Here is a 144179-nt window from a genome sequence, read left to right as displayed (position 1 = left end):
ACTCAGAATGGTTGCCTTACTTCGAAATCTAATAGTTTATTAAGGTTTTCGTCACTAAAATGCCCAAAGACGCCGATTTTGACTAGAATTTGAAAAATATTGACATGAATATATAACTGTTTGTATCAAAAAATGATAGTTTAAACTGATATTTGCAGTTTTGATGCGGTTTTAGGTACGATATGAGTCGAAGAAGCCGATTTTGACTGGAATCTGTTTAAAATGACAAAGAACAACCTATTATCAATTCAAGGAACTGAATTTTTAAGTAGTTATCTGCAGTTTTAATGTAGATTTCAGTTCGCTAAGTTATGAAAATGCATGTTTTGGCTATAATCTTCCGTAAATCAAGGGCGAAAACCAATTATTTGTCCCAAAAGAAGGTGTTTTAAGTATATATCTGCATTTCTAAGGTAGATTTGGGTACAATAAGAGGCCAAAAAGCAGATTCTGACTAGGATTTTATCGAAATCGGCAACTATTTGACTCAGAAAGTTTGCCTTACGTCGAAATCTAATAGTTTATTAAGGTTTTCGTTACTAAAATGCCCAAAAAAGCCGATTTTGACTAGAATTTGAAAGATATTGATATGAATATATAACTGTTTGTATCAAAAAATGATAGTTTAAACTGATATTTGCAGTTTTGATGCGGTTTTAGATACGATGTGAATCGAAGAAGCCGATTTTGACTGGAATCTGTTTAAAATGACAAAGAAAAACCTATTATCAATTCAAGGAAGTGAATTTTTAAGTAGTTATCTGCAGTTTTAATGTAGATTTCAGTTCGCTAAGTTATGAAAAGGCATGTTTTGGCTATAATCTTCCGTAAATCAAGGGCGAAAACCAATTATTTGCCCAAAAGAAGGTGTTTTAAGTATATATCTGCATTTCTAAGGTAGATTTGGGTACAATAAGAGGCGAAAAAGCAGATTCTGACTAAGATTTTATCGAAATCGGCAACTATTTGACTCAGAAAGGTTGCCTTACGTCGAAATCTAATAGTTTATTAAGGTTTTCGTTACTAAAATGCCCAAAGACGCCGATTTTGACTAGCATTTGAAAGATATTGACATGAATATATAACTGTTTGTATCAAAAAATGATAGTTTAAACTGATATTTGCAGTTTTGAAGCGGTTTTAGGTACGATATGAGTCGAAGAAGCCGATTTTGACTGGAATCTGTTTAAAATGACAAAGAAAAACCTATTATCAATTCAAGGAAGTGAATTTTTAAGTAGTTATCTGCAGTTTTAATGTAGATTTCAGTTCGCAAAGTTATGAAAATGCATGTTTTGGCTATAATCTTCCGTAAATCAAGGGCGAAAACCAATTATTTGTCCCAAAAGAAGGTGTTTTAAGTATATATCTGCATTTCTAAGGTAGATTTGGGTACAATAAGAGGCAAAAAAGCAGATTCTGACTAAGATTTTATCGAAATCGGCAACTATTCGACTCAGAAAGGTTGCCTTACGTCGAAATCTAATAGTTTATTAAGGTTTTCGTTACTAAAATGCCCAAAGACGCCGATTTTGACTAGAATTTGAAAGATATTGACATGAATATATAACTGTTTGTATCAAAAAATGATCGTTAAAACTGATATTTGCAGTTTTGATGCGGTTTTAGATACGATATGAATCGAAGAAGCCGATTTTGACTGGAATCTGTTTAAAATGACAAAGAAAAACCTATTATCAATTTAAGGAAGTGAATTTTTAAGTAGTTATCTGCAGTTTTAATGTAGATTTCAGTTCGCTAAGTTATGAAAATGCATATTTTGGCTATAATCTTCCGTAAATCAAGGGCGAGAACCAATTATTTGTCCCAAAAGAAGGTGTTTTAAGTATATATCTGCATTTCTAAGGTAGATTTGGGTACAACAAGAGGCGAAAAAGCAGATTCTGACTAAGATTTTATCGAAATCGGCAACTATTTGACTCAGAATGGTTGCCTTACGTCGAAATCTAATAGTTTATTAAGGTTTTCGTTACTAAAATGCCCAAAGACGCCGATTTTGACTAGAATTTGAAAGATATTGACATGAATATATAACTGTTTGTATCAAAAAATGATAGTTTAAACTGATATTTGCAGTTTTGATGCGGTTTTAGGTACGATATGAGTCGAAGAAGCCGATTTTGACTGGAATCTGCTTAAAATGACAAAGAACAACCAATTATCAATTCAAGGAAGTGAATTTTTAAGTAGTTATCTGCAGTTTTAATGTAGATTTCAGTTCATTAAGTTATGAAAATGCATGTTTTGGCTATAATCTTCCGTAAATCGAGGGCGAAAACCAATTATTTGTCCCAAAAGAAGGTGTTTTAAGTATATATCTGCATTTCTAAGGTAGATTTGGGTACAATAAGAGGCGAAAAAGCAGATTCTGACTAGGATTTTATCGAAATCGGCAACTATTTGACTCAGAAAGGTTGCCTTACGTCGAAATCTAATAGTTTATTAAGATTTTCGTTACTAAAATGCCCAAAGACGCCGATTTTGACTAGAATTTGAAAGATATTGACATGAATATATAACTGTTTGTATCAAAAAATGATAGTTTAAACTGATATTTGCAGTTTTGATGCGGTTTTAGGTACGATATGAGTCGAAGAAGCCGATTTTGACTGGAATCTGCTTAAAATGACAAAGAACAACCAATTATCAATTCAAGGAAGTGAATTTTTAAGTAGTTATCTGCAGTTTTAATGTAGATTTCAGTTCGCTAAGTTATGAAAATGCATGTTTTGGCTATAATCTTCCGTAAATCAAGGGCGAAAACCAATTATTTGTCCCAAAAGAAGGTGTTTTAAGTATATATCTGCATTTCTAAGGAAGATTTGGGACAATAAGAGGCGAAAAAGCAGATTCTGACTAAGATTTTATCGAAATCGGCAACTATTTGACTCACAAAGGTTGCCTTACGTCGAAATCTAATAGTTTATTAAGGTTTTCGTTACTAAAATGCCCAAAGACGCCGATTTTGACTAGAATTTGAAAGATATTGACATGAATATATAACTGTTTGTATCAAAAAATGATAGTTTAAACTGATATTTGCAGTTTTGATGCGGTTTTAGGTACGATATGAGTCGAAGAAGCCGATTTTGACTGGAATCTGTTTTAAATGACAAAGAAAAACCTATTATCAATTCAAGGAAGTGAATTTTTAAGTAGTTATCTGCAGTTTTAATGTAGATTTCAGTTCGCTAAGTTATGAAAATGCATGTTTTGGCTATAATCTTCCGTAAATCAAGGGCGAAAACCAATTATTTGTCCCAAAATAAGGTGTTTTAAGTATATATCTACATTTATAAGTTAGATTTGGGTACAATAAGAGGCGAAAAAGCAGATTCTGACTAAGATTTTATCGAAATCGGCAACTATTTGACTCAGAATGGTTGCCTTACTTCGAAATCTAATAGTTTATTAAGGTTTTCGTCACTAAAATGCCCAAAGACGCCGATTTTGACTAGAATTTGAAAAATATTGACATGAATATATAACTGTTTGTATCAAAAAATGATAGTTTAAACTGATATTTGCAGTTTTGATGCGGTTTTAGGTACGATATGAGTCGAAGAAGCCGATTTTGACTGGAATCTGTTTAAAATGACAAAGAACAACCCATTATTAATTCACGGAAGTGAATTTTTAAGTAGTTATCTGCAGTTTTAATGTAGATTTCAGTTCGCTAAGTTATGAAAATGCATGTTTTGGCTATAATCTTCCGTAAATCAAGGGCGAAAACCAATTATTTGTCCCAAAAGAAGGTGTTTTAAGTATATATCTGCATTTCTAAGGTAGATTTGGGTACAATAAGAGGCGAAAAAGCAGATTCTGACTAGGATTTTATCGAAATCGGCAACTATTTGACTCAGAAAGTTTGCCTTACGTCGAAATCTAATAGTTTATTAAGGTTTTCGTTACTAAAATGCCCAAAAAAGCCGATTTTGACTAGAATTTGAAAGATATTGACATGAATATATAACTGTTTGTATCAAAAAATGATAGTTTAAACTGATATTTGCAGTTTTGATGCGGTTTTAGGTACGATATGAGTCGAAGAAGCCGATTTTGACTGGAATCTGTTTAAAATGACAAAGAACAACCTATTATCAATTCAAGGAAGTGAATTTTTAAGTAGTTATCTGCAGTTTTAATGTAGATTTCAGTTCGCTAAGTTATGAAAATGCATGTTTTGGCTATAATCTTCCGTAAATCAAGGGCGAAAACCAATTATTTGTCCCAAAATAAGGTGTTTTAAGTATATATCTACATTTATAAGTTAGATTTGGGTACAATAAGAGGCGAAAAAGCAGATTCTGACTAAGATTTTATCGAAATCGGCAACTATTTGACTCAGAATGGTTGCCTTACTTCGAAATCTAATAGTTTATTAAGGTTTTCGTCACTAAAATGCCCAAAGACGCCGATTTTGACTAGAATTTGAAAAATATTGACATGAATATATAACTGTTTGTATCAAAAAATGATAGTTTAAACTGATATTTGCAGTTTTGATGCGGTTTTAGGTACGATATGAGTCGAAGAAGCCGATTTTGACTGGAATCTGTTTAAAATGACAAAGAACAACCTATTATCAATTCAAGGAACTGAATTTTTAAGTAGTTATCTGCAGTTTTAATGTAGATTTCAGTTCGCTAAGTTATGAAAATGCATGTTTTGGCTATAATCTTCCGTAAATCAAGGGCGAAAACCAATTATTTGTCCCAAAAGAAGGTGTTTTAAGTATATATCTGCATTTCTAAGGTAGATTTGGGTACAATAAGAGGCGAAAAAGCAGATTCTGACTAGGATTTTATCGAAATCGGCAACTATTTGACTCAGAAAGTTTGCCTTACGTCGAAATCTAATAGTTTATTAAGGTTTTCGTTACTAAAATGCCCAAAAAAGCCGATTTTGACTAGAATTTGAAAGATATTGATATGAATATATAACTGTTTGTATCAAAAAATGATAGTTTAAACTGATATTTGCAGTTTTGATGCGGTTTTAGACACGATGTGAATCGAAGAAGCCGATTTTGACTGGAATCTGTTTAAAATGACAAAGAAAAACCTATTATCAATTCAAGGAAGTGAATTTTTAAGTAGTTATCTGCAGTTTTAATGTAGATTTCAGTTCGCTAAGTTATGAAAAGGCATGTTTTGGCTATAATCTTCCGTAAATCAAGGGCGAAAACCAATTATTTGCCCAAAAGAAGGTGTTTTAAGTATATATCTGCATTTCTAAGGTAGATTTGGGAACAATAAGAGGCGAAAAAGCAGATTCTGACTAAGATTTTATCGAAATCGGCAACTATTTGACTCAGAAAGGTTGCCTTACGTCGAAATCTAATAGTTTATTAAGGTTTTCGTTACTAAAATGCCCAAAGACGCCGATTTTGACTAGCATTTGAAAGATATTGACATGAATATATAACTGTTTGTATCAAAAAATGATAGTTTAAACTGATATTTGCAGTTTTGAAGCGGTTTTAGGTACGATATGAGTCGAAGAAGCCGATTTTGACTGGAATCTGTTTAAAATGACAAAGAAAAACCTATTATCAATTCAAGGAAGTGAATTTTTAAGTAGTTATCTGCAGTTTTAATGTAGATTTCAGTTCGCAAAGTTATGAAAATGCATGTTTTGGCTATAATCTTCCGTAAATCAAGGGCGAAAACCAATTATTTGTCCCAAAAGAAGGTGTTTTAAGTATATATCTACATTTCTAAGGTAGATTTGGGTACAATAAGAGGCGAAAAAGCAGATTCTGACTAAGATTTTATCGAAATCGGCAACTATTTGACTCAGAATGGTTGCCTTACTTCGAAATCTAATAGTTTATTAAGGTTTTCGTTACTAAAATGCCCAAAGACGCCGATTTTGACTAGAATTTGAAAAATATTGACATGAATATATAACTGTTTGTATCAAAAAATGATAGTTTAAACTGATATTTGCAGTTTTGATGCGGTTTTAGGTACGATATGAGTCGAAGAAGCCGATTTTGACTGGAATCTGTTTAAAATGACAAAGAACAACCTATTATCAATTCAAGGAACTGAATTTTTAAGTAGTTATCTGCAGTTTTAATGTAGATTTCAGTTCGCTAAGTTATGAAAATGCATGTTTTGGCTATAATCTTCCGTAAATCAAGGGCGAAAACCAATTATTTGTCCCAAAAGAAGGTGTTTTAAGTATATATCTGCATTTCTAAGGTAGATTTGGGTACAATAAGAGGCCAAAAAGCAGATTCTGGCTAAGATTTTATCGAAATCGGCAACTATTTGACTCAGAATGGTTGCCTTACGTCGAAATCTAATAGTTTATTAAGGTTTTCGTTACTAAAATGCCCAAAGACGCCGATTTTGACTAGAATTTGAAAGATATTAACATGAATATATAACTGTTTGTATCAAAAAATGATAGTTTAAACTGATATTTGCAGTTTTGATGCGGTTTTAGGTACGATAGGAGTCGAAGAAGCCGATTTTGACTGGAATCTGTTTAAAATGACAAAGAAAAACCTATTATCAATTCAAGGAAGTGAATTTTTAAGTAGTTATCTGCAGTTTTAATGTAGATTTCAGTTCGCTAAGTTATGAAAATGCATGTTTTGGCTATAATCTTCCGTAAATCAAGGGCGAAAACCAATTATTTGTCCCAAAAGAAGGTGTTTTAAGTATATATCTGCATTTCTAAGGTAGATTTGGGTACAATAAGAGGCGAAAAAGCAGATTCTGACTAAGATTTTATCGAAATCGGCAACTATTTGACTCAGAAAGGTTGCCTTACGTCGAAATCTAATAGTTTATTAAGGTTTTCGTTACTAAAATGCCCAAAGACGCCGATTTTGACTAGAACTTGAAAGATATTGACATGAATATATAACTGTTTGTATCAAAAAATGATAGTTTAAACTGATATTTGCAGTTTTGATGCGGTTTTAGGTACGATATGAGTCGAAGAAGCCGATTTTGACTGGAATCTGTTTAAAATGACAAAGAAAAACCTATTATCAATTCAAGGAAGTGAATTTTTAAGTAGTTATCTGCAGTTTTAATGTAGATTTCAGTTCGCTAAGTTATGAAAATGCATGTTTTGGCTATAATCTTCCGTAAATCAAGGGCGAAAACCAATTATTTGTATCAAAAGAAGATGTTTTAAGTATATATCTACATTTCTAAGGTAGATTTGGGTACAATAAGAGGCGAAAAAGCAGATTCTGACTAAGATTTTATCGAAATCGGCAACTATTTGACTCAGAATGGTTGCCTTACTTCGAAATCTAATAGTTTATTAAGGTTTTCGTTACTAAAATGCCCAAAGACGCCGATTTTGACTAGAATTTGAAAAATATTGACATGAATATATAACTGTTTGTATCAAAAAATGATAGTTTAAACTGATATTTGCAGTTTTGATGCGGTTTTAGGTACGATATGAGTCGAAGAAGCCGATTTTGACTGGAATCTGTTTAAAATGACAAAGAACAACCTATTATCAATTCAAGGAAGTGAATTTTTAAGTAGTTATCTGCAGTTTTAATGTAGATTTCAGTTCGCTAAGTTATGAAAATGCATGTTTTGGCTATAATCTTCCGTAAATCAAGTCCGAAAACCAATTATTTGTCCCAAAAGAAGGTGTTTTAAGTATATATCTGCATTTCTAAGGTAGATTTGGGTACAATAAGAGGCGAAAAAGCAGATTCTGACTAGGATTTTATCGAAATCGGCAACTATTTGACTCAGAAAGTTTGCCTTACGTCGAAATCTAATAGTTTATTAAGGTTTTCGTTACTAAAATGCCCAAAAAAGCCGATTTTGACTAGAATTTGAAAGATATTGACATGAATATATAACTGTTTGTATCAAAAAATGATAGTTTAAACTGATATTTGCAGTTTTGATGCGGTTTTAGATACGATATGAATCGAAGAAGCCGATTTTGACTGGAATCTGTTTAAAATGACAAAGAAAAACCTATTATCAATTCAAGGAAGTGAATTTTTAAGTAGTTATCTGCAGTTTTAATGTAGATTTCAGTTCGCTAAGTTATGAAAATGCATGTTTTGGCTATAATCTTCCGTAAATCAAGGGCGAAAACCAATTATTTGTCCCAAAAGAAGGTGTTCTAAGTATATATCTGCATTTCTAAGGTAGATTTGGGTACAATAAGAGGCGAAAAAGCAGATTCTGGCTAAGATTTTATCGAAATCGGCAACTATTTGACTCAGAATGGTTGCCTTACGTCGAAATCTAATAGTTTATTAAGGTTTTCGTTACTAAAATGCCCAAAGACGCCGATTTTGACTAGAATTTGAAAGATATTAACATGAATATATAACTGTTTGTATCAAAAAATGATAGTTTAAACTGATATTTGCAGTTTTGATGCGGTTTTAGGTACGATATGAGTCGAAGAAGCCGATTTTGACTGGAATCTGTTTAAAATGACAAAGAAAAACCTATTATCAATTCAAGGAAGTGAATTTTTAAGTAGTTATCTGCAGTTTTAATGTAGATTTCAGTTCGCTAAGTTATGAAAATGCATGTTTTGGCTATAATCTTCCGTAAATCAAGGGCGAAAACCAATTATTTGTCCCAAAAGAAGGTGTTTTAAGTATATATCTGCATTTCTAAGGTAGATTTGGGTACAATAAGAGGCGAAAAAGCAGATTCCGACTAAGATTTTATCGAAATCGGCAACTATTTGACTCAGAAAGGTTATCTTACGTCGAAATCTAATAGTTTATTAAGGTTTTCGTTACTAAAATGCCCAAAGTCGCCGATTTTGACTAGAATTTGAAAGATATTGACATGAATATATAACTGTTTGTATCAAAAAATGATAGTTTAAACTGATATTTGCAGTTTTGATGCGGTTTTAGGTACGATATGAGTCGAAGAAGCCGATTTTGACTGGAATCTGTTTAAAATGACAAAGAAAAACCTATTATCAATTCAAGGAAGTGAATTTTTAAGTAGTTATCTGCAGTTTTAATGTAGATTTTAGTTCGCTAAGTTATGAAAATGCATGTTTTGGCTATAATCTTCCGTAAATCAAGGGCGAAAACCAATTATTTGTCCCAAAAGAAGGTGTTTTAAGTATATATCTGCATTTCTAAGGTAGATTTGGGTACAATAAGAGGCAAAAAAGCAGATTCTGACTAAGATTTTATCGAAATCGGCAACTATTTGACTCAGAAAGGTTGCCTTACGTCGAAATCTAATAGTTTATTAAGGTTTTCGTTACTAAAATGCCCAAAGACGCCGATTTTGACTAGAATTTGAAAGATATTGACATGAATATATAACTGTTTGTATCAAAAAATGATCGTTAAAACTGATATTTGCAGTTTTGATGCGGTTTTAGATACGATATGAATCGAAGAAGCCGATTTTGACTGGAATCTGTTTAAAATGACAAAGAAAAACCTATTATCAATTTAAGGAAGTGAATTTTTAAGTAGTTATCTGCAGTTTTAATGTAGATTTCAGTTCGCTAAGTTATGAAAATGCATATTTTGGCTATAATCTTCCGTAAATCAAGGGCGAAAACCAATTATTTGTCCCAAAAGAAGGTGTTCTAAGTATATATCTGCATTTCTAAGGTAGATTTGGGTACAATAAGAGGCGAAAAAGCAGATTCTGACTAAGATTTTATAGAAATCGGCAACTATTTGACTCATAATGGTTGCCTTACGTCGAAATCTAATAGTTTATTAAGGTTTTCGTTACTAAAATGCCCAAAGAAGCCGATTTTGACTAGAATTTGAAAAATATTGACATGAATATATAACTGTTTGTATCAAAAAATGATAGTTTAAACTGATATTTGCAGTTTTGATGCGGTTTTAGGTACGATATGAGTCGAAGAAGCCGATTTTGACTGGAATCTGTTTAAAATGACAAAGAACAACCTATTATCAATTCAAGGAAGTGAATTTTTAAGTAGTTATCTGCAGTTTTAATGTAGATTTCAGTTCGCTAAGTTATGAAAATGCATGTTTTGGCTATAATCTTCCGTAAATCAAGTCCGAAAACCAATTATTTGTCCCAAAAGAAGGTGTTTTAAGTATATATCTGCATTTCTAAGGTAGATTTGGGTACAATAAGAGGCGAAAAAGCAGATTCTGACTAGGATTTTATCGAAATCGGCAACTATTTGACTCAGAAAGTTTGCCTTACGTCGAAATCTAATAGTTTATTAAGGTTTTCGTTACTAAAATGCCCAAAAAAGCCGATTTTGACTAGAATTTGAAAGATATTGACATGAATATATAACTGTTTGTATCAAAAAATGATAGTTTAAACTGATATTTGCAGTTTTGATGCGGTTTTAGATACGATATGAATCGAAGAAGCCGATTTTGACTGGAATCTGTTTAAAATGACAAAGAAAAACCTATTATCAATTCAAGGAAGTGAATTTTTAAGTAGTTATCTGCAGTTTTAATGTAGATTTCAGTTCGCTAAGTTATGAAAATGCATGTTTTGGCTATAATCTTCCGTAAATCAAGGGCGAAAACCAATTATTTGTCCCAAAAGAAGGTGTTCTAAGTATATATCTGCATTTCTAAGGTAGATTTGGGTACAATAAGAGGCGAAAAAGCAGATTCTGGCTAAGATTTTATCGAAATCGGCAACTATTTGACTCAGAATGGTTGCCTTACGTCGAAATCTAATAGTTTATTAAGGTTTTCGTTACTAAAATGCCCAAAGACGCCGATTTTGACTAGAATTTGAAAGATATTAACATGAATATATAACTGTTTGTATCAAAAAATGATAGTTTAAACTGATATTTGCAGTTTTGATGCGGTTTTAGGTACGATATGAGTCGAAGAAGCCGATTTTGACTGGAATCTGTTTAAAATGACAAAGAAAAACCTATTATCAATTCAAGGAAGTGAATTTTTAAGTAGTTATCTGCAGTTTTAATGTAGATTTCAGTTCGCTAAGTTATGAAAATGCATGTTTTGGCTATAATCTTCCGTAAATCAAGGGCGAAAACCAATTATTTGTCCCAAAAGAAGGTGTTTTAAGTATATATCTGCATTTCTAAGGTAGATTTGGGTACAATAAGAGGCGAAAAAGCAGATTCCGACTAAGATTTTATCGAAATCGGCAACTATTTGACTCAGAAAGGTTATCTTACGTCGAAATCTGATAGTTTATTAAGGTTTTCGTTACTAAAATGCCCAAAGACGCCGATTTTGACTAGAATTTGAAAGATATTGACATGAATATATAACTGTTTGTATCAAAAAATGATAGTTTAAACTGATATTTGCAGTTTTGATGCGGTTTTAGGTACGATATGAGTCGAAGAAGCCGATTTTGACTGGAATCTGTTTAAAATGACAAAGAAAAACCTATTATCAATTCAAGGAAGTGAATTTTTAAGTAGTTATCTGCAGTTTTAATGTAGATTTTAGTTCGCTAAGTTATGAAAATGCATGTTTTGGCTATAATCTTCCGTAAATCAAGGGCGAAAACCAATTATTTGTCCCAAAAGAAGGTGTTTTAAGTATATATCTGCATTTCTAAGGTAGATTTGGGTACAATAAGAGGCAAAAAAGCAGATTCTGACTAAGATTTTATCGAAATCGGCAACTATTTGACTCAGAAAGGTTGCCTTACGTCGAAATCTAATAGTTTATTAAGGTTTTCGTTACTAAAATGCCCAAAGACGCCGATTTTGACTAGAATTTGAAAGATATTGACATGAATATATAACTGTTTGTATCAAAAAATGATCGTTAAAACTGATATTTGCAGTTTTGATGCGGTTTTAGATACGATATGAATCGAAGAAGCCGATTTTGACTGGAATCTGTTTAAAATGACAAAGAAAAACCTATTATCAATTTAAGGAAGTGAATTTTTAAGTAGTTATCTGCAGTTTTAATGTAGATTTCAGTTCGCTAAGTTATGAAAATGCATATTTTGGCTATAATCTTCCGTAAATCAAGGGCGAAAACCAATTATTTGTCCCAAAAGAAGGTGTTCTAAGTATATATCTGCATTTCTAAGGTAGATTTGGGTACAATAAGAGGCGAAAAAGCAGATTCTGACTAAGATTTTATAGAAATCGGCAACTATTTGACTCATAATGGTTGCCTTACGTCGAAATCTAATAGTTTATTAAGGTTTTCGTTACTAAAATGCCCAAAGAAGCCGATTTTGACTAGAATTTGAAAAATATTGACATGAATATATAACTGTTTGTATCAAAAAATGATAGTTTAAACTGATATTTGCAGTTTTGATGCGGTTTTAGGTACGATATGAGTCGAAGAAGCCGATTTTGACTGGAATCTGTTTAAAATGACAAAGAACAACCTATTATCAATTCAAGGAAGTGAATTTTTAAGTAGTTATCTGCAGTTTTAATGTAGATTTCAGTTCGCTAAGTTATGAAAATGCATGTTTTGGCTATAATCTTCCGTAAATCAAGAGCGAAAACCAATTATTTGTCCCAAAAGAAGGTGTTTTAAGTATATATCTGCATTTCTAAGGTAGATTTGGGTACAATAAGAGGCGAAAAAGCAGATTCTGACTAGGATTTTATCGAAATCGGCTACTATTTGACTCAGAAAGTTTGCCTTACGTCGAAATCTAATAGTTTCTTAAGGTTTTCGTTACTAAAATGCCCAAAAAAGCCGATTTTGACTAGAATTTGAAAGATATTGACATGAATATATAACTGTTTGTATCAAAAAATGATAGTTTAAACTGATATTTGCCGTTTTGATGCGGTTTTAGATACGATATGAATCGAAGAAGCCGATTTTGACTGGAATCTGTTTAAAATGACAAAGAAAAACCTATTATCAATTCAAGGAAGTGAATTTTTAAGTAGTTATCTGCAGTTTTAATGTAGATTTCAGTTCGCTAAGTTATGAAAATGCATGTTTTGGCTATAATCTTCCGTAAATCAAGGGCGAAAAGCAATTATTTGTCCCAAAAGAAGGTGTTCAAAGTATATATCTGCATTTCTAAGGTAGATTTGGGTACAATAAGTGGCGAAAAAGCAGATTCTGGCTAAGATTTTATCGAAATCGGCAACTATTTGACTCAGAATGGTTGCCTTACGTCGAAATCTAATAGTTTATTAAGGTTTTCGTTACTAAAATGCCCAAAGACGACGATTTTGACTAGAATTTGAAAGATATTAACATGAATATATAACTGTTTGTATCAAAAAATGATAGTTTAAACTGATATTTGCAGTTTTGATGCGGTTTTAGGTACGATATGAGTCGAAGAAGCCGATTTTGAATGGAATCTGTTTAAAATGACAAAGAAAAACCAATTATCAATTCAATTGGCTATAATCTTCCGTAAATCAAGGGCGAAAACCAATTATTTGTCCCAAAATAAGGTGTTTTAAGTATATATCTACATTTATAAGTTAGATTTGGGTACAATAAGAGGCGAAAAAGCAGATTCTGACTAAGATTTTATCGAAATCGGCAACTATTTGACTCAGAATGGTTGCCTTACTTCGAAATCTAATAGTTTATTAAGGTTTTCGTCACTAAAATGCCCAAAGACGCCGATTTTGACTAGAATTTGAAAAATATTGACATGAATATATAACTGTTTGTATCAAAAAATGATAGTTTAAACTGATATTTGCAGTTTTGATGCGGTTTTAGGTACGATATGAGTCGAAGAAGCCGATTTTGACTGGAATCTGTTTAAAATGACAATTCACGGAAGTGAATTTTTAAGTAGTTATCTGCAGTTTTAATGTAGATTTCAGTTCGCTAAGTTATGAAAATGCATGTTTTGGCTATAATCTTCCGTAAATCAAGGGCGAAAACCAATTATTTGTCCCAAAAGAAGGTGTTTTAAGTATATATCTGCATTTCTAAGGTAGATTTGGGACAATAAGAGGCGAAAAAGCAGATTCTGACTAAGATTTTATCGAAATCGGCAACTATTTGACTCAGAAAGGTTGCCTTACGTCGAAATCTAATAGTTTATTAAGGTTTTCGTTACTAAAATGCCCAAAGACGCCGATTTTGACTAGAATTTGAAAGATATTGACATGAATATATAACTGTTTGTATCAAAAAATGATAGTTTAAACTGATATTTGCAGTTTTGATGCGGTTTTAGGTACGATATGAGTCGAAGAAGCCGATTTTGACTGGAATCTGTTTAAAATGACAAAGAAAAACCTATTATCAATTCAAGGAAGTGAATTTTTAAGTAGTTATCTGCAGTTTTAATGTAGATTTCAGTTCGCTAAGTTATGAAAATGCATGTTTTGGCTATAATCTTCCGTAAATCAAGGGCGAAAACCAATTATTTGTCCCAAAATAAGGTGTTTTAAGTATATATCTACATTTCTAAGGTAGATTTGGGTACAATAAGAGGCGAAAAAGCAGATTCTGACTAAGATTTTATCGAAATCGGCAACTATTTGACTCAGAATGGTTGCCTTACTTCGAAATCTAATAGTTTATTAAGGTTTTCGTCACTAAAATGCCCAAAGACGCCGATTTTGACTAGAATTTGAAAAATATTGAAATGAATATATAACTGTTTGTATCAAAAAATGATAGTTTAAACTGATATTTGCAGTTTTGATGCGGTTTTAGGTACGATATGAGTCGAAGAAGCCGATTTTGACTGGAATCTGTTTAAAATGACAAAGAACAACCTATTATCAATTCAAGGAAGTGAATTTTTAAGTAGTTATCTGCAGTTTTAATGTAGATTTCAGTTCGCTAAGTTATGAAAATGCATGTTTTGGCTATAATCTTCCGTAAATCAAGGGCGAAAACCAATTATTTGTCCCAAAAGAAGGTGTTTTAAGTATATATCTGCATTTCTAAGGTAGATTTGGGTACAATAAGAGGCGAAAAAGCAGATTCTGACTAGGATTTTATCGAAATCGGCAACTATTTGACTCAGAAAGTTTGCCTTACGTCGAAATCTAATAGTTTATTAAGGTTTTCGTTACTAAAATTCCCAAAAAAGCCGATTTTGACTAGAATTTGAAAGATATTGACATGAATATATAACTGTTTGTATCAAAAAATGATAGTTTAAACTGATATTTGCAGTTTTGATGCGGTTTTAGATACGATATGAATCGAAGAAGCCGATTTTGACTGGAATCTGTTTAAAATGACAAAGAAAAACCTATTATCAATTCAAGGAAGTGAATTTTTAAGTAGTTATCTGCAGTTTTAATGTAGATTTCAGTTCGCTAAGTTATGAAAATTCATGTTTTGGCTATAATCTTCCGTAAATCAAGGGCGAAAACCCATTATTTGCCCAAAAGAAGGTGTTTTAAGTATATATCTGCATTTGTAAGGTAGATTTGGGTACAATAAGAGGCGAAAAAGCAGATTCTGACTAAGATTTTATCGAAATCGGCAACTATTTGACTCAGAAAGGTTGCCTTACGTCGAAATCTAATAGTTTATTAAGGTTTTCGTTACTAAAATGCCCAAAGACGCCGATTTTGACTAGCATTTGAAAGATATTGACATGAATATATAACTGTTTGTATCAAAAAATGATAGTTTAAACTGATATTTGCAGTTTTGATGCGGTTTTAGGTACGATATGAGTCGAAGAAGCCGATTTTGACTGGAATCTGTTCAAAATGACAAAGAAAAACCTATTATCAATTCAAGGAAGTGAATTTTTAAGTAGTTATCTGCAGTTTTAATATAGATTTCAGTACGCAAAGTTATGAAAATGCATGTTTTGGCTATAATCTTCCGTAAATCAAGGGCGAAAACCAATTATTTGTCCCAAAAGAAGGTGTTTTAAGTATATATCTGCCTTTCTAAGGTAGATTTGGGTACAATAAGAGGCGAAAAAGCAGATTCTGACTAAGATTTTATCGAAATCGGCAACTATTTGACTCAGAAAGGTTGCCATACGTCGAAATCTAATAGTTTATTAAGGTTTTCGTTACTAAAATGCCCAAAGACGCCGATTTTGACTAGCATTTGAAAGATATTGACATGAATATATAACTGTTTGTATCAAAAAATGATAGTTTAAACTGATATTTGCAGTTTTGATGCGGTTTTAGGAACGATATGAATCGAAGAAGCCGATTTTGACTGGAATCTGTTTAAAATGACAAAGAAAAACCTATTATCAATTCAAGGAAGTGAATTTTTAAGTAGTTATCTGCAGTTTTAATGTAGATTTCAGTTCGCTAAGTTATGAAAATGCTTGTTTTGGCTATAATCTTCCGTAAATCAAGGGCGAAAACCAATTATTTGTGACAAAATAAGGTGTTTTAAGTATATATCTACATTTCTAAGGTAGATTTGGGTACAATAAGATGCGAAAAAGCAGATTCTGACTAAGATTTTATCGAAATCGGCAACTATTTGACTCAGAATGGTTGCCTTACTTCGAAATCTAATAGTTTATTAAGGTTTTCGTCACTAAAATGCCCAAAGACGCCGATTTTGACTAGAATTTGAAAAATATTGACATGAATATATAACTGTTTGTATCAAAAAATGCATGTTTTGGCTATAATCTTCCGTAAATCAAGGGCGAAAACCAATTATTTGTCCCAAAAGAAGGTGTTTTAAGTATATATCTGCATTTCTAAGGTAGATTTGGGTACAATAAGAGGCGAAAAAGCAGATTCTGACTAAGATTTTATCGAAATCGGCAACTATTTGACTCAGAAAGGTTGCCTTACGTCGAAATCTAATAGTTTATTAAGGTTTTCGTTACTAAAATGCCCAAAGACGCCGATTTTGACTAGAATTTGAAAGATATTGACATGAATATATAACTGTTTGTATCAAAAAATGATCGTTAAAACTGATATTTGCAGTTTTGATGCGGTTTTAGATACGATATGAATCGAAGAAGCCGATTTTGACTGGAATCTGTTTAAAATGACAAAGAAAAACCTATTATCAATTTAAGGAAGTGAATTTTTAAGTAGTTATCTGCAGTTTTAATGTAGATTTCAGTTCGCTAAGTTATGAAAATGCATATTTTGGCTATAATCTTCCGTAAATCAAGGGCGAAAACCAATTATTTGTCCCCAAAGAAGGTGTTCTAAGTATATATCTGCATTTCTAAGGTAGATTTGGGTACAATAAGAGGCGAAAAAGCAGATTCTGACTAAGATTTTATAGAAATCGGCAACTATTTGACTCATAATGGTTGCCTTACGTCGAAATCTAATAGTTTATTAAGGTTTTCGTTACTAAAATGCCCAAAGAAGCCGATTTTGACTAGAATTTGAAAAATATTGACATGAATATATAACTGTTTGTATCAAAAAATGATAGTTTAAACTGATATTTGCAGTTTTGATGCGGTTTTAGGTACGATATGAGTCGAAGAAGCCGATTTTGACTGGAATCTGTTTAAAATGACAAAGAACAACCTATTATCAATTCAAGGAAGTGAATTTTTAAGTAGTTATCTGCAGTTTTAATGTAGATTTCAGTTCGCTAAGTTATGAAAATGCATGTTTTGGCTATAATCTTCCGTAAATCAAGGGCGAAAACCAATTATTTGTCCCAAAAGAAGGTGTTTTAAGTATATATCTGCATTTCTAAGGTAGATTTGGGTACAATAAGAGGCGAAAAAGCAGATTCTGACTAGGATTTTATCGAAATCGGCAACTATTTGACTCAGAAAGTTTGCCTTACGTCGAAATCTAATAGTTTATTAAGGTTTTCGTTACTAAAATGCCCAAAAAAGCAGATTTTGACTAGAATTTGAAAGATATTGACATGAATATATAACTGTTTGTATCAAAAAATGATAGTTTAAACTGATATTTGCAGTTTTGATGCGGTTTTAGATACGATATGAATCGAAGAAGCCGATTTTGACTGGAATCTGTTTTAAATGACAAAGAAAAACCTATTATCAATTCAAGGAAGTGAATTTTTAAGTAGTTATCTGCAGTTTTAATGTAGATTTCAGTTAGCTAAGTTATGAAAATGCATGTTTTGGCTATAATCTTCCGTAAATCAAGGGCGAAAACCAATTATTTGTCCAAAAAGAAGATGTTTTAAGTATATATCTACATTTCTAAGGTAGATTTGGGTACAATAAGAGGCGAAAAAGCAGATTCTGACTAAGATTTTATCGAAATCGGCAACTATTTGACTCAGAATGGTTGCCTTACTTCGAAATCTAATAGTTTATTAAGGTTTTCGTTACTAAAATGCCCAAAGACGCCGATTTTGACTAGAATTTGAAAAATATTGACATGAATATATAACTGTTTGTATCAAAAAATGATAGTTTAAACTGATATTTGCAGTTTTGATGCGGTTTTAGGTACGATATGAGTCGAAGAAGCCGATTATGACTGGAATCTGTTTAAAATGACAAAGAACAACCTATTATCAATTCAAGGAAGTGAATTTTTAAGTAGTTATCTGCAGTTTTAATGTAGATTTCAGTTCGCTAAGTTATGAAAATGCATGTTTTGGCTATAATCTTCCGTAAATCAAGGGCGAAAACCAATTATTTGTCCCAAAAGAAGGTGTTTTAAGTATATATCTGCATTTCTAAGGTAGATTTGGGTACAATAAGAGGCGAAAAAGCAGATTCTGACTAGGATTTTATCGAAATCGGCAACTATTTGACTCAGAAAGTTTGCCTTACGTCGAAATCTAATAGTTTCTTAAGGTTTTCGTTACTAAAATGCCCAAAAAAGCCGATTTTGACTAGAATTTGAAAGATATTGACATGAATATATAACTGTTTGTATCAAAAAATGATAGTTTAAACTGATATTTGCCGTTTTGATGCGGTTTTAGATACGATATGAATCGAAGAAGCCGATTTTGACTGGAATCTGTTTAAAATGACAAAGAAAAACCTATTATCAATTCAAGGAAGTGAATTTTTTAGTAGTTATCTGCAGTTTTAATGTAGATTTCAGTTCGCTAAGTTATGAAAATGCATGTTTTGGCTATAATCTTCCGTAAATCAAGGGCGAAAAGCAATTATTTGTCCCAAAAGAAGGTGTTCAAAGTATATATCTGCATTTCTAAGGTAGATTTGGGTACAATAAGTGGCGAAAAAGCAGATTCTGGCTAAGATTTTATCGAAATCGGTAACTATTTGACTCAGAATGGTTGCCTTACGTCGAAATCTAATAGTTTATTAAGGTTTTCGTTACTAAAATGCCCAAAGACGACGATTTTGACTAGAATTTGAAAGATATTAACATGAATATATAACTGTTTGTATCAAAAAATGATAGTTTAAACTGATATTTGCAGTTTTGATGCGGTTTTAGGTACGATATGAGTCGAAGAAGCCGATTTTGAATGGAATCTGTTTAAAATGACAAAGAAAAACCAATTATCAATTCAAGGAAGTGAATTTTTAAGTAGTTATCTGCAGTTTTAATGTAGATTTCAGTTCGCTAAGTTATGAAAATGCATGTTTTGGCTATAATCTTCCGTAAATCAAGGGCGAAAACCAATTATTTGTCCCAAAAGAAGGTGTTTTAAGTATATATCTGCATTTCTAAGGTAGATTTGGGTACAATAAGAGGCGAAAATGCAGATTCTGACTAAGATTTTATCGAAATCGGCAACTATTTGACTCAGAAAGGTTGCCTTACGTCGAAATCTAATAGTTTATTAAGGTTTTCGTTACTAAAATGCCCAAAGACGCCGATTTTGACTAGAATTTGAAAGATATTGACATGAATATATAACTGTTTGTATCAAAAAATGATAGTTTAAACTGATATTTGCAGTTTTGATGCGGTTTTAGGTACGATATGAGTCGAAGAAGCCGATTTTGACTGGAATCTGCTTAAAATGACAAAGAACAACCCATTATCAATTCAAGGAAGTGAATTTTTAAGTAGTTATCTGCAGTTTTAATGTAGATTTCAGTTCATTAAGTTATGAAAATGCATGTTTTGGCTATAATCTTAAGTAAATCAAGGGCGAAAACCAATTATTTGTCCCAAAATAAGGTGTTTTAAGTATATATCTACATTTCTAAGGTAGATTTGGGTACAATAAGAGGCGAAAAAGCAGATTCTGGCTAAGATTTTATCGAAATCGGCAACTATTTGACTCAGAATGGTTGCCTTACGTCGAAATCTAATAGTTTATTAAGGTTTTCGTTACTAAAATGCCCAAAGATGCCGATTTTGACTAGAATTTGAAAGATATTAACATTGTTTGTATCAAAAAATGATAGTTTAAACTGATATTTGCAGTTTTGATGCGGTTTTAGGTACGATATGAGTCGAAGAAGCCGATTTTGACTGGAATCTGTTTAAAATGACAAAGAAAAACCTATTATCAATTCAAGGAAGTGAATTTTTAAGTAGTTATCTGCAGTTTTAATGTAGATTTCAGTTCGCTAAGTTATGAAAATGCATTTATTTGTCTCAAAAGAAGGTGTTTTAAGTATATATCTGCATTTCTAAGGTAGAATTGGGTACAATAAGAGGCGAAAAAGCAGATTCTGACTAAGATTTTATCGAAATCGGCAACTATTTGACTCAGAAAGGTTGCCTTACGTCGAAATCTAATAGTTTATTAAGGTTTTCGTTACTAAAATGCCCAAAGACGCCGATTTTGACTAGAATTTGAAAGATATTGACATGAATATATAACTGTTTGTATCAAAAAATGATAGTTTAAACTGATATTTGCAGTTTTGATGCGGTTTTAGGTACGATATGAGTCGAAGAAGCCGATTTTGACTGGAATCTGTTTAAAATGACAAAGAAAAACCTATTATCAATTCAAGGAAGTGAATTTTTAAGTAGTTATCTGCAGTTTTAATGTAGATTTCAGTTCGCTAAGTTATGAAAATGCATGTTTTGGCTATAATCTTCCGTAAATCAAGGGCGAAAACCAATTATTTGTCCCAAAAGAAGGTGTTTTAAGTATATATCTGCATTTCTAAGGTAGATTTGGGACAATAAGAGGCGAAAAAGCAGATTCTGACTAAGATTTTATCGAAATCGGCAACTATTTGACTCAGAAAGGTTGCCTTACGTCGAAATCTAATAGTTTATTAAGGTTTTCGTTACTAAAATGCCCAAAGACGCCGATTTTGACTAGAATTTGAAAGATATTGACATGAATATATAACTGTTTGTATCAAAAAATGATAGTTTAAACTGATATTTGCAGTTTTGATGCGGTTTTAGGTACGATATGAGTCGAAGAAGCCGATTTTGACTGGAATCTGTTTAAAATGACAAAGAAAAACCTATTATCAATTCAAGGAAGTGAATTTTTAAGTAGTTATCTGCAGTTTTAATGTAGATTTCAGTTCGCTAAGTTATGAAAATGCATGTTTTGGCTATAATCTTCCGTAAATCAAGGGCGAAAACCAATTATTTGTCCCAAAATAAGGTGTTTTAAGTATATATCTACATTTCTAAGGTAGATTTGGGTACAATAAGAGGCGAAAAAGCAGATTCTGACTAAGATTTTATCGAAATCGGCAACTATTTGACTCAGAATGGTTGCCTTACTTCGAAATCTAATAGTTTATTAAGGTTTTCGTCACTAAAATGCCCAAAGACGCCGATTTTGACTAGAATTTGAAAAATATTGAAATGAATATATAACTGTTTGTATCAAAAAATGATAGTTTAAACTGATATTTGCAGTTTTGATGCGGTTTTAGGTACGATATGAGTCGAAGAAGCCGATTTTGACTGGAATCTGTTTAAAATGACAAAGAACAACCTATTATCAATTCAAGGAAGTGAATTTTTAAGTAGTTATCTGCAGTTTTAATGTAGATTTCAGTTCGCTAAGTTATGAAAATGCATGTTTTGGCTATAATCTTCCGTAAATCAAGGGCGAAAACCAATTATTTGTCCCAAAAGAAGGTGTTTTAAGTATATATCTGCATTTCTAAGGTAGATTTGGGTACAATAAGAGGCGAAAAAGCAGATTCTGACTAGGATTTTATCGAAATCGGCAACTATTTGACTCAGAAAGTTTGCCTTACGTCGAAATCTAATAGTTTATTAAGGTTTTCGTTACTAAAATGCCCAAAAAAGCCGATTTTGACTAGAATTTGAAAGATATTGATATGAATATATAACTGTTTGTATCAAAAAATGATAGTTTAAACTGATATTTGCAGTTTTGATGCGGTTTTAGATACGATATGAATCGAAGAAGCCGATTTTGACTGGAATCTGTTTAAAATGACAAAGAAAAACCTATTATCAATTCAAGGAAGTGAATTTTTAAGTAGTTATCTGCAGTTTTAATGTAGATTTCAGTTCGCTAAGTTATGAAAATTCATGTTTTGGCTATAATCTTCCGTAAATCAAGGGCGAAAACCCATTATTTGCCCAAAAGAAGGTGTTTTAAGTATATATCTGCATTTCTAAGGTAGATTTGGGTACAATAAGAGGCGAAAAAGCAGATTCTGACTAAGATTTTATCGAAATCGGCAACTATTTGACTCAGAAAGGTTGCCTTACGTCGAAATCTAATAGTTTATTAAGGTTTTCGTTACTAAAATGCCCAAAGACGCCGATTTTGACTAGCATTTGAAAGATATTGACATGAATATATAACTGTTTGTATCAAAAAATGATAGTTTAAACTGATATTTGCAGTTTTGATGCGGTTTTAGGTACGATATGAGTCGAAGAAGCCGATTTTGTCTGGAATCTGTTCAAAATGACAAAGAAAAACCTATTATCAATTCAAGGAAGTGAATTTTTAAGTAGTTATCTGCAGTTTTAATATAGATTTCAGTACGCAAAGTTATGAAAATGCATGTTTTGGCTATAATCTTCCGTAAATCAAGGGCGAAAACCAATTATTTGTCCCAAAAGAAGGTGTTTTAAGTATATATCTGCCTTTCTAAGGTAGATTTGGGTACAATAAGAGGCGAAAAAGCAGATTCTGACTAAGATTTTATCGAAATCGGCAACTATTTGACTCAGAAAGGTTGCCATACGTCGAAATCTAATAGTTTATTAAGGTTTTCGTTACTAAAATGCCCAAAGACGCCGATTTTGACTAGCATTTGAAAGATATTGACATGAATATATAACTGTTTGTATCAAAAAATGATAGTTTAAACTGATATTTGCAGTTTTGATGCGGTTTTAGGTACGATATGAATCGAAGAAGCCGATTTTGACTGGAATCTGTTTAAAATGACAAAGAAAAACCTATTATCAATTCAAGGAAGTGAATTTTTAAGTAGTTATCTGCAGTTTTAATGTAGATTTCAGTTCGCTAAGTTATGAAAATTCATGTTTTGGCTATAATCTTCCGTAAATCAAGGGCGAAAACCCATTATTTGCCCAAAAGAAGGTGTTTTAAGTATATATCTGCATTTCTAAGGTAGATTTGGGTACAATAAGAGGCGAAAAAGCAGATTCTGACTAAGATTTTATCGAAATCGGCAACTATTTGACTCAGAAAGGTTGCCTTACGTCGAAATCTAATAGTTTATTAAGGTTTTCGTTACTAAAATGCCCAAAGACGCCGATTTTGACTAGAATTTGAAAGATATTGACATGAATATATAACTGTTTGTATCAAAAAATGATCGTTAAAACTGATATTTGCAGTTTTGATGCGGTTTTAGATACGATATGAATCGAAGAAGCCGATTTTGACTGGAATCTGTTTAAAATGACAAAGAAAAACCTATTATCAATTTAAGGAAGTGAATTTTTAAGTAGTTATCTGCAGTTTTAATGTAGATTTCAGTTCGCTAAGTTATGAAAATGCATATTTTGGCTATAATCTTCCGTAAATCAAGGGCGAAAACCAATTATTTGTCCCAAAAGAAGGTGTTCTAAGTATATATCTGCATTTCTAAGGTAGATTTGGGTACAATAAGAGGCGAAAAAGCAGATTCTGACTAAGATTTTATAGAAATCGGCAACTATTTGACTCATAATGGTTGCCTTACGTCGAAATCTAATAGTTTATTAAGGTTTTCGTTACTAAAATGCCCAAAGAAGCCGATTTTGACTAGAATTTGAAAAATATTGACATGAATATATAACTGTTTGTATCAAAAAATGATAGTTTAAACTGATATTTGCAGTTTTGATGCGGTTTTAGGTACGATATGAGTCGAAGAAGCCGATTTTGACTGGAATCTGTTTAAAATGACAAAGAACAACCTATTATCAATTCAAGGAAGTGAATTTTTAAGTAGTTATCTGCAGTTTTAATGTAGATTTCAGTTCGCTAAGTTATGAAAATGCATGTTTTGGCTATAATCTTCCGTAAATCAAGGGCGAAAACCAATTATTTGTCCCAAAAGAAGGTGTTTTAAGTATATATCTGCATTTCTAAGGTAGATTTGGGTACAATAAGAGGCGAAAAAGCAGATTCTGACTAGGATTTTATCGAAATCGGCAACTATTTGACTCAGAAAGTTTGCCTTACGTCGAAATCTAATAGTTTATTAAGGTTTTCGTTACTAAAATGCCCAAAAAAGCAGATTTTGACTAGAATTTGAAAGATATTGACATGAATATATAACTGTTTGTATCAAAAAATGATAGTTTAAACTGATATTTGCAGTTTTGATGCGGTTTTAGATACGATATGAATCGAAGAAGCCGATTTTGACTGGAATCTGTTTTAAATGACAAAGAAAAACCTATTATCAATTCAAGGAAGTGAATTTTTAAGTAGTTATCTGCAGTTTTAATGTAGATTTCAGTTAGCTAAGTTATGAAAATGCATGTTTTGGCTATAATCTTCCGTAAATCAAGGGCGAAAACCAATTATTTGTCCAAAAAGAAGATGTTTTAAGTATATATCTACATTTCTAAGGTAGATTTGGGTACAATAAGAGGCGAAAAAGCAGATTCTGACTAAGATTTTATCGAAATCGGCAACTATTTGACTCAGAATGGTTGCCTTACTTCGAAATCTAATAGTTTATTAAGGTTTTCGTTACTAAAATGCCCAAAGACGCCGATTTTGACTAGAATTTGAAAAATATTGACATGAATATATAACTGTTTGTATCAAAAAATGATAGTTTAAACTGATATTTGCAGTTTTGATGCGGTTTTAGGTACGATATGAGTCGAAGAAGCCGATTATGACTGGAATCTGTTTAAAATGACAAAGAACAACCTATTATCAATTCAAGGAAGTGAATTTTTAAGTAGTTATCTGCAGTTTTAATGTAGATTTCAGTTCGCTAAGTTATGAAAATGCATGTTTTGGCTATAATCTTCCGTAAATCAAGGGCGAAAACCAATTATTTGTCCCAAAAGAAGGTGTTTTAAGTATATATCTGCATTTCTAAGGTAGATTTGGGTACAATAAGAGGCGAAAAAGCAGATTCTGACTAGGATTTTATCGAAATCGGCAACTATTTGACTCAGAAAGTTTGCCTTACGTCGAAATCTAATAGTTTCTTAAGGTTTTCGTTACTAAAATGCCCAAAAAAGCCGATTTTGACTAGAATTTGAAAGATATTGACATGAATATATAACTGTTTGTATCAAAAAATGATAGTTTAAACTGATATTTGCCGTTTTGATGCGGTTTTAGATACGATATGAATCGAAGAAGCCGATTTTGACTGGAATCTGTTTAAAATGACAAAGAAAAACCTATTATCAATTCAAGGAAGTGAATTTTTTAGTAGTTATCTGCAGTTTTAATGTAGATTTCAGTTCGCTAAGTTATGAAAATGCATGTTTTGGCTATAATCTTCCGTAAATCAAGGGCGAAAAGCAATTATTTGTCCCAAAAGAAGGTGTTCAAAGTATATATCTGCATTTCTAAGGTAGATTTGGGTACAATAAGTGGCGAAAAAGCAGATTCTGGCTAAGATTTTATCGAAATCGGTAACTATTTGACTCAGAATGGTTGCCTTACGTCGAAATCTAATAGTTTATTAAGGTTTTCGTTACTAAAATGCCCAAAGACGACGATTTTGACTAGAATTTGAAAGATATTAACATGAATATATAACTGTTTGTATCATAAAATGATAGTTTAAACTGATATTTGCAGTTTTGATGCGGTTTTAGGTACGATATGAGTCGAAGAAGCCGATTTTGAATGGAATCTGTTTAAAATGACAAAGAAAAACCAATTATCAATTCAAGGAAGTGAATTTTTAAGTAGTTATCTGCAGTTTTAATGTAGATTTCAGTTCGCTAAGTTATGAAAATGCATGTTTTGGCTATAATCTTCCGTAAATCAAGGGCGAAAACCAATTATTTGTCCCAAAAGAAGGTGTTTTAAGTATATATCTGCATTTCTAAGGTAGATTTGGGTACAATAAGAGGCGAAAATGCAGATTCTGACTAAGATTTTATCGAAATCGGCAACTATTTGACTCAGAAAGGTTGCCTTACGTCGAAATCTAATAGTTTATTAAGGTTTTCGTTACTAAAATGCCCAAAGACGCCGATTTTGACTAGAATTTGAAAGATATTGACATGAATATATAACTGTTTGTATCAAAAAATGATAGTTTAAACTGATATTTGCAGTTTTGATGCGGTTTTAGGTACGATATGAGTCGAAGAAGCCGATTTTGACTGGAATCTGCTTAAAATGACAAAGAACAACCCATTATCAATTCAAGGAAGTGAATTTTTAAGTAGTTATCTGCAGTTTTAATGTAGATTTCAGTTCATTAAGTTATGAAAATGCATGTTTTGGCTATAATCTTAAGTAAATCAAGGGCGAAAACCAATTATTTGTCCCAAAATAAGGTGTTTTAAGTATATATCTACATTTCTAAGGTAGATTTGGGTACAATAAGAGGCGAAAAAGCAGATTCTGGCTAAGATTTTATCGAAATCGGCAACTATTTGACTCAGAATGGTTGCCTTACGTCGAAATCTAATAGTTTATTAAGGTTTTCGTTACTAAAATGCCCAAAGATGCCGATTTTGACTAGAATTTGAAAGATATTAACATTGTTTGTATCAAAAAATGATAGTTTAAACTGATATTTGCAGTTTTGATGCGGTTTTAGGTACGATATGAGTCGAAGAAGCCGATTTTGACTGGAATCTGTTTAAAATGACAAAGAAAAACCTATTATCAATTCAAGGAAGTGAATTTTTAAGTAGTTATCTGCAGTTTTAATGTAGATTTCAGTTCGCTAAGTTATGAAAATGCATTTATTTGTCTCAAAAGAAGGTGTTTTAAGTATATATCTGCATTTCTAAGGTAGAATTGGGTACAATAAGAGGCGAAAAAGCAGATTCTGACTAAGATTTTATCGAAATCGGCAACTATTTGACTCAGAAAGGTTGCCTTACGTCGAAATCTAATAGTTTATTAAGGTTTTCGTTACTAAAATGCCCAAAGACGCCGATTTTGACTAGAATTTGAAAGATATTGACATGAATATATAACTGTTTGTATCAAAAAATGATAGTTTAAACTGATATTTGCAGTTTTGATGCGGTTTTAGGTACGATATGAGTCGAAGAAGCCGATTTTGACTGGAATCTGTTTAAAATGACAAAGAAAAACCTATTATCAATTCAAGGAAGTGAATTTTTAAGTAGTTATCTGCAGTTTTAATGTAGATTTCAGTTCGCTAAGTTATGAAAATGCATGTTTTGGCTATAATCTTCCGTAAATCAAGGGCGAAAACCAATTATTTGTCCCAAAAGAAGGTGTTTTAAGTATATATCTGCATTTCTAAGGTAGATTTGGGACAATAAGAGGCGAAAAAGCAGATTCTGACTAAGATTTTATCGAAATCGGCAACTATTTGACTCAGAAAGGTTGCCTTACGTCGAAATCTAATAGTTTATTAAGGTTTTCGTTACTAAAATGCCCAAAGACGCCGATTTTGACTAGAATTTGAAAGATATTGACATGAATATATAACTGTTTGTATCAAAAAATGATAGTTTAAAGTGATATTTGCAGTTTTGATGCGGTTTTAGGTACGATATGAGTCGAAGAAGCCGATTTTGACTGGAATCTGTTTAAAATGACAAAGAAAAACCTATTATCAATTCAAGGAAGTGAATTTTTAAGTAGTTATCTGCAGTTTTAATGTAGATTTCAGTTCGCTAAGTTATGAAAATGCATGTTTTGGCTATAATCTTCCGTAAATCAAGGGCGAAAACCAATTATTTGTCCCAAAATAAGGTGTTTTAAGTATATATCTACATTTCTAAGGTAGATTTGGGTACAATAAGAGGCGAAAAAGCAGATTCTGACTAAGATTTTATCGAAATCGGCAACTATTTGACTCAGAATGGTTGCCTTACTTCGAAATCTAATAGTTTATTAAGGTTTTCGTCACTAAAATGCCCAAAGACGCCGATTTTGACTAGAATTTGAAAAATATTGAAATGAATATATAACTGTTTGTATCAAAAAATGATAGTTTAAACTGATATTTGCAGTTTTGATGCGGTTTTAGGTACGATATGAGTCGAAGAAGCCGATTTTGACTGGAATCTGTTTAAAATGACAAAGAACAACCTATTATCAATTCAAGGAAGTGAATTTTTAAGTAGTTATCTGCAGTTTTAATGTAGATTTCAGTTCGCTAAGTTATGAAAATGCATGTTTTGGCTATAATCTTCCGTAAATCAAGGGCGAAAACCAATTATTTGTCCCAAAAGAAGGTGTTTTAAGTATATATCTGCATTTCCAAGGTAGATTTGGGTACAATAAGAGGCGAAAAAGCAGATTCTGACTAGGATTTTATCGAAATCGGCAACTATTTGACTCAGAAAGTTTGCCTTACGTCGAAATCTAATAGTTTATTAAGGTTTTCGTTACTAAAATGCCCAAAAAAGCCGATTTTGACTAGAATTTGAAAGATATTGATATGAATATATAACTGTTTGTATCAAAAAATGATAGTTTAAACTGATATTTGCAGTTTTGATGCGGTTTTAGATACGATATGAATCGAAGAAGCCGATTTTGACTGGAATCTGTTTAAAATGACAAAGAAAAACCTATTATCAATTCAAGGAAGTGAATTTTTAAGTAGTTATCTGCAGTTTTAATGTAGATTTCAGTTCGCTAAGTTATGAAAATTCATGTTTTGGCTATAATCTTCCGTAAATCAAGGGCGAAAACCCATTATTTGCCCAAAAGAAGGTGTTTTAAGTATATATCTGCATTTCTAAGGTAGATTTGGGTACAATAAGAGGCGAAAAAGCAGATTCTGACTAAGATTTTATCGAAATCGGCAACTATTTGACTCAGAAAGGTTGCCTTACGTCGAAATCTAATAGTTTATTAAGGTTTTCGTTACTAAAATGCCCAAAGACGCCGATTTTGACTAGCATTTGAAAGATATTGACATGAATATATAACTGTTTGTATCAAAAAATGATAGTTTAAACTGATATTTGCAGTTTTGATGCGGTTTTAGGTACGATATGAGTCGAAGAAGCCGATTTTGTCTGGAATCTGTTCAAAATGACAAAGAAAAACCTATTATCAATTCAAGGAAGTGAATTTTTAAGTAGTTATCTGCAGTTTTAATATAGATTTCAGTACGCAAAGTTATGAAAATGCATGTTTTGGCTATAATCTTCCGTAAATCAAGGGCGAAAACCAATTATTTGTCCCAAAAGAAGGTGTTTTAAGTATATATCTGCCTTTCTAAGGTAGATTTGGGTACAATAAGAGGCGAAAAAGCAGATTCTGACTAAGATTTTATCGAAATCGGCAACTATTTGACTCAGAAAGGTTGCCATACGTCGAAATCTAATAGTTTATTAAGGTTTTCGTTACTAAAATGCCCAAAGACGCCGATTTTGACTAGCATTTGAAAGATATTGACATGAATATATAACTGTTTGTATCAAAAAATGATAGTTTAAACTGATATTTGCAGTTTTGATGCGGTTTTAGGTACGATATGAGACGAAGAAGCCGATTTTGACTGGAATCTGTTTAAAATGACAAAGAAAAACCTATTATCAATTCAAGGAAGTGAATTTTTAAGTAGTTATCTGCAGTTTTAATGTAGATTTCAGTTCGCTAAGTTATGAAAATGCTTGTTTTGGCTATAATCTTCCGTAAATCAAGGGCGAAAACCAATTATTTGTGACAAAATAAGGTGTTTTAAGTATATATCTACATTTCTAAGGTAGATTTGGGTACAATAAGAGGCGAAAAAGCAGATTCTGACTAAGATTTTATCGAAATCGGCAACTATTTGACTCAGAATGGTTGCCTTACTTCGAAATCTAATAGTTTATTAAGGTTTTCGTCACTAAAATGCCCAAAGACGCCGATTTTGACTAGAATTTGAAAAATATTGACATGAATATATAACTGTTTGTATCAAAAAATGCATGTTTTGGCTATAATCTTCCGTAAATCAAGGGCGAAAACCAATTATTTGTCCCAAAAGAAGGTGTTTTAAGTATATATCTGCATTTCTAAGGTAGATTTGGGTACAATAAGAGGCGAAAAAGCAGATTCTGACTAAGATTTTATCGAAATCGGCAACTATTTGACTCAGAAAGGTTGCCTTACGTCGAAATCTAATAGTTTATTAAGGTTTTCGTTACTAAAATGCCCAAAGACGCCGATTTTGACTAGAATTTGAAAGATATTGACATGAATATATAACTGTAAATCCGTAATCAAGGGCGAAAACCAATTATTTGTCCCAAAAGAAGGTGTTCTAAGTATATATCTGCATTTCTAAGGTAGATTTGGGTACAATAAGAGGCGAAAAAGCAGATTCTGGCTAAGATTTTATCGAAATCGGCAACTATTTGACTCAGAATGGTTGCCTTACGTCGAAATCTAATAGTTTATTAAGGTTTTCGTTACTAAAATGCCCAAAGATGCCGATTTTGACTAGAATTTGAAAGATATTTACATTGTTTGTATCAAAAAATGATAGTTTAAACTGATATTTGCAGTTTTGATGCGGTTTTAGGTACGATATGAGTCGAAGAAGCCGATTTTGACTGGAATCTGTTTAAAATGACAAAGAAAAACCTATTATCAATTCAGGGAAGTAAATTTTTAAGTAGTTATCTGCAGTTTTAATGTAGATTTCAGTTCGCTAAGTTATGAAAATGCATGTTTTGGCTATAATCTTCCGTAAATCAAGGGCGAAAACCAATTATTTGTCCCAAAAGAAGGTGTTTTAAGTATATATCTGCATTTCTAAGGTAGATTTGGGTACAATAAGAGGCGAAAAAGCAGATTCTGACTAAGATTTTATCGAAATCGGCAACTATTTGACTCAGAAAGGTTGCCTTACGTCGAAATCTAATAGTTTATTAAGGTTTTCGTTACTAAAATGCCCAAAGACGCCGATTTTGACTAGAATTTGAAAGATATTGACATGAATATATAACTGTTTGTATCAAAAAATGATAGTTTAAACTGATATTTGCAGTTTTGATGCGGTTTTAGGTACGATATGAGTCGAAGAAGCCGATTTTGACTGGAATCTGTTTAAAATGACAAAGAAAAACCTATTATCAATTCAAGGAAGTGAATTTTTAAGTAGTTATCTGCAGTTTTAATGTAGATTTCAGTTCGCTAAGTTATGAAAATGCATGTTTTGGCTATAATCTTCCGTAAATCAAGGGCGAAAACCAATTATTTGTCCCAAAAGAAGGTGTTTTAAGTATATATCTGCATTTCTAAGGTAGATTTGGGTACAATAAGAGGCGAAAAAGCAGATTCTGACTAAGATTTTATCGAAATCGGCAACTATTTGACTCAGAAAGGTTGCCTTACGTCGAAATCTAATAGTTTATTAAGGTTTTCGTTACTAAAATGCCCAAAGACGCCGATTTTGACTAGAATTTGAAAGATATTGACATGAATATAGAACTGTTTGTATCAAAAAATGATAGTTTAAACTGATATTTGCAGTTTTGATGCGGTTTTAGGTACGATATGAGTCGAAGAAGCCGATTTTGACTGGAATCTGTTTAAAATGACAAAGAACAACCTATTATCAATTCAAGGAACTGAATTTTTAAGTAGTTATCTGCAGTTTTAATGTAGATTTCAGTTCGCTAAGTTATGAAAATGCATGTTTTGGCTATAATCTTCCGTAAATCAAGGGCGAAAACCAATTATTTGTCCCCAAAGAAGGTGTTTTAAGTATATATCTGCATTTCTAAGGTAGATTTGGGTACAATAAGAGGCCAAAAAGCAGATTCTGGCTAAGATTTTATCGAAATCGGCAACTATTTGACTCAGAATGGTTGCCTTACGTCGAAATCTAATAGTTTATTAAGGTTTTCGTTACTAAAATGCCCAAAGACGCCGATTTTGACTAGAATTTGAAAGATATTAACATGAATATATAACTGTTTGTATCAAAAAATGATAGTTTAAACTGATATTTGCAGTTTTGATGCGGTTTTAGGTACGATAGGAGTCGAAGAAGCCGATTTTGACTGGAATCTGTTTAAAATGACAAAGAAAAACCTATTATCAATTCAAGGAAGTGAATTTTTAAGTAGTTATCTGCAGTTTTAATGTAGATTTCAGTTCGCTAAGTTATGAAAATGCATGTTTTGGCTATAATCTTCCGTAAATCAAGGGCGAAAACCAATTATTTGTCCCAAAAGAAGGTGTTTTAAGTATATATCTGCATTTCTAAGGTAGATTTGGGTACAATAAGAGGCGAAAAAGCAGATTCTGACTAAGATTTTATCGAAATCGGCAACTATTTGACTCAGAAAGGTTGCCTTACGTCGAAATCTAATAGTTTATTAAGGTTTTCGTTACTAAAATGCCCAAAGACGCCGATTTTGACTAGAACTTGAAAGATATTGACATGAATATATAACTGTTTGTATCAAAAAATGATAGTTTAAACTGATATTTGCAGTTTTGATGCGGTTTTAGGTACGATATGAGTCGAAGAAGCCGATTTTGACTGGAATCTGTTTAAAATGACAAAGAAAAACCTATTATCAATTCAAGGAAGTGAATTTTTAAGTAGTTATCTGCAGTTTTAATGTAGATTTCAGTTCGCTAAGTTATGAAAATGCATGTTTTGGCTATAATCTTCCGTAAATCAAGGGCGAAAACCAATTATTTGTCCCAAAAGAAGGTGTTTTAAGTATATATCTGCATTTCTAAGGTAGATTTGGGTACAATAAGAGGCCAAAAAGCAGATTCTGGCTAAGATTTTATCGAAATCGGCAACTATTTGACTCAGAATGGTTGCCTTACGTCGAAATCTAATAGTTTATTAAGGTTTTCGTTACTAAAATGCCCAAAGACGCCGATTTTGACTAGAATTTGAAAGATATTAACATGAATATATAACTGTTTGTATCAAAAAATGATAGTTTAAACTGATATTTGCAGTTTTGATGCGGTTTTAGGTACGATAGGAGTCGAAGAAGCCGATTTTGACTGGAATCTGTTTAAAATGACAAAGAAAAACCTATTATCAATTCAAGGAAGTGAATTTTTAAGTAGTTATCTGCAGTTTTAATGTAGATTTCAGTTCGCTAAGTTATGAAAATGCATGTTTTGGCTATAATCTTCCGTAAATCAAGGGCGAAAACCAATTATTTGTCCCAAAAGAAGGTGTTTTAAGTATATATCTGCATTTCTAAGGTAGATTTGGGTACAATAAGAGGCGAAAAAGCAGATTCTGACTAAGATTTTATCGAAATCGGCAACTATTTGACTCAGAAAGGTTGCCTTACGTCGAAATCTAATAGTTTATTAAGGTTTTCGTTAGTAAAATGCCCAAAGACGCCGATTTTGACTAGAACTTGAAAGATATTGACATGAATATATAACTGTTTGTATCAAAAAATGATAGTTTAAACTGATATTTGCAGTTTTGATGCGGTTTTAGGTACGATATGAGTCGAAGAAGCCGATTTTGACTGGAATCTGTTTAAAATGACAAAGAAAAACCTATTATCAATTCAAGGAAGTGAATTTTTAAGTAGTTATCTGCAGTTTTAATGTAGATTTCAGTTCGCTAAGTTATGAAAATGCATGTTTTGGCTATAATCTTCCGTAAATCAAGGGCGAAAACCAATTATTTGTCCCAAAAGAAGATGTTTTAAGTATATGTCTACATTTCTAAGGTAGATTTGGGTACAATAAGAGGCGAAAAAGCAGATTCTGACTAAGATTTTATCGAAATCGGCAACTATTTGACTCAGAGTGGTTGCCTTACTTCGAAATCTAATAGTTTATTAAGGTTTTCGTTACTAAAATGCCCAAAGACGCCGATTTTGACTAGAATTTGAAAAATATTGACATGAATATATAACTGTTTGTATCAAAAAATGATAGTTTAAACTGATATTTGCAGTTTTGATGCGGTTTTAGGTACGATAGGAGTCGAAGAAGCCGATTTTGACTGGAATCTGTTTAAAATGACAAAGAAAAACCTATTATCAATTCAAGGAAGTGAATTTTTAAGTAGTTATCTGCAGTTTTAATGTAGATTTCAGTTCGCTAAGTTATGAAAATGCATGTTTTGGCTATAATCTTCCGTAAATCAAGGGCGAAAACCAATTATTTGTCCCAAAAGAAGGTGTTTTAAGTATATATCTGCATTTCTAAGGTAGATTTGGGTACAATAAGAGGCGAAAAAGCAGATTCTGACTAAGATTTTATCGAAATCGGCAACTATTTGACTCAGAAAGGTTGCCTTACGTCGAAATCTAATAGTTTATTAAGGTTTTCGTTACTAAAATGCCCAAAGACGCCGATTTTGACTAGAACTTGAAAGATATTGACATGAATATATAACTGTTTGTATCAAAAAATGATAGTTTAAACTGATATTTGCAGTTTTGATGCGGTTTTAGGTACGATATGAGTCGAAGAAGCCGATTTTGAATGGAATCTGTTTAAAATGACAAAGAAAAACCAATTATCAATTCAAGGAAGTGAATTTTTAAGTAGTTATCTGCAGTTTTAATGTAGATTTCAGTTCGCTAAGTTATGAAAATGCATGTTTTGGCTATAATCTTCCGTAAATCAAGGGCGAAAACCAATTATTTGTCCCAAAAGAAGGTGTTTTAAGTATATATCTGCATTTCTAAGGTAGATTTGGGTACAATAAGAGGCGAAAATGCAGATTCTGACTAAGATTTTATCGAAATCGGCAACTATTTGACTCAGAAAGGTTGCCTTACGTCGAAATCTAATAGTTTATTAAGGTTTTCGTTACTAAAATGCCCAAAGACGCCGATTTTGACTAGAATTTGAAAGATATTGACATGAATATATAACTGTTTGTATCAAAAAATGATAGTTTAAACTGATATTTGCAGTTTTGATGCGGTTTTAGGTACGATATGAGTCGAAGAAGCCGATTTTGACTGGAATCTGCTTAAAATGACAAAGAACAACCCATTATCAATTCAAGGAAGTGAATTTTTAAGTAGTTATCTGCAGTTTTAATGTAGATTTCAGTTCATTAAGTTATGAAAATGCATGTTTTGGCTATAATCTTAAGTAAATCAAGGGCGAAAACCAATTATTTGTCCCAAAATAAGGTGTTTTAAGTATATATCTACATTTCTAAGGTAGATTTGGGTACAATAAGAGGCGAAAAAGCAGATTCTGGCTAAGATTTTATCGAAATCGGCAACTATTTGACTCAGAATGGTTGCCTTACGTCGAAATCTAATAGTTTATTAAGGTTTTCGTTACTAAAATGCCCAAAGATGCCGATTTTGACTAGAATTTGAAAGATATTAACATTGTTTGTATCAAAAAATGATAGTTTAAACTGATATTTGCAGTTTTGATGCGGTTTTAGGTACGATATGAGTCGAAGAAGCCGATTTTGACTGGAATCTGTTTAAAATGACAAAGAAAAACCTATTATCAATTCAAGGAAGTGAATTTTTAAGTAGTTATCTGCAGTTTTAATGTAGATTTCAGTTCGCTAAGTTATGAAAATGCATTTATTTGTCTCAAAAGAAGGTGTTTTAAGTATATATCTGCATTTCTAAGGTAGAATTGGGTACAATAAGAGGCGAAAAAGCAGATTCTGACTAAGATTTTATCGAAATCGGCAACTATTTGACTCAGAAAGGTTGCCTTACGTCGAAATCTAATAGTTTATTAAGGTTTTCGTTACTAAAATGCCCAAAGACGCCGATTTTGACTAGAATTTGAAAGATATTGACATGAATATATAACTGTTTGTATCAAAAAATGATAGTTTAAACTGATATTTGCAGTTTTGATGCGGTTTTAGGTACGATATGAGTCGAAGAAGCCGATTTTGACTGGAATCTGTTTAAAATGACAAAGAAAAACCTATTATCAATTCAAGGAAGTGAATTTTTAAGTAGTTATCTGCAGTTTTAATGTAGATTTCAGTTCGCTAAGTTATGAAAATGCATGTTTTGGCTATAATCTTCCGTAAATCAAGGGCGAAAACCAATTATTTGTCCCAAAAGAAGGTGTTTTAAGTATATATCTGCATTTCTAAGGTAGATTTGGGACAATAAGAGGCGAAAAAGCAGATTCTGACTAAGATTTTATCGAAATCGGCAACTATTTGACTCAGAAAGGTTGCCTTACGTCGAAATCTAATAGTTTATTAAGGTTTTCGTTACTAAAATGCCCAAAGACGCCGATTTTGACTAGAATTTGAAAGATATTGACATGAATATATAACTGTTTGTATCAAAAAATGATAGTTTAAACTGATATTTGCAGTTTTGATGCGGTTTTAGGTACGATATGAGTCGAAGAAGCCGATTTTGACTGGAATCTGTTTAAAATGACAAAGAAAAACCTATTATCAATTCAAGGAAGTGAATTTTTAAGTAGTTATCTGCAGTTTTAATGTAGATTTCAGTTCGCTAAGTTATGAAAATGCATGTTTTGGCTATAATCTTCCGTAAATCAAGGGCGAAAACCAATTATTTGTCCCAAAATAAGGTGTTTTAAGTATATATCTACATTTCTAAGGTAGATTTGGGTACAATAAGAGGCGAAAAAGCAGATTCTGACTAAGATTTTATCGAAATCGGCAACTATTTGACTCAGAATGGTTGCCTTACTTCGAAATCTAATAGTTTATTAAGGTTTTCGTCACTAAAATGCCCAAAGACGCCGATTTTGACTAGAATTTGAAAAATATTGAAATGAATATATAACTGTTTGTATCAAAAAATGATAGTTTAAACTGATATTTGCAGTTTTGATGCGGTTTTAGGTACGATATGAGTCGAAGAAGCCGATTTTGACTGGAATCTGTTTAAAATGACAAAGAACAACCTATTATCAATTCAAGGAAGTGAATTTTTAAGTAGTTATCTGCAGTTTTAATGTAGATTTCAGTTCGCTAAGTTATGAAAATGCATGTTTTGGCTATAATCTTCCGTAAATCAAGGGCGAAAACCAATTATTTGTCCCAAAAGAAGGTGTTTTAAGTATATATCTGCATTTCTAAGGTAGATTTGGGTACAATAAGAGGCGAAAAAGCAGATTCTGACTAGGATTTTATCGAAATCGGCAACTATTTGACTCAGAAAGTTTGCCTTACGTCGAAATCTAATAGTTTATTAAGGTTTTCGTTACTAAAATGCCCAAAAAAGCCGATTTTGACTAGAATTTGAAAGATATTGATATGAATATATAACTGTTTGTATCAAAAAATGATAGTTTAAACTGATATTTGCAGTTTTGATGCGGTTTTAGATACGATATGAATCGAAGAAGCCGATTTTGACTGGAATCTGTTTAAAATGACAAAGAAAAACCTATTATCAATTCAAGGAAGTGAATTTTTAAGTAGTTATCTGCAGTTTTAATGTAGATTTCAGTTCGCTAAGTTATGAAAATTCATGTTTTGGCTATAATCTTCCGTAAATCAAGGGCGAAAACCCATTATTTGCCCAAAAGAAGGTGTTTTAAGTATATATCTGCATTTCTAAGGTAGATTTGGGTACAATAAGAGGCGAAAAAGCAGATTCTGACTAAGATTTTATCGAAATCGGCAACTATTTGACTCAGAAAGGTTGCCTTACGTCGAAATCTAATAGTTTATTAAGGTTTTCGTTACTAAAATGCCCAAAGACGCCGATTTTGACTAGCATTTGAAAGATATTGACATGAATATATAACTGTTTGTATCAAAAAATGATAGTTTAAACTGATATTTGCAGTTTTGATGCGGTTTTAGGTACGATATGAGTCGAAGAAGCCGATTTTGTCTGGAATCTGTTCAAAATGACAAAGAAAAACCTATTATCAATTCAAGGAAGTGAATTTTTAAGTAGTTATCTGCAGTTTTAATATAGATTTCAGTACGCAAAGTTATGAAAATGCATGTTTTGGCTATAATCTTCCGTAAATCAAGGGCGAAAACCAATTATTTGTCCCAAAAGAAGGTGTTTTAAGTATATATCTGCCTTTCTAAGGTAGATTTGGGTACAATAAGAGGCGAAAAAGCAGATTCTGACTAAGATTTTATCGAAATCGGCAACTATTTGACTCAGAAAGGTTGCCATACGTCGAAATCTAATAGTTTATTAAGGTTTTCGTTACTAAAATGCCCAAAGACGCCGATTTTGACTAGCATTTGAAAGATATTGACATGAATATATAACTGTTTGTATCAAAAAATGATAGTTTAAACTGATATTTGCAGTTTTGATGCGGTTTTAGGTACGATATGAGTCGAAGAAGCCGATTTTGACTGGAATCTGTTTAAAATGACAAAGAAAAACCTATTATCAATTCAAGGAAGTGAATTTTTAAGTAGTTATCTGCAGTTTTAATGTAGATTTCAGTTCGCTAAGTTATGAAAATGCTTGTTTTGGCTATAATCTTCCGTAAATCAAGGGCGAAAACCAATTATTTGTGACAAAATAAGGTGTTTTAAGTATATATCTACATTTCTAAGGTAGATTTGGGTACAATAAGAGGCGAAAAAGCAGATTCTGACTAAGATTTTATCGAAATCGGCAACTATTTGACTCAGAATGGTTGCCTTACTTCGAAATCTAATAGTTTATTAAGGTTTTCGTCACTAAAATGCCCAAAGACGCCGATTTTGACTAGAATTTGAAAAATATTGACATGAATATATAACTGTTTGTATCAAAAAATGCATGTTTTGGCTATAATCTTCCGTAAATCAAGGGCGAAAACCAATTATTTGTCCCAAAAGAAGGTGTTTTAAGTATATATCTGCATTTCTAAGGTAGATTTGGGTACAATAAGAGGCGAAAAAGCAGATTCTGACTAAGATTTTATCGAAATCGGCAACTATTTGACTCAGAAAGGTTGCCTTACGTCGAAATCTAATAGTTTATTAAGGTTTTCGTTACTAAAATGCCCAAAGACGCCGATTTTGACTAGAATTTGAAAGATATTGACATGAATATATAACTGTAAATCCGTAATCAAGGGCGAAAACCAATTATTTGTCCCAAAAGAAGGTGTTCTAAGTATATATCTGCATTTCTAAGGTAGATTTGGGTACAATAAGAGGCGAAAAAGCAGATTCTGGCTAAGATTTTATCGAAATCGGCAACTATTTGACTCAGAATGGTTGCCTTACGTCGAAATCTAATAGTTTATTAAGGTTTTCGTTACTAAAATGCCCAAAGATGCCGATTTTGACTAGAATTTGAAAGATATTTACATTGTTTGTATCAAAAAATGATAGTTTAAACTGATATTTGCAGTTTTGATGCGGTTTTAGGTACGATATGAGTCGAAGAAGCCGATTTTGACTGGAATCTGTTTAAAATGACAAAGAAAAACCTATTATCAATTCAGGGAAGTAAATTTTTAAGTAGTTATCTGCAGTTTTAATGTAGATTTCAGTTCGCTAAGTTATGAAAATGCATGTTTTGGCTATAATCTTCCGTAAATCAAGGGCGAAAACCAATTATTTGTCCCAAAAGAAGGTGTTTTAAGTATATATCTGCATTTCTAAGGTAGATTTGGGTACAATAAGAGGCGAAAAAGCAGATTCTGACTAAGATTTTATCGAAATCGGCAACTATTTGACTCAGAAAGGTTGCCTTACGTCGAAATCTAATAGTTTATTAAGGTTTTCGTTACTAAAATGCCCAAAGACGCCGATTTTGACTAGAATTTGAAAGATATTGACATGAATATATAACTGTTTGTATCAAAAAATGATAGTTTAAACTGATATTTGCAGTTTTGATGCGGTTTTAGGTACGATATGAGTCGAAGAAGCCGATTTTGACTGGAATCTGTTTAAAATGACAAAGAAAAACCTATTATCAATTCAAGGAAGTGAATTTTTAAGTAGTTATCTGCAGTTTTAATGTAGATTTCAGTTCGCTAAGTTATGAAAATGCATGTTTTGGCTATAATCTTCCGTAAATCAAGGGCGAAAACCAATTATTTGTCCCAAAAGAAGGTGTTTTAAGTATATATCTGCATTTCTAAGGTAGATTTGGGTACAATAAGAGGCGAAAAAGCAGATTCTGACTAAGATTTTATCGAAATCGGCAACTATTTGACTCAGAAAGGTTGCCTTACGTCGAAATCTAATAGTTTATTAAGGTTTTCGTTACTAAAATGCCCAAAGACGCCGATTTTGACTAGAATTTGAAAGATATTGACATGAATATAGAACTGTTTGTATCAAAAAATGATAGTTTAAACTGATATTTGCAGTTTTGATGCGGTTTTAGGTACGATATGAGTCGAAGAAGCCGATTTTGACTGGAATCTGTTTAAAATGACAAAGAACAACCTATTATCAATTCAAGGAACTGAATTTTTAAGTAGTTATCTGCAGTTTTAATGTAGATTTCAGTTCGCTAAGTTATGAAAATGCATGTTTTGGCTATAATCTTCCGTAAATCAAGGGCGAAAACCAATTATTTGTCCCCAAAGAAGGTGTTTTAAGTATATATCTGCATTTCTAAGGTAGATTTGGGTACAATAAGAGGCCAAAAAGCAGATTCTGGCTAAGATTTTATCGAAATCGGCAACTATTTGACTCAGAATGGTTGCCTTACGTCGAAATCTAATAGTTTATTAAGGTTTTCGTTACTAAAATGCCCAAAGACGCCGATTTTGACTAGAATTTGAAAGATATTAACATGAATATATAACTGTTTGTATCAAAAAATGATAGTTTAAACTGATATTTGCAGTTTTGATGCGGTTTTAGGTACGATAGGAGTCGAAGAAGCCGATTTTGACTGGAATCTGTTTAAAATGACAAAGAAAAACCTATTATCAATTCAAGGAAGTGAATTTTTAAGTAGTTATCTGCAGTTTTAATGTAGATTTCAGTTCGCTAAGTTATGAAAATGCATGTTTTGGCTATAATCTTCCGTAAATCAAGGGCGAAAACCAATTATTTGTCCCAAAAGAAGGTGTTTTAAGTATATATCTGCATTTCTAAGGTAGATTTGGGTACAATAAGAGGCGAAAAAGCAGATTCTGACTAAGATTTTATCGAAATCGGCAACTATTTGACTCAGAAAGGTTGCCTTACGTCGAAATCTAATAGTTTATTAAGGTTTTCGTTACTAAAATGCCCAAAGACGCCGATTTTGACTAGAACTTGAAAGATATTGACATGAATATATAACTGTTTGTATCAAAAAATGATAGTTTAAACTGATATTTGCAGTTTTGATGCGGTTTTAGGTACGATATGAGTCGAAGAAGCCGATTTTGACTGGAATCTGTTTAAAATGACAAAGAAAAACCTATTATCAATTCAAGGAAGTGAATTTTTAAGTAGTTATCTGCAGTTTTAATGTAGATTTCAGTTCGCTAAGTTATGAAAATGCATGTTTTGGCTATAATCTTCCGTAAATCAAGGGCGAAAACCAATTATTTGTCCCAAAAGAAGGTGTTTTAAGTATATATCTGCATTTCTAAGGTAGATTTGGGTACAATAAGAGGCCAAAAAGCAGATTCTGGCTAAGATTTTATCGAAATCGGCAACTATTTGACTCAGAATGGTTGCCTTACGTCGAAATCTAATAGTTTATTAAGGTTTTCGTTACTAAAATGCCCAAAGACGCCGATTTTGACTAGAATTTGAAAGATATTAACATGAATATATAACTGTTTGTATCAAAAAATGATAGTTTAAACTGATATTTGCAGTTTTGATGCGGTTTTAGGTACGATAGGAGTCGAAGAAGCCGATTTTGACTGGAATCTGTTTAAAATGACAAAGAAAAACCTATTATCAATTCAAGGAAGTGAATTTTTAAGTAGTTATCTGCAGTTTTAATGTAGATTTCAGTTCGCTAAGTTATGAAAATGCATGTTTTGGCTATAATCTTCCGTAAATCAAGGGCGAAAACCAATTATTTGTCCCAAAAGAAGGTGTTTTAAGTATATATCTGCATTTCTAAGGTAGATTTGGGTACAATAAGAGGCGAAAAAGCAGATTCTGACTAAGATTTTATCGAAATCGGCAACTATTTGACTCAGAAAGGTTGCCTTACGTCGAAATCTAATAGTTTATTAAGGTTTTCGTTACTAAAATGCCCAAAGACGCCGATTTTGACTAGAACTTGAAAGATATTGACATGAATATATAACTGTTTGTATCAAAAAATGATAGTTTAAACTGATATTTGCAGTTTTGATGCGGTTTTAGGTACGATATGAGTCGAAGAAGCCGATTTTGACTGGAATCTGTTTAAAATGACAAAGAAAAACCTATTATCAATTCAAGGAAGTGAATTTTTAAGTAGTTATCTGCAGTTTTAATGTAGATTTCAGTTCGCTAAGTTATGAAAATGCATGTTTTGGCTATAATCTTCCGTAAATCAAGGGCGAAAACCAATTATTTGTCCCAAAAGAAGATGTTTTAAGTATATGTCTACATTTCTAAGGTAGATTTGGGTACAATAAGAGGCGAAAAAGCAGATTCTGACTAAGATTTTATCGAAATCGGCAACTATTTGACTCAGAGTGGTTGCCTTACTTCGAAATCTAATAGTTTATTAAGGTTTTCGTTACTAAAATGCCCAAAGACGCCGATTTTGACTAGAATTTGAAAAATATTGACATGAATATATAACTGTTTGTATCAAAAAATGATAGTTTAAACTGATATTTGCAGTTTTGATGCGGTTTTAGGTACGATATGAGTCGAAGAAGCCGATTTTGACTGGAATCTGTTTAAAATGACAAAGAACAACCTATTATCAATTCAAGGAAGTGAATTTTTAAGTAGTTATCTGCAGTTTTAATGTAGATTTCAGTTCGCTAAGTTATGAAAATGCATGTTTTGGCTATAATCTTCCGTAAATCAAGGGCGAAAACCAATTATTTGTCCCAAAAGAAGGTGTTTTAAGTATATATCTGCATTTCTAAGGTAGATTTGGGTACAATAAGAGGCGAAAAAGCAGATTCCGACTAAGATTTTATCGAAATCGGCAACTATTTGACTCAGAAAGGTTATCTTACGTCGAAATCTAATAGTTTATTAAGGTTTTCGTTACTAAAATGCCCAAAGACGCCGATTTTGACTAGAATTTGAAAGATATTGACATGAATATATAACTGTTTGTATCAAAAAATGATAGTTTAAACTGATATTTGCAGTTTTGATGCGGTTTTAGGTACGATATGAGTCGAAGAAGCCGATTTTGACTGGAATCTGTTTAAAATGACAAAGAAAAACCTATTATCAATTCAAGGAAGTGAATTTTTAAGTAGTTATCTGCAGTTTTAATGTAGATTTTAGTTCGCTAAGTTATGAAAATGCATGTTTTGGCTATAATCTTCCGTAAATCAAGGGCGAAAACCAATTATTTGTCCCAAAAGAAGGTGTTTTAAGTATATATCTGCATTTCTAAGGTAGATTTGGGTACAATAAGAGGCAAAAAAGCAGATTCTGACTAAGATTTTATCGAAATCGGCAACTATTTGACTCAGAAAGGTTGCCTTACGTCGAAATCTAATAGTTTATTAAGGTTTTCGTTACTAAAATGCCCAAAGACGCCGATTTTGACTAGAATTTGAAAGATATTGACATGAATATATAACTGTTTGTATCAAAAAATGATCGTTAAAACTGATATTTGCAGTTTTGATGCGGTTTTAGATACGATATGAATCGAAGAAGCCGATTTTGACTGGAATCTGTTTAAAATGACAAAGAAAAACCTATTATCAATTTAAGGAAGTGAATTTTTAAGTAGTTATCTGCAGTTTTAATGTAGATTTCAGTTCGCTAAGTTATGAAAATGCATGTTTTGGCTATAATCTTCCGTAAATCAAGGGCGAAAACCAATTATTTGTCCCAAAAGAAGGTGTTTTAAGTATATATCTGCATTTCTAAGGTAGATTTGGGTACAATAAGAGGCGAAAAAGCAGATTCTGACTAGGATTTTATCGAAATCGGCAACTATTTGACTCAGAAAGTTTGCCTTACGTCGAAATCTAATAGTTTATTAAGGTTTTCGTTACTAAAATGCCCAAAAAAGCAGATTTTGACTAGAATTTGAAAGATATTGACATGAATATATAACTGTTTGTATCAAAAAATGATAGTTTAAACTGATATTTGCAGTTTTGATGCGGTTTTAGATACGATATGAATCGAAGAAGCCGATTTTGACTGGAATCTGTTTTAAATGACAAAGAAAAACCTATTATCAATTCAAGGAAGTGAATTTTTAAGTAGTTATCTGCAGTTTTAATGTAGATTTCAGTTCGCTAAGTTATGAAAATGCATGTTTTGGCTATAATCTTCCGTAAATCAAGGGCGAAAACCAATTATTTGTCCAAAAAGAAGATGTTTTAAGTATATATCTACATTTCTAAGGTAGATTTGGGTACAATAAGAGGCGAAAAAGCAGATTCTGACTAAGATTTTATCGAAATCGGCAACTATTTTACTCAGAATGGTTGCCTTACTTCGAAATCTAATAGTTTATTACGGTTTTCGTTACTAAAATGCCCAAAGACGCCGATTTTGACTAGAATTTGAAAAATATTGACATGAATATATAACTGTTTGTATCAAAAAATGATAGTTTAAACTGATATTTGCAGTTTTGATGCGGTTTTAGGTACGATATGAGTCGAAGAAGCCGATTTTGACTGGAATCTGTTTAAAATGACAAAGAACAACCTATTATCAATTCAAGGAAGTGAATTTTTAAGTAGTTATCTGCAGTTTTAATGTAGATTTCAGTTCGCTAAGTTATGAAAATGCATGTTTTGGCTATAATCTTCCGTAAATCAAGGGCGAAAACCAATTATTTGTCCCAAAAGAAGGTGTTTTAAGTATATATCTGCATTTCTAAGGTAGATTTGGGTACAATAAGAGGCGAAAAAGCAGATTCTGACTAGGATTTTATCGAAATCGGCAACTATTTGACTCAGAAAGTTTGCCTTACGTCGAAATCTAATAGTTTCTTAAGGTTTTCGTTACTAAAATGCCCAAAAAAGCCGATTTTGACTAGAATTTGAAAGATATTGACATGAATATATAACTGTTTGTATCAAAAAATGATAGTTTAAACTGATATTTGCCGTTTTGATGCGGTTTTAGATACGATATGAATCGAAGAAGCCGATGTTGACTGGAATCTGTTTAAAATGACAAAGAAAAACCTATTATCAATTCAAGGAAGTGAATTTTTAAGTAGTTATCTGCAGTTTTAATGTAGATTTCAGTTCGCTAAGTTATGAAAATGCATGTTTTGGCTATAATCTTCCGTAAATCAAGGGCGAAAAGCAATTATTTGTCCCAAAAGAAGGTGTTCTAAGTATATATCTGCATTTCTAAGGTAGATTTGGGTACAATAAGTGGCGAAAAAGCAGATTCTGGCTAAGATTTTATCGAAATCGGCAACTATTTGACTCAGAATGGTTGCCTTACGTCGAAATCTAATAGTTTATTAAGGTTTTCGTTACTAAAATGCCCAAAGACGACGATTTTGACTAGAATTTGAAAGATATTAACATGAATATATAACTGTTTGTATCAAAAAATGATAGTTTAAACTGATATTTGCAGTTTTGATGCGGTTTTAGGTACGATATGAGTCGAAGAAGCCGATTTTGAATGGAATCTGTTTAAAATGACAAAGAAAAACCAATTATCAATTCAAGGAAGTGAATTTTTATGTAGTTATCTGCAGTTTTAATGTAGATTTCAGTTCGCTAAGTTATGAAAATGCATGTTTTGGCTATAATCTTCCGTAAATCAAGGGCGAAAACCAATTATTTGTCCCAAAAGAAGGTGTTTTAAGTATATATCTGCATTTCTAAGGTAGATTTGGGTACAATAAGAGGCGAAAATGCAGATTCTGACTAAGATTTTATCGAAATCGGCAACTATTTGACTCAGAAAGGTTGCCTTACGTCGAAATCTAATAGTTTATTAAGGTTTTCGTTACTAAAATGCCCAAAGACGCCGATTTTGACTAGAATTTGAAAGATATTGACATGAATATATAACTGTTTGTATCAAAAAATGATAGTTTAAACTGATATTTGCAGTTTTGATGCGGTTTTAGGTACGATATGAGTCGAAGAAGCCGATTTTGACTGGAATCTGCTTAAAATGACAAAGAACAACCCATTATCAATTCAAGGAAGTGAATTTTTAAGTAGTTATCTGCAGTTTTAATGTAGATTTCAGTTCATTAAGTTATGAAAATGCATGTTTTGGCTATAATCTTAAGTAAATCAAGGGCGAAAACCAATTATTTGTCCCAAAATAAGGTGTTTTAAGTATATATCTACATTTCTAAGGTAGATTTGGGTACAATAAGAGGCGAAAAAGCAGATTCTGACAAAGATTTTATCGAAATCGGCAACTATTTGACTCAGAATGGTTGCCTTACTTCGAAATCTAATGGTTTATTAAGGTTTTCGTCACTAAAATGCCCAAAGACGCCGATTTTGACTAGAATTTGAAAAATATTGACATGAATATATAACTGTTTGTATCAAAAAATGATACTTTAAACTGATATTTGCAGTTTTGATGCGGTTTTAGGTACGATATGAGTCGAAGAAGCCGATTTTGACTGGAATCTGCTTAAAATGACAAAGAACAACCCATTATCAATTCAAGGAAGTGAATTTTTAAGTAGTTATCTGCAGTTTTAATGTAGATTTCAGTTCATTAAGTTATGAAAATGCATGTTTTGGCTATAATCTTAAGTAAATCAAGGGCGAAAACCAATTATTTGTCCCAAAAGAAGGTGTTTTAAGTATATATCTGCATTTCTAAGGTAGATTTGGGTACAATAAGAAGCGAAAAAGCAGATTCTGACTAGGATTTTATCGAAATCGGCAACTTTTTGACTCAGAAAGGTTGCCTTACGTCGAAATCTAATAGTTTATTAAGGTCTTCGTTACTAAAATGCCCAAAAAAAACCGATTTTGACTAGAATTTGAAAGATATTGACATGAATATATAACTGTTTGTACCAAAAAATGATAGTTTAAACTGATATTTGCAGTTTTGATGCGGTTTTAGATACGATATGAATCGAAGAAGAAGATTTTGACTGGAATCTGTTTAAAATGACAAAGAAAAACCTATTATCAATTCAAGGAAGTGAATTTTTAAGTAGTTATCTGCAGTTTTAATGTAGATTTCAGTTCGCTAAGTTATGAAAATGCATGTTTTGGCTATAATCTTCCGTAAATCAAGGGCGAAAACCAATTATTTGTCCCAAAAGAAGGTGTTTTAAGTATATATCTGCATTTCTAAGGTAGATTTGGGTACAATAAGAAGCGAAAAAGCAGATTCTGACTAGGATTTTATCGAAATCGGCAACTATTTGACTCAGAAAGTTTGCCTTACGTCGAAATCTAATAGTTTATTAAGGTTTTCGTTACTAAAATGCCCAAAAAACCGATTTTGACTAGAATTTGAAAGATATTGACATGAATATATAACTGTTTGTATCAAAAAATGATAGTTTAAACTGATATTTGCAGTTTTGATGCGGTTTTAGATACGATATGAATCGAAGAAGCCGATTTTGACTGGAATCTGTTTAAAATGACAAAGAAAAACCTATTATCAATTCAAGGAAGTGAATTTTTAAGTAGTTATCTGCAGTTTTAATGTAGAATTCAGTTCGCTAAGTTATGAAAATGCATGTTTTGGCTATAATCTTCCGTAAATCAAGGGCGAAAACCAATTATTTGTCCCAAAAGAAGGTGTTCTAAGTATATATCTGCATTTCTAAGGTAGATTTGGGTACAATAAGAGGCGAAAAAGCAGATTCTGGCTAAGATTTTATCGAAATCGGCAACTATTTGACTCAGAATGGTTGCCTTACGTCGAAATCTAATAGTTTATTAAGGTTTTCGTTACTAAAATGCCCAAAGATGCCGATTTTGACTAGAATTTGAAAGATATTAACATTGTTTGTATCAAAAAATGATAGTTTAAACTGATATTTGCAGTTTTGATGCGGTTTTAGGTACGATATGAGTCGAAGAAGCCGATTTTGACTGGAATCTGTTTAAAATGACAAAGAAAAACCTATTATCAATTCAAGGAAGTGAATTTTTAAGTAGTTATCTGCAGTTTTAATGTAGATTTCAGTTCGCTAAGTTATGAAAATGCATGTTTTGGCTATAATCTTCCGTAAATCAAGGGCGAAAACCAATTATTTGTCTCAAAAGAAGGTGTTTTAAGTATATATCTGCATTTCTAAGGTAGAATTGGGTACAATAAGAGGCGAAAAAGCAGATTCTGACTAAGATTTTATCGAAATCGGCAACTATTTGACTCAGAAAGGTTGCCTTACGTCGAAATCTAATAGTTTATTAAGGTTTTCGTTACTAAAATGCCCAAAGACGCCGATTTTGACTAGAATTTGAAAGATATTGACATGAATATATAACTGTTTGTATCAAAAAATGATAGTTTAAACTGATATTTGCAGTTTTGATGCGGTTTTAGGTACGATATGAGTCGAAGAAGCCGATTTTGACTGGAATCTGTTTAAAATGACAAAGAAAAACCTATTATCAATTCAAGGAAGTGAATTTTTAAGTAGTTATCTGCAGTTTTAATGTAGATTTCAGTTCGCTAAGTTATGAAAATGCATGTTTTGGCTATAATCTTCCGTAAATCAAGGGCGAAAACCAATTATTTGTCCCAAAATAAGGTGTTTTAAGTATATATCTACATTTCTAAGGTAGATTTGGGTACAATAAGAGGCGAAAAAGCAGATTCTGACTAAGATTTTATCGAAATCGGCAACTATTTGACTCAGAATGGTTGCCTTACTTCGAAATCTAATAGTTTATTAAGGTTTTCGTCACTAAAATGCCCAAAGACGCCGATTTTGACTAGAATTTGAAAAATATTGAAATGAATATATAACTGTTTCTATCAAAAAATGATAGTTTAAACTGATATTTGCAGTTTTGATGCGGTTTTAGGTACGATATGAGTCGAAGAAGCCGATTTTGACTGGAATCTGTTTAAAATGACAAAGAACAACCTATTATCAATTCAAGGAAGTGAATTTTTAAGTAGTTATCTGCAGTTTTAATGTAGATTTCAGTTCGCTAAGTTATGAAAATGCATGTTTTGGCTATAATCTTCCGTAAATCAAGGGCGAAAACCAATTATTTGTCCCAAAAGAAGGTGTTTTAAGTATATATCTGCATTTCTAAGGTAGATTTGGGTACAATAAGAGGCGAAAAAGCAGATTCTGACTAGGATTTTATCGAAATCGGCAACTATTTGACTCAGAAACTTTGCCTTACGTCGAAATCTAATAGTTTATTAAGGTTTTCGTTACTAAAATGCCCAAAAAAGCCGATTTTGACTAGAATTTGAAAGATATTGACATGAATATATAACTGTTTGTATCAAAAAATGATAGTTTAAACTGATATTTGCAGTTTTGATGCGGTTTTAGATACGATATGAATCGAAGAAGCCGATTTTGACTGGAATCTGTTTAAAATGACAAAGAAAAACCTATTATCAATTCAAGGAAGTGAATTTTTAAGTAGTTATCTGCAGTTTTAATGTAGATTTCAGTTCGCTAAGTTATGAAAATTCATGTTTTGGCTATAATCTTCCGTAAATCAAGGGCGAAAACCCATTATTTGCCCAAAAGAAGGTGTTTTAAGTATATATCTGCATTTCTAAGGTAGATTTGGGTACAATAAGAGGCGAAAAAGCAGATTCTGACTAAGATTTTATCGAAATCGGCAACTATTTGACTCAGAAAGGTTGCCTTACGTCGAAATCTAATAGTTTATTAAGGTTTTCGTTACTAAAATGCCCAAAGACGCCGATTTTGACTAGCATTTGAAAGATATTGACATGAATATATAACTGTTTGTATCAAAAAATGATAGTTTAAACTGATATTTGCAGTTTTGATGCGGTTTTAGGTACGATATGAGTCGAAGAAGCCGATTTTGACTGGAATCTGTTCAAAATGACAAAGAAAAACCTATTATCAATTCAAGGAAGTGAATTTTTAAGTAGTTATCTGCAGTTTTAATATAGATTTCAGTACGCAAAGTTATGAAAATGCATGTTTTGGCTATAATCTTCCGTAAATCAAGGGCGAAAACCAATTATTTGTCCCAAAAGAAGGTGTTTTAAGTATATATCTGCCTTTCTAAGGTAGATTTCGGTACAATAAGAGACGAAAAAGCAGATTGTGACTAGGATTTTATCGAAATCGGCAACTATTTGACTCAGAAAGTTTGCCTTACGTCGAAATCTAATGGTCTATTAAGGTTTTCGTTACTAAAATGCCCAAAAAAGCCGATTTTGACTAGAATTTGAAAGATATTGACATGAATATATAACTGTTTGTATCAAAAAATGATAGTTTAAACTGATATTTGCAGTTTTGATGCGGTTTTAGATACGATATGAATCGAAGAAGCCGATTTTGACTGGAATCTGTTTAAAATGACAAAGAAAAACCTATTATCAATTCAAGGAAGTGAATTTTTAAGTAGTTATCTGCAGTTTTAATGTAGATTTCAGTTCGCTAAGTTATGAAAATGCATGTTTTGGCTATAATCTTCCGTAAATCAAGGGCGAAAACCAATTATTTGTCCCAAAAGAAGGTGTTTTAAGTATATATCTGCATTTCTAAGGTAGATTTGGGTACAATAAGAGGCGAAAAAGCAGATTCTGACTAAGATTTTATCGAAATCGGCAACTATTTGACTCAGAATGGTTGCCTTACTTCGAAATCTAATAGTTTATTAAGGTTTTCGTTACTAAAATGCCCAAAGATGCCGATTTTGACTAGAATTTGAAAGATATTTACATTGTTTGTATCAAAAAATGATAGTTTAAACTGATATTTGCAGTTTTGATGCGGTTTTAGGTACGATATGAGTCGAAGAAGCCGATTTTGACTGGAATCTGTTTAAAATGACAAAGAAAAACCTATTATCAATTCAGGGAAGTAAATTTTTAAGTAGTTATCTGCAGTTTTAATGTAGATTTCAGTTCGCTAAGTTATGAAAATGCATGTTTTGGCTATAATCTTCCGTAAATCAAGGGCGAAAACCAATTATTTGTCCCAAAAGAAGGTGTTTTAAGTATATATCTGCATTTCTAAGGTAGATTTGGGTACAATAAGAGGCGAAAAAGCAGATTCTGACTAAGATTTTATCGAAATCGGCAACTATTTGACTCAGAAAGGTTGCCTTACGTCGAAATCTAATAGTTTATTAAGGTTTTCGTTACTAAAATGCCCAAAGACGCCGATTTTGACTAGAATTTGAAAGATATTGACATGAATATATAACTGTTTGTATCAAAAAATGATAGTTTAAACTGATATTTGCAGTTTTGATGCGGTTTTAGGTACGATATGAGTCGAAGAAGCCGATTTTGACTGGAATCTGTTTAAAATGACAAAGAAAAACCTATTATCAATTCAAGGAAGTGAATTTTTAAGTAGTTATCTGCAGTTTTAATGTAGATTTCAGTTCGCTAAATTATGAAAATGCATGTTTTGGCTATAATCTTCCGTAAATCAAGGGCGAAAACCAATTATTTGTCCCAAAAGAAGGTGTTTTAAGTATATATCTGCATTTCTAAGGTAGATTTGGGTACAATAAGAGGCGAAAAAGCAGATTCTGACTAGGATTTTATCGAAATCGGCAACTATTTGACTCAGAAAGTTTGCCTCACGTCGAAATCTAATAGTTTATTAAGGTTTTCGTTACTAAAATGCCCAAAAAAGCAGATTTTGACTAGAATTTGAAAGATATTGACATGAATATATAACTGTTTGTATCAAAAAATGATAGTTTAAACTGATATTTGCAGTTTTGATGCGGTTTTAGATACGATATGAATCGAAGAAGCCGATTTTGACTGGAATCTGTTTTAAATGACAAAGAAAAACCTATTATCAATTCAAGGAAGTGAATTTTTAAGTAGTTATCTGCAGTTTTAATGTAGATTTCAGTTCGCTAAGTTATGAAAATGCATGTTTTGGCTATAATCTTCCGTAAGTCAAGCTCGAAAACCAATTATTTGTCCAAAAAGAAGATGTTTTAAGTATATATCTACATTTCTAAGGTAGATTTGGGTACAATAAGAGGCGAAAAAGCAGATTCTGACTAAGATTTTATCGAAATCGGCAACTATTTTACTCAGAATGGTTGCCTTACTTCGAAATCTAATAGTTTATTAAGGTTTTCGTTACTAAAATGCCCAAAGACGCCGATTTTGACTAGAATTTGAAAAATATTGACATGAATATATAACTGTTTGTATCAAAAAATGATAGTTTAAACTGATATTTGCAGTTTTGATGCGGTTTTAGGTACGATATGAGTCGAAGAAGCCGATTTTGACTGGAATCTGTTTAAAATGACAAAGAACAACCTATTATCAATTCAAGGAAGTGAATTTTTAAGTAGTTATCTGCAGTTTTAATGTAGATTTCAGTTCGCTAAGTTATGAAAATGCATGTTTTGGCTATAATCTTCCGTAAATCAAGGGCGAAAACCAATTATTTGTCCCAAAAGAAGGTGTTTTAAGTATATATCTGCATTTCTAAGGTAGATTTGGGTACAATAAGAGGCGAAAAAGCAGATTCTGACTAGGATTTTATCGAAATCGGCAACTATTTGACTCAGAAAGTTTGCCTTACGTCGAAATCTAATAGTTTCTTAAGGTTTTCGTTACTAAAATGCCCAAAAAAGCCGATTTTGACTAGAATTTGAAAGATATTGACATGAATATATAACTGTTTGTATCAAAAAATGATAGTTTAAACTGATATTTGCCGTTTTGATGCGGTTTTAGATACGATATGAATCGAAGAAGCCGATGTTGACTGGAATCTGTTTAAAATGACAAAGAAAAACCTATTATCAATTCAAGGAAGTGAATTTTTAAGTAGTTATCTGCAGTTTTAATGTAGATTTCAGTTCGCTAAGTTATGAAAATGCATGTTTTGGCTATAATCTTCCGTAAATCAAGGGCGAAAAGCAATTATTTGTCCCAAAAGAAGGTGTTCTAAGTATATATCTGCATTTCTAAGGTAGATTTGGGTACAATAAGTGGCGAAAAAGCAGATTCTGGCTAAGATTTTATCGAAATCGGCAACTATTTGACTCAGAAAGGTTGCCTTACGTCGAAATCTAATAGTTTATTAAGGTTTTCGTTACTAAAATGCCCAAAGACGCCGATTTTGACTAGAATTTGAAAGATATTGACATGAATATATAACAAAGAAAAACCTATTATCAATTCAAGGAAGTGAATTTTTAAGTAGTTATCTGCAGTTTTAATGTAGATTTCAGTTCGCTAAGTTATGAAAATGCATGTTTTGGCTATAATCTTCCGTAAATCAAGGGCGAAAACCAATTATTTGTCCCAAAATAAGGTGTTTTAAGTATATATCTACATTTCTAAGGTAGATTTGGGTACAATAAGAGGCGAAAAAGCAGATTCTGACTAAGATTTTATCGAAATCGGCAACTATTTGACTCAGAATGGTTGCCTTACTTCGAAATCTAATAGTTTATTAAGGTTTTCGTCACTAAAATGCCCAAAAAAGCCGATTTTGACTAGAATTTGAAAGATATTGACATGAATATATAACTGTTTGTATCAAAAAATGATAGTTTAAACTGATATTTGCAGTTTTGATGCGGTTTTAGATACGATATGAATCGAAGAAGCCGATTTTGACTGGAATCTGTTTAAAATGACAAAGAAAAACCTATTATCAATTCAAGGAAGTGAATTTTTAAGTAGTTATCTGCAGTTTTAATGTAGATTTCAGTTCGCTAAGTTATGAAAATTCATGTTTTGGCTATAATCTTCCGTAAATCAAGGGCGAAAACCAATTATTTGTCCCAAAAGAAGGTGTTTTAAGTATATATCTGCATTTCTAAGGTAGATTTGGGTACAATAAGAGGCGAAAAAGCAGATTCTGACTAAGATTTTATCGAAATCGGCAACTATTTGACTCAGAAAGGTTGCCTTACGTCGAAATCTAATAGTTTATTAAGGTTTTCGTTACTAAAATGCCCAAAAAAGCCGATTTTGACTAGAATTTGAAAAATATTGAAATGAATATATAACTGTTTGTATCAAAAAATGATAGTTTAAACTGATATTTGCAGTTTTGATGCGGTTTTAGGTACGATATGAGTCGAAGAAGCCGATTTTGACTGGAATCTGTTTAAAATGACAAAGAACAACCTATTATCAATTCAAGGAAGTGAATTTTTAAGTAGTTATCTGCAGTTTTAATGTAGATTTCAGTTCGCTAAGTTATGAAAATGCATGTTTTGGCTATAATCTTCCGTAAATCAAGGGCGAAAACCAATTATTTGTCCCAAAAGAAGGTGTTTTAAGTATATATCTGCATTTCTAAGGTAGATTTGGGTACAATAAGAGGCGAAAAAGCAGATTCTGACTAGGATTTTATCGAAATCGGCAACTATTTGACTCAGAAAGTTTGCCTTACGTCGAAATCTAATAGTTTATTAAGGTTTTCGTTACTAAAATGCCCAAAAAAGCCGATTTTGACTAGAATTTGAAAGATATTGACATGAATATATAACTGTTTGTATCAAAAAATGATAGTTTAAACTGATATTTGCAGTTTTGATGCGGTTTTAGATACGATATGAATCGAAGAAGCCGATTTTGACTGGAATCTGTTTAAAATGACAAAGAAAAACCTATTATCAATTCAAGGAAGTGAATTTTTAAGTAGTTATCTGCAGTTTTAATGTAGATTTCAGTTCGCTAAGTTATGAAAATTCATGTTTTGGCTATAATCTTCCGTAAATCAAGGGCGAAAACCAATTATTTGTCCCAAAAGAAGGTGTTTTAAGTATATATCTGCATTTCTAAGGTAGATTTGGGTACAATAAGAGGCGAAAAAGCAGATTCTGACTAAGATTTTATCGAAATCGGCAACTATTTGACTCAGAAAGGTTGCCTTACGTCGAAATCTAATAGTTTATTAAGGTTTTCGTTACTAAAATGCCCAAAAAAGCCGATTTTGACTAGAATTTGAAAGATATTGACATGAATATATAACTGTTTGTATCAAAAAATGATAGTTTAAACTGATATTTGCAGTTTTGATGCGGTTTTAGATACGATATGAATCGAAGAAGCCGATTTTGACTGGAATCTGTTTAAAATGACAAAGAAAAACCTATTATCAATTCAAGGACGTGAATTTTTAAGTAGTTATCTGCAGTTTTAATGTAGATTTCAGTTCGCTAAGTTATGAAAATGCATGTTTTGGCTATAATCTTCCGTAAATCAAGGGCGAAAACCAATTATTTGTCCCAAAAGAAGGTGTTCTAAGTATATATCTGCATTTCTAAGGTAGATTTGGGTACAATAAGAGGCGAAAAAGCAGATTCTGACTAAGATTTTATCGAAATCGGCAACTATTTGACTCAGAAAGGTTGCCATACGTCGAAATCTAATAGTTTATTAAGGTTTTCGTTACTAAAATGCCCAAAGACGCCGATTTTGACTAGCATTTGAAAGATATTGACATGAATATATAACTGTTTGTATCAAAAAATGATAGTTTAAACTGATATTTGCAGTTTTGATGCGGTTTTAGGTACGATATGAGTCGAAGAAGCCGATTTTGACTGGAATCTGTTTAAAATGACAAAGAAAAACCTATTATCAATTCAAGGAAGTGAATTTTTAAGTAGTTATCTGCAGTTTTAATGTAGATTTCAGTTCGCTAAGTTATGAAAATGCATGTTTTGGCTATAATCTTCCGTAAATCAAGGGCGAAAACCAATTATTTGTGACAAAATAAGGTGTTTTAAGTATATATCTACATTTCTAAGGTAGATTTGGGTACAATAAGAGGCGAAAAAGCAGATTCTGACTAAGATTTTATCGAAATCGGCAACTATTTGACTCAGAATGGTTGCCTTACTTCGAAATCTAATAGTTTATTAAGGTTTTCGTCACTAAAATGCCCAAAGACGCCGATTTTGACTAGAATTTGAAAAATATTGACATGAATATATAACTGTTTGTATCAAAAAATGCATGTTTTGGCTATAATCTTCCGTAAATCAAGGGCGAAAACCAATTATTTGTCCCAAAAGAAGGTGTTTTAAGTATATATCTGCATTTCTAAGGTAGATTTGGGTACAATAAGAGGCGAAAAAGCAGATTCTGACTAAGATTTTATCGAAATCGGCAACTATTTGACTCAGAAAGGTTGCCTTACGTCGAAATCTAATAGTTTATTAAGGTTTTTGTTACTAAAATGCCCAAAGACGCCGATTTTGACTAGAATTTGAAAGATATTGACATGAATATATAACTGTAAATCCGTAATCAAGGGCGAAAACCAATTATTTGTCCCAAAAGAAGGTGTTCTAAGTATATATCTGCATTTCTAAGGTAGATTTGGGTACAATAAGAGGCGAAAAAGCAGATTCTGGCTAAGATTTTATCGAAATCGGCAACTATTTGACTCAGAATGGTTGCCTTACGTCGAAATCTAATAGTTTATTAAGGTTTTCGTTACTAAAATGCCCAAAGATGCCGATTTTGACTAGAATTTGAAAGATATTGACATGAATATTTAACTGTTTGTATCAAAAAATGATAGTTTAAACTGATATTTGCAGTTTTGATGCGGTTTTAGGTACGATATGAGTCGAAGAAGCCGATTTTGACTGGAATCTGTTTAAAATGACAAAGAAAAACCTATTATCAATTCAAGGAAGTGAATTTTTAAGTAGTTATCTGCAGTTTTAATGTAGATTTCAGTTCGCTAAGTTATGAAAATGCATGTTTTGGCTATAATCTTCCGTAAATCAAGGGCGAAAACCAATTATTTTTCCCAAAAGAAGGTGTTTTAAGTATATATCTGCATTTCTAAGGTAGATTTGAGTACAATAAAAGGCGAAAAAGCAGATTCTGACTAAGATTTTATCGAAATCGGCAACTATTTGACTCAGAATGGTTGCCTTACGTCGAAATCTAATAGTTTATTAAGGTTTTCGTTACTAAAATGCCCAAAGACGCCGATTTTGACTAGAATTTGAAAGATATTGACATGAATATATAACTGTTTGTATCAAAAAATGATAGTTTAAACTGATATTTGCAGTTTTGATGCGGTTTTAGGTACGATATGAGTCGAAGAAGCCGATTTTGACTGGAATCTGTTTAAAATGACAAAGAAAAACCTATTATCAATTCAAGGAAGTGAATTTTTAAGTAGTTATCTGCAGTTTTAATGTAGATTTCAGTTCGCTAAGTTATGAAAATGCATGTTTTGGCTATAATCTTCCGTAAATCAAGGGCGAAAACCAATTATTTGTCCCAAAATAAGGTGTTTTAAGTATATATCTACATTTCTAAGGTAGATTTGGGTACAATAAGAGGCGAAAAAGCAGATTCTGACTAAGATTTTATCGAAATCGGCAACTATTTGACTCAGAATGGTTGCCTTACTTCGAAATCTAATAGTTTATTAAGGTTTTCGTTACTAAAATGCCCAAAGACGCCGATTTTGACTAGAATTTGAAAAATATTGACATGAATATATAACTGTTTGTATCAAAAAATGATAGTTTAAACTGATATTTGCAGTTTTGATGCGGTTTTAGGTACGATATGAGTCGAAGAAGCCGATTTTGACTGGAATCTGTTTAAAATGACAAAGAACAACCTATTATCAATTCAAGGAAGTGAATTTTTAAGTAGTTATCTGCAGTTTTAATGTAGATTTCAGTTCGCTAAGTTATGAAAATGCATGTTTTGGCTATAATCTTCCGTAAATCAAGGGCGAAAACCAATTATTTGTCCCAAAAGAAGGTGTTTTAAGTATATATCTGCATTTCTAAGGTAGATTTGGGTACAATAAGAAGCGAAAAAGCAGATTCTGACTAGGATTTTATCGAAATCGGCAACTTTTTGACTCAGAAAGGTTGCCTTACGTCGAAATCTAATAGTTTATTAAGGTCTTCGTTACTAAAATGCCCAAAAAAAACCGATTTTGACTAGAATTTGAAAGATATTGACATGAATATATAACTGTTTGTACCAAAAAATGATAGTTTAAACTGATATTTGCAGTTTTGATGCGGTTTTAGATACGATATGAATCGAAGAAGAAGATTTTGACTGGAATCTGTTTAAAATGACAAAGAAAAACCTATTATCAATTCAAGGAAGTGAATTTTTAAGTAGTTATCTGCAGTTTTAATGTAGATTTCAGTTCGCTAAGTTATGAAAATGCATGTTTTGGCTATAATCTTCCGTAAATCAAGGGCGAAAACCAATTATTTGTCCCTAAAGACTAAGATTTTATCGAAATCGGCAACTATTTGACTCAGAAAGGTTGCCTTACGTCGAAATCTAATAGTTTATTAAGGTTTTCGTTACTAAAATTCCCAAAGACGCCGATTTTTACTAGAATTTGAAAGATATTGACATGAATATATAACTGTTTGTATCAAAAAATGATAGTTTAAACTGATATTTGCAGTTTTGATGCGGTTTTAGATACGATATGAATCGAAGAAGCCGATTTTGACTGGAATTATGTTTAAAATGATAAAGAAAAACCTATTATCAATTCAAGGAAGTGAATTTTTAAGTAGTTATCTGCAGTTTTAATGTAGATTTCAGTTCGCTAAGTTATGAAAATGCATATTTTGGCTATAATCTTCCGTAAATCAAGGGCGAGAACCAATTATTTGTCCCAAAAGAAGGTGTTTTAAGTATATATCTGCATTTCTAAGGTAGATTTGGGTACAATAAGAGGCGAAAAAGCAGATTCTGACTAAGATTTTATCGAAATCGGCCACTATTTGACTCATAATGGTTGCCTTACGTCGAAATCTAATAGTTTATTAAGGTTTTCGTTACTAAAATGCCCAAAGACGCCGATTTTGACTAGAATTTGAAAAATATTGACATAAATATATAACTGTTTGTATCAAAAAATGATAGTTTAAACTGATATTTGCAGTTTTGATGCGGTTTTAGGTACGATATGAGTCGAAGAAGCCGATTTTGACTGGAATCTGTTTAAAATGACAAAGAACAACCTATTATCAATTCAAGGAAGTGAATTTTTAAGTAGTTATCTGCAGTTTTAATGTAGATTTCAGTTCGCTAAGTTATGAAAATGCATGTTTTGGCTATAATCTTCCGTAAATCAAGGGCGAAAACCAATTATTTGTCCCAAAAGAAGGTGTTTTAAGTATATATCTGCATTTCTAAGGTAGATTTGGGTACAATAAGAGGCGAAAAAGCAGATTCTGACTAGGATTTTATCGAAATCGGCAACTATTTGACTCAGAAAGTTTGCCTTACGTCGAAATCTAATAGTTTATTAAGGTTTTCGTTACTAAAATGCCCAAAAAAGCAGATTTTGACTAGAATTTGAAAAATATTGACATGAATATATAACTGTTTGTATCAAAAAATGATAGTTTAAACTGATATTTGCAGTTTTGATGCGGTTTTAGGTACGATATGAGTCGAAGAAGCCGATTTTGACTGGAATCTGTTTAAAATGACAAAGAACAACCTATTATCAATTCAAGGAAGTGAATTTTTAAGTAGTTATCTGCAGTTTTAATGTAGATTTCAGTTCGCTAAGTTATGAAAATGCATGTTTTGGCTATAATCTTCCGTAAATCAAGGGCGAAAACCAATTATTTGTCCCAAAAGAAGGTGTTTTAAGTATATATCTGCATTTCTAAGGTAGATTTGGGTACAATAAGAAGCGAAAAAGCAGATTCTGACTAGGATTTTATCGAAATCGGCAACTTTTTGACTCAGAAAGGTTGCCTTACGTCGAAATCTAATAGTTTATTAAGGTCTTCGTTACTAAAATGCCCAAAAAAAACCGATTTTGACTAGAATTTGAAAGATATTGACATGAATATATAACTGTTTGTACCAAAAAATGATAGTTTAAACTGATATTTGCAGTTTTGATGCGGTTTTAGATACGATATGAATCGAAGAAGAAGATTTTGACTGGAATCTGTTTAAAATGACAAAGAAAAACCTATTATCAATTCAAGGAAGTGAATTTTTAAGTAGTTATCTGCAGTTTTAATGTAGATTTCAGTTCGCTAAGTTATGAAAATGCATGTTTTGGCTATAATCTTCCGTAAATCAAGGGCGAAAACCAATTATTTGTCCCTAAAGACTAAGATTTTATCGAAATCGGCAACTATTTGACTCAGAAAGGTTGCCTTACGTCGAAATCTAATAGTTTATTAAGGTTTTCGTTACTAAAATTCCCAAAGACGCCGATTTTGACTAGAATTTGAAAGATATTGACATGAATATATAACTGTTTGTATCAAAAAATGATAGTTTAAACTGATATTTGCAGTTTTGATGCGGTTTTAGATACGATATGAATCGAAGAAGCCGATTTTGACTGGAATTATGTTTAAATTGATAAAGAAAAACCTATTATCAATTCAAGGAAGTGAATTTTTAAGTAGTTATCTGCAGTTTTAATGTAGATTTCAGTTCGCTAAGTTATGAAAATGCATATTTTGGCTATAATCTTCCGTAAATCAAGGGCGAGAACCAATTATTTGTCCCAAAAGAAGGTGTTTTAAGTATATATCTGCATTTCTAAGGTAGATTTGGGTACAATAAGAGGCGAAAAAGCAGATTCTGACTAAGATTTTATCGAAATCGGCCACTATTTGACTCATAATGGTTGCCTTACGTCGAAATCTAATAGTTTATTAAGGTTTTCGTTACTAAAATGCCCAAAGACGCCGATTTTGACTAGAATTTGAAAAATATTGACATGAATATATAACTGTTTGTATCAAAAAATGATAGTTTAAACTGATATTTGCAGTTTTGATGCGGTTTTAGGTACGATATGAGTCGAAGAAGCCGATTTTGACTGGAATCTGTTTAAAATGACAAAGAACAACCTATTATCAATTCAAGGAAGTGAATTTTTAAGTAGTTATCTGCAGTTTTAATGTAGATTTCAGTTCGCTAAGTTATGAAAATGCATGTTTTGGCTATAATCTTCCGTAAATCAAGGGCGAAAACCAATTATTTGTCCCAAAAGAAGGTGTTTTAAGTATATATCTGCATTTCTAAGGTAGATTTGGGTACAATAAGAGGCGAAAAAGCAGATTCTGACTAGGATTTTATCGAAATCGGCAACTATTTGACTCAGAAAGTTTGCCTTACGTCGAAATCTAATAGTTTATTAAGGTTTTCGTTACTAAAATGCCCAAAAAAGCAGATTTTGACTAGAATTTGAAAGATATTGACATGAATATATAACTGTTTGTATCAAAAAATGATAGTTTAAACTGATATTTGCAGTTTTGATGCGGTTTTAGATACGATATGAATCGAAGAAGCCGATTTTGACTGGAATCTGTTTAAAATGACAAAGAAAAACCTATTATCAATTCAAGGAAGTGAATTTTTAAGTAGTTATCTGCAGTTTTAATGTAGATTTCAGTTCGCTAAGTTATGAAAATGCATGTTTTGGCTATAATCTTCCGTAAATCAAGGGCGAAAACCAATTATTTGTCCCTAAAGACTAAGATTTTATCGAAATCGGCAACTATTTGACTCACAAAGGTTGCCTTACGTCGAAATCTAATAGTTTATTAAGGTTTTCGTTACTAAAATTCCCAAAGACGCCGATTTTGACTAGAATTTGAAAGATATTGACATGAATATATAACTGTTTGTATCAAAAAATGATAGTTTAAACTGATATTTGCAGTTTTGATGCGGTTTTAGATACGATATGAATCGAAGAAGCCGAATTTGACTGGAATTATGTTTAAAATGATAAAGAAAAACCTATTATCAATTCAAGGAAGTGAATTTTTAAGTAGTTATCTGCAGTTTTAATGTAGATTTCAGTTCGCTAAGTTATGAAAATGCATATTTTGGCTATAATCTTCCGTAAATCAAGGGCGAGAACCAATTATTTGTCCCAAAAGAAGGTGTTTTAAGTATATATCTGCATTTCTAAGGTAGATTTGGGTACAATAAGAGGCGAAAAAGCAGATTCTGACTAAGATTTTATCGAAATCGGCCACTATTTGACTCATAATGGTTGCCTTACGTCGAAATCTAATAGTTTATTAAGGTTTTCGTTACTAAAATGCCCAAAGACGCCGATTTTGACTAGAATTTGAAAAATATTGACATGAATATATAACTGTTTGTATCAAAAAATGATAGTTTAAACTGATATTTGCAGTTTTGATGCGGTTTTAGGTACGATATGAGTCGAAGAAGCCGATTTTGACTGGAATCTGTTTAAAATGACAAAGAACAACCTATTATCAATTCAAGGAAGTGAATTTTTAAGTAGTTATCTGCAGTTTTAATGTAGATTTCAGTTCGCTAAGTTATGAAAATGCATGTTTTGGCTATAATCTTCCGTAAATCAAGGGCGAAAACCAATTATTTGTCCCAAAAGAAGGTGTTTTAAGTATATATCTGCATTTCTAAGGTAGATTTGGGTACAATAAGAGGCGAAAAAGCAGATTCTGACTAGGATTTTATCGAAATCGGCAACTATTTGACTCAGAAAGTTTGCCTTACGTCGAAATCTAATAGTTTATTTAGGTTTTCGTTACTAAAATGCCCAAAAAAGCAGATTTTGACTAGAATTTGAAAGATATTGACATGAATATATAACTGTTTGTATCAAAAAATGATAGTTTAAACTGATATTTGCAGTTTTGATGCGGTTTTAGATACGATATGAATCGAAGAAGCCGATTTTGACTGGAATCTGTTTAAAATGACAAAGAAAAACCTATTATCAATTCAAGGAAGTGAATTTTTAAGTAGTTATCTGCAGTTTTAATGTAGATTTCAGTTCGCTAAGTTATGAAAATGCATGTTTTGGCTATAATCTTCCGTAAATCAATTGCGAAAACCAATTATTTGTCCCAAAAGAAGATGTTTTAAGTATATATCTACATTTCTAAGGTAGATTTGGGTACAATAAGAGGCGAAAAAGCAGATTCTGACTAAGATTTTATCGAAATCGGCAACTATTTGACTCAGAATGGTTGCCTTACTTCGAAATCTAATAGTTTATTAAGGTTTTCGTTACTAAAATGCCCAAAGACGCCGATTTTGACTAGAATTTGAAAAATATTGACATGAATATATAACTGTTTGTATCAAAAAATGATAGTTTAAACTGATATTTGCAGTTTTGATGCGGTTTTAGGTACGATATGAGTCGAAGAAGCCGATTTTGACTGGAATCTGTTTAAAATGACAAAGAAAAACCTATTATCAATTCAAGGAAGTGAATTTTTAAGTAGTTATCTGCAGTTTTAATGTAGATTTCAGTTCGCTAAGTTATGAAAATGCATGTTTTGGCTATAATCTTCCGTAAATCAAGGGCGAAAACCAATTATTTGTGACAAAATAAGGTGTTTTAAGTATATATCTACATTTCTAAGGTAGATTTGGGTACAATAAGAGGCGAAAAAGCAGATTCTGACTAAGATTTTATCGAAATCGGCAACTATTTGACTCAGAATGGTTGCCTTACTTCGAAATCTAATAGTTTATTAAGGTTTTCGTCACTAAAATGCCCAAAGACGCCGATTTTGACTAGAATTTGAAAAATATTGACATGAATATATAACTGTTTGTATCAAAAAATGCATGTTTTGGCTATAATCTTCCGTAAATCAAGGGCGAAAACCAATTATTTGTCCCAAAAGAAGGTGTTTTAAGTATATATCTGCATTTCTAAGGTAGATTTGGGTACAATAAGAGGCGAAAAAGCAGATTCTGACTAAGATTTTATCGAAATCGGCAACTATTTGACTCAGAAAGGTTGCCTTACGTCGAAATCTAATAGTTTATTAAGGTTTTTGTTACTAAAATGCCCAAAGACGCCGATTTTGACTAGAATTTGAAAGATATTGACATGAATATATAACTGTAAATCCGTAATCAAGGGCGAAAACCAATTATTTGTCCCAAAAGAAGGTGTTCTAAGTATATATCTGCATTTCTAAGGTAGATTTGGGTACAATAAGAGGCGAAAAAGCAGATTCTGGCTAAGATTTTATCGAAATCGGCAACTATTTGACTCAGAATGGTTGCCTTACGTCGAAATCTAATAGTTTATTAAGGTTTTCGTTACTAAAATGCCCAAAGATGCCGATTTTGACTAGAATTTGAAAGATATTGACATGAATATATAACTGTTTGTATCAAAAAATGATAGTTTAAACTGATATTTGCAGTTTTGATGCGGTTTTAGGTACGATATGAGTCGAAGAAGCCGATTTTGACTGGAATCTGTTTAAAATGACAAAGAAAAACCTATTATCAATTCAAGGAAGTGAATTTTTAAGTAGTTATCTGCAGTTTTAATGTAGATTTCAGTTCGCTAAGTTATGAAAATGCATGTTTTGGCTATAATCTTCCGTAAATCAAGGGCGAAAACCAATTATTTTTCCCAAAAGAAGGTGTTTTAAGTATATATCTGCATTTCTAAGGTAGATTTGAGTACAATAAAAGGCGAAAAAGCAGATTCTGACTAAGATTTTATCGAAATCGGCAACTATTTGACTCAGAATGGTTGCCTTACGTCGAAATCTAATAGTTTATTAAGGTTTTCGTTACTAAAATGCCCAAAGACGCCGATTTTGACTAGAATTTGAAAGATATTGACATGAATATATAACTGTTTGTATCAAAAAATGATAGTTTAAACTGATATTTGCAGTTTTGATGCGGTTTTAGGTACGATATGAGTCGAAGAAGCCGATTTTGACTGGAATCTGTTTAAAATGACAAAGAAAAACCTATTATCAATTCAAGGAAGTGAATTTTTAAGTAGTTATCTGCAGTTTTAATGTAGATTTCAGTTCGCTAAGTTATGAAAATGCATGTTTTGGCTATAATCTTCCGTAAATCAAGGGCGAAAACCAATTATTTGTCCCAAAATAAGGTGTTTTAAGTATATATCTACATTTCTAAGGTAGATTTGGGTACAATAAGAGGCGAAAAAGCAGATTCTGACTAAGATTTTATCGAAATCGGCAACTATTTGACTCAGAATGGTTGCCTTACTTCGAAATCTAATAGTTTATTAAGGTTTTCGTTACTAAAATGCCCAAAGACGCCGATTTTGACTAGAATTTGAAAAATATTGACATGAATATATAACTGTTTGTATCAAAAAATGATAGTTTAAACTGATATTTGCAGTTTTGATGCGGTTTTAGGTACGATATGAGTCGAAGAAGCCGATTTTGACTGGAATCTGTTTAAAATGACAAAGAACAACCTATTATCAATTCAAGGAAGTGAATTTTTAAGTAGTTATCTGCAGTTTTAATGTAGATTTCAGTTCGCTAAGTTATGAAAATGCATGTTTTGGCTATAATCTTCCGTAAATCAAGGGCGAAAACCAATTATTTGTCCCAAAAGAAGGTGTTTTAAGTATATATCTGCATTTCTAAGGTAGATTTGGGTACAATAAGAAGCGAAAAAGCAGATTCTGACTAGGATTTTATCGAAATCGGCAACTTTTTGACTCAGAAAGGTTGCCTTACGTCGAAATCTAATAGTTTATTAAGGTCTTCGTTACTAAAATGCCCAAAAAAACCGATTTTGACTAGAATTTGAAAGATATTGACATGAATATATAACTGTTTGTACCAAAAAATGATAGTTTAAACTGATATTTGCAGTTTTGATGCGGTTTTAGATACGATATGAATCGAAGAAGAAGATTTTGACTGGAATCTGTTTAAAATGACAAAGAAAAACCTATTATCAATTCAAGGAAGTGAATTTTTAAGTAGTTATCTGCAGTTTTAATGTAGATTTCAGTTCGCTAAGTTATGAAAATGCATGTTTTGGCTATAATCTTCCGTAAATCAAGGGCGAAAACCAATTATTTGTCCCTAAAGACTAAGATTTTATCGAAATCGGCAACTATTTGACTCAGAAAGGTTGCCTTACGTCGAAATCTAATAGTTTATTAAGGTTTTCGTTACTAAAATTCCCAAAGACGCCGATTTTTACTAGAATTTGAAAGATATTGACATGAATATATAACTGTTTGTATCAAAAAATGATAGTTTAAACTGATATTTGCAGTTTTGATGCGGTTTTAGATACGATATGAATCGAAGAAGCCGATTTTGACTGGAATTATGTTTAAAATGATAAAGAAAAACCTATTATCAATTCAAGGAAGTGAATTTTTAAGTAGTTATCTGCAGTTTTAATGTAGATTTCAGTTCGCTAAGTTATGAAAATGCATATTTTGGCTATAATCTTCCGTAAATCAAGGGCGAGAACCAATTATTTGTCCCAAAAGAAGGTGTTTTAAGTATATATCTGCATTTCTAAGGTAGATTTGGGTACAATAAGAGGCGAAAAAGCAGATTCTGACTAAGATTTTATCGAAATCGGCCACTATTTGACTCATAATGGTTGCCTTACGTCGAAATCTAATAGTTTATTAAGGTTTTCGTTACTAAAATGCCCAAAGACGCCGATTTTGACTAGAATTTGAAAAATATTGACATAAATATATAACTGTTTGTATCAAAAAATGATAGTTTAAACTGATATTTGCAGTTTTGATGCGGTTTTAGGTACGATATGAGTCGAAGAAGCCGATTTTGACTGGAATCTGTTTAAAATGACAAAGAACAACCTATTATCAATTCAAGGAAGTGAATTTTTAAGTAGTTATCTGCAGTTTTAATGTAGATTTCAGTTCGCTAAGTTATGAAAATGCATGTTTTGGCTATAATCTTCCGTAAATCAAGGGCGAAAACCAATTATTTGTCCCAAAAGAAGGTGTTTTAAGTATATATCTGCATTTCTAAGGTAGATTTGGGTACAATAAGAGGCGAAAAAGCAGATTCTGACTAGGATTTTATCGAAATCGGCAACTATTTGACTCAGAAAGTTTGCCTTACGTCGAAATCTAATAGTTTATTAAGGTTTTCGTTACTAAAATGCCCAAAAAAGCAGATTTTGACTAGAATTTGAAAAATATTGACATGAATATATAACTGTTTGTATCAAAAAATGATAGTTTAAACTGATATTTGCAGTTTTGATGCGGTTTTAGGTACGATATGAGTCGAAGAAGCCGATTTTGACTGGAATCTGTTTAAAATGACAAAGAACAACCTATTATCAATTCAAGGAAGTGAATTTTTAAGTAGTTATCTGCAGTTTTAATGTAGATTTCAGTTCGCTAAGTTATGAAAATGCATGTTTTGGCTATAATCTTCCGTAAATCAAGGGCGAAAACCAATTATTTGTCCCAAAAGAAGGTGTTTTAAGTATATATCTGCATTTCTAAGGTAGATTTGGGTACAATAAGAAGCGAAAAAGCAGATTCTGACTAGGATTTTATCGAAATCGGCAACTTTTTGACTCAGAAAGGTTGCCTTACGTCGAAATCTAATAGTTTATTAAGGTCTTCGTTACTAAAATGCCCAAAAAAAACCGATTTTGACTAGAATTTGAAAGATATTGACATGAATATATAACTGTTTGTACCAAAAAATGATAGTTTAAACTGATATTTGCAGTTTTGATGCGGTTTTAGATACGATATGAATCGAAGAAGAAGATTTTGACTGGAATCTGTTTAAAATGACAAAGAAAAACCTATTATCAATTCAAGGAAGTGAATTTTTAAGTAGTTATCTGCAGTTTTAATGTAGATTTCAGTTCGCTAAGTTATGAAAATGCATGTTTTGGCTATAATCTTCCGTAAATCAAGGGCGAAAACCAATTATTTGTCCCTAAAGACTAAGATTTTATCGAAATCGGCAACTATTTGACTCAGAAAGGTTGCCTTACGTCGAAATCTAATAGTTTATTAAGGTTTTCGTTACTAAAATTCCCAAAGACGCCGATTTTGACTAGAATTTGAAAGATATTGACATGAATATATAACTGTTTGTATCAAAAAATGATAGTTTAAACTGATATTTGCAGTTTTGATGCGGTTTTAGATACGATATGAATCGAAGAAGCCGATTTTGACTGGAATTATGTTTAAATTGATAAAGAAAAACCTATTATCAATTCAAGGAAGTGAATTTTTAAGTAGTTATCTGCAGTTTTAATGTAGATTTCAGTTCGCTAAGTTATGAAAATGCATATTTTGGCTATAATCTTCCGTAAATCAAGGGCGAGAACCAATTATTTGTCCCAAAAGAAGGTGTTTTAAGTATATATCTGCATTTCTAAGGTAGATTTGGGTACAATAAGAGGCGAAAAAGCAGATTCTGACTAAGATTTTATCGAAATCGGCCACTATTTGACTCATAATGGTTGCCTTACGTCGAAATCTAATAGTTTATTAAGGTTTTCGTTACTAAAATGCCCAAAGACGCCGATTTTGACTAGAATTTGAAAAATATTGACATGAATATATAACTGTTTGTATCAAAAAATGATAGTTTAAACTGATATTTGCAGTTTTGATGCGGTTTTAGGTACGATATGAGTCGAAGAAGCCGATTTTGACTGGAATCTGTTTAAAATACAAAGAACAACCTATTATCAATTCAAGGAAGTGAATTTTTAAGTAGTTATCTGCAGTTTTAATGTAGATTTCAGTTCGCTAAGTTATGAAAATGCATGTTTTGGCTATAATCTTCCGTAAATCAAGGGCGAAAACCAATTATTTGTCCCAAAAGAAGGTGTTTTAAGTATATATCTGCATTTCTAAGGTAGATTTGGGTACAATAAGAGGCGAAAAAGCAGATTCTGACTAGGATTTTATCGAAATCGGCAACTATTTGACTCAGAAAGTTTGCCTTACGTCGAAATCTAATAGTTTATTAAGGTTTTCGTTACTAAAATGCCCAAAAAAGCAGATTTTGACTAGAATTTGAAAGATATTGACATGAATATATAACTGTTTGTATCAAAAAATGATAGTTTAAACTGATATTTGCAGTTTTGATGCGGTTTTAGATACGATATGAATCGAAGAAGCCGATTTTGACTGGAATCTGTTTAAAATGACAAAGAAAAACCTATTATCAATTCAAGGAAGTGAATTTTTAAGTAGTTATCTGCAGTTTTAATGTAGATTTCAGTTCGCTAAGTTATGAAAATGCATGTTTTGGCTATAATCTTCCGTAAATCAAGGGCGAAAACCAATTATTTGTCCCTAAAGACTAAGATTTTATCGAAATCGGCAACTATTTGACTCACAAAGGTTGCCTTACGTCGAAATCTAATAGTTTATTAAGGTTTTCGTTACTAAAATTCCCAAAGACGCCGATTTTGACTAGAATTTGAAAGATATTGACATGAATATATAACTGTTTGTATCAAAAAATGATAGTTTAAACTGATATTTGCAGTTTTGATGCGGTTTTAGATACGATATGAATCGAAGAAGCCGAATTTGACTGGAATTATGTTTAAAATGATAAAGAAAAACCTATTATCAATTCAAGGAAGTGAATTTTTAAGTAGTTATCTGCAGTTTTAATGTAGATTTCAGTTCGCTAAGTTATGAAAATGCATATTTTGGCTATAATCTTCCGTAAATCAAGGGCGAGAACCAATTATTTGTCCCAAAAGAAGGTGTTTTAAGTATATATCTGCATTTCTAAGGTAGATTTGGGTACAATAAGAGGCGAAAAAGCAGATTCTGACTAAGATTTTATCGAAATCGGCCACTATTTGACTCATAATGGTTGCCTTACGTCGAAATCTAATAGTTTATTAAGGTTTTCGTTACTAAAATGCCCAAAGACGCCGATTTTGACTAGAATTTGAAAAATATTGACATGAATATATAACTGTTTGTATCAAAAAATGATAGTTTAAACTGATATTTGCAGTTTTGATGCGGTTTTAGGTACGATATGAGTCCAAGAAGCCGATTTTGACTGGAATCTGTTTAAAATGACAAAGAACAACCTATTATCAATTCAAGGAAGTGAATTTTTAAGTAGTTATCTGCAGTTTTAATGTAGATTTCAGTTCGCTAAGTTATGAAAATGCATGTTTTGGCTATAATCTTCCGTAAATCAAGGGCGAAAACCAATTATTTGTCCCAAAAGAAGGTGTTTTAAGTATATATCTGCATTTCTAAGGTAGATTTGGGTACAATAAGAGGCGAAAAAGCAGATTCTGACTAGGATTTTATCGAAATCGGCAACTATTTGACTCAGAAAGTTTGCCTTACGTCGAAATCTAATAGTTTATTTAGGTTTTCGTTACTAAAATGCCCAAAAAAGCAGATTTTGACTAGAATTTGAAAGATATTGACATGAATATATAACTGTTTGTATCAAAAAATGATAGTTTAAACTGATATTTGCAGTTTTGATGCGGTTTTAGATACGATATGAATCGAAGAAGCCGATTTTGACTGGAATCTGTTTAAAATGACAAAGAAAAACCTATTATCAATTCAAGGAAGTGAATTTTTAAGTAGTTATCTGCAGTTTTAATGTAGATTTCAGTTCGCTAAGTTATGAAAATGCATGTTTTGGCTATAATCTTCCGTAAATCAATTGCGAAAACCAATTATTTGTCCCAAAAGAAGATGTTTTAAGTATATATCTACATTTCTAAGGTAGATTTGGGTACAATAAGAGGCGAAAAAGCAGATTCTGACTAAGATTTTATCGAAATCGGCAACTAATTGACTCAGAATGGTTGCCTTACTTCGAAATCTAATAGTTTATTAAGGTTTTCGTTACTAAAATGCCCAAAGACGCCGATTTTGACTAGAATTTGAAAAATATTGACATGAATATATAACTGTTTGTATCAAAAAATGATAGTTTAAACTGATATTTGCAGTTTTGATGCGGTTTTAGGTACGATATGAGTCGAAGAAGCCGATTTTGACTGGAATCTGTTTAAAATGACAAAGAAAAACCTATTATCAATTCAAGGAAGTGAATTTTTAAGTAGTTATCTGCAGTTTTAATGTAGATTTCATTTCGCTAAGTTATGAAAATGCATGTTTTGGCTATAATCTTCCGTAAATCAAGGGCGAAAACCAATTATTTGTCCCAAAAGAAGGTGTTTTAAGTATATATCTACATTTCTAAGGTAGATTTGGGTACAATAAGAGGCGAAAAAGCAGATTCTGACTAAGATTTTATCGAAATCGGCAACTATTTGACTCAGAATGGTTGCCTTACTTCGAAATCTAATAGTTTATTAAGGTTTTCGTTACTAAAATGCCCAAAGACGCCGATTTTGACAAGAATTTGAAAAATATTGACATGAATATATAACTGTTTGTATCAAAAAATGATAGTTTAAACTGATATTTGCAGTTTTGATGCGGTTTTAGATACGATATGAATCGAAGAAGCCGATTTTGACTGGAATCTGTTTAAAATGACAAAGAAAAACCTATTATCAATTCAAGGAAGTGAATTTTTAAGTAGTTATCTGCAGTTTTAATGTAGATTTCAGTTCGCTAAGTTATGAAAATGCATGTTTTGGCTATAATCTTCCGTAAATCAAGGGCGAAAACCAATTATTTGTCCCAAAAGAAGGTTTTTTTTGAGTATATATCTGCATTTCTAAGGTAGATTTGGGTACAATACGAGGCGAAAAAGCAGATTCTGACTAAGATTTAATCGAAATCGGCAACTATTTAACTATTTGACTAAGAAAGGTTGCCTTACGTCGAAATCTAATAGTTTATTAAGGTTTTCGTTACTAAAATGCCCAAAGACGCCGATTTTGACTAGAATTTGAAAGATATTGACATGAATATATAACTGTTTGTATCAAAAAATGATAGTTTAAACTGATATTTGCAGTTTTGATGCGGTTTTAGATACGATATGAATCGAAGAAGCCGATTTTGACTGGAATTATGTTTAAAATGACAAAGAAAAACCTATTATCAATTCAAGGAAGTGAATTTTTAAGTAGTTATCTGCAGTTTTAATGTAGATTTCAGTTCGCTAAGTTATGAAAATGCATATTTTGGCTATAATCTTCCGTAAATCAAGGGCGAGAACCAATTATTTGTCCCAAAAGAAGGTGTTTTAGGTATATATCTGCATTTCTAAGGTAGATTTGGGTACAATAAGAGGCGAAAAAGCAGATTCTGACTAAGATTTTATCGAAATCGGCAACTATTTGACTCAGAATGGTTGCCTTACGTCGAAATCTAATAGTTTATTAAGGTTTTCGTTACCAAAATGCCCAAAGACGCCGATTTTGACTAGAATTTGAAAGATATTGACATGAATATATAACTGTTTGTATCAAAAAATGATAGTTTAAACTGATATTTGCAGTTTTGATGCGGTTTTAGGTACGATATGAGTCGAAGAAGCCGATTTTGACTGGAATCTGTTTAAAATGACAAAGAAAAACCTATTATCAATTCAAGGAAGTGAATTTTTAAGTAGTTATCTGCAGTTTTAATGTAGATTTCAGTTCGCTAAGTTATGAAAATGCATGTTTTGGCTATAATCTTCCGTAAATCAAGGGCGAAAACCAATTATTTGTCGCAAAAGAAGGTGTTTTAAGTATATATCTGCATTTCTAAGGTAGATTTGGGTACAATAAGAGGCGAAAAAGCAGATTCTGACTAACATTTTATCGAAATCGGCAACTATTTGACTCAGAAAGGTTGCCTTACGTCGAAATCTAATAGTTTATTAAGGTTTTCGTTACTAAAATGCCCAAAAACGCCGATTTTGACTAGAATTTGAAAGATATTGACATGAATATATAACTGTTTGTATCAAAAAATGATAGTTTAAACTGATATTTGCAGTTTTGATGCAGTTTTAGGTACGATATGAGTCGAAGAAGCCGATTTTGACTGGAATCTGTTTAAAATGACAAAGAAAAACCTATTATCAATTCAAGGAAGTGAATTTTTAAGTAGTTATCTGCAGTTTTAATGTAGATTTCAGTTCGCTAAGTTATGAAAATGCATGTTTTGGCTATAATCTTATTTGTAAAATTATTTGTCCCAAAAGAAGGTGTTTTAAGTATATATCTGCATTTCTAAGGTAGATTTGGGTACAATAAGAGGCGAAAAAGCAGATTCTGACTAAGATTTTATCGAAATCGGCAACTATTTGACTCAGAATGGTTGCCTTACGTCGAAATCTAATTATTTGTCCCAAAAGAAGGTGTTTTTAGTATATATCTGCATTTCTAAGGTAGATTTGGGTACAATAAGAGGCGAAAAAGTAGATTCTGACTAAGATTTTATCGAAATCGGCAACTATTTGACTCAAAAAGGTTGCCTTACGTCGAAATCTAATAGTTTATTAAGGTTTTCGTTACTAAAATGCCCAAAGACGCCGATTTTGAAAGATATTGACATGAATATATAACTGTTTGTATCAAAAAATGATAGTTTAAACTGATATTTGCAGTTTTGATGCGGTTTTAGGTACGATATGAGTCGAAGAAGCCGATTTTGACTGGAATCTATTTAAAATGACAAAGAAAAACCTATTATCAATTCAAGGAAGTGAATTTTTAAGTAGTTATCTGCAGTTTTAATGTAGATTTTAGTTCGCTAAGTTATGAAAATGCATGTTATGGCTATAATCTTCCGTAAATCAAGGGCGAAAACCAATTATTTGTCCCAAAAGAATTTGTTTTAAGTATATATCTGCATTTCTAAGGTAGATTTGGGTACAATAAGAGGCGAAAAAGCAGATTCTGACCAAGATTTTATCGAAATCGGCAACTATTTGACTCAGAAAGGTTGCCGTACGTCGAAATCTAATAGTTTATTAAGGTTTTCGTTACTAAAATGCCCAAAGACGCCGATTTTGACTAGAATTTGAAAGATATTGACATGAATATATAACTGTTTGTATCAAAAAATGATAGTTTAAACTGCTATTTGCAGTTTTGATGCGGTTTTAGATACGATATGAATCGAAGAAGCCGATTTTGACTGGAATCTGTTTAAAATGACAAAGAAAAACCTATTATCAATTCAAGGAAGTGAATTTTTAAGTAGTTATCTGCAGTTTTAATGTAGATTTCAGTTCGCTAAGTTATGAAAATGCATATTTTGGCTATAATCTTCCGTAAATCAAGGGCGAGAACCAATTATTTATCCCAAAAGAAGGTGTTTTAAGTATATATCTGCATTTCTAAGGTAGATTTGGGTACAATAAGAGGCGAAAAAGCAGATTCTGACTAAGATTTTATCGAAATCGGCAACTATTTGACTCAGAATGGTTGCCTTACGTCGAAATCTAATAGTTTATTAAGGTTTTCGTTACTAAAATGCCCAAAGACGCCGATTTTGACTAGAATTTGAAAGATATTGACATGAATATATAACTGTTTGTATCAAAAAATGATAGTTTAAACTGATATTTGCAGTTTTGATGCGGTTTTAGGTACGATATGAGTCGAAGAAGCCGATTTTGACTGGAATCTGCTTAAAATGACAAAGAACAACCTATTATCAATTCAAGGAAGTGAATTTTTAAGTAGTTATCTGCAGTTTTAATGTAGATTTCAGTTCATTAAGTTATGAAAATGCATGTTTTGGCTATAATCTTCCGTAAATCAAGGGCGAAAACCAATTATTTGTCCCAAAAGAAGGTGTTTTAAGTATATATCTGCATTTCTAAGGTAGATTTGGGTACAATAAGAGGCGAAAAAGCAGATTCTGACTAGGATTTTATCGAAATCGGCAACTATTTGACTCAGAAAGGTTGCCTTACGTCGAAATCTAATAGTTTATTAAGGTTTTCGTTACTAAAATGCCCAAAGACGCCGATTTTGACTAGAATTTGAAAGATATTGACATGAATATATAACTGTTTGTATCAAAAAATGATAGTATAAACTGATATTTGCAGTTTTGATGCGGTTTAAGATACGATATGAATCGAAAAAGCCGATTTTGACTGGAATCTGTTTAAAATGACAAAGAAAAACCTATTATCAATTCAAGGAAGTGAATTTTTAAGTAGTTATCTGCAGTTTTAATGTAGATTTCAGTTCGCTAAGTTATGAAAATGCATGTTTTGGCTATAATCTTCCGTAAATCAAGGGCGAAAACCAATTATTTGTCCCAAAAGAAGGTGTTTTAAGTATATATCTGCATTTCTAAGGTAGATTTGGGTACAATAAGAGGCGAAAAAGCAGATTCTGACTAAGATTTTATCGAAATCGGCAACTATTTGACTCAGAAAGGTTGCCTTACGTCGAAATCTAATAGTTTATTAAGTTTTTCGTTACTAAAATGCCCAAAGACGCCGATTTTGACTAGAATTTGAAAGATATTGACATGAATATATAACTGTTTGTATCAAAAAATGATAGTTTAAACTGATATTTGCAGTTTTGATGCGGTTTTAGGTACGATATGAGTCGAAGAAGCCGATTTTGACTGGAATCTGTTTAAAATGACAAAGAAAGACCTATTATCAATTCAAGGAAGTGAATTTTTAAGTAGTTATCTGCAGTTTTAATGTAGATTTCAGTTCGCTAAGTTATGAAAATGCATGTTTTGGCTATAATCTTCCGTAAATCAAGGGCGAAAACCAATTATTTGTCCCAAAAGAAGGTGTTTTAAGTATATATCTGCATTTCTAAGGTAGATTTGGGTACAATAAGAAGCGAAAAAGCAGATTCTGACTAGGATTTCATCGAAATCGGCAACTTTTTGACTCAGAAAGGTTGCCTTACGTCGAAATCTAATAGTTTATTAAGGTCTTCGTTACTAAAATGCCCAAAAAAAACCGATTTTGACTAGAATTTGAAAGATATTGACATGAATATATAACTGTTTGTACCAAAAAATGATAGTTTAAACTGATATTTGCAGTTTTGATGCGGTTTTAGATACGATATGAATCGAAGAAGAAGATTTTGACTGGAATCTGTTTAAAATGACAAAGAAAAACCTATTATCAATTCAAGGAAGTGAATTTTTAAGTAGTTATCTGCAGTTTTAATGTAGATTTCAGTTCGCTAAGTTATGAAAATGCATGTTTTGGCTATAATCTTCCGTAAATCAAGGGCGAAAACCAATTATTTGTCCCTAAAGACTAAGATTTTATCGAAATCGGCAACTATTTGACTCAGAAAGGTTGCCTTACGTCGAAATCTAATAGTTTATTAAGGTTTTCGTTACTAAAATTCCCAAAGACGCCGATTTTGACTAGAATTTGAAAGATATTGACATGAATATATAACTGTTTGTATCAAAAAATGATAGTTTAAACTGATATTTGCAGTTTTGATGCGGTTTTAGATACGATATGAATCGAAGAAGCCGATTTTGACTGGAATTATGTTTAAAATGATAAAGAAAAACCTATTATCAATTCAAGGAAGTGAATTTTTAAGTAGTTATCTGCAGTTTTAATGTAGATTTCAGTTCGCTAAGTTATGAAAATGCATATTTTGGCTATAATCTTCCGTAAATCAAGGGCGAGAACCAATTATTTGTCCCAAAAGAAGGTGTTTTAAGTATATATCTGCATTTCTAAGGTAGATTTGGGTACAATAAGAGGCGAAAAAGCAGATTCTGACTAAGATTTTATCGAAATCGGCCACTATTTGACTCATAATGGTTGCCTTACGTCGAAATCTAATAGTTTATTAAGGTTTTCGTTACTAAAATGCCCAAAGACGCCGATTTTGACTAGAATTTGAAAAATATTGACATGAATATATAACTGTTTGTATCAAAAAATGATAGTTTAAACTGATATTTGCAGTTTTGATGCGGTTTTAGGTACGATATGAGTCGAAGAAGCCGATTTTGACTGGAATCTGTTTAAAATGACAAAGAACAACCTATTATCAATTCAAGGAAGTGAATTTTTAAGTAGTTATCTGCAGTTTTAATGTAGATTTCAGTTCGCTAAGTTATGAAAATGCATGTTTTGGCTATAATCTTCCGTAAATCAAGGGCGAAAACCAATTATTTGTCCCAAAAGAAGGTGTTTTAAGTATATATCTGCATTTCTAAGGTAGATTTGGGTACAATAAGAGGCGAAAAAGCAGATTCTGACTAGGATTTTATCGAAATCGGCAACTATTTGACTCAGAAAGTTTGCCTTACGTCGAAATCTAATAGTTTATTAAGGTTTTCGTTACTAAAATGCCCAAAGACGCCGATTTTGACTAGAATTTGAAAAATATTGACATGAATATATAACTGTTTGTATCAAAAAATGATAGTTTAAACTGATATTTGCAGTTTTGATGCGGTTTTAGATACGATATGAATCGAAGAAGCCGATTTTGACTGGAATCTGTTTAAAATGACAAAGAAAAACCTATTATCAATTCAAGGAAGTGAATTTTTAAGTAGTTATCTGCAGTTTTAATGTAGATTTCAGTTCGCTAAGTTATGAAAATGCATGTTTTGGCTATAATCTTCCGTAAATCAATTGCGAAAACCAATTATTTGTCCCAAAAGAAGATGTTTTAAGTATATATCTACATTTCTAAGGTAGATTTGGGTACAATAAGAGGCGAAAAAGCAGATTCTGACTAAGATTTTATCGAAATCGGCAACTATTTGACTCAGAATGGTTGCCTTACTTCGAAATCTAATAGTTTATTAAGGTTTTCGTTACTAAAATGCCCAAAGACGCCGATTTTGACTAGAATTTGAAAAATATTGACATGAATATATAACTGTTTGTATCAAAAAATGATAGTTTAAACTGATATTTGCAGTTTTGATGCGGTTTTAGGTACGATATGAGTCGAAGAAGCCGATTTTGACTGGAATCTGTTTAAAATGACAAAGAAAAACCTATTATCCATTCAAGGAAGTGAATTTTTAAGTAGTTATCTGCAGTTTTAATGTAGATTTCATTTCGCTAAGTTATGAAAATGCATGTTTTGGCTATAATCTTCCGTAAATCAAGGGCGAAAACCAATTATTTGTCCCAAAAGAAGGTGTTTTAAGTATATATCTACATTTCTAAGGTAGATTTGGGTACAATAAGAGGCGAAAAAGCAGATTCTGACTAAGATTTTATCGAAATCGGCAACTATTTGACTCAGAATGGTTGCCTTACTTCGAAATCTAATAGTTTATTAAGGTTTTCGTTACTAAAATGCCCAAAGACGCCGATTTTGACAAGAATTTGAAAAATATTGACATGAATATATAACTGTTTGTATCAAAAAATGATAGTTTAAACTGATATTTGCAGTTTTGATGCGGTTTTAGATACGATATGAATCGAAGAAGCCGATTTTGACTGGAATCTGTTTAAAATGACAAAGAAAAACCTATTATCAATTCAAGGAAGTGAATTTTTAAGTAGTTATCTGCAGTTTTAATGTAGATTTCAGTTCGCTAAGTTATGAAAATGCATGTTTTGGCTATAATCTTCCGTAAATCAAGGGCGAAAACCAATTATTTGTCCCAAAAGAAGGTGTTTTTAGTATATATCTGCATTTCTAAGGTAGATTTGGGTACAATACGAGGCGAAAAAGCAGATTCTGACTAAGATTTAATCGAAATCGGCAACTATTTGACTAAGAAAGGTTGCCTTACGTCGAAATCTAATAGTTTATTAAGGTTTTCGTTACTAAAATGCCCAAAGACGCCGATTTTGACTAGAATTTGAAAGATATTGACATGAATATATAACTGTTTGTATCAAAAAATGATAGTTTAAACTGATATTTGCAGTTTTGATGCGGTTTTAGATACGATATGAATCGAAGAAGCCGATTTTGACTGGAATTATGTTTAAAATGACAAAGAAAAACCTATTATCAATTCAAGGAAGTGAATTTTTAAGTAGTTATCTGCAGTTTTAATGTAGATTTCAGTTCGCTAAGTTATGAAAATGCATATTTTGGCTATAATCTTCCGTAAATCAAGGGCGAGAACCAATTATTTGTCCCAAAAGAAGGTGTTTTAGGTATATATCTGCATTTCTAAGGTAGATTTGGGTACAATAAGAGGCGAAAAAGCAGATTCTGACTAAGATTTTATCGAAATCGGCAACTATTTGACTCAGAATGGTTGCCTTACGTCGAAATCTAATAGTTTATTAAGGTTTTCGTTACCAAAATGAACAAAGACGCCGATTTTGACTAGAATTTGAAAGATATTGACATGAATATATAACTGTTTGTATCAAAAAATGATAGTTTAAACTGATATTTGCAGTTTTGATGCGGTTTTAGGTACGATATGAGTCGAAGAAGCCGATTTTGACTGGAATCTGTTTAAAATGACAAAGAAAAACCTATTATCAATTCAAGGAAGTGAATTTTTAAGTAGTTATCTGCAGTTTTAATGTAGATTTCAGTTCGCTAAGTTATGAAAATGCATGTTTTGGCTATAATCTTCCGTAAATCAAGGGCGAAAACCAATTATTTGTCGCAAAAGAAGGTGTTTTAAGTATATATCTGCATTTCTAAGGTAGATTTGGGTACAATAAGAGGCGAAAAAGCAGATTCTGACTAACATTTTATCGAAATCGGCAACTATTTGACTCAGAAAGGTTGCCTTACGTCGAAATCTAATAGTTTATTAAGGTTTTCGTTATTAAAATGCCCAAAAACGCCGATTTTGACTAGAATTTGAAAGATATTGACATGAATATATAACTGTTTGTATCAAAAAATGATAGTTTAAACTGATATTTGCAGTTTTGATGCAGTTTTAGGTACGATATGAGTCGAAGAAGCCGATTTTGACTGGAATCTGTTTAAAATGACAAAGAAAAACCTATTATCAATTCAAGGAAGTGAATTTTTAAGTAGTTATCTGCAGTTTTAATGTAGATTTCAGTTCGCTAAGTTATGAAAATGCATATTTTGGCTATAATCTTCCGTAAATCAAGGGCGAGAACCAATTATTTATCCCAAAAGAAGGTGTTTTAAGTATATATCTGCATTTCTAAGGTAGATTTGGGTACAATAAGAGGCGAAAAAGCAGATTCTGACTAAGATTTTATCGAAATCGGCAACTATTTGACTCAGAATGGTTGCCTTACGTCGAAATCTAATAGTTTATTAAGGTTTTCGTTACTAAAATGCCCAAAGACGCCGATTTTGACTAGAATTTGAAAGATATTGACATGAATATATAACTGTTTGTATCAAAAAATGATAGTTTAAACTGATATTTGCAGTTTTGATGCGGTTTTAGGTACGATATGAGTCGAAGAAGCCGATTTTGACTGGAATCTGCTTAAAATGACAAAGAACAACCTATTATCAATTCAAGGAAGTGAATTTTTAAGTAGTTATCTGCAGTTTTAATGTAGATTTCAGTTCATTAAGTTATGAAAATGCATGTTTTGGCTATAATCTTCCGTAAATCAAGGGCGAAAACCAATTATTTGTCCCAAAAGAAGGTGTTTTAAGTATATATCTGCATTTCTAAGGTAGATTTGGGTACAATAAGAGGCGAAAAAGCAGATTCTGACTAGGATTTTATCGAAATCGGCAACTATTTGACTCAGAAAGGTTGCCTTACGTCGAAATCTAATAGTTTATTAAGGTTTTCGTTACTAAAATGCCCAAAGACGCCGATTTTGACTAGAATTTGAAAGATATTGACATGAATATATAACTGTTTGTATCAAAAAATGATAGTATAAACTGATATTTGCAGTTTTGATGCGGTTTAAGATACGATATGAATCGAAAAAGCCGATTTTGACTGGAATCTGTTTAAAATGACAAAGAAAAACCTATTATCAATTCAAGGAAGTGAATTTTTAAGTAGTTATCTGCAGTTTTAATGTAGATTTCAGTTCGCTAAGTTATGAAAATGCATGTTTTGGCTATAATCTTCCGTAAATCAAGGGCGAAAACCAATTATTTGTCCCAAAAGAAGGTGTTTTAAGTATATATCTGCATTTCTAAGGTAGATTTGGGTACAATAAGAGGCGAAAAAGCAGATTCTGACTAAGATTTTATCGAAATCGGCAACTATTTGACTCAGAAAGGTTGCCTTACGTCGAAATCTAATAGTTTATTAAGTTTTTCGTTACTAAAATGCCCAAAGACGCCGATTTTGACTAGAATTTGAAAGATATTGACATGAATATATAACTGTTTGTATCAAAAAATGATAGTTTAAACTGATATTTGCAGTTTTGATGCGGTTTTAGTTTAGTTAGTTTAGTTTTGTTTAAAATGACAAAGAAAGACCTATTATCAATTCAAGGAAGTGAATTTTTAAGTAGTTATCTGCAGTTTTAATGTAGATTTCAGTTCGCTAAGTTATGAAAATGCATGTTTTGGCTATAATCTTCCGTAAATCAAGGGCGAAAACCAATTATTTGTCCCAAAAGAAGGTGTTTTAAGTATATATCTACATTTCTAAGGTAGATTTGGGTACAATAAGAGGCGAAAAAGCAGATTCTGACTAAGATTTTATCGAAATCGGCAACTATTTGACTCAGAAAGGTTGCCGTACGTCGAAATCTAATAGTTTATTAAGGTTTTCGTTACTAAAATGCCCAAAGACGCCGATTTTGATTAGAATTTGAAAGATATTGACATGAATATATAACTGTTTGTATCAAAAAATGATAGTTTAAACTGATATTTGCAGTTTTGATGCGGTTTTAGATACGATATGAATCGAAGAAGCCGATTTTGACTGGAATCTGTTTAAAATGACAGAGAAAAACCTATTATCAATTCAAGGAAGTGAATTTTTAAGTAGTTATCTGCAGTTTTAATGTAGATTTCAGTTCGCTAAGTTATGAAAATGCATATTTTGGCTATAATCTTCCGTAAATCAAGGGCGAGAACCAATTATTTATCCCAAAAGAAGGTGTTTTAAGTATATATCTGCATTTCTAAGGTAGATTTGGGTACAATAAGAGGCGAAAAAGCAGATTCTGACTAAGATTTTATCGAAATCGGCAACTATTTGACTCAGAAAGGTTGCCTTACGTCGAAATCTAATAGTTTATTAAGGTTTTCGTTACTAAAATGCCCAAAGACGCCGATTTTGACTAGAATTTGAAAGATATTGACATGAATATATAACTGTTTGTATCAAAAAATGATAGTTTAAACTGATATTTGCAGTTTTGATGCGGTTTTAGGTACGATATGAGTCGAAGAAGCCGATTTTGACTGGAATCTGTTTAAAATGACAAAGAAAAACCTATTATCAATTCAAGGAAGTGAATTTTTAAGTAGTTATCTGCAGTTTTAATGTAGATTTTAGTTCGCTAAGTTATGAAAATGCATGTTTTGGCTATAATCTTCTGTAAATCAAGGGCGAAAACCAATTATTTGTCCCAAAAGAAGGTGTTTTAAGTATATATCTGCATTTCTAAGGTAGATTTGGGTACAATAAGAGGCGAAAAAGCAGATTCTGACTAAGATTTTATCGAAATCGGCAACTATTTGACTCAGAAAGGTTGTCGTACGTCGAAATCTAATAGTTTATTAAGGTTTTCGTTACTAAAATGCCCAAAGACGCCGATTTTGACTAGAATTTGAAAGATATTGACATGAATATATAACTGTTTGTATCAAAAAATGATAGTTTAAACTGATATTTGCAGTTTTGATGCGGTTTTAGATACGATATGAATCGAAGAAGCCGATTTTGACTGGAATCTGTTTAAAATGACAAAGAAAAACCTATTATCAATTCAAGGAAGTGAATTTTTAAGTAGTTATCTGCAGTTTTAATGTAGATTTCAGTTCGCTAAGTTATGAAAATGCATATTTTGGCTATAATCTTAAGTAAATCAAGGGCGAGAACCAATTATTTATCCCAAAAGAAGGTGTTTTAAGTATATATCTGCATTTCTAAGGTAGATTTGGCTACAATAAGAGGCGAAAAAGCAGATTCTGACTAAGATTTTATCGAAATCGGCAACTATTTGACTCAGAAAGGTTGCCTTACGTCGAAATCTAATAGTTTATTAAGGTTTTGGTTACTAAAATGCCCAAAGACGCCGATTTTGACTAGAATTTGAAAGATATTGACATTTATATATAACTGTTTGTATCAAAAAATGATAGTTTAAACTGATATTTGCAGTTTTGATGCGGTTTTAGGTACGATATGAGTCGAAGAAGCCGATTTTGACTGGAATCTGTTTAAAATGACAAAGAAAAACCTATTATCAATTCAAGGAAGTGAATTTTTAAGTAGTTATCTGCAGTTTTAATGTAGATTTTAGTTCGCTAAGTTATGAAAATGCATGTTTTGGCTATAATCTTCCGTAAATCAAGGGCGAAAACCAATTATTTGTCTCAAAAGAAGGTGTTTTAAGTATATATCTGCATTTCTAAGGTAGATTTGGGTACAATAAGAGGCGAAAAAGCAGATTCTGACTAAGATTTTATCGAAATCGGCAACTATTTGACTCAGAAAGGTTGCCGTACGTCGAAATCTAATAGTTTATTAAGGTTTTCGTTACTAAAATGCCCAAAGACGCCGATTTTGACTAGAATTTGAAAGATATTGACATGAATATATAACTGTTTGTATCAAAAAATGATAGTTTAAACTGATATTTGCAGTTTTGATGCGGTTTTAGATACGATATGAATCGAAGAAGCCGATTTTGACTGGAATCTGTTTAAAATGACAAAGAAAAACCTATTATCAATTCAAGAAAGTGAATTTTTAAGTAGTTATCTGCAGTTTTAATGTAGATTTCAGTTCGCTAAGTTATGAAAATGCATATTTTGGCTATAATCTTCCGTAAATCAAGGGCGAGAACCAATTATTTATCCCAAAAGAAGGTGTTTTAAGTATATATCTGCATTTCTAAGGTAGATTTGGGTACAATAAGAGGCGAAAAAGCAAATTCTGACTAAGATTTTATCGAAATCGGCAACTATTTGACTCAGAATGGTTGCCTTACGTCGAAATCTAATAGTTTATTAAGGTTTTCGTTACTAAAATGCCCAAAGACGCCGATTTTGACTAGAATTTGAAAGATATTGACATGAATATATAACTGTTTGTATCAAAAAATGATAGTTTAAACTGATATTTGCAGTTTTGATGCGGTTTTAGGTACGATATGAGTCGAAGAAGCCGATTTTGACTGGAATCTGCTTAAAATGACAAAGAACAACCTATTATCAATTCAAGGAAGTGAATTTTTAAGTAGTTATCTGCAGTTCTAATGTAGATTTCAGTTCATTAAGTTATGAAAATGCATGTTTTGGCTATAATCTTCCGTAAATCAAGGGCGAAAACCAATTATTTGTCCCAAAAGAAGGTGTTTTAAGTATATATCTGCATTTCTAAGGTAGATTTGGGTACAATAAGAGGCGAAAAAGCAGATTCTGACTAGGATTTTATCGAAATCGGCAACTATTTGACTCAGAAAGGTTGCCTTACGTCGAAATCTAATAGTTTATTAAGGTTTTCGTTACTAAAATGCCCAAAGACGCCGATTTTGACTAGAATTTGAAAGATATTGACATGAATATATAACTGTTTGTATCAAAAAATGATAGTATAAACTGATATTTGCAGTTTTGATGCGGTTTAAGATACGATATGAATCGAAAAAGCCGATTTTGACTGGAATCTGTTTAAAATGACAAAGAAAAACCTATTATCAATTCAAGGAAGTGAATTTTTAAGTAGTTATCTGCAGTTTTAATGTAGATTTCAGTTCGCTAAGTTATGAAAATGCATGTTTTGGCTATAATCTTCCGTAAATCAAGGGCGAAAACCAATTATTTGTCCCAAAAGAAGGTGTTTTAAGTATATATCTGCATTTCTAAGGTAGATTTGGGTACAATAAGAGGCGAAAAAGCAGATTCTGACTAAGATTTTATCGAAATCGGCAACTATTTGACTCAGAAAGGTTGCCTTACGTCGAAATCTAATAGTTTATTAAGTTTTTCGTTACTAAAATGCCCAAAGACGCCGATTTTGACTAGAATTTGAAAGATATTGACATGAATATATAACTGTTTGTATCAAAAAATGATAGTTTAAACTGATATTTGCAGTTTTGATGCGGTTTTAGGTACGATATGAGTCGAAGAAGCCGATTTTGACTGGAATCTGTTTAAAATGACAAAGAAAGACCTATTATCAATTCAAGGAAGTGAATTTTTAAGTAGTTATCTGCAGTTTTAATGTAGATTTCAGTTCGCTAAGTTATGAAAATGCATGTTTTGGCTATAATCTTCCGTAAATCAAGGGCGAAAACCAATTATTTGTCCCAAAAGAAGGTGTTTTAAGTATATATCTACATTTCTAAGGTAGATTTGGGTACAATAAGAGGCGAAAAAGCAGATTCTGACTAAGATTTTATCGAAATCGGCAACTATTTGACTCAGAAAGGTTGCCGTACGTCGAAATCTAATAGTTTATTAAAGTTTTCGTTACTAAAATGCCCAAAGACGCCGATTTTGATTAGAATTTGAAAGATATTGACATGAATATATAACTGTTTGTATCAAAAAATGATAGTTTAAACTGATATTTGCAGTTTTGATGCGGTTTTAGATACGATATGAATCGAAGAAGCCGATTTTGACTGGAATCTGTTTAAAATGACAGAGAAAAACCTATTATCAATTCAAGGAAGTGAATTTTTAAGTAGTTATCTGCAGTTTTAATGTAGATTTCAGTTCGCTAAGTTATGAAAATGCATATTTTGGCTATAATCTTCCGTAAATCAAGGGCGAGAACCAATTATTTATCCCAAAAGAAGGTGTTTTAAGTATATATCTGCATTTCTAAGGTAGATTTGGGTACAATAAGAGGCGAAAAAGCAGATTCTGACTAAGATTTTATCGAAATCGGCAACTATTTGACTCAGAAAGGTTGCCTTACGTCGAAATCTAATAGTTTATTAAGGTTTTCGTTACTAAAATGCCCAAAGACGCCGATTTTGACTAGAATTTGAAAGATATTGACATGAATATATAACTGTTTGTATCAAAAAATGATAGTTTAAACTGATATTTGCAGTTTTGATGCGGTTTTAGGTACGATATGAGTCGAAGAAGCCGATTTTGACTGGAATCTGTTTAAAATGACAAAGAAAAACCTATTATCAATTCAAGGAAGTGAATTTTTAAGTAGTTATCTGCAGTTTTAATGTAGATTTTAGTTCGCTAAGTTATGAAAATGCATGTTTTGGCTATAATCTTCTGTAAATCAAGGGCGAAAACCAATTATTTGTCCCAAAAGAAGGTGTTTTAAGTATATATCTGCATTTCTAAGGTAGATTTGGGTACAATAAGAGGCGAAAAAGCAGATTCTGACTAAGATTTTATCGAAATCGGCAACTATTTGACTCAGAAAGGTTGTCGTACGTCGAAATCTAATAGTTTATTAAGGTTTTCGTTACTAAAATGCCCAAAGACGCCGATTTTGACTAGAATTTGAAAGATATTGACATGAATATATAACTGTTTGTATCAAAAAATGATAGTTTAAACTGATATTTGCAGTTTTGATGCGGTTTTAGATACGATATGAATCGAAGAAGCCGATTTTGACTGGAATCTGTTTAAAATGACAAAGAAAAACCTATTATCAATTCAAGGAAGTGAATTTTTAAGTAGTTATCTGCAGTTTTAATGTAGATTTCAGTTCGCTAAGTTATGAAAATGCATATTTTGGCTATAATCTTAAGTAAATCAAGGGCGAGAACCAATTATTTATCCCAAAAGAAGGTGTTTTAAGTATATATCTGCATTTCTAAGGTAGATTTGGCTACAATAAGAGGCGAAAAAGCAGATTCTGACTAAGATTTTATCGAAATCGGCAACTATTTGACTCAGAAAGGTTGCCTTACGTCGAAATCTAATAGTTTATTAAGGTTTTCGTTACTAAAATGCCCAAAGACGCCGATTTTGACTAGAATTTGAAAGATATTGACATTTATATATAACTGTTTGTATCAAAAAATGATAGTTTAAACTGATATTTGCAGTTTTGATGCGGTTTTAGGTACGATATGAGTCGAAGAAGCCGATTTTGACTGGAATCTGTTTAAAATGACAAAGAAAAACCTATTATCAATTCAAGGAAGTTAATTTTTAAGTAGTTATCTGCAGTTTTAATGTAGATTTTAGTTCGCTAAGTTATGAAAATGCATGTTTTGGCTATAATCTTCCGTAAATCAAGGGCGAAAACCAATTATTTGTCCCAAAAGAAGGTGTTTTAAGTATATATCTGCATTTCTAAGGTAGATTTGGGTACAATAAGAGGCGAAAAAGCAGATTCTGACTAAGATTTTATCGAAATCGGCAACTATTTGACTCAGAAAGGTTGCCGTACGTCGAAATCTAATAGTTTATTAAGGTTTTCGTTACTAAAATGCCCAAAGACGCCGATTTTGACTAGAATTTGAAAGATATTGACATGAATATATAACTGTTTGTATCAAAAAATGATAGTTTAAACTGATATTTGCAGTTTTGATGCGGTTTTAGATACGATATGAATCGAAGAAGCCGATTTTGACTGGAATCTGTTTAAAATGACAAAGAAAAACCTATTATCAATTCAAGAAAGTGAATTTTTAAGTAGTTATCTGCAGTTTTAATGTAGATTTCAGTTCGCTAAGTTATGAAAATGCATATTTTGGCTATAATCTTCCGTAAATCAAGGGCGAGAACCAATTATTTATCCCAAAAGAAGGTGTTTTAAGTATATATCTGCATTTCTAAGGTAGATTTGGGTACAATAAGAGGCGAAAAAGCAAATTCTGACTAAGATTTTATCGAAATCGGCAACTATTTGACTCAGAATGGTTGCCTTACGTCGAAATCTAATAGTTTATTAAGGTTTTCGTTACTAAAATGCCCAAAGACGCCGATTTTGACTAGAATTTGAAAGATATTGACATGAATATATAACTGTTTGTATCAAAAAATGATAGTTTAAACTGATATTTGCAGTTTTGATGCGGTTTTAGGTACGATATGAGTCGAAGAAGCCGATTTTGACTGGAATCTGCTTAAAATGACAAAGAACAACCTATTATCAATTCAAGGAAGTGAATTTTTAAGTAGTTATCTGCAGTTTTAATGTAGATTTCAGTTCATTAAGTTATGAAAATGCATGTTTTGGCTATAATCTTCCGTAAATCAAGGGCGAAAACCAATTATTTGTCCCAAAAGAAGGTGTTTTAAGTATATATCTGCATTTCTAAGGTAGATTTGGGTACAATAAGAGGCGAAAAAGCAGATTCTGACTAAGATTTTATCGAAATCGGCAACTATTTGACTCAGAATGGTTGCCCTACGTCGAAATCTAATAGTTTATTAAGGTTTTCGTTACTAAAATGCCCAAAGACGCCGATTTTGACTAGAATTTGAAAGATATTGACATGAATATATAACTGTTTGTATCAAAAAATGATAGTATAAACTGATATTTGCAGTTTTGATGCGGTTTTAGATACGATATGAATCGAAAAAGCCGATTTTGACTGGAATCTGTTTAAAATGACAAAGAAAAACCTATTATCAATTCAAGGAAGTGAATTTTTAAGTAGGTATCTGCAGTTTTAATGTAGATTTCAGTTCGCTAAGTTATGAAAATGCATGTTTTGGCTATAATCTTCCGTAAATGAAGGGCGAAAACCAATTATTTGTCCCAAAAGAAGGTGTTTTAAGTATATATCTGCATTTCTAAGGTAGATTTGGGTACAATAAGAGGCGAAAAAGCAGATTCTGACTAAGATTTTATCGAAATCGGCAACTATTTGACTCAGAAAGGTTGCCTTACGTCGAAATCTAATAGTTTATTAAGTTTTTCGTTACCAAAATGCCCAAAGACGCCGATTTTGACTAGAATTTGAAAGATATTGACATGAATATATAACTGTTTGTATCAAAAAATGATAGTTTAAACTGATATTTGCTGTTTTGATGCGGTTTTAGGTACGATATGAGTCGAAGAAGCCGATTTTGACTGGAATCTGTTTAAAGTGACAAAGAAAAACCTATTATCAATTCAAGGAAGTGAATTTTTAAGTAGTTATCTGCAGTTTTAATGTAGATTTCAGTTTGCTAAGTTATGAAAATGCATGTTTTGGCTATAATCTTCCGTAAATCAAGGGCGAAAACCAATTATTTGTCCCAAAAGAAGGTGTTTTAAGTATATATCTGCATTTCTAAGGTAGATTTGGGTACAATAAGAGGCGAAAAAGCAGATTCTGACTTAGATTTTATCGAAATCGGCAACTATTTGACTCAGAAAGGTTGCCTTACGTCGAAATCTAATAGTTTATTAAGTTTTTCGTTACTAAAATGCCCAAAGACGCCGATTTTGACTAGAATTTGAAAGATATTGACATGAATATATAACTGTTTGTATCAAAAAATGATAGTTTAAACTGATATTTGCAGTTTTGATGCGGTTTTAGATACGATATGAATCGAAGAAGCCGATTTTGACTGGAATCTGTTTAAAATGACAGAGAAAAACCTATTATCAATTCAAGGAAGTGAATTTTTAAGTAGTTATCTGCAGTTTTAATGTAGATTTCAGTTCGCTAAGTTATGAAAATGCATGTTTTGGCTATAATCTTCCGTAAATCAAGGGCGAAAACCAATTATTTGTCCCAAAAGAAGGTGTTTTAAGTATATATCTACATTTCTAAGGTAGATTTGGGTACAATAAGAGGCGAAAAAGCAGATTCTGACTAAGATTTTATCGAAATCGGCAACTATTTGACTCAGAAAGGTTGCCGTACGTCGAAATCTAATAGTTTATTAAGGTTTTCGTTACTAAAATGCCCAAAGACGCCGATTTTGACTAGAATTTGAAAGATATTGACATGAATATATAACTGTTTGTATCAAAAAATGATAGTTTAAACTGCTATTTGCAGTTTTGATGCGGTTTTAGATACGATATGAATCGAAGAAGCCGATTTTGACTGGAATCTGTTTAAAATGACAAAGAAAAACCTATTATCAATTCAAGGAAGTGAATTTTTAAGTAGTTATCTGCAGTTTTAATGTAGATTTCAGTTCGCTAAGTTATGAAAATGCATATTTTGGCTATAATCTTCCGTAAATCAAGGGCGAGAACCAATTATTTATCCCAAAAAAGGTGTTTTAAGTATATATCTGCATTTCTAAGGTAGATTTGGGTACAATAAGAGGCGAAAAAGCAGATTCTGACTAAGATTTTATCGAAATCGGCAACTATTTGACTCAGAATGGTTGCCTTACGTCGAAATCTAATAGTTTATTAAGGTTTTCGTTACTAAAATGCCAAAAGACGCCGATTTTGACTAGAATTTGAAAGATATTGACATGAATATATAACTGTTTGTATCAAAAAATGATAGTTTAAACTGATATTTGCAGTTTTGATGCGGTTTTAGGTACGATATGAGTCGAAGAAGCCGATTTTGACTGGAATCTGCTTAAAATGACAAAGAACAACCTATTATCAATTCAAGGAAGTGAATTTTTAAGTAGTTATCTGCAGTTTTAATGTAGATTTCAGTTCATTAAGTTATGAAAATGCATGTTTTGGCTATAATCTTCCGTAAATCAAGGGCGAAAACCAATTATTTGTCCCAAAAGAAGGTGTTTTAAGTATATATCTGCATTTCTAAGGTAGATTTGGGTACAATAAGAGGCGAAAAAGCAGATTCTGACTAGGATTTTATCGAAATCGGCAACTATTTGACTCAGAAAGGTTGCCTTACGTCGAAATCTAATAGTTTATTAAGGTTTTCGTTACTAAAATGCCCAAAGACGCCGATTTTGACTAGAATTTGAAAGATATTGACATGAATATATAACTGTTTGTATCAAAAAATGATAGTATAAACTGATATTTGCAGTTTTGATGCGGTTTAAGATACGATATGAATCGAAAAAGCCGATTTTGACTGGAATCTGTTTAAAATGACAAAGAAAAACCTATTATCAATTCAAGGAAGTGAATTTTTAAGTAGTTATCTGCAGTTTTAATGTAGATTTCAGTTCGCTAAGTTATGAAAATGCATGTTTTGGCTATAATCTTCCGTAAATCAAGGGCGAAAACCAATTATTTGTCCCAAAAGAAGGTGTTTTAAGTATATATCTGCATTTCTAAGGTAGATTTGGGTACAATAAGAGGCGAAAAAGCAGATTCTGACTAAGATTTTATCGAAATCGGCAACTATTTGACTCAGAAAGGTTGCCTTACGTCGAAATCTAATAGTTTATTAAGTTTTTCGTTACTAAAATGCCCAAAGACGCCGATTTTGACTAGAATTTGAAAGATATTGACATGAATATATAACTGTTTGTATCAAAAAATGATAGTTTAAACTGATATTTGCAGTTTTGATGCGGTTTTAGGTACGATATGAGTCGAAGAAGCCGATTTTGACTGGAATCTGTTTAAAATGACAAAGAAAGACCTATTATCAATTCAAGGAAGTGAATTTTTAAGTAGTTATCTGCAGTTTTAATGTAGATTTCAGTTCGCTAAGTTATGAAAATGCATGTTTTGGCTATAATCTTCCGTAAATCAAGGGCGAAAACCAATTATTTGTCCCAAAAGAAGGTGTTTTAAGTATATATCTACATTTCTAAGGTAGATTTGGGTACAATAAGAGGCGAAAAAGCAGGTTCTGACTAAGATTTTATCGAAATCGGCAACTATTTGACTCAGAAAGGTTGCCGTACGTCGAAATCTAATAGTTTATTAAGGTTTTCGTTACTAAAATGCCCAAAGACGCCGATTTTGATTAGAATTTGAAAGATATTGACATGAATATATAACTGTTTGTATCAAAAAATGATAGTTTAAACTGATATTTGCAGTTTTGATGCGGTTTTAGATACGATATGAATCGAAGAAGCCGATTTTGACTGGAATCTGTTTAAAATGACAGAGAAAAACCTATTATCAATTCAAGGAAGTGAATTTTTAAGTAGTTATCTGCAGTTTTAATGTAGATTTCAGTTCGCTAAGTTATGAAAATGCATATTTTGGCTATAATCTTCCGTAAATCAAGGGCGAGAACCAATTATTTATCCCAAAAGAAGGTGTTTTAAGTATATATCTGCATTTCTAAGGTAGATTTGGGTACAATAAGAGGCGAAAAAGCAGATTCTGACTAAGATTTTATCGAAATCGGCAACTATTTGACTCAGAAAGGTTGCCTTACGTCGAAATCTAATAGTTTATTAAGGTTTTCGTTACTAAAATGCCCAAAGACGCCGATTTTGACTAGAATTTGAAAGATATTGACATGAATATATAACTGTTTGTATCAAAAAATGATAGTTTAAACTGATATTTGCAGTTTTGATGCGGTTTTAGGTACGATATGAGTCGAAGAAGCCGATTTTGACTGGAATCTGTTTAAAATGACAAAGAAAAACCTATTATCAATTCAAGGAAGTGAATTTTTAAGTAGTTATCTGCAGTTTTAATGTAGATTTTAGTTCGCTAAGTTATGAAAATGCATGTTTTGGCTATAATCTTCTGTAAATCAAGGGCGAAAACCAATTATTTGTCCCAAAAGAAGGTGTTTTAAGTATATATCTGCATTTCTAAGGTAGATTTGGGTACAATAAGAGGCGAAAAAGCAGATTCTGACTAAGATTTTATCGAAATCGGCAACTATTTGACTCAGAAAGGTTGTCGTACGTCGAAATCTAATAGTTTATTAAGGTTTTCGTTACTAAAATGCCCAAAGACGCCGATTTTGACTAGAATTTGAAAGATATTGACATGAATATATAACTGTTTGTATCAAAAAATGATAGTTTAAACTGATATTTGCAGTTTTGATGCGGTTTTAGATACGATATGAATCGAAGAAGCCGATTTTGACTGGAATCTGTTTAAAATGACAAAGAAAAACCTATTATCAATTCAAGGAAGTGAATTTTTAAGTAGTTATCTGCAGTTTTAATGTAGATTTCAGTTCGCTAAGTTATGAAAATGCATATTTTGGCTATAATCTTAAGTAAATCAAGGGCGAGAACCAATTATTTATCCCAAAAGAAGGTGTTTTAAGTATATATCTGCATTTCTAAGGTAGATTTGGCTACAATAAGAGGCGAAAAAGCAGATTCTGACTAAGATTTTATCGAAATCGGCAACTATTTGACTCAGAAAGGTTGCCTTACGTCGAAATCTAATAGTTTATTAAGGTTTTCGTTACTAAAATGCCCAAAGACGCCGATTTTGACTAGAATTTGAAAGATATTGACATTTATATATAACTGTTTGTATCAAAAAATGATAGTTTAAACTGATATTTGCAGTTTTGATGCGGTTTTACTTACGATATGAGTCGAAGAAGCCGATTTTGACTGGAATCTGTTTAAAATGACAAAGAAAAACCTATTATCAATTCAAGGAAGTGAATTTTTAAGTAGTTATCTGCAGTTTTAATGTAGATTTTAGTTCGCTAAGTTATGAAAATGCATGTTTTGGCTATAATCTTCCGTAAATCAAGGGCGAAAACCAATTATTTGTCCCAAAAGAAGGTGTTTTAAGTATATATCTGCATTTCTAAGGTAGATTTGGGTACAATAAGAGGCGAAAAAGCAGATTCTGACTAAGATTTTATCGAAATCGGCAACTATTTGACTCAGAAAGGTTGCCGTACGTCGAAATCTAATAGTTTATTAAGGTTTTCGTTACTAAAATGCCCAAAGACGCCGATTTTGACTAGAATTTGTAAGATATTGACATGAATATATAACTGTTTGTATCAAAAAATGATAGTTTAAACTGATATTTGCAGTTTTGATGCGGTTTTAGATACGATATGAATCGAAGAAGCCGATTTTGACTGGAATCTGTTTAAAATGACAAAGAAAAACCTATTATCAATTCAAGGAAGTGAATTTTTAAGTAGTTATCTGCAGTTTTAATGTAGATTTCAGTTCGCTAAGTTATGAAAATGCATATTTTGGCTATAATCTTCCGTAAATCAAGGGCGAGAACCAATTATTTATCCCAAAAGAAGGTGTTTTAAGTATATATCTGCATTTCTAAGGTAGATTTGGGTACAATAAGAGGCGAAAAAGCAAATTCTGACTAAGATTTTATCGAAATCGGCAACTATTTGACTCAGAATGGTTGCCTTACGTCGAAATCTAATAGTTTATTAAGGTTTTCGTTACTAAAATGCCCAAAGACGCCGATTTTGACTAGAATTTGAAAGATATTGACATGAATATATAACTGTTTGTATCAAAAAATGATAGTTTAAACTGATATTTGCAGTTTTGATGCGGTTTTAGGTACGATATGAGTCGAAGAAGCCGATTTTGACTGGAATCTGCTTAAAATGACAAAGAACAACCTATTATCAATTCAAGGAAGTGAATTTTTAAGTAGTTATCTGCAGTTTTAATGTAGATTTCAGTTCATTAAGTTATGAAAATGCATGTTTTGGCTATAATCTTCCGTAAATCAAGGGCGAAAACCAATTATTTGTCCCAAAAGAAGGTGTTTTAAGTATATATCTGCATTTCTAAGGTAGATTTGGGTACAATAAGAGGCGAAAAAGCAGATTCTGACTAAGATTTTATCGAAATCGGCAACTATTTGACTCAGAATGGTTGCCCTACGTCGAAATCTAATAGTTTATTAAGGTTTTCGTTACTAAAATGCCCAAAGACGCCGATTTTGACTAGAATTTGAAAGATATTGACATGAATATATAACTGTTTGTATCAAAAAATGATAGTATAAACTGATATTTGCAGTTTTGATGCGGTTTTAGATACGATATGAATCGAAAAAGCCGATTTTGACTGGAATCTGTTTAAAATGACAAAGAAAAACCTATTATCAATTCAAGGAAGTGAATTTTTAAGTAGGTATCTGCAGTTTTAATGTAGATTTCAGTTCGCTAAGTTATGAAAATGCATGTTTTGGCTATAATCTTCCGTAAATCAAGGGCGAAAACCAATTATTTGTCCCAAAAGAAGGTGTTTTAAGTATATATCTGCATTTCTAAGGTAGATTTGGGTACAATAAGAGGCGAAAAAGCAGATTCTGACTAAGATTTTATCGAAATCGGCAACTATTTGACTCAGAAAGGTTGCCTTACGTCGAAATCTAATAGTTTATTAAGTTTTTCGTTACTAAAATGCCCAAAGACGCCGATTTTGACTAGAATTTGAAAGATATTGACATGAATATATAACTGTTTGTATCAAAAAATGATAGTTTAAACTGATATTTGCAGTTTTGATGCGGTTTTAGGTACGATATGAGTCGAAGAAGCCGATTTTGACTGGAATCTGTTTAAAGTGACAAAGAAAAACCTATTATCAATTCAAGGAAGTGAATTTTTAAGTAGTTATCTGCAGTTTTAATGTAGATTTCAGTTCGCTAAGTTATGAAAATGCATGTTTTGGCTATAATCTTCCGTAAATCAAGGGCGAAAACCAATTATTTGTCCCAAAAGAAGGTGTTTTAAGTATATATCTGCATTTCTAAGGTAGATTTGGGTACAATAAGAGGCGAAAAAGCAGATTCTGACTTAGATTTTATCGAAATCGGCAACTATTTGACTCAGAAAGGTTGCCTTACGTCGAAATCTAATAGTTTATTAAGTTTTTCGTTACTAAAATGCCCAAAGACGCCGATTTTGACTAGAATTTGAAAGATATTGACATGAATATATAACTGTTTGTATCAAAAAATGATAGTTTAAACTGATATTTGCAGTTTTGATGCGGTTTTAGGTGCGATATGAGTCGAAGAAGCCGATTTTGACTGGAATCTGTTTAAAATGACAAAGAAAAACCTATTATCAATTCAAGGAAGTGAATTTTTAAGTAGTTATCTGCAGTTTTAATGTAGATTTCAGTTCGCTAAGTTATGAAAATGCATGTTTTGGCTATAATCTTCCGTAAATCAAGGGCGAAAACCAATTATTTGTCCCAAAAGAAGGTGTTTTAAGTATATATCTACATTTCTAAGGTAGATTTGGGTACAATAAGAGGCGAAAAAGCAGATTCTGACTAAGATTTTATCGAAATCGGCAACTATTTGACTCAGAATGGTTGCCTTACTTCGAAATCTGATAGTTTATTAAGGTTTTCGTTACTAAAATGCCCAAAGACGCCGATTTTGACTAGAATTTGAAAAATATTGACATGAATATATAACTGTTTGTATCAAAAAATGATAGTTTAAACTGATATTTGCAGTTTTGATGCGGTTTTAGATACGATATGAATCGAAGAAGCCGATTTTGACTGGAATCTGTTTAAAATGACAAAGAAAAACCTATTATCAATTCAAGGAAGTGAATTTTTAAGTAGTTATCTGCAGTTTTAATGTAGATTTCAGTTCGCTAAGTTATGAAAATGCATGCTTTGGCTATAATCTTCCGTAAATCAAGGGCGAAAACCAATTATTTGTCCCAAAAGAAGGTGTTTTTAGTATATATCTGCATTTCTAATTTAGATTTGGGTACAATAAGAGGCGAAAAAGCAGATTCTGACTAAGATTTAATCGAAATCGGCAACTATTTGACTCAGAAAGGATGCCTTACGTCGAAATCTAATAGTTTATTAAGGTTTTCGTTACTAAAATGCCCAAAGACGCCGATTTTGACTAGAATTTGAAAGATATTGACATGAATATATAACTGTTTGTATCAAAAAATGATAGTTTAAACTGATATTTGCAGTTTTGATGCGGTTTTAGATACGATATGAATCGAAGAAGCCGATTTTGACTGGAATTATGTTTAAAATGACAAAGAAAAACCTATTATCAATTCAAGGAAGTGAATTTTTAAGTAGTTATCTGCAGTTTTAATGTAGATTTCAGTTCGCTAAGTTATGAAAATGCATATTTTGGCTATAATCTTCCGTAAATCAAGGGCGAGAACCAATTATTTGTCCCAAAAGAAGGTGTTTTAAGTATATATCTGCATTTCTAAGGTAGATTTGGGTACAATAAGAGGCGAAAAAGCAGATTCTGACTAAGATTTTATCGAAATCGGCAACTATTTGACTCAGAATGGTTGCCTTACGTCGAAATCTAATAGTTTATTAAGGTTTTCGTTACCAAAATGCCCAAAGACGCCGATTTTGACTAGAATTTGAAAGATATTGACATGAATATATAACTGTTTGTATCAAAAAATGATAGTTTAAACTGATATTTGCAGTTTTGATGCGGTTTTAGGTACGACATGAGTCGAAGAAGCCGATTTTGACTGGAATCTGTTTAAAATGACAAAGAAAAACCTATTATCAATTCAAGGAAGTGAATTTTTAAGTAGTTATCTGCAGTTTTAATGTAGATTTCAGTTCGCTAAGTTATGAAAATGCATGTTTTGGCTATAATCTTCCGTAAATCAAATGCGAAAACCAATTATTTGTCGCAAAAGAAGGTGTTTTAAGTATATATCTGCATTTCTAAGGTAGATTTGGGTACAATAAGAGGCGAAAAAGCAGATTCTGACTAACATTTTATCGAAATCGGCAACTATTTGACTCAGAAAGGTTGCCTTACGTCGAAATCTAATAGTTTATTAAGGTTTTCCTTACTAAAATGCCCAAAGACGCCGATTTTGACTAGAATTTGAAAGATATTGACATGAATATATAACTGTTTGTATCAAAAAATGATAGTTTAAACTGATATTTGCAGTTTTGATGCAGTTTTAGGTACGATATGAGTCGAAGAAGCCGATTTTGACTGGAATCTGTTTAAAATGACAAAGAAAAACCTATTATCAATTCAAGGAAGTGAATTTTTAAGTAGTTATCTGCAGTTTTAATGTAGATTTCAGTTCGCTAAGTTATGAAAATGCATGTTTTGGCTATAATCTTATTTGTAATATTATTTGTCCCAAAAGAAGGTGTTTTAAGTATATATCTGCATTTCTAAGGTAGATTTGGGTACAATAAGAGGCGAAAAAGTAGATTCTGACTAAGATTTTATCGAAATCGGCAACTATTTGACTCAAAAAGGTTGCCTTACGTCGAAATCTAATGGTTTATTAAGGTTTTCGTTACTAAAATGCCCAAAGACGCCGATTTTGACTAGAATTTGAAAGATAATAACATGAATATATAACTATTTGTATCAAAAAATGATAGTTTAAACTGATATTTGCAGTTTTGATGCGGTTTTAGGTACGATATGAGTCGAAGAAGCCGATTTTGACTGGAATCTGTTTAAAATGACAAAGAAAAACCTATTATCAATTCAAGGAAGTGAATTTTTAAGTAGTTATATGCAGTTTTAATGTAGATTTCAGTTCGCTAAGTTATGAAAATGCATGTTTTGGCTATAATCTTATTTGTAATATTATTTGTCCCAAAAGAAATTGTTTTAAGTATATATCTGCATTTCTAAGGTAGATTTGGGTACAATAAGAGGCGAAAAAGCAGATTCTGACTAACATTTTATCGAAATCGGCAACTATTTGACTCAGAAAGGTTGCCTTACGTCGAAATCTAATAGTTTATTAAGTTTTTCGTTACTAAAATGCCCAAAGACGCCGATTTTGACTAGAATTTGAAAGATATTGACATGAATATAAAACTGTTTGTATCAAAAAATGATAGTTTAAACTGATATTTGCAGTTTTGATGCGGTTTTAGGTACGATATGAGTCGAAGAAGCCGATTTTGACTGGAATCTGTTTAAAATGACAAAGAAAAACCTATTATCAATTCAAGGAAGTGAATTTTTAAGTAGTTATCTGCAGTTTTAATGTAGATTTCAGTTCGCTATGTTATGAAAATGCATGTTTTGGCTATAATCTTCCGTAAATCAAGGGCGAAAACCAATTATTTGTCCCAAAAGAAGGTGTTTTAAGTATATATCTACATTTCTAAGGTAGATTTGGGTACAATAAGAGGCGAAAAAGCAGATTCTGACTAAGATTTTATCGAAATCGGCAACTATTTGACTCAGAATGGTTGCCTTACTTCGAAATCTAATAGTTTATTAAGGTTTTCGTTACTAAAATGCCCAAAGACGCCGATTTTGACTAGAAATTGAAAAATATTGACATGAATATATAACTGTTTGTATCAAAAAATGATAGTTTAAACTGATATTTGCAGTTTTGATGCGGTTTTAGATACGATATGAATCGAAGAAGCCGATATTGACTGGAATCTGTTTAAAATGACAAAGAAAAACCTATTATCAATTCAAGGAAGTGAATTTTTAAGTAGTTATCTGCAGTTTTAATGTAGATTTCAGTTCGCTAAGTTATGAAAATGCATGTTTTGGCTATAATCTTCCGTAAATCAAGGGCGAAAACCAATTATTTGTCCCAAAAGAAGGTGTTTTTAGTATATATCTGCATTTCTAAGGTAGATTTGGGTACAATAAGAGGCGAAAAAGCAGATTCTGACTAAGATTTAATCGAAATCGGCAACTATTTGACTCAGAAAGGTTGCCTTACGTCGAAATCTAATAGTTTATTAAGGTTTTCGTTACTAAAATGCCCAAAGACGCCGATTTTGACTAGAATTTGAAAGATATTGACATGAATATATAACTGTTTGTATCAAAAAATGATAGTTTAAACTGATATTTGCAGTTTTGATGCAGTTTTAGGTACGATATGAGTCGAAGAAGCCGATTTTGACTGGAATCTGTTTAAAATAACAAAGAAAAACCTATTATCAATTCAAGGAAGTGAATTTTTAAGTAGTTATCTGCAGTTTTAATGTAGATTTCAGTTCGCTAAGTTATGAAAATGCATGTTTTGGCTATAATCTTATTTGTAATATTATTTGTCCCAAAAGAAGGTGTTTTAAGTATATATCTGCATTTCTAAGGTAGATTTGGGTACAATAAGAGGCGAAAAAGCAGATTCTGACTAAGATTTTATCGAAATCGGCAACTATTTGACTCAGAATGGTTGCCTTACTTCGAAATCTAATAGTTTATTAAGGTTTTCGTTACTAAAATGCCCAAAGACGCCGATTTTGACTAGAAATTGAAAAATATTGACATGAATATATAACTGTTTGTATCAAAAAATGATAGTTTAAACTGATATTTGCAGTTTTGATGCGGTTTTAGATACGATATGAATCGAAGAAGCCGATTTTGACTGGAATCTGTTTAAAATGACAAAGAAAAACCTATTATCAATTCAAGGAAGTGAATTTTTAAGTAGTTATCTGCAGTTTTAATGTAGATTTCAGTTCGCTAAGTTATGAAAATGCATATTTTGGCTATAATCTTCCGTAAATCAAGGGCGAGAACCAATTATTTATCCCAAAAGAAGGTGTTTTAAGTATATATCTGCATTTCTAAGGTAGATTTGGGTACAATAAGAGGCGAAAAAGCAGATTCTGACTAAGATTTTATCGAAATCGGCAACTATTTGACTCAGAATGGTTGCCTTACGTCGAAATCTAATAGTTTATTAAGGTTTTCGTTACTAAAATGCCCAAAGACGCCGATTTTGACTAGAATTTGAAAGATATTGACATGAATATATAACTGTTTGTATCAAAAAATGATAGTTTAAACTGATATTTGCAGTTTTGATGCGGTTTTAGGTACGATATGAGTCGAAGAAGCCGATTTTGACTGGAATCTGCTTAAAATGACAAAGAACAACCTATTATCAATTCAAGGAAGTGAATTTTTAAGTAGTTATCTGCAGTTTTAATGTAGATTTCAGTTCATTAAGTTATGAAAATGCATGTTTTGGCTATAATCTTCCGTAAATCAAGGGCGAAAACCAATTATTTGTCCCAAAAGAAGGTGTTTTAAGTATATATCTGCATTTCTAAGGTAGATTTGGGTACAATAAGAGGCGAAAAAGCAGATTCTGACTAAGATTTTATCGAAATCGGCAACTATTTGACTCAGAATGGTTGCCTTACGTCGAAATCTAATAGTTTATTAAGGTTTTCGTTACTAAAATGCCCAAAGACGCCGATTTTGACTAGAATTTGAAAGATATTGACATGAATATATAACTGTTTGTATCAAAAAATGATAGTATAAACTGATATTTGCAGTTTTGATGCGGTTTTAGATACGATATGAATCGAAAAAGCCGATTTTGACTGGAATCTGTTTAAAATGACAAAGAAAAACATATTATCAATTCAAGGAAGTGAATTTTTAAGTAGTTATCTGCAGTTTTAATGTAGATTTCAGTTCGCTAAGTTATGAAAATGCATGTTTTGGCTATAATCTTCCGTAAATCAAGGGCGAAAACCAATTATTTGTCCCAAAAGAAGGTGTTTTAAGTATATATCTGCATTTCTAAGGTAGATTTGGGTACAATAAGAGGCGAAAAAGCAGATTCTGACTAAGATTTTATCGAAATCGGCAACTATTTGACTCAGAAAGGTTGCCTTACGTCGAAATCTAATAGTTTATTAAGTTTTTCGTTACTAAAATGCCCAAAGACGCCGATTTTGACTAGAATTTGAAAGATATTGACATGAATATATAACTGTTTGTATCAAAAAATGATAGTTTAAACTGATATTTGCAGTTTTGATGCGGTTTTAGGTACGATATGAGTCGAAGAAGCCGATTTTGACTGGAATCTGTTTAAAGTGACAAAGAAAAACCTATTATCAATTCAAGGAAGTGAATTTTTAAGTAGTTATCTGCAGTTTTAATGTAGATTTCAGTTCGCTAAGTTATGAAAATGCATGTTTTGGCTATAATCTTCCGTAAATCAAGGGCGAAAACCAATTATTTGTCCCAAAAGAAGGTGTTTTAAGTATATATCTGCATTTCTAAGGTAGATTTGGGTACAATAAGAGGCGAAAAAGCAGATTCTGACTTAGATTTTATCGAAATCGGCAACTATTTGACTCAGAAAGGTTGCCTTACGTCGAAATCTAATAGTTTATTAAGTTTTTCGTTACTAAAATGCCCAAAGACGCCGATTTTGACTAGAATTTGAAAGATATTGACATGAATATATAACTGTTTGTATCAAAAAATGATAGTTTAAACTGATATTTGCAGTTTTGATGCGGTTTTAGGTACGATATGAGTCGAAGAAGCCGATTTTGACTGGAATCTGTTTAAAATGACAAAGAAAAACCTATTATCAATTCAAGGAAGTGAATTTTTAAGTAGTTATCTGCAGTTTTAATGTAGATTTCAGTTCGCTAAGTTATGAAAATGCATGTTTTGGCTATAATCTTCCGTAAATCAAGGGCGAAAACCAATTATTTGTCCCAAAAGAAGGTGTTTTAAGTATATATCTACATTTCTAAGGTAGATTTGGGTACAATAAGAGGCGAAAAAGCAGATTCTGACTAAGATTTTATCGAAATCGGCAACTATTTGACTCAGAATGGTTGCCTTACTTCGAAATCTAATAGTTTATTAAGGTTTTCGTTACTAAAATGCGCAAAGACGCCGATTTTGACTAGAATTTGAAAAATATTGACATGAATATATAACTGTTTGTATCAAAAAATGATAGTTTAAACTGATATTTGCAGTTTTGATGCGGTTTTAGATACGATATGAATCGAAGAAGCCGATTTTGACTGGAATCTGTTTAAAATGACAAAGAAAAACCTATTATCAATTCAAGGAAGTGAATTTTTAAGTAGTTATCTGCAGTTTTAATGTAGATTTCAGTTCGCTAAGTTATGAAAATGCATGCTTTGGCTATAATCTTCCGTAAATCAAGGGCGAAAACCAATTATTTGTCCCAAAAGAAGGTGTTTTTAGTATATATCTGCATTTCTAATTTAGATTTGGGTACAATAAGAGGCGAAAAAGCAGATTCTGACTAAGATTTAATCGAAATCGGCAACTATTTGACTCAGAAAGGTTGCCTTACGTCGAAATCTAATAGTTTATTAAGGTTTTCGTTACTAAAATGCCCAAAGACGCCGATTTTGACTAGAATTTGAAAGATATTGACATGAATATATAACTGTTTGTATCAAAAAATGATAGTATAAACTGATATTTGCAGTTTTGATGCGGTTTTAGATACGATATGAATCGAAAAAGCCGATTTTGACTGGAATCTGTTTAAAATGACAAAGAAAAACATATTATCAATTCAAGGAAGTGAATTTTTAAGTAGTTATCTGCAGTTTTAATGTAGATTTCAGTTCGCTAAGTTATGAAAATGCATGTTTTGGCTATAATCTTCCGTAAATCAAGGGCGAAAACCAATTATTTGTCCCAAAAGAAGGTGTTTTAAGTATATATCTGCATTTCTAAGGTAGATTTGGGTACAATAAGAGGCGAAAAAGCAGATTCTGACTAAGATTTTATCGAAATCGGCAACTATTTGACTCAGAAAGGTTGCCTTACGTCGAAATCTAATAGTTTATTAAGTTTTTCGTTACTAAAATGCCCAAAGACGCCGATTTTGACTAGAATTTGAAAGATATTGACATGAATATATAACTGTTTGTATCAAAAAATGATAGTTTAAACTGATATTTGCAGTTTTGATGCGGTTTTAGGTACGATATGAGTCGAAGAAGCCGATTTTGACTGGAATCTGTTTAAAGTGACAAAGAAAAACCTATTATCAATTCAAGGAAGTGAATTTTTAAGTAGTTATCTGCAGTTTTAATGTAGATTTCAGTTCGCTAAGTTATGAAAATGCATGTTTTGGCTATAATCTTCCGTAAATCAAGGGCGAAAACCAATTATTTGTCCCAAAAGAAGGTGTTTTAAGTATATATCTGCATTTCTAAGGTAGATTTGGGTACAATAAGAGGCGAAAAAGCAGATTCTGACTTAGATTTTATCGAAATCGGCAACTATTTGACTCAGAAAGGTTGCCTTACGTCGAAATCTAATAGTTTATTAAGTTTTTCGTTACTAAAATGCCCAAAGACGCCGATTTTGACTAGAATTTGAAAGATATTGACATGAATATATAACTGTTTGTATCAAAAAATGATAGTTTAAACTGATATTTGCAGTTTTGATGCGGTTTTAGGTACGATATGAGTCGAAGAAGCCGATTTTGACTGGAATCTGTTTAAAATGACAAAGAAAAACCTATTATCAATTCAAGGAAGTGAATTTTTAAGTAGTTATCTGCAGTTTTAATGTAGATTTCAGTTCGCTAAGTTATGAAAATGCATGTTTTGGCTATAATCTTCCGTAAATCAAGGGCGAAAACCAATTATTTGTCCCAAAAGAAGGTGTTTTAAGTATATATCTACATTTCTAAGGTAGATTTGGGTACAATAAGAGGCGAAAAAGCAGATTCTGACTAAGATTTTATCGAAATCGGCAACTATTTGACTCAGAATGGTTGCCTTACTTCGAAATCTAATAGTTTATTAAGGTTTTCGTTACTAAAATGCGCAAAGACGCCGATTTTGACTAGAATTTGAAAAATATTGACATGAATATATAACTGTTTGTATCAAAAAATGATAGTTTAAACTGATATTTGCAGTTTTGATGCGGTTTTAGATACGATATGAATCGAAGAAGCCGATTTTGACTGGAATCTGTTTAAAATGACAAAGAAAAACCTATTATCAATTCAAGGAAGTGAATTTTTAAGTAGTTATCTGCAGTTTTAATGTAGATTTCAGTTCGCTAAGTTATGAAAATGCATGCTTTGGCTATAATCTTCCGTAAATCAAGGGCGAAAACCAATTATTTGTCCCAAAAGAAGGTGTTTTTAGTATATATCTGCATTTCTAATTTAGATTTGGGTACAATAAGAGGCGAAAAAGCAGATTCTGACTAAGATTTAATCGAAATCGGCAACTATTTGACTCAGAAAGGTTGCCTTACGTCGAAATCTAATAGTTTATTAAGGTTTTCGTTACTAAAATGCCCAAAGACGCCGATTTTGACTAGAATTTGAAAGATATTGACATGAATATATAACTGTTTGTATCAAAAAATGATAGTTTAAACTGATATTTGCAGTTTTGATGCGGTTTTAGATACGATATGAATCGAAGAAGCCGATTTTGACTGGAATTATGTTTAAAATGACAAAGAAAAACCTATTATTAATTCAAGGAAGTGAATTTTTAAGTAGTTATCTGCAGTTTTAATGTAGATTTCAGTTCGCTAAGTTATGAAAATGCATATTTTGGCTATAATCTTCCGTAAATCAAGGGCGAGAACCAATTATTTGTCCCAAAAGAAGGTGTTTTAAGTATATATCTGCATTTCTAAGGTAGATTTGGGTACAATAAGAGGCGAAAAAGCAGATTCTGACTAAGATTTTATCGAAATCGGCAACTATTTGACTCAGAATGGTTGCCTTACGTCGAAATCTAATAGTTTATTAAGGTTTTCGTTACCAAAATGCCCAAAGACGCCGATTTTGACTAGAATTTGAAAGATATTGACATGAATATATAACTGTTTGTATCAAAAAATGATAGTTTAAACTGATATTTGCAGTTTTGATGCGGTTTTAGGTACGACATGAGTCGAAGAAGCCGATTTTGACTGGAATCTGTTTAAAATGACAAAGAAAAACCTATTATCAATTCAAGGAAGTGAATTTTTAAGTAGTTATCTGCAGTTTTAATGTAGATTTCAGTTCGCTAAGTTATGAAAATGCATGTTTTGGCTATAATCTTCCGTAAATCAAATGCGAAAACCAATTATTTGTCGCAAAAGAAGGTGTTTTAAGTATATATCTGCATTTCTAAGGTAGATTTGGGTACAATAAGAGGCGAAAAAGCAGATTCTGACTAACATTTTATCGAAATCGGCAACTATTTGACTCAGAAAGGTTGCCTTACGTCGAAATCTAATAGTTTATTAAGGTTTTCGTTACTAAAATGCCCAAAGACGCCGATTTTGACTAGAATTTGAAAGATATTGACATGAATATATAACTGTTTGTATCAAAAAATGATAGTTTAAACTGATATTTGCAGTTTTGATGCAGTTTTAGGTACGATATGAGTCGAAGAAGCCGATTTTGACTGGAATCTGTTTAAAATGACAAAGAAAAACCTATTATCAATTCAAGGAAGTGAATTTTTAAGTAGTTATCTGCAGTTTTAATGTAGATTTCAGTTCGCTAAGTTATGAAAATGCATGTTTTGGCTATAATCTTATTTGTAATATTATTTGTCCCAAAAGAAGGTGTTTTAAGTATATATCTGCATTTCTAAGGTAGATTTGGGTACAATAAGAGGCGAAAAAGTAGATTCTGACTAAGATTTTATCGAAATCGGCAACTATTTGACTCAAAAAGGTTGCCTTACGTCGAAATCTAATGGTTTATTAAGGTTTTCGTTACTAAAATGCCCAAAGACGCCGATTTTGACTAGAATTTGAAAGATAATAACATGAATATATAACTATTTGTATCAAAAAATGATAGTTTAAACTGATATTTGCAGTTTTGATGCGGTTTTAGGTACGATATGAGTCGAAGAAGCCGATTTTGACTGGAATCTGTTTAAAATGACAAAGAAAAACCTATTATCAATTCAAGGAAGTGAATTTTTAAGTAGTTATATGCAGTTTTAATGTAGATTTCAGTTCGCTAAGTTATGAAAATGCATGTTTTGGCTATAATCTTATTTGTAATATTATTTGTCCCAAAAGAAGGTGTTTTAAGTATATATCTGCATTTCTAAGGTAGATTTGGGTACAATAAGAGGCGAAAAAGCAGATTCTGACTAAGATTTTATCGAAATCGGCAACTATTTGACTCAGAATGGTTGCCTTACTTCGAAATCTAATAGTTTATTAAGGTTTTCGTTACTAAAATGCCCAAAGACGCCGATTTTGACTAGAAATTGAAAAATATTGACATGAATATATAACTGTTTGTATCAAAAAATGATAGTTTAAACTGATATTTGCAGTTTTGATGCGGTTTTAGATACGATATGAATCGAAGAAGCCGATTTTGACTGGAATCTGTTTAAAATGACAAAGAAAAACCTATTATCAATTCAAGGAAGTGAATTTTTAAGTAGTTATCTGCAGTTTTAATGTAGATTTCAGTTCGCTAAGTTATGAAAATGCATGTTTTGGCTATAATCTTCCGTAAATCAAGGGCGAAAACCAATTATTTGTCCCAAAAGAAGGTGTTTTTAGTATATATCTGCATTTCTAAGGTAGATTTGGGTACAATAAGAGGCGAAAAAGCAGATTCTGACTAAGATTTAATCGAAATCGGCAACTATTTGACTCAGAAAGGTTGCCTTACGTCGAAATCTAATAGTTTATTAAGGTTTTCGTTACTAAAATGCCCAAAGACGCCGATTTTGACTAGAATTTGAAAGATATTGACATGAATATATAACTGTTTGTATCAAAAAATGATAGTTTAAACTGATATTTGCAGTTTTGATGCAGTTTTAGGTACGATATGAGTCGAAGAAGCCGATTTTGACTGGAATCTGTTTAAAATAACAAAGAAAAACCTATTATCAATTCAAGGAAGTGAATTTTTAAGTAGTTATCTGCAGTTTTAATGTAGATTTCAGTTCGCTAAGTTATGAAAATGCATGTTTTGGCTATAATCTTATTTGTAATATTATTTGTCCCAAAAGAAGGTGTTTTAAGTATATATCTGCATTTCTAAGGTAGATTTGGGTACAATAAGAGGCGAAAAAGCAGATTCTGACTAAGATTTTATCGAAATCGGCAACTATTTGACTCAGAATGGTTGCCTTACTTCGAAATCTAATAGTTTATTAAGGTTTTCGTTACTAAAATGCCCAAAGACGCCGATTTTGACTAGAAATTGAAAAATATTGACATGAATATATAACTGTTTGTATCAAAAAATGATAGTTTAAACTGATATTTGCAGTTTTGATGCGGTTTTAGATACGATATGAATCGAAGAAGCCGATTTTGACTGGAATCTGTTTAAAATGACAAAGAAAAACCTATTATCAATTCAAGGAAGTGAATTTTTAAGTAGTTATCTGCAGTTTTAATGTAGATTTCAGTTCGCTAAGTTATGAAAATGCATGTTTTGGCTATAATCTTCCGTAAATCAAGGGCGAAAACCAATTATTTGTCCCAAAAGAAGGTGTTTTTAGTATATATCTGCATTTCTAAGGTAGATTTGGGTACAATAAGAGGCGAAAAAGCAGATTCTGACTAAGATTTAATCGAAATCGGCAACTATTTGACTCAGAAAGGTTGCCTTACGTCGAAATCTAATAGTTTATTAAGGTTTTCGTTACTAAAATGCCCAAAGACGCCGATTTTGACTAGAATTTGAAAGATATTGACATGAATATATAACTGTTTGTATCAAAAAATGATAGTTTAAACTGATATTTGCAGTTTTGATGCGGTTTTAGATACGATATGAATCGAAGAAGCCGATTTTGACTGGAATTATGTTTAAAATGACAAAGAAAAACCTATTATCAATTCAAGGAAGTGAATTTTTAAGTAGTTATCTGCAGTTTTAATGTAGATTTCAGTTCGCTAAGTTATGAAAATGCATATTTTGGCTATAATCTTCCGTAAATCAAGGGCGAGAACCAATTATTTGTCCCAAAAGAAGGTGTTTTAAGTATATATCTGCATTTCTAAGGTAGATTTGGGTACAATAAGAGGCGAAAAAGCAGATTCTGACTAAGATTTTATCGAAATCGGCAACTATTTGACTCAGAATGGTTGCCTTACGTCGAAATCTAATAGTTTATTAAGGTTTTCGTTACCAAAATGCCCAAAGACGCCGATTTTGACTAGAATTTGAAAGATATTGACATGAATATATAACTGTTTGTATCAAAAAATGATAGTTTAAACTGATATTTGCAGTTTTGATGCGGTTTTAGGCACGATATGAGTCGAAGAAGCCGATTTTGACTGGAATCTGTTTAAAATGACAAAGAAAAACCTATTATCAATTCAAGGAAGTGAATTTTTAAGTAGTTATCTGCAGTTTTAATGTAGATTTCAGTTCGCTAAGTTATGAAAATGCATGTTTTGGCTATAATCTTCCGTAAATCAAGGGCGAAAACCAATTATTTGTCCCAAAAGAAGGTGTTTTAAGTATATATCTACATTTCTAAGGTAGATTTGGGTACAATAAGAGGCGAAAAAGCAGATTCTGACTAAGATTTTATCGAAATCGGCAACTATTTGACTCAGAATGGTTGCCTTACTTCGAAATCTAATAGTTTATTAAGGTTTTCGTTACTAAAATGCCCAAAGACGCCGATTTTGACTAGAAATTGAAAAATATTGACATGAATATATAACTGTTTGTATCAAAAAATGATAGTTTAAACTGATATTTGCAGTTTTGATGCGGTTTTAGATACGATATGAATCGAAGAAGCCGATTTTGACTGGAATCTGTTTAAAATGACAAAGAAAAACCTATTATCAATTCAAGGAAGTGAATTTTTAAGTAGTTATCTGCAGTTTTAATGTAGATTTCAGTTCGCTAAGTTATGAAAATGCATGTTTTGGCTATAATCTTCCGTAAATCAAGGGCGAAAACCAATTATTTGTCCCAAAAGAAGGTGTTTTTAGTATATATCTGCATTTCTAAGGTAGATTTGGGTACAATAAGAGGCGAAAAAGCAGATTCTGACTAAGATTTAATCGAAATCGGCAACTATTTGACTCAGAAAGGTTGCCTTACGTCGAAATCTAATAGTTTATTAAGGTTTTCGTTACTAAAATGCCCAAAGACGCCGATTTTGACTAGAATTTGAAAGATATTGACATGAATATATAACTGTTTGTATCAAAAAATGATAGTTTAAACTGATATTTGCAGTTTTGATGCGGTTTTAGATACGATATGAATCGAAGAAGCCGATTTTGACTGGAATTATGTTTAAAATGACAAAGAAAAACCTATTATCAATTCAATGAAGTGAATTTTTAAGTAGTTATCTGCAGTTTTAATGTAGATTTCAGTTCGCTAAGTTATGAAAATGCATATTTTGGCTATAATCTTCCGTAAATCAAGGGCGAGAACCAATTATTTGTCCCAAAAGAAGGTGTTTTAAGTATATATCTGCATTTCTAAGGTAGATTTGGGTACAATAAGAGGCGAAAAAGCAGATTCTGACTAAGATTTTATCGAAATCGGCAACTATTTGACTCAGAATGATTGCCTTACGTCGAAATCTAATAGTTTATTAAGGTTTTCGTTACCAAAATGCCCAAAGACACCGATTTTGACTAGAATTTGAAAGATATTGACATGAATATATAACTGTTTGTATCAAAAAATGATAGTTTAAACTGATATTTGCAGTTTTGATGCGGTTTTAGGCACGATATGAGTCGAAGAAGCCGATTTTGACTGGAATCTGTTTAAAATGACAAAGAAAAACCTATTATCAATTCAAGGAAGTGAATTTTTAAGTAGTTATCTGCAGTTTTAATGTAGATTTCAGTTCGCTAAGTTATGAAAATGCATGTTTTGGCTATAATCTTCCGTAAATCAAGGGCGAAAACCAATTATTTGTCGCAAAAGAAGGTGTTTTAAGTATATATCTGCATTTCTAAGGTAGATTTGGGTACAATAAGAGGCGAAAAAGCAGATTCTGACTAACATTTTATCGAAATCGGCAACTATTTGACTCAGAAAGGTTGCCTTACGTCGAAATCTAATAGTTTATTAAGGTTTTCGTTACTAAAATGCCCAAAGACGCCGATTTTGACTAGAATTTGAAAGATATTGACATGAATATATAACTGTTTGTATCAAAAAATGATAGTTTAAACTGATATTTGCAGTTTTGATGCAGTTTTAGGTACGATATGAGTCGAAGAAGCCGATTTTGACTGGAATCTGTTTAAAATAACAAAGAAAAACCTATTATCAATTCAAGGAAGTGAATTTTTAAGTAGTTATCTGCAGTTTTAATGTAGATTTCAGTTCGCTAAGTTATGAAAATGCATGTTTTGGCTATAATCTTATTTGTAATATTATTTGTCCCAAAAGAAGGTGTTTTAAGTATATATCTGCATTTCTAAGGTAGATTTGGGTACAATAAGAGGCGAAAAAGCAGATTCTGACTAACATTTTATCGAAATCGGCAACTATTTGACTCAGAAAGGTTGCCTTACGTCGAAATCTAATAGTTTATTAAGGTTTTCGTTACTAAAATGCCCAAAGACGCCGATTTTGACTAGAATTTGAAAGATATTGACATGAATATATAACTGTTTGTATCAAAAAATGATAGTTTAAACTGATATTTGCAGTTTTGATGCGGTTTTAGATACGATATGAATCGAAGAAGCCGATTTTGAATGGAATCTGTTTAAAATAACAAAGAAAAACCTATTATCAATTCAAGGAAGTGAATTTTTAAGTAGTTATCTGCAGTTTTAATGTAGATTTCAGTTCGCTAAGTTATGAAAATGCATGTTTTGGCTATAATCCTCCGTAAATCAAGGGGGAAAACCAATTATTTGTCCCAAAAGAAGGTGTTTTTAGTATATATCTGAATTTCTAAGGTAGATTTGATTACAATAAGAGGCGAAAAAGCAGATTCTGACTAAGATTTTATCGAAATCGGCAACTATTTGACTCAGAAAGGTTGCCTTACGTCGAAATCTAATAGTTTATTAAGGTTTTCGTTACTAAAATGCCCAAAGACGCCGATTTTGACTAGAATTTGAAAGATTTTGACATGAATATATAACTGTTTGTATCAAAAAATGATAGTTTAAACTGATATTTGCAGTTTTGATGCGGTTTTAGATACGATATGAATCGAAGAAGCCGATTTTGACTGGAATCTGTTTAAAATGACAAAGAAAAACCTATTATCAATTCAAGGAAGTGAATTTTTAAGTAGTTATCTGCAGTTTTAATGTAGATTTCAGTTCGCTAAGTTATGAAAATGCATGTTTTGGCTATAATCTTCCGTAAATCAAGGGCGAAAACCAATTATTTGTCCCAAAAGAAAGTGTTTTAAGTATATATCTGCATTTCTAAGGTAGATTTGGGTACAATAAGAGGCGAAAAAGCAGATTCTGACTAAGATTTTATCGAAATCGGCAACTATTTGACTCAGAATGGTTGCCTTACGTCAAAATCTAATAGTTTATTAAGGTTTTCGTTACTAAAATGCCCAAAGACGCCGATTTTGACTAGAATTTGAAAGATATTGACATGAATATATAACTGTTTGTATCAAAAAATGATAGTTTAAACTGATATTTGCAGTTTTGATGCTGTTTTAGATACGATATGAATCGAAGAAGCCGATTTTGACTGGAATCTGTTTAAAATGACAAAGAAAAACCTATTATCAATTCAAGGAAGTGAATTTTTAAGTAGTTATCTGCAGTTTTAATGTAGATTTCAGTTCGCTAAGTTATGAAAATGCATGTTTTGGCTATAATCTTCCGTAAATCAAGGGCGAAAACCAATTATTTGTCCCAAAAGAAGGTGTTTTTAGTATATATCTGCATTTCTATGGTAGATTTGGGTACAATAAAAGGCGAAAAAGTAGATTCTGACTAAGATTTTATCGAAATCGGCAACTATTTGACTCAGAAAGGTTGCCTTACGTCGAAATCTAATAGTTTATTAAGGTTTTCGTTACTAAAATGCCCAAAGACGCCGATTTTGACTAGAATTTGAAAAATATTGACATGAATATATAACTGTTTGTATCAAAAAATGATAGTTTAAACTGATATTTGCAGTTTTGATGCGGTTTTAGATACGATATGAATCGAAGAAGCCGATTTTGACTGGAATCTGTTTAAAATGACAAAGAAAAAATTATTATCAATTCAAGGAAGTAAATTTTTAAGTAGTTATCTGCAGTTTTAATGTAGATTTCAGTTCGCTAAGTTATGAAAATGCATGTTTTGGCTATAATCTTCCGTAAATCAAGGGCGAAAACCAATTATTTGTCCCAAAAGAAGGTGTTTTAAGTATATATCTGCATTTCTAAGGTAGATTTGGGTACAATAAGAGGCGAAAAAGCAGATTCTGACTAAGATTTTATCGAAATCGGCAACTATTTGTCTCAGAATGGTTGCCTTACGTCGAAATCTAATAGTTTATTAAGGTTTTCGTTACTAAAATGCCCAAAGACGCCGATTTTGACTAGAATTTGAAAGATATTGACATGAATATATAACTGTTTGTATCAAAAAATGATAGTTTAAACTGATATTTGCAGTTTTGATGCGGTTTTAGATACGATATGAATCGAAGAAGCCGATTTTGACTGGAATCTGTTTAAAATGACAAAGAAAAACCTATTATCAATTCAAGGAAGTGAATTTCTAAGTAGTTATCTGCAGTTTTAATGTAGATTTCAGTTCGCTAAGTTATGAAAATGCATGTTTTGGCTATAATCTTCCGTAAATCAAGGGCGAAAACCAATTATTTGTCCCAAAAGAATTTGTTTTTAGTATATATCTGCATTTCTAAGGTAGATTTGGGTACAATAAGAGGCGAAAAAGTAGATTCTGACTAAGATTTTATCGAAATCGGCAACTATTTGACTCAAAAAGGTTGCCTTACGTCGAAATCTAATGGTTTATTAAGGTTTTCGTTACTAAAATGCCCAAAGACGCCGATTTTGACTAGAATTTGAAAAATATTGACATGAATATATAACTGTTTGTATCAAAAAATGATAGTTTAAACTGATATTTGCAGTTTTGATGCGGTTTTAGATACGATATGAATCGAAGAAGCCGATTTTGACTGGAATCTGTTTAAAATGACAAAGAAAAACCTATTATCAATTCAAGGAAGTGAATTTTTAAGTAGTTATCTGCAGTTTTAATGTAGATTTCAGTTCGCTAAGTTATGAAAATGCATGTTTTGGCTATAATCTTCCGTAAATCAAGGGCGAAAACCAATTATTTGTCCCAAAAGAAGGTGTTTTTAGTATATATCTGCATTTCTAAGGTAGATTTGGGTACAATAAGAGGCGAAAAAGCAGATTCTGACTAAGATTTTATCGAAATCGGCAACTATTTGACTCAGAAAGGTTGCCTTACCTCGAAATCTAATAGTTTATTAAGGTTTTCGTTACTAAAATGCCCAAAGACGCCGATTTTGACTGGAATCTGTTTAAAATGACAAAGAAAAACCTATTATCAATTCAAAGAAGTGAATTTTTAAGTAGTTATCTGCAGTTTTAATGTAGATTTCAGTTCGCTAAGGTATGAAAATGCATGTTTTGGCTATAATCTTCCGTAAATCAAGGGCGAAAACCAATTATTTGTCCCAAAAGAAGGTGTTTTTAGTATATATCTGCATTTCTAAGGTAGATTTGGGTACAATAAGAGGCGAAAAAGTAGATTCTGACTAAGATTTTATCGAAATCGGCAACTATTTGACTCAGAAAGGTTGCCTTACGTCGAAATCTAATAGTTTATTATGGTTTTCGTTACTAAAATGCCCAAAGACGCTGATTTTGACTAGAATTTGAAAAATATTGACATGAATATATAACTGTTTGTATCAAAAAATGATAGTTTAAACTGATATTTGCAGTTTTGATGCGGTTTTAGATACGATATGAATCGAATATTGACATGAATATATAACTGTTTGTATCAAAAAATGATAGTTTAAACTGATATTTGCAGTTTTGATGCGGTTTTAGATACGATATGAATCGAAGAAGCCGATTTTGACTTGAATCTGTTTAAAATGACAAAGAAAAACCTATTATCAATTCAAGGAAGTGAATTATTAAGTAGTTATCTGCAGTTTTAATGTAGATTTCAGTTCGCTAAGTTATGAAAATGCATGTTTTGGCTATAATCTTCCGTAAATCAAGGGCGAAAACCAATTATTTGTCCCAAAAGAAGGTGTTTTTAGTATATATCTGCATTTCTAAGGTAGATTTGGGTACAATAAAAGGCGAAAAAGTAGATTCTGACTAAGATTTTATCGAAATCGGCAACTATTTGACTCAGAAAGGTTGCCTTACGTCGAAATCTAATAGTTTATTAAGGTTTTCGTTACTAAAATGCCCAAAGACGCCGATTTTGACTAGAATTTGAAAAATATTGACATGAATATATAACTGTTTGTATCAAAAAATGATAGTTTAAACTGATATTTGCAGTTTTGATGCGGTTTTAGATACGATATGAATCGAAGAAGCCGATTTTGACTGGAATCTGTTTAAAATGACAAAGAAAAACCTATTATCAATTCAAGGAAGTGAATTTTTAAGTAGTTATCTGCAGTTTTAATATAGATTTCAGTTCGCTAAGTTATGAAAATGCATGTTTTGGCTATAATCTTCCGTAAATCAAGGGCGAAAACCAATTATTTGTCCCAAAAGAAGGTGTTTTTAGTATATATCTGCATTTCTAAGGTAGATTTGGGTACAATAAGAGGCGAAAAAGCAGATTCTGGCTAAGATTTTATCGAAATCGGCAACTATTTGACTCAGAAAGGTTGCCTTACGTCGAAATCTAATAGTTTATTAAGGTTTTCGTTACTAAAATGCCCAAAGACGCCGATTTTGACTAGAATTTGAGAGATATTGACATGAATATATAACTGTTTGTATCAAAAAATGATAGTTTAAACTGATATTTGCAGTTTTGATGCGGTTTTAGATACGATATGAATCGAAGAAGCCGATTTTGACTGGAATCTGTTTAAAATGACAAAGAAAAACCTATTATCAATTCAAGGAAGTGAATTTTTAAGTAGTTATCTGCAGTTTTAATGTAGATTTCAGTTCGCTAAGGTATGAAAATGCATGTTTTGGCTATAATCTTCCGTAAATCAAGGGCGAAAACCAATTATTTGTCCCAAAAGAAGGTGTTTTTAGTATATATCTGCATTTCTAAGGTAGATTTGGGTACAATAAGAGGCGAAAAAGTAGATTCTGACTAAGATTCTATCGAAATCGGCAACTATTTGACTCAGAAAGGTTGCCTTACGTCGAAATCTAATAGTTTATTAAGGTTTTCGTTACTAAAATGCCCAAAGACGCTGATTTTGACTAGAATTTGAAAAATATTGACATGAATATATAACTGTTTGTATCAAAAAATGATAGTTTAAACTGATATTTGCAGTTTTGATGCGGTTTTAGATACGATATGAATCGAATATTGACATGAATATATAACTGTTTGTATCAAAAAATGATAGTTTAAACTGATATTTGCAGTTTTGATGCGGTTTTAGGTACGATATGAGTCGAAGAAGCCGATTTTGACTGGAATCTGTTTAAAATGTCAAAGAAAAACCTATTATCAATTCAAGGAAGTGAATTTTTAAGTAGTTATCTGCAGTTTTAATGTAGATTTTAGTTCGCTAAGTTATGAAAATGCATGTTTTGGCTATAATCTTCCGTAAATCAAGGGCGAAAACCAATTATTTGTCCCAAAAGAAGGTGTTTTAAGTATATATCTGCATTTCTAAGGTAGATTTGGGTACAATAAGAGGCGAAAAAGCAGATTCTGACTAAGATTTTATCGAAATCGGCAACTATTTGACTCAGAATGGTTGCCTTACGTCGAAATCTAATAGTTTATTAAGGTTTTCGTTACTAAAATGCCCAAAGACGCCGATTTTGACTAGAATTTGAAAGATATTGACATGAATATATAACTGTTTGTGTCAAAAAATGATAGTTTAAACTGATATTTGCAGTTTTGATGCGGTTTTAGGTACGATATGAGTCGAAGAAGCCGATTTTGACTGGAATCTGTTTAAAATGACAAAGAAAAACCTATTATCAATTCAAGGAAGTAAATTTTTAAGTAGTTATCTGCAGTTTTAATGTAGATTTCAGTTCGCTAAGTTATGAAAATGCATGTTTTGGCTATAATCTTCCGTAAATCAATTGCGAAAACCAATTATTTGTCCCAAAAGAAGGTGTTTTAAGTATATATCTGCATTTCTAAGGTAGATTTGGGTAGAATAAGAGGCGAAAAAGCAGATTCTGACTAAAATTTTATCGAAATCGGCAACTATTTGACTCAGAATGGTTGCCTTACGTCAAAATCTAATAGTTTATTAAGGTTTTCGTTACTAAAATGCCCAAAGACGCCGATTTTGACTAGAATTTGAAAGATATTGGCATGAATATATAACTGTTTGTATCAAAAAATGATAGTTTAAACTGATATTTGCAGTTTTGATGCGGTTTTAGATACGATATGAATCGAAGAAGCCGATTTTGACTGGAATCTGTTTAAAATGACAAAGAAAAACCTATTATCAATTCAAGGAAGTGAATTTTTAAGTAGTTATCTGCAGTTTTAATGTAGATTTCAGTTCGCTAAGTTATGAAAATGCATGTTTTGGCTATAATCTTCCGTAAATCAAGGGCGAAAACCAATTATTTGTCCCAAAAGAAGGTGTTTTTAGTATATATCTGCATTTCTAAGGTAGATTTGGGTACAATAAGAGGCGAAAAACCAGATTCTGGCTAAGATTTTATCGAAATCGGCAACTATTTGACTCAGAAAGGTTGCCTTACGTCGAAATCTAATAGTTTATTAAGGTTTTCGTTACTAAAATGCCCAAAGACGCCGATTTTGACTAGAATTTGAGAGATATTGACATGAATATATAACTGTTTGTATCAAAAAATGATAGTTTATACTGATATTTGCAGTTTTGATGCGGTTTTAGATACGATATGAATCGAAGAAGCCGATTTTGACTGGAATCTGTTTAGAATGACAAAGAAAAACCTATTATCAATTCAAGGAAGTGAATTTTTAAGTAGTTATCTGCAGTTTTAATGTAGATTTCAGTTCGCTAAGGTATGAAAATGCATGTTTTGGCTATAATCTTAAGTAAATCAAGGGCGAAAACCAATTATTTGTCCCAAAAGAAGGTGTTTTTAGTATATATCTGCATTTCTAAGGTAGATTTGGGTACAATAAGAGGCGAAAAAGTAGATTCTGACTAAGATTTTATCGAAATCGGCAACTATTTGACTCAGAAAGGTTGCCTTACGTCGAAATCTAATAGTTTATTAAGGTTTTCGTTACTAAAATGCCCAAAGACGCTGATTTTGACTAGAATTTGAAAAATATTGACATGAATATATAACTGTTTGTATCAAAAAATGATAGTTTAAACTGATATTTGCAGTTTTGATGCGGTTTTAGATACGATATGAATCGAATATTGACATGAATCTATAACTGTTTGTATCAAAAAATGATAGTTTAAACTGATATTTGCAGTTTTGATGCGGTTTTAGATACGATATGAATCGAAGAAGCCGATTTTGACTGGAATCTGTTTAAAATGACAAAGAAAAACCTATTATCAATTCAAGGAAGTGAATTTTTAAGTAGTTATCTGCAGTTTTAATGTAGATTTCAGTTCGCTAAGTTATGAAAATGCATGTTTTGGCTATAATCTTCCATAAATCAAGGGCGAAAACCAATTATTTGTCCCAAAAGAAGGTGTTTTTAGTATATATCTGCATTTCTAAGGTAGATTTGGGTACAATAAAAGGCGAAAAAGTAGATTCTGACTAAGATTTTATCGAAATCGGCAACTATTTGACTCAGAAAGGTTGCCTTACGTCGAAATCTAATAGTTTATTAAGGTTTTCGTTACTAAAATGCCCAAAGACGCCGATTTTGACTAGAATTTGAAAAATATTGACATGAATATATAACTGTTTGTATCAAAAAATGATAGTTTAAACTGATATTTGCAGTTTTGATGCGGTTTTAGATACGATATGAATCGAAGAAGCCGATTTTGACTGGAATCTGTTTAAAATGACAAAGAAAAACCTATTATCAATTCAAGGAAGTGAATTTTTAAGTAGTTATCTGCAGTTTTAATGTAGATTTCAGTTCGCTAAGTTATGAAAATGCATGTTTTGGCTATAATCTTCCGTAAATCAAGGGCGAAAACCAATTATTTGTCATAAAAGAAGGTGTTTTTAGTATATATCTGCATTTCTAAGGTAGATTTGGGTACAATAAGAGGCGAAAAAGCAGATTCTGGCTAAGATTTTATCGAAATCGGCAACTATTTGACTCAGAAAGGTTGCCTTACGTCGAAATCTAATAGTTTATTAAGGTTTTCGTTACTAAAATGCCCAAAGACGCCGATTTTGACTAGAATTTGAGAGATATTGACATGAATATATAACTGTTTGTATCAAAAAATGATAGTTTAAACTGATATTTGCAGTTTTGATGCGGTTTTAGATACGATATGTATCGAAGAAGCCGATTTTGACTGGAATCTGTTTAAAATGACAAAGAAAAACCTATTATCAATTCAAGGAAGTGAATTTTTAAGTAGTTATCTGCAGTTTTAATGTAGATTTCAGTTCGCTAAGGTATGAAAATGCATGTTTTGGCTATAATCTTCCGTAAATCAAGGGCGAAAACCAATTATTTGTCCCAAAAGAGGGTGTTTTTAGTATATATCTGCATTTCTAAGGTAGATTTGGGTACAATAAGAGGCGAAAAAGTAGATTCTGACTAAGATTTTATCGAAATCGGCAACTATTTGACTCAGAAAGGTTGCCTTACGTCGAAATCTAATAGTTTATTAAGGTTTTCGTTACTAAAATGCCCAAAGACGCTGATTTTGACTAGAATTTGAAAAATATTGACATGAATATATAACTGTTTGTATCAAAAAATGATAGTTTAAACTGATATTTGCAGTTTTGATGCGGTTTTAGATACGATATGAATCAAATATTGACATGAATATATAACTGTTTGTATCAAAAAATGATACTTTAAACTGATATTTGCAGTTTTGATTCGGTTTTAGGTACGATATGAGTCGAAGAAGCCGATTTTGACTGGAATCTGTTTAAAATGTCAAAGAAAAACCTATTATCAATTCAAGGAAGTGAATTTTTAAGTAGTTATCTGCAGTTTTAATGTAGATTTCAGTTCGCTAAGTTATGAAAATGCATGTTTTGGCTATAATCTTATTTGTAATATTATTTGTCCCAAAAGAAGGTGTTTTAAGTATATATCTGCATTTCTAAGGTAGATTTGGGTACAATAAGAGGCGAAAAAGCAGATTCTGACTAAGATTTTATCGAAATCGGCAACTATTTGACTCAGAATGGTTGCCTTACGTCGAAATCTAATAGTTTATTAAGGTTTTCGTTACTAAAATGCCCAAAGACGCCGATTTTGACTAGAATTTGAAAGATATTGACATGAATATATAACTGTTTGTATCAAAAAATGATAGTTTAAACTGATATTTGCAGTTTTGATGCAGTTTTAGGTACGATATGAGTCGAAGAAGCCGATTTTGACTGGAATCTGTTTAAAATGACAAAGAAAAACCTATTATCAATTCAAGGAAGTGAATTTTTAAGTAGTTATCTGCAGTTTTAATGTAGATTTCAGTTCGCTAAGTTATGAAAATGCATGTTTTGGCTATAATCTTATTTGTAATATTATTTGTCCCAAAAGAAGGTGTTTTAAGTATATATCTGCATTTCTAAGGTAGATTTGGGTACAATAAGAGGCGAAAAAGCAGATTCTGACTAAGATTTTATCGAAATCGGCAACTATTTGACTCAGAATGGTTGCCTTACGTCGAAATCTAATAGTTTATTAAGGTTTTCGTTACTAAAATGCCCAAAGACGCCGATTTTGACTAGAATTTGAAAGATATTGACATGAATATATAACTGTTTGTGTCAAAAAATGATAGTTTAAACTGATATTTGCAGTTTTGATGCGGTTTTAGGTACGATATGAGTCGAAGAAGCCGATTTTGACTGGCATCTGTTTAAAATGACAAAGAAAAACCTATTATCAATTCAAGGAAGTAAATTTTTAAGTAGTTATCTGCAGTTTTAATGTAGATTTCAGTTCGCTAAGTTATGAAAATGCATGTTTTGGCTATAATCTTCCGTAAATCAAGGGCGAAAACCAATTATTTGTCCCAAAAGAAGGTGTTTTAAGTATATATCTGCATTTCTAAGGTAGATTTGGGTACAATAAGAGGCGAAAAAGCATATTCTGACTAAGATTTTATCGAAATCGGCAACTATTTGTCTCAGAATGGTTGCCTTACGTCGAAATCTAATAGTTTATTAAGGTTTTCGTTACTAAAATGCCCAAAGACGCCGATTTTGACTAGAATTTGAAAGATATTGACATGAATATATAACTGTTTGTATTAAAAAATGATAGTTTAAACTGATATTTGCAGTTTTGATGCGGTTTTAGATACGATATGAATCGAAGAAGCCGATTTTGACTGGAATCTGTTTAAAATGACAAAGAAAAACCTATTATCAATTCAAGGAAGTGAATTTTTAAGTAGTTATCTGCAGTTTTAATGTAGATTTCAGTTCGCTAAGTTATGAAAATGCATGTTTTGGCTATAATCTACCGTAAATCAAGGGCGAAAACCAATTATTTGTCCCAAAAGAAGGTGTTTTTAGTATATATCTGCATTTCTAAGGTAGATTTGGGTACAATAAGAGGCGAAAAAGTATATTCTGACTAAGATTTTATCGAAATCGGCAACTATTTGACTCAAAAAGTTTGCCTTACGTCGAAATCTAATAGTTTATTAAGGTTTTCGTTACTAAAATGCCCAAAGACGCCGATTTTGACTAGAATTTGAAAGATATTGACATGAATATATAACTGTTTGTATCAAAAAATGATAGTTTAAACTGATATTTGCAGTTTTGATGCGGTTTTAGGTACGATATGAGTCGAAGAAGCCGATTTTGACTGGAATCTGTTTAAAATGACAAAGAAAAACCTATTATCAATTCAAGGAAGTGAATTTTTAAGTAGTTATCTGCAGTTTTAATGTAGATTTTAGTTCGCTAAGTTATGAAAATGCATGTTTTGGCTATAATCTTCCGTAAATCAAGGGCGAAAACCAATTATTTGTCCCAAAAGAAGGTGTTTTAAGTATATATCTGCATTTCTAAGGTAGATTTGGGTACAATAAGAGGCGAAAAAGCAGATTCTGACTAAGATTTTATCGAAATCGGCAACTATTTGACTCAGAAAGGTTGCCGTACGTCGAAATCTAATAGTTTATTAAGGTTTTCGTTACTAAAATGCCCAAAGACGCCGATTTTGACTAGAATTTGAAAGATATTGACATGAATATATAACTGTTTGTATCAAAAAATGATAGTTTAAACTGATATTTGCAGTTTTGATGCGGTTTTAGATACGATATGAATCGAAGAAGCCGATTTTGACTGGAATCTGTTTAAAATAACAAAGAAAAACCTATTATCAATTCAAGGAAGTGAATTTTTAAGTAGTTATCTGCAGTTTTAATGTAGATTTCAGTTCGCTAAGTTATGAAAATGCATATTTTGGCTATAATCTTCCGTAAATCAAGGGCGAGAACCAATTATTTATCCCAAAAGAAGGTGTTTTAAGTATATATCTGCATTTCTAAGGTAGATTTGGGTACAATAAGAGGCGAAAAAGCAGATTCTGACTAAGATTTTATCGAAATCGGCAACTATTTGACTCAGAATGGTTGCCTTACGTCGAAATCTAATAGTTTATTAAGGTTTTCGTTACTAAAATGCCCAAAGACGCCGATTTTTACTAGAATTTGAAAGATATTGACATGAATATATAACTGTTTGTATCAAAAAATGATAGTTTAAACTGATATTTGCAGTTTTGATGCGGTTTTAGGTACGATATGAGTCGAAGAAGCCGATTTTGACTGGAATCTGTTTAAAATGACAAAGAAAAACCTATTATCAATTCAAGGAAGTGAATTTTTAAGTAGTTATCTGCAGTTTTAATGTAGATTTCAGTTCGCTAAGTTATGAAAATGCATGTTTTGGCTATAATCTTCCGTAAATCAAGGGCGAAAACCAATTATTTGTCCCAAAAGAAGGTGTTTTAAGTATATATCTACATTTCTAAGGTAGATTTGGGTACAATAAGAGGCGAAAAAGCAGATTCTGACTAAGATTTTATCGAAATCGGCAACTATTTGACTCAGAATGGTTGCCTTACTTCGAAATCTAATAGTTTATTAAGGTTTTCGTTACTAAAATGCCCAAAGACGCCGATTTTGACTAGAATTTGAAAAATATTGACATGAATATATAACTGTTTGTATCAAAAAATGATAGTTTAAACTGATATTTGCAGTTTTGATGCGGTTTTAGATACGATATGAATCGAAGAAGCCGATTTTGACTGGAATCTGTTTAAAATAACAAAGAAAAACCTATTATCAATTCAAGGAAGTGAATTTTTAAGTAGTTATCTGCAGTTTTAATGTAGATTTCAGTTCGCTAAGTTATGAAAATGCATGTTTTGGCTATAATCTTCCGTAAATCAAGGGCGAAAACCAATTATTTGTCCCAAAAGAAGGTGTTTTTAGTATATATCTGCATTTCTAAGGTAGATTTGGGTACAATAAGAGGCGAAAAAGCAGATTCTGACTAAGATTTTATCGAAATCGGCAACTATTTGACTCAGAAAGGTTGCCTTACGTCGAAATCTAATAGTTTATTAATGTTTTCGTTACTAAAATGCCCAAAGACGCCGATTTTGACTAGAATTTGAAAGATATTGACATGAATATATAACTGTTTGTATCAAAAAATGATAGTTTAAACTGATATTTGCAGTTTTGATGCGGTTTTAGATACGATATGAATCGAAGAAGCCGATTTTGACTGGAATCTGTTTAAAATGACAAAGAAAAACCTATTATCAATTCAAGGAAGTGAATTTTTAAGTAGTTATCTGCAGTTTTAATGTAGATTTCAGTTCGCTAAGTTATGAAAATGCATGTTTTGGCTATAATCTTCCGTAAATCAAGGGCGAAAACCAATTATTTGTCCCAAAAGAAGGTGTTTTTAGTATATATCTGCATTTCTAAGGTAGATTTGGGTACAATAAGAGGCGAAAAAGCAGATTCTGACTAAGATTTTATCGAAATCGGCAACTATTTGACTCAGAAAGGTTGCCTTACGTCGAAATCTAATAGTTTATTAATGTTTTCGTTACTAAAATGCCCAAAGACGCCGATTTTGACTAGAATTTGAAAGATATTGACATGAATATATAACTGTTTGTATCAAAAAATGATAGTTTAAACTGATATTTGCAGTTTTGATGCGGTTTTAGATACGATATGAATCGAAGAAGCCGATTTTGACTGGAATCTGTTTAAAATAACAAAGAAAAACCTATTATCAATTCAAGGAAGTGAATTTTTAAGTAGTTATCTGCAGTTTTAATGTAGATTTCAGTTCGCTAAGTTATGAAAATGCATATTTTGGCTATAATCTTCCGTAAATCAAGGGCGAGAACCAATTATTTATCCCAAAAGAAGGTGTTTTAAGTATATATCTGCATTTCTAAGGTAGATTTGGGTACAATAAGAGGCGAAAAAGCAGATTCTGACTAAGATTTTATCGAAATCGGCAACTATTTGACTCAGAATGGTTGCCTTACGTCGAAATCTAATAGTTTATTAAGGTTTTCGTTACTAAAATGCCCAAAGACGCCGATTTTGACTAGAATTTGAAAGATATTGACATGAATATATAACTGTTTGTATCAAAAAATGATAGTTTAAACTGATATTTGCAGTTTTGATGCGGTTTTAGGTACGATATGAGTCGAAGAAGCCGATTTTGACTGGAATCTGTTTAAAATGACAAAGAAAAACCTATTATCAATTCAAGGAAGTGAATTTTTAAGTAGTTATCTGCAGTTTTAATGTAGATTTCAGTTCGCTAAGTTATGAAAATGCATGTTTTGGCTATAATCTTCCGTAAATCAAGGGCGAAAACCAATTATTTGTCCCAAAAGAAGGTGTTTTTAGTATATATCTGCATTTCTAAGGTAGATTTGGGTACAATAAGAGGCGAAAAAGCAGATTCTGACTAAGATTTTATCGAAATCGGCAACTATTTGACTCAGAAAGGTTGCCTTACGTCGAAATCTAATAGTTTATTAATGTTTTCGTTACTAAAATGCCCAAAGACGCCGATTTTGACTAGAATTTGAAAGATATTGACATGAATATATAACTGTTTGTATCAAAAAATGATAGTTTAAACTGATATTTGCAGTTTTGATGCGGTTTTAGATACGATATGAATCGAAGAAGCCGATTTTGACTGGAATTATGTTTAAAATGGCAAAGAAAAACCTATTATCAATACAAGGAAGTGAATTTTTAAGTAGTTATCTGCAGTTTTAATGTAGATTTCAGTTCGCTAAGTTATGAAAATGCATATTTTGGCTATAATCTTCCGTAAATCAAGGGCGAGAACCAATTATTTATCCCAAAAGAAGGTGTTTTAAGTATATATCTGCATTTCTAAGGTAGATTTGGGTACAATAAGAGGCGAAAAAGCAGATTCTGACTAAGATTTTATCGAAATCGGCAACTATTTGACTCAGAAAGGTTGCCTTACGTCGAAATCTAATAGTTTATTAAGGTTTTCGTTACTAAAATGCCCAAAGACGCCGATTTTGATTAGAATTTGAAAGATATTGACATGAATATATAACTGTTTGTATCAAAAAATGATAGTTTAAACTGATATTTGCAGTATTGATGCGGTTTTAGGTACGATATGAGTCGAAGAAGCCGATTTTGACTGGAATCTGTTTAAAATGACAAAGAAAAACCTATTATCAATTCAAGGAAGTGAATTTTTAAGTAGTTATCTGCAGTTTTAATGTAGATTTTAGTTCGCTAAGTTATGAAAATGCATGTTTTGGCTATAATCTTCCGTAAATCAAGGGCGAAAACCAATTATTTGTCCCAAAAGAAGGTGTTTTAAGTATATATCTGCATTTCTAAGGTAGATTTGGGTACAATAAGAGGCGAAAAAGCAGATTCTGACTAAGATTTTATCGAAATCGGCAACTATTTGACTCAGAAAGGTTGCCGTACGTCGAAATCTAATAGATTATTAAGGTTTTCATAACTAAAATGCCCAAAGACGCCGATTTTGACCAGAATTTGAAAGATATTGACATGAATATATAACTGTTTGTATCAAAAAATGATAGTTTAAACTGATATTTGCAGTTTTGACGCGGTTTTAGATACGATATGAATCGAAGAAGCCGATTTTGACTGGAATCTGTTTAAAATGACAAAGAAAAACCTATTATCAATTCAAGGAAGTGAATTTTTAAGTAGTTATCTGCAGTTTTAATGTAGATTTCAGTTCGCTAAGTTATGAAAATGCATATTTTGGCTATAATCTTCCGTAAATCAAGGGCGAGAACCAATTATTTATCCCAAAAGAAGGTGTTTTAAGTATATATCTGCATTTCTAAGGTAGATTTGGGTACAATAAGAGGCGAAAAAGCAGATTCTGACTAAGATTTTATCGAAATCGGCAACTATTTGACTCAGAAAGGTTGCCTTACGTCGAAATCTAATAGTTTATTAAGGTTTTCGTTACTAAAATGCCCAAAGACGCCGATTTTGACTAGAATTTGAAAGATATTGACATGAATATATAACTGTTTGTATCAAAAAATGATAGTTTAAACTGATATTTGCAGTTTTGATGCGGTTTTAGGTACGATATGAGTCGAAGAAGCCGATTTTGACTGGAATCTGTTTAAAATGACAAAGAAAAACCTATTATCAATTCAAGGAAGTGAATTTTTAAGTAGTTATCTGCAGTTTTAATGTAGATTTTAGTTCGCTAAGTTATGAAAATGCATGTTTTGGCTATAATCTTCCGTAAATCAAGGGCGAAAACCAATTATTTGTCCCAAAAGAAGGTGTTTTAAGTATATATCTGCATTTCTAAGGTAGATTTGGGTACAATAAGAGGCGAAAAAGCAGATTCTGACTAAGATTTTATCGAAATCGGCAACTATTTGACTCAGAAAGGTTGCCGTACGTCGAAATCTAATAGTTTATTAAGGTTTTCGTTACTAAAATGCCCAAAGACGCCGATTTTGACTAGAATTTGAAAGATATTGATATGAATATATAACTGTTTGTATCAAAAAATGATAGTTTAAACTGATATTTGCAGTTTTGATGCGGTTTTAGATACGATATGAATCGAAGAAGCCGATTTTGACTGGAATCTGTTTAAAATGACAAAGAAAAACCTATTATCAATTCAAGGAAGTGAATTTTTAAGTAGTTATCTGCAGTTTTAATGTAGATTTTAGTTCGCTAAGTTATGAAAATGCATATTTTGGCTATAATCTTCCGTAAATCAAGGGCGAGAACCAATTATTTATCCCAAAAGAAGGTGTTTTAAGTATATATCTGCATTTCTAAGGTAGATTTGGGTACAATAAGAGGCGAAAAAGCAGATTCTGACTAAGATTTTATCGAAATCGGCAACTATTTGACTCAGAAAGGTTGCCGTACGTCGAAATCTAATAGTTTATTAAGGTTTTCATAACTAAAATGCCCAAAGACGCCGATTTTGACCAGAATTTGAAAGATATTGACATGAATATATAACTGTTTGTATCAAAAAATGATAGTTTAAACTGATATTTGCAGTTTTGACGCGGTTTTAGATACGATATGAATCGAAGAAGCCGATTTTGACTGGAATCTGTTTAAAATGACAAAGAAAAACCTATTATCAATTCAAGGAAGTGAATTTTTAAGTAGTTATCTGCAGTTTTAATGTAGATTTCAGTTCGCTAAGTTATAAAAATGCATGTTTTGGCTATAATCTTCCGTAAATCAAGGGCGAAAACCAATTATTTGTCCCAAAAGAAGCTGTTTTAAGTATATATCTGCATTTCTAAGGTAGATTTGGGTACAATAAGAGGCGAAAAAGCAGATTCTGACTAAGATTTTATCGAAATCGGCAACTATTTGACTCAGAAAGGTTACCTTACGTCGAAATCTAATAGTTTATTAAGTTTTTCGTTACTAAAATGCCCAAAGACGCCGATTTTGACTAGAATTTGAAAGATATTGACATCAATATATAACTGTTTGTATCAAAAAATGATAGTTTAAACTGATATTTGCAGTTTTGATGCGGTTTTAGGTACGATATGAGTCGAAGAAGCCGATTTTGACTGGAATCTGTTTAAAATGACAAAGAAAAACCTATTATCAATTCAAGGAAGTGAATTTTTAAGTAGTTATCTGCAGTTTTAATGTAGATTTCAGTTCGCTAAGTTATGAAAATGCATGTTTTGGCTATAATCTTCCGTAAATCAAGGGCGAAAACCAATTATTTGTCCCAAAAGAAGGTGTTTTAAGTATATATCTACATTTCTAAGGTAGATTTGGGTACAATAAGAGGCGAAAAAGCAGATTCTGACTAAGATTTTATCGAAATCGGCAACTATTTGACTCAGAATGGTTGCCTTACTTCGAAATCTAATAGTTTATTAAGGTTTTCGTTACTAAAATGCCCAAAGACGCCGATTTTGACTAGAATTTGAAAAATATTGACATGAATATATAACTGTTTGTATCAAAAAATGATAGTTTAAACTGATATTTGCAGTTTTGATGCGGTTTTAGATAGGATATGAATCGATGAAGCCGATTTTGACTGGAATCTGTTTAAAATGACAAAGAAAAACCTATTATCAATTCAAGGAAGTGAATTTTTAAGTAGTTATCTGCAGTTTTAATGTAGATTTCAGTTCGCTAAGTTATGAAAATGCATGTTTTGGCTATAATCTTCCGTAAATCAAGGGCGAAAACCAATTATTTGTCCCAAAAGAAGGTGTTTTTAGTATATATCTGCATTTCTAAGGTAGATTTGGGTACAATAAGAGGCGAAAAAGCAGATTCTGACTAAGATTTAATCGAAATCGGCAACTATTTGACTCAGAAAGGTTGCCTTACGTCGAAATCTAATAGTTTATTAAGGTTTTCGTTACTAAAATGCCCAAAGACGCCGATTTTGACTAGAATTTGAAAGATATTGACATGAATATATAACTGTTTGTATCAAAAAATGATAGTTTAAACTGATATTTGCAGTTTTGATGCGGTTTTAGATACGATATGAATCGAAGAAGCCGATTTTGACTGGAATTATGTTTAAAATGACAAAGAAAAACCTATTATCAATTCAAGGAAGTGAATTTTTAAGTAGTTATCTGCAGTTTTAATGTAGATTTCAGTTCGCTAAGTTATGAAAATGCATGTTTTGGCTATAATCTTATTTGTAATATTATTTGTCCCAAAAGAAGGTGTTTTAAGTATATATCTGCATTTCTAAGGTAGATTTGGGTACAATAAGAGGCGAAAAAGCAGATTCTGACTAAGATTTTATCGAAATCGGCAACTATTTGACTCAGAATGGTTGCCTTACTTCGAAATCTAATAGTTTATTAAGGTTTTCGTTACTAAAATGCCCAAAGACGCCGATTTTGACTAGAATTTGAAAAATATTGACATGAATATATAACTGTTTGTATCAAAAAATGATAGTTTAATCTGATATTTGCAGTTTTGATGCAGTTTTAGGTACGATATGAGTCGAAGAAGCCGATTTTGACTGGAATCTGTTTAAAATGACAAAGAAAAACCTATTATCAATTCAAGGAAGTGAATTTTTAAGTAGTTATCTGCAGTTTTAATGTAGATTTCAGTTCGCTAAGTTATGAAAATGCATGTTTTGGCTATAATCTTCCGTAAATCAAGGGCGAAAACCAATTATTTGTCCCAAAAGAAGGTGTTTTAAGTATATATCTACATTTCTAAGGTAGATTTGGGTACAATAAGAGGCGAAAAAGCAGATTCTGACTAAGATTTTATCGAAATCGGCAACTATTTGACTCAGAATGGTTGCCTTACTTCGAAATCTAATAGTTTATTAAGGTTTTCGTTACTAAAATGCCCAAAGACGCCGATTTTGACTAGAATTTGAAAAATATTGACATGAATATATAACTGTTTGTATCAAAAAATGATAGTTTAAACTGATATTTGCAGTTTTGATGCAGTTTTAGGTACGATATGAGTCGAAGAAGCCGATTTTGACTGGAATCTGTTTAAAATGACAAAGAAAAACCTATTATCAATTCAAGGAAGTGAATTTTTAAGTAGTTATCTGCAGTTTTAATGTAGATTTCAGTTCGCTAAGTTATGAAAATGCATGTTTTGGCTATAATCTTATTTGTAATATTATTTGTCCCAAAAGAAGGTGTTTTAAGTATATATCTGCATTTCTAAGGTAGATTTGGGTACAATAAGAGGCGAAAAAGCAGATTCTGACTAAGATTTTATCGAAATCGGCAACTATTTGACTCAGAATGGTTGCCTTACGTCGAAATCTAATAGTTTATTAAGGTTTTCGTTACTAAAATGCCCAAAGACGCCGATTTTGACTAGAATTTGAAAGATACTGACATGAATATGTAACTGTTTGTGTCAAAAAATGATAGTTTAAACTGATATTTGCAGTTTTGATGCGGTTTTAGGTACGATGAGTCGAAGAAGCCGATTTTGACTGGAATCTGTTTAAAATGACAAAGAAAAACCTATTATCAATTCAAGGAAGTAAATTTTTAAGTAGTTATCTGCAGTTTTAATGTAGATTTCAGTTCGCCAAGTTATGAAAATGCATGTTTTGGCTATAATCTTCCGTAAATCAAGGGCGAAAACCAATTATTTGTCCCAAAAGAAGGTGTTTTAAGTATATATCTGCATTTCTAAGGTAGATTTGGGTACAATAAGAGGCGAAAAAGCAGATTCTGACTAAGATTTTATCGAAATCGGCAACTATTTGTCTCAGAATGGTTGCCTTACGTCGAAATCTAATAGTTTATTAAGGTTTTCGTTACTAAAATGCCCAAAGACGCCGATTTTGACTAGAATTTGAAAGATATTGACATGAATATATAACTGTTTGTATCAAAAAATGATAGTTTAAACTGATATTTGCAGTTTTGATGCGGTTTTAGATACGATATGAATCGAAGAAGCCGATTTTGACTGGAATCTGTTTAAAATGACAAAGAAAAACCTATTATCAATTCGAGGAAGTGAATTTTTAAGTAGTTATCTGCAGTTTTAATGTAGATTTCAGTTCTCTAAGTTATGAAAATGCATGTTTTGGCTATAATCTTCCGTAAATCAAGGGCGAAAACCAATTATTTGTCCCAAAAGAAGGTGTTTTTAGTATATATCTGCATTTCTAAGGTAGATTTGGGTACAATAAGAGGCGAAAAAGTAGATTCTGACTAAGATTTTTTCGAAATCGGCAACTATTTGACTCAAAAAGGTTGCCTTACGTCGAAATCTAATAGTTTATTAAGGTTTTCGTTACTAAAATGCCCAAAGACGCCGATTTTGACTAGAATTTGAAAGATATTGACATGAATATATAACTGTTTGTATCAAAAAATGATAGTTTAAACTGATATTTGCAGTTTTGATGCGGTTTTAGATACGATATGAATCGAAGAAGCCGATTTTGACTGGAATCTGTTTAAAATAACAAAGAAAAACCTATTATTAATTCAAGGAAGTGAATTTTTAAGTAGTTATCTGCAGTTTTAATGTAGATTTCAGTTCGCTAAGTTATGAAAATGCATGTTTTGGCTATAATCTTCCGTAAATCAAGGGCGAAAACCAATTATTTGTCCCAAAAGAAGGTGTTTTTAGTATATATCTGAATTTCTAAGGTAGATTTGGGTACAATAAGAGGCGAAAAAGTAGATTCTGACTAAGATTTTATCGAAATCGGCAACTATTTAACTCAGAAAGGTTGCCTTACGTCGAAATCTAATAGTTTATTAAGGTTTTCGTTACCAAAATGCCCAAAGACGCCGATTTTGACTAGAATTTAAAAGATATTGACATGAATATATAACTGTTTGTATCAAAAAATGATAGTTTAAACTGATATTTGCAGTTTTGATGCGGTTTTAGGTACGATATGAGTCGAAGAAGCCGATTTTGACTGGAATCTGTTTAAAATGACAAAGAAAAACCTATTATCAATTCAAGGAAGTGAATTTTTAAGTAGTTATCTGCAGTTTTAATGTAGATTTCAGTTCGCTAAGTTATGAAAATGCATGTTTTGGCTATAATCTTCCGTAAATCAAGGGCGAAAACCAATTATTTGACGCAAAAGAAGGTGTTCTAAGTATATATCTGCATTTCTAAGGTAGATTTGGGTACAATAAGAGGCGAAAAAGCAGATTCTGACTAACATTTTATCGAAATCGGCAACTATTTGACTCAGAAAGGTTGCCTTACGTCGAAATCTAATAGTTTATTAAGGTTTTCGTTACTAAAATGCCCAAAGACGCCGATTTTGACTAGAATTTGAAAGATATTGACATGAATATATAACTGTTTGTATCAAAAAATGATAGTTTAAACTGATATTTGCAGTTTTGATGCAGTTTTAGGTACGATATGAGTCGAAGAAGCCGATTTTGACTGGAATCTGTTTAAAATGACAAAGAAAAACCTATTATCAATTCAAGGAAGTGAATTTTTAAGTAGTTATCTGCAGTTTTAATGTAGATTTCAGTTCGCTAAGTTATGAAAATGCATGTTTTGGCTATAATCTTATCTGTAATATTATTTGTCCCAAAAGAAGGTGTTTTAAGTATATATCTGCATTTCTAAGGTAGATTTGGGTACAATAAGAGGCGAAAAAGCAGATTCTGACTAACATTTTATCGAAATCGGCAACTATTTGACTCAGAAAGGTTGCCTTACGTCGAAATCTAATAGTTTATTAAGGTTTTCGTTACTAAAATGCCCAAAGACGCCGATTTTGACTAGAATTTGAAAGATATTGACATGAATATATAACTGTTTGTATCAAAAAATGATAGTTTAAACTGATATTTGCAGTTTTGATGCGGTTTTAGATACGATATGAATCAAAGAAGCCGATTTTGACTGGAATCTGTTTAAAATGACAAAGAAAAACCTATTATCAATTCAAGGAAGTGAATTTTTAAGTAGTTATCTGCAGTTTTAATGTAGATTTCAGTTCGCTAAGTTATGAAAATGCATGTTTTGGCTATAATCTTCCGTAAATCAAGGGCGAAAACCAATTATTTGTCCCAAAAGAAGGTGTTTTTAGTATATATCTGAATTTCTAAGGTAGATTTGGGTACAATAAGAGGCGAAAAAGTGGATTCTGACTAAGATTTTATCGAAATCGGCAACTATTTGACTCAAAAAGGTTGCCTTACGTCGAAATCTAATAGTTTATTAAGGTTTTCGTTACCAAAATGCCCAAAGACGCCGATTTTGACTAGAATTTGAAAGATATTAACATGAATATATAACTGTTTGTATCAAAAAATGATAGTTTAAACTGATATTTGCAGTTTTGATGCGGTTTTAGGTACGATATGAGTCGAAGAAGCCGATTTTGACTGGAATCTGTTTAAAATGACAAAGAAAAACCTATTATCAATTCAAGGAAGTGAATTTTTAAGTAGTTATCTGCAGTTTTAATGTAGATTTCAGTTCGCTAAGTTATGAAAATGCATGTTTTGGCTATAATCTTCCGTAAATCAAGGGCGAAAACCAATTATTTGTCCCAAAAGAAGGTGTTTTAAGTATATATCTGCATTTCTAAGGTAGATTTGGGTACAATAAGAGGCGAAAAAGCAGATTCTGACTAACATTTTATCGAAATCGGCAACTATTTGACTCAGAAAGGTTGCCTTACGTCGAAATCTAATAGTTTATTAAGGTTTTCGATACTAAAATGCCCAAAGACGCCGATTTTGACTAGAATTTGAAAGATATTGACATGAATATATAACTGTTTGTATCAAAAAATGATAGTTTAAACTGATATTTGCAGTTTTGATGCAGTTTTAGGTACGATATGAGTCGAAGAAGCCGATTTTGACTGGAATCTGTTTAAAATGACAAAGAAAAACCTATTATCAATTCAAGGAAGTGAATTTTTAAGTAGTTATCTGCAGTTTTAATGTAGATTTCAGTTCGCTAAGTTATGAAAATGCATGTTTTGGCTATAATCTTATTTGTAATATTATTTGTCCCAAAAGAAGGTGTTTTAAGTATATATCTGCATTTCTAAGGTAGATTTGGGTACAATAAGAGGCGAAAAAGCAGATTCTGACTAAGATTTTATCGAAATCGGCAATTATTTGACTCAGAATGGTTGCCTTACGTCGAAATCTAATAGTTTATTAAGGTTTTCGTTACTAAAATGCCCAAAGACGCCGATTTTGACTAGAATTTGAAAGATATTGACATGAATATATAACTGTTTGTGTCAAAAAATGATAGTTTAAACTGATATTTGCAGTTTTGATGCGGTTTTAGGTACGATATGAGTCGAAGAAGCCGATTTTGACTGGAATCTGTTTAAAATGACAAAGAAAAAATTATTATCAATTCAAGGAAGTAAATTTTTAAGTAGTTATCTGCAGTTTTAATGTAGATTTCAGTTCGCTAAGTTATGAAAATGCATGTTTTGGCTATAATCTTCCGTAAATCAAGGGCGAAAACCAATTATTTGTCCCAAAAGAAGGTGTTTTAAGTATATATCTGCATTTCTAAGGTAGATTTGGGTACAATAAGAGGCGAAAAAGCAGATTCTGACTAAGATTTTATCGAAATCGGCAACTATTTGTCTCAGAATGGTTGCCTTACGTCGAAATCTAATAGTTTATTAAGGTTTTCGTTACTAAAATGCCCAAAGACGCCGATTTTGACTAGGATTTGAAAGATATTGACATGAATATATAACTGTTTGTATCAAAAAATGATAGTTTAAACTGATATTTGCAGTTTTGATGCGGTTTTAGATACGATATGAATCGAAGAAGCCGATTTTGACTGGAATCTGTTTAAAATGACAAAGAAAAACCTATTATCAATTCAAGGAAGTGAATTTTTAAGTAGTTATCTGCAGTTTTAATGTAGATTTCAGTTCGCTAAGTTATGAAAATGCATGTTTTGGCTATAATCTTCCGTAAATCAAGGGCGAAAACCAATTATTTGTCCCAAAAGAAGGTGTTTTTAGTATATATCTGAATTTCTAAGGTAGATTTGGGTACAATAAGAGGCGAAAAAGTAGATTCTGACTAAGATTTTATCGAAATCGGCAACTATTTGACTCAAAAAGGTTGCCTTACGTCGAAATCTAATAGTTTATTAAGGTTTTCGTTACTAAAATGCCCAAAGACGCCGATTTTGACTAGAATTTGAAAGATATTAACATGAATATATAACTGTTTGTATCAAAAAATGATAGTTTAAACTGATATTTGCAGTTTTGATGCGGTTTTAGGTACGATATGAGTCGAAGAAGCCGATTTTGACTGGAATCTGTTTAAAATGACAAAGAAAAACCTATTATCAATTCAAGGAAGTAAATTTTTAAGTAGTTATCTGCAGTTTTAATGTAGATTTCAGTTCGCTAAGTTATGAAAATGCATGTTTTGGCTATAATCTTCCGTAAATCAAGGGCGAAAACCAATTATTTGTCCCAAAAGAAGGTGTTTTAAGTATATATCTGCATTTCTAAGGTAGATTTGGGTACAATAAGAGGCGAAAAAGCAGATTCTGACTAAGATTTTATCGAAATCGGCAACTATTTGACTCAGAAAGGTTGCCTTACGTCGAAATCTAATAGTATATTAGGGTTTTCGTTACTAAAATGCCCAAAGACGCCGATTTTGACTAGAATTTGAAAGATTTTGACATGAATATATAACTGTTTGTATCAAAAAATGATAGTTTAAACTGATATTTGCAGTTTTGATGCGGTTTTAGATACGATATGAATCGAAGAAGCCGATTTTGACTGGAATCTGTTTAAAATGACAAAGAAAAACCTATTATCAATTCAAGGAAGTGAATTTTTAAGTAGTTATCTGCAGTTTTAATGTAGATTTCAGTTCGCTAAGTTATGAAAATGCATGTTTTGGCTATAATCTTCCGTAAATCAAGGGCGAAAACCAATTATTTGTCCCAAAAGAAAGTGTTTTAAGTATATATCTGCATTTCTAAGGTAGATTTGGGTACAATAAGAGGCGAAAAAGCAGATTCTGACTAAGATTTTATCGAAATCGGCAACTATTTGACTCAGAATGGTTGCCTTACGACGAAATCTAATAGTTTATTAAGGTTTTCGTTACTAAAATGCCCAAAGACGCCGATTTTGACTAGAATTTGAAAGATATTGACATGAATATATAACTGTTTGTATCAAAAAATGATAGTTTAAACTGATATTTGCAGTTTTGATGCGGTTTTAGGTACGATATGAGTCGAAGAAGCCGATTTTGACTGGAATCTGTTTAAAATGACAAAGAAAAACCTATTATCAAATCAAGGAAGTGAATTTTTAAGTAGTTATCTGCAGTTTTAATGTAGATTTCAGTTCGCTAAGTTATGAAAATGCATGTTTTGGCTATAATCTTCCGTAAATCAAGGGCGAAAACCAATTATTTGTCCCAAAAGAAGGTGTTTTAAGTATATATCTGCATTTCTAAGGTAGATTTGGGTTGAATAAGAGGCGAAAAAGCAGATTCTGACTAAAATTTTATCGAAATCGGCAACTATTTGACTCAGAATGGTTGCCTTACGTCAAAATCTAATAGTTTATTAAGGTTTTCGTTACTAAAATGCCCAAAGACGCCGATTTTGACTAGAATTTGAAAGATATTGACATGAATATATAACTGTTTGTATCAAAAAATGATAGTTTAAACTGATATTTGCAGTTTTGATGCTGTTTTAGATACGATATGAATCGAAGAAGCCGATTTTGACTGGAATCTGTTTAAAATGACAAAGAAAAACCTATTAACAATTCAAGGAAGTGAATTTTTAAGTAGTTATCTGCAGTTTTAATGTAGATTTCAGTTCGCTAAGTTATGAAAATGCATGTTTTGGCTATAATCTTCCGTAAATCAAGGGCGAAAACCAATTATTTGTCCCAAAAGAAGGTGTTTTTAGTATATATCTGCATTTCTAAGGTAGATTTGGGTACAATAAAAGGCGAAAAAGTAGATTCTGACTAAGATTTTATCGAAATCGGCAACTATTTGACTCAGAAAGGTTGCCTTACGTCGAAATCTAATAGTTTATTAAGGTTTTCGTTACTAAAATGCCCAAAGACGCCGATTTTGACTAGAATTTGAAAAATATTGACATGAATATATAACTGTTTGTATCAAAAAATGATAGTTTAAACTGATATTTGCAGTTTTGATGCGGTTTTAGATACGATATGAATCGAAGAAGCCGATTTTGACTGGAATTATGTTTAAAATGACAAAGAAAAACCTATTATCAATTCAAGGAAGTGAATTTTTAAGTAGTTATCTGCAGTTTTAATGTAGATTTCAGTTCGCTAAGTTATGAAAATGCATATTTTGGCTATAATCTTCCGTAAATCAAGGGCGAGAACCAATTATTTGTCCCAAAAGAAGGTGTTTTAAGTATATATCTGCATTTCTAAGGTAGATTTGGGTACAATAAGAGGCGAAAAAGCAGATTCTGACTAAGATTTTATCGAAATCGGCAACTATTTGACTCAGAAAGGTTGCCTTACGTCGAAATCTAATAGTTTATTAAGGTTTTCGTTACTAAAATGCCCAAAGACGCCGATTTTGACTAAAATTTGAAAGATATTGACATGATTATATAACTGTTTGTATCAAAAAATGATAGTTTAAACTGATATTTGCAGTTTTGATGCGGTTTTATTTACGATATGAGTCGAAGAAGCCGATTTTGACTGGAATCTGTTTAAAATGACAAAGAAAAACCTATTATCAATTCAAGGAAGTGAATTTTTAAGTAGTTATCTGCAGTTTTAATGTAGATTTTAGTTCGCTAAGTTATGAAAATGCATGTTTTGGCTATAATCTTCCATAAATCAAGGGCGAAAACCAATTATTTGTCCCAAAACAAGGTGTTTTAAGTATATATCTGCATTTCTAAGGTAGATTTGGGTACAATAAGAGGCGAAAAAGCAGATTCTGACTAAGATTTTATCGAAATCGGCAACTATTTGACTCAGAAAGGTTGCCGTACGTCGAAATCTAATAGTTTATTAAGGTTTTCGTTACTAAAATGCCCAAAGACGCCGATTTTGACTAGAATTTGAAAGATATTGACATGAATATATAACTGTTTGTATCAAAAAATGATAGTTTAAACTGATATTTGCAGTTTTGATGCGGTTTTAGATACGATATGAATCGAAGAAGCCGATTTTGACTGGAATCTGTTTAAAATGACAAAGAAAAACCTATTATCAATTCAAGGAAGTGAATTTTTAAGTAGTTATCTGCAGTTTTAATGTAGATTTCAGTTCGCTAAGTTATGAAAATGCATATTTTGGCTATAATCTTCCGTAAATCAAGGGCGAGAACCAATTATTTATTCCAAAAGAAGGTGTTTTAAGTATATATCTGCATTTCTAAGGTAGATTTGGGTACAATAAGAGGCGAAAAAGCAGATTCTGACTAAGATTTTATCGAAATCGGCAACTATTTGACTCAGAAAGGTTGCCTTACGTCGAAATCTAATAGTTTATTAAGTTTTTCGTTACTAAAATGCCCAAAGACGCCGATTTTGACTAGAATTTGAAAGATATTGACATGAATATATAACTGTTTGTATCAAAAAATGATAGTTTAAACTGATATTTGCAGTTTTGATGCGGTTTTAGGTACGATATGAGTCGAAGAAGCCGATTTTGACTGGAATCTGTTTAAAATGACAAAGAAAAACCTATTATCAATTCAAGGAAGTGAATTTTTAAGTAGTTATCTGCAGTTTTAATGTAGATTTCAGTTCGCTAAGTTATAAAAATGCATGTTTTGGCTATAATCTTCCGTAAATCAAGGGCGAAAACCAATTATTTGTCCCAAAAGAAGGTGTTTTAAGTATATATCTGCATTTCTAAGGTAGATTTGGGTACAATAAGAGGCGAAAAAGCAGATTCTGACTAAGATTTTATCGAAATCGGCAACTATTTGACTCAGAAAGGTTACCTTACGTCGAAATCTAATAGTTTATTAAGTTTTTCGTTACTAAAATGCCCAAAGACGCCGATTTTGACTAGAATTTGAAAGATATTGACATGAATATATAACTGTTTGTATCAAAAAATGATAGTTTAAACTGATATTTGCAGTTTTGATGCGGTTTTAGGTACGATATGAGTCGAAGTAGCCGATTTTGACTGGAATCTGTTTAAAATGACAAAGAAAAACCTATTATCAATTCAAGGAAGTGAATTTTTAAGTAGTTATCTGCAGTTTTAATGTAGATTTCAGTTCGCTAAGTTATGAAAATGCATGTTTTGGCTATAATCTTCCGTAAATCAAGGGCGAAAACCAATTATTTGTCCCAAAAGAAGGTGTTTTTAGTATATATCTGCATTTCTAAGGTAGATTTGGGTACAATAAGAGGCGAAAAAGCAGATTCTGACTAAGATTTAATCGAAATCGGCAACTATTTGACTCAGAAAGGTTGCCTTACGTCGAAATCTAATAGTTTATTAAGGTTTTCGTTACTAAAATGCCCAAAGACGCCGATTTTGACTAGAATTTGAAAGATATTGACATGAATATATAACTGTTTGTATCAAAAAATGATAGTTTAAACTGATATTTGCAGTTTTGATGCGGTTTTAGATACGATATGAATCGAAGAAGCCGATTTTGACTGGAATTATGTTTAAAATGACAAAGAAAAACCTATTATCAATTCAAGGAAGTGAATTTTTAAGTAGTTATCTGCAGTTTTAATGTAGATTTCAGTTCGCTAAGTTATGAAAATGCATGTTTTGGCTATAATCCTATTTGTAATATTATTTGTCCCAAAAGAAGGTGTTTCAAGTATATATCTGCATTTCTAAGGTAGATTTGGGTACAATAAGAGGCGAAAAAGCAGATTCTGACTAAGATTTTATCGAAATCGGCAACTATTTGACTCAGAAAGGTTGCCTTACGTCGAAATCTAATAGTTTATTAAGGTTTTCGTTACTAAAATGCCCAAAGACGCCGATTTTGACTAGAATTTGAAAGATATTGACATGAATATGTAACTGTTTGTATCAAAAAATGATAGTTTAAACTGATATTTGCAGTATTGATGCGGTTTTAGGTACGATATGAGTCGAAGAAGCCGATTTTGACTGGAATCTGTTTAAAATGACAAAGAAAAACCTATTATCAATTCAAGGAAGTGAATTTTTAAGTAGTTATCTGCAGTTTTAATGTAGATTTTAGTTCGCTAAGTTATGAAAATGCATGTTTTGGCTATAATCTTCCGTAAATCAAGGGCGAAAACCAATTATTTGTCCCAAAAGAAGGTGTTTTAAGTATATATCTACATTTCTAAGGTAGATTTGGGTACAATAAGAGGCGAAAAAGCAGATTCTGACTAAGATTTTATCGAAATCGGCAACTATTTGACTCAGAATGGTTGCCTTACTTCGAAATCTAATAGTTTATTAAGGTTTTCGTTACTAAAATGCCCAAAGACGCCGATTTTGACTAGAATTTGAAAAATATTGACATGAATATATAACTGTTTGTATCAAAAAATGATAGTTTAAACTGATATTTGCAGTTTTGATGCGGTTTTAGATACGATATGAATCGATGAAGCCGATTTTGACTGGAATCTGTTTAAAATGACAAAGAAAAACCTATTATCAATTCAAGGAAGTGAATTTTTAAGTAGTTATCTGCAGTTTTAATGTAGATTTCAGTTCGCTAAGTTATGAAAATGCATGTTTTGGCTATAATCCTATTTGTAATATTATTTGTCCCAAAAGAAGGTGTTTCAAGTATATATCTGCATTTCTAAGGTAGATTTGGGTACAATAAGAGGCGAAAAAGCAGATTCTGACTAAGATTTTATCGAAATCGGCAACTATTTGACTCAGAAAGGTTACCTTACGTCGAAATCTAATAGTTTATTAAGTTTTTCGTTACTAAAATGCCCAAAGACGCCGATTTTGACTAGAATTTGAAAGATATTGACATGAATATATAACTGTTTGTATCAAAAAATGATAGTTTAAACTGATATTTGCAGTTTTGATGCGGTTTTAGGTACGATATGAGTCGAAGTAGCCGATTTTGACTGGAATCTGTTTAAAATGACAAAGAAAAACCTATTATCAATTCAAGGAAGTGAATTTTTAAGTAGTTATCTGCAGTTTTAATGTAGATTTCAGTTCGCTAAGTTATGAAAATGCATGTTTTGGCTATAATCTTCCGTAAATCAAGGGCGAGAACCAATTATTTATCCCAAAAGAAGGTGTTTTAAGTATATATCTGCATTTCTAAGGTAGATTTGGGTACAATAAGAGGCGAAAAAGCAGATTCTGACTAAGATTTTATCGAAATCGGCAACTATTTGACTCAGAAAGGTTGCCTTACGTCGAAATCTAATAGTTTATTAAGGTTTTCGTTACTAAAATGCCCAAAGACGCCGATTTTGACTAGAATTTGAAAGATATTGACATGAATATGTAACTGTTTGTATCAAAAAATGATAGTTTAAACTGATATTTGCAGTATTGATGCGGTTTTAGGTACGATATGAGTCGAAGAAGCCGATTTTGACTGGAATCTGTTTAAAATGACAAAGAAAAACCTATTATCAATTCAAGGAAGTGAATTTTTAAGTAGTTATCTGCAGTTTTAATGTAGATTTTAGTTCGCTAAGTTATGAAAATGCATGTTTTGGCTATAATCTTCCGTAAATCAAGGGCGAAAACCAATTATTTGTCCCAAAAGAAGGTGTTTTAAGTATATATCTACATTTCTAAGGTAGATTTGGGTACAATAAGAGGCGAAAAAGCAGATTCTGACTAAGATTTTATCGAAATCGGCAACTATTTGACTCAGAATGGTTGCCTTACTTCGAAATCTAATAGTTTATTAAGGTTTTCGTTACTAAAATGCCCAAAGACGCCGATTTTGACTAGAATTTGAAAAATATTGACATGAATATATAACTGTTTGTATCAAAAAATGATAGTTTAAACTGATATTTGCAGTTTTGATGCGGTTTTAGATACGATATGAATCGATGAAGCCGATTTTGACTGGAATCTGTTTAAAATGACAAAGAAAAACCTATTATCAATTCAAGGAAGTGAATTTTTAAGTAGTTATCTGCAGTTTTAATGTAGATTTCAGTTCGCTAAGTTATGAAAATGCATGTTTTGGCTATAATCTTCCGTAAATCAAGGGCGAAAACCAATTATTTGTCCCAAAAGAAGGTGTTTTTAGTATATATCTGCATTTCTAAGGTAGATTTGGGTACAATAAGAGGCGAAAAAGCAGATTCTGACTAAGATTTAATCGAAATCGGCAACTATTTGACTCAGAAAGGTTGCCTTACGTCGAAATCTAATAGTTTATTAAGGTTTTCGTTACTAAAATGCCCAAAGACGCCGATTTTGACTAGAATTTGAAAGATATTGACATGAATATATAACTGTTTGTATCAAAAAATGATAGTTTAAACTGATATTTGCAGTTTTGATGCGGTTTTAGATACGATATGAATCGAAGAAGCCGATTTTGACTGGAATTATGTTTAAAATGACAAAGAAAAACCTATTATCAATTCAAGGAAGTGAATTTTTAAGTAGTTATCTGCAGTTTTAATGTAGATTTCAGTTCGCTAGGTTATGAAAATGCATGTTTTGGCTATAATCTTATTTGTAATATTATTTGTCCCAAAAGAAGGTGTTTTAAGTATATATCTGCATTTCTAAGCTAGATTTGGGTACAATAAGAGGCGAAAAAGCAGATTCTGACTAAGATTTTATCGAAATCGGCAACTATTTGACTCAGAAAGGTTGCCTTACGTCGAAATCTAATAGTTTATTAAGGTTTTCGTTACTAAAATGCCCAAAGACGCCGATTTTGACTAGAATTTGAAAGATATTGACATGAATATATAACTGTTTGTATCAAAAAATGATAGTTTAAACTGATATTTGCAGTATTGATGCGGTTTTAGGTACGATATGAGTCGAAGAAGCCGATTTTGACTGGAATCTGTTTAAAATGACAAAGAAAAACCTATTATCAATTCAAGGAAGTGAATTTTTAAGTAGTTATCTGCAGTTTTAATGTAGATTTTAGTTCGCTAAGTTATGAAAATGCATGTTTTGGCTATAATCTTCCGTAAATCAAGGGCGAAAACCAATTATTTGTCCCAAAAGAAGGTGTTTTAAGTATATATCTGCATTTCTAAGGTAGATTTGGGTACAATAAGAGGCGAAAAAGCAGATTCTGACTAAGATTTAATCGAAATCGGCAACTATTTGACTCAGAAAGGTTGCCGTACGTCGAAATCTAATAGTTTATTAAGGTTTTCATAACTAAAATGCCCAAAGACGCCGATTTTGACCAGAATTTGAAAGATATTGACATGAATATATAACTGTTTGTATCAAAAAATGATAGTTTAAACTGATATTTGCAGTTTTGACGCGGTTTTAGATACGATATGAATCGAAGAAGCCGATTTTGACTAAAATCTGTTTAAAATGACAAAGAAAAACCTATTATCAATTCAAGGAAGTGAATTTTTAAGTAGTTATCTGCAGTTTTAATGTAGATTTCAGTTCGCTAAGTTATGAAAATGCATATTTTGGCTATAATCTTCCGTAAATCAAGGGCGAGAACCAATTATTTATCCCAAAAGAAGGTGTTTTAAGTATATATCTGCATTTCTAAGGTAGATTTGGGTACAATAAGAGGCGAAAAAGCAGATTCTGACTAAGATTTTATCGAAATCGGCAACTATTTGACTCAGAAAGGTTGCCTTACGTCGAAATCTAATAGTTTATTAAGGTTTTCGTTACTAAAATGCCCAAAGACGCCGATTTTGACTAGAATTTGAAAGATATTGACATGAATATATAACTGTTTGTATCAAAAAATGATAGTTTAAACTGATATTTGCAGTTTTGATGCGGTTTTAGGTACGATATGAGTCGAAGAAGCCGATTTTGACTGGAATCTGTTTAAAATGACAAAGAAAAACCTATTATCAATTCAAGGAAGTGAAT

This window comes from Cylas formicarius, unplaced genomic scaffold (genome assembly GCF_029955315.1).
Source record: "Cylas formicarius isolate icCylForm1 unplaced genomic scaffold, icCylForm1.1 PGA_scaffold_20__1_contigs__length_1931585, whole genome shotgun sequence".
NCBI classification, from domain to species: Eukaryota; Metazoa; Arthropoda; class Insecta; order Coleoptera; family Brentidae; genus Cylas; species Cylas formicarius.
Note: the sequence above shows the minus strand (reverse complement) of the source record.